The following is a 142,275-nucleotide window of genomic DNA, read 5'->3' as shown; positions in this document are numbered from 1 at the left end:
CATTCTACACAAGTGGCCTCTAATGTGGAGAAGTGGAAAAGCCATGAAAGTCAAGGAAAGACTAAGGAACTGTGACAATGACATTCTATACATAATCTTGGATTGGATCCTGGGGTCATTACTGGGACAACTGGCAACATTGAAAGAGGGGCCTGTGAATCAGACGGCAATAAGGCATCAAGAGTATAGTGGCTATTCCGTGGGTAGTTGGAGGGAGGTGGGTAAGGGCCTTAAGAGGGGAAGGAGGAAGCATGCCCAGATCCCCATGGGTGGGGGATGCCCAGGAGACATCCCGGTAACTGCCACTTTCAGGGTAGCCAATCCCCCAGCTCTCCCAGACCCCCAGCCCAGCACCCCACGCCTTCTGGGGGGAGGGGGGAGCATTGAGCTGCCAGTGCATGGGGGCAACATTCTCAAGGCCCAATCTCCCAGATGGAAAGGTTTTCCACAGACTGGCCAGGCAGTCTCAGACCTTCCTGCAGAGAAACTGCATCCTGAAGAAGGGAACAACAGACTCACTCAGGAAGAAGCTGGAGCCTGACTGAGAAGCAGACAGACACTGCTTTCCCTCCCCATGTGCTCCAGGGTCCCCTGGAAGTGGGATATTTCTGCACTCAACTGTCTCTTGCTGATTCTCTCTCTCCTTTTTTTTTTTTTAAGATTTTATTTATTTAGGGGTGCCTGGGTGGCTCAGTAGGTTAAGGCCTCTGCCTTCGGCTCGGGTCATGATCCCATCAGGCTCCGCATCAGGCTCTCTGCTCAACAGTAAGCCTGCTTCCTCCACTCTCTCTCTCTCTGCCTACCTCTCTGCCTACTTGTGATCTCTGTCAAATAAATAAATAAATTCTTAAAAAAAAAAAGATTTTATTTATTTGACAGAGAGAGACACAGCGAGAGATGGAACACAAGCAGGGGGCAGTGGGAGAGGGAGAAGCAGGCTCCCTGCAGAGCAGGGAGCCCAAGGCAGGGCTCGATCCCAAGACTCTGGGATCATGACCAGAGCTGAAGGCAGCCACTTAATGACTGAGCCACCCAGGCACCCCCTGATTCCCTCCTGAACCCCCTCCTTCTCCAACTCCATTGTAGACCCCACCCTCCAGGGCTGTTACCCTCTGAGCAACCCTGGCAATGGCCATATTTTCCTCTCTGTTCTAGTAACAGACCCCTGCTGCCTTGGGGATGAGATGCAGCCTGGGAGGTGCTTACGGGCAAGAAACATTGATTTTCCAGGATAGTCATGGATGTGTGAGAAACAGCACAGAATACATAAAATGGAGCCCCACTGGGAAAGCAAGGGTTGGTAGTTGCTGTCCTGTGATGCTTTGTGGGGGCGGTGAGCCATGGTGGGAAGAGCACGGGCATCAGAGCCAGACGGATCCAGATACCAATCCCAGTCATGCCACGTGCCGTCTGTATCACCTTGCTAATCTGCTTAACCTCTCTGAGCCTCAGGTTCCCAGTCTGTCATCAATACCACCCTGCACATCAGTGGGAGAATTAAATTCATCACCTGTCTGGCTCAAGGTCAGATCTCGCAGAATGTGAATCTCCTCCTCCTTCTCACCAATCCACAACATTCCACCCAGCAACCACCATAGTAATCTCACACACACACACACACACACTCAAAACAAGAGTCTACCTCCCACAATCCCTCTCAGAAAAAAAAAAAAAATGCACCTTTGTCTAAAGCCATTCTCTTAGCCAAAGGGAGTGTGTGTCCTTCCACACCTCTGCACCAGAATTGCCCTGGATGCTGGTTCCAAAATGCAAATTCCCAGCTATAATCCCAGACCTGCTAAGTGGAGAGGGAGGGAGTTTCCCCAGCAGCTTCTGGGGTACCCTGAGGTTCAAGACTAACCACCCTGATGCTGTACTCCCTCTTTTAACGATAATCTCCACAGGATCTTCTACACCTGCCCTGAGAAGTGTTAGATCCTGTTAACAGGAATCCTAGCGGTCCTCAGACATCCCTGCGGGACTTTCCTCTCTTTGTCGAGGAGGAGAATGAGGCCCAGAGAGCGGAGCAGCGCTCAAGGCCCACACAGTCAGGTGATGGCAGATTGGAACTTGGGTGCAGGTGTTCTTACTAAAAAGTAATGGTTTTTTGAATGAAATGGGTTTTTTCAGGTTTTTAAGAGTCATTCAGGTTACATCCAGCAGGGGGAGAAACGAAGATCAGGAAAGCATCTCAGCAGGCCTCATGGGGTGCTAGGCAGGGGACGACCTGGGCTGCGAGCCCCTCCAGCTGCTCCAGCAGCAGCCATCTTGCCATAACTTCAGGCCTCCAGCATGAGCGGTGACATCTCTCTGTCTCTGGCATCTCTGTCTTCCTCTCCTCCTCTATTGTTTTTACATCTTGGTGCGTTTTCCTTCTCTCAGTCCCACATTCAGAATTCACTGAGAGGGATCTCATTGACTTGTTTGGAACCATCCAACGGGGAGGACCAGAAATGAATAGGTCTCTCACCCAGACCTCCACAGAAACCACTGCGCTTCCCAGCCTGTTGGTGAATTACCTCCAGCTAAGCCCTTGACTTCCTCACCAAACAGGAGAGGCCAGAGTAACAGGAGTAATCTGACCAAAGTCTGGAACTTGAGTGCAGAGAACCACTGTGACCTCTCTTTCTCAGAAGGGAGCTGCACGCATGGCCTTTGCACACCTCTGTCATCCATCTTTCTCCTAAGCCAGAATTCTTAACTGAGAACAGAGGATGAGGCTGGGCTCTTGGAGGGACAGATGGTAGAGGTTGGAGGCTGGTCTGGAGCCCTGGAGTAGGATTGCCTCATCTAGCAAATAAAATACAGAACACCAGGTGAATGTGAATTTCAGATAAACAAGAAGCAATTGGTATAAGTATGTACCATGCGATATTTGAGACATACTTACACTAGAAAAAATATTCACTGCTTATCTGAAAATCACATGTAACTGAGTGGCTTACATTTTTATCTGACAACGCCACCTGCGAGAGCAGGGACAAGGTCTGTTTTGCCCAGTGTTGAAGCGCCAGGACCTAGTTCATGCCTGGCATCTGGTAGACATTCAATATATTCTTTTGAAATATTTCATTGCTGAAGAAGGCCTCTCAGAGGTCCCTCCCTCCCCACTCAAGGTAAATATATCCCCCAGGGGTCAGCTTTGAACACGTAAATTAACTCATTCAATTTACTAGACTGGAGCAATTAGCTAGCATTAAGATCTGTGCTAAATAAATTGGAATACAGAGATAAATAACCTATCGGTCTTGTCCTCAAAATGGTAATTAACCAGTAGGAGCAACAGACCTGAACAGAGAATTACACAGGACAATGACAGTGGAAGGCCTGTGCCAGGTGACTTGGCTCACCATTTTATCTTCAAAACCTGCATCCTGGCAGGCCTTCGATAAATAGTAGCGGAATGGGAAAATGAAAAAGTGGATATGGGAACAGTGTACTGCGGGGCCACAGAGGAGAGGTGGCCACTGAGGGAGGAGCAAGGGTGAGCAGGTTGGGTTCACTGCAGGGAGGGGGTAAGAGCGGAGATGTGGATCGTGACGTTTCGGGAAGACAGCAGAGAGGGAAGAGCCTTCCTGAGCCAGGAACAGCATGAACACACAGAATACTTCGGGGAGCAAGGAGTCACTCACGGGGCTAGAGATGAGGTTGGAAAGGTGGAAGGCCTGGAACACATGGCCAAGGGCATTGAGCTTTATCCTGGGGGTAAAGAACGGTCCGTAAAGACTTTTCAAGGAGAGCCATGGCCTGCATGTCAGGAGATCCCCCAGAATTAGCATGGAGGGTGGACAGCGGTGGAGACAGACTGAAGGCTGAGTCCAGTGCGAAACTACTGAAGGAGCCTCGTATGCAAATGGACAGAGGCCAGAACTTGTGGGTTATTGGGGGTATTGGGAAATAAGCCTGCAGGGCTAGACCACATCCTCAAGGACTCGCTGTGAATGTCCCCATCTGTCCCCCATCCTGTCCTGTTCCTAATTGCCCTGGGCCATGGGAGGGGAGGCTGCCGCTGAGAGGGGGAATTGGAGAGGAAAGGGAGGTGGGAGGCAGCCCAAAACAGCTTGCCTAAGGAGAGAGAAGGGAGCCCCTAGGCTCTTCGCTCCGGCTGCTGCCTGAGGGAGAAAGCTTCCCTTGGCTGACAGAGTGCGGAGCTGTCTGTGGACTACAGGTGGGCTCACACCTTCAGTGGGACCCCCCCACCCCGCTGCCATGCCCAGCAAGATGTGCTCCCTGCTGAAGACAGGAGGTTCAGTCTCGGGGTACAGCAGCCCCCTCCTTCCTGGAGATGATCCCAAAGCATGTCCCAGGGAGATCATCAAAAATTCCAACCCAGTATTTACCCAAAGAATACAAAAATACTAATTCAAAGGGAGACATGCACCCCGGTGTTTACAACACCATTATCAACAACACCCCAGTTATGGAAACAACCCGAGTGTCCCTCCACTGATGAATGGTTGAAGAAGATGTGGTGTATATCTACCATGGAATATTACCCAGCCACCGAAAGGAATGAAATCTTGCCGTTTGCAACAACGTGGATGGAGCTAGAGTGTATTATGCTATGTGAAATAAGTCAGTCAGAGAAAGACAAATACCATATGATTTTACTCATATGTGGAATTTAAGAAAGAAAACAAACAAAGGGGGAAGAGAGAGAGAGGCAAACCAAGAAAGACTTTTTTTTTAATGTATTTTACTTATTTATTTGAGAGAGAGAGCTTGCGAGCGAGCGAGGGGAATGGTAGTGGGAGAGGGAGAAGGAGAAAAGCAGACCCCCAGCTGAGCACGGAGCCTGAGGCTGGGCGGAGATCATGACCTGAGCCCAAGTCAGGAGTCCAGTGCTTACCCAAATAAGCCACCCGGATGCTCCCCAAGAAACCACCTCTGAACTCTAGAGAACAAACTGCCGGGTTACCAGAGTGGAGGAGAGTGGGGGGATGGGTGAAATAGGGGATGGGAATTAAGGAGGGCACTTGCGATGAGCACCAGGAGACATATGGAAGTATTGAATCACTATACTGTACACTTGAAACACATATTACACGGTAAGATAACTAACTGGAACTTAAATAAAAACTAAAAAAAAAAAAAATTCCAACCTGATGGAGGAACAGAAGATCAACTACTTCAGCCGGAGGTCTGGGATCAGCCCCAAGTCCTGGGTTCATCCCCCACCGCCTCCCTTATGCCCCTGTGGGCAACTTGCTGTTCCATCTCCTCCACTTCCAGAGCCACCAGACCCTGCTTCTGCCAGGCATAGAGTTTGGAGTCAGACTGACCTAGGTTCAAATCCACCCAGATATGTGATCCTGTGCGAGTCACCTCACCTTTGTGAATACACTTTCTTGGCTTGGTAAATAACACATACCTCATGACCGTGATGAGTTAAATAAATATCCCACATGAGCGAACTCAGGACAGCACCTGGCATGTAGTCAGCATGCCTGAAACTGCCTAGCCCTTTCTTTGTTCATTCTCCCTGCTACTATATTCTGGGCACCTACTATGTGCGGGATCCTTTCTAGGTGCTGGGAGAACAGTGGCAAGCAAAAACCTAATCCCATCACGGAAGTTCCATTCTCCTGGGGTAGGTAGATATTCATGAAGTGATTACACAAATAAAAATAAAATTATACCAATAATGAGTACCATGAAGGAGAGAAACTCACACCCATTTAGTTACTCCAAGGACTTCCCAAGATGGAGCCTGCGGCTGGCCCACCTTCGGCGTGGCCCAAGCCAGGGGAAGGTTAGGGGCCTTGCTTTCCTGTTAACTAGTTTCCCAGAAGCCTCAGTTTCCAAAAACAAATGTATTCAGAATAGGGAACTTGGGAGGGGAAACCTGGAATGCCCCCAGATCCAATCCTGAACCGGGCTCCCCAAAGCCCCTTCCCACCCCCAAGATAAATAAAGAACCACTAGGCTACTCCCCTCCACAACATCTCCCCAGGGCAGACGGACCCTGCTCCACCATGAACTGCTTCGCATTCCTGCTGCTGGCCAGCTTAGTGCCCACCTCTCTCGCCATCCTTAATGGTGAGTCTGGCTCCAGTCACACTCTTCTTTGTCCCTCAGAGGTCATCGACCTGTCAGCTAGAGCACCCTCAGCTCTAGGGCGAGCTCTCCTTAATCCTTGTAACGTGTTGTGTGGAGAGGTTTGGAGATGCATAACCAAAAGTGCATTCCTGGGTGGTCCAGTGGGTGGGACGTCTGCCTTTGGCTCAGGTCATGATCTTGGGGTCCTGGGATCGAGCCCTGCATTGGGCTCCCTGTTCAGCATGGAGTCTGCTTCTCACTCCTACATTCTCTCTTTCTTCTCTCTCTCTCAAATAAATAAATAAAATCTTAAAAAAAAAAAATTTACACCTGAGATGACTGAGACAGGAAGGCAGGGAACTAGGACACATGACCCCAGAAATCCTGTACCCTAGAAAGCCTGGGGCTGGGGCCCAAGTAACCACCTGGACCCAAATCAAGGTGGACTATGTGTCAACAGAGATTCAGATTAGATCCAACCTCTGAGGATGCTGGACACCTCAGGCAGAGCCATTGTCCTTCTTTGGGCCTCCCTGCCTCCCTCTGTAACAATGAGGGCAAGACATATGCACACATTCATTTAACTGCTATTTATTGAACACATACTACGTGCCAGACACACAGCTCTAGGCACTTGGACTCAGAGACCTCGGTCATCATTGAGATTTTCTTCCAGGAGAAAGAAACAGATAATTAGCATATTAGGTTGCATAGTGCGTTAGAAAATGTTAAGACCTTGACCAGGATGAGGAAGGTGGACAGACTGGGGAAGGAGGAGGTACATAGAAGCATCTCCCATGTTAAACGTCTTAAGACCCCTGGAGAATTTAACCTCTTCTTTTTCAGAGCCAGAAGATGAAATCCACTTGGAGGCTCAGCCCATGGATGCCTGTAAGTCTCATGTTGGCAACCTTTACAGTCAGCTGGTAGTAAAAGGCTGCCCAGCAAATAATGAAATCTCCCCATGAGGAAGAAGTGGAGCAAAGGCCATCCCTCCTAGTGTTGGACCTTAATCCTTTCCACTGCATTAATTAGCCAGCATCTAGGGGCCAGGAAAAATTTGAACAGCATTTCATGCTGGGTAGTCATTGAAGATGGGTGTAGGAAGCACTCATACCCAAATGTTAGCAGGTGGAGAGTGTCAGCTCACCCTGAGATGAGGAGGCTGGTGAATTTGCTAGAAGTGGAATTCCTATTCAATGCCATTCAAAATCAGGGATGTGCCTTTCAGGTGTTCATAGATTTGGATGCAGGCGTGGGACATCAATTCTGGTCTATACTGACTGGGCAATGGCTCTACCGTGACCTGCTCTGCATGTTAAGGGATATGGCACAGTGTCAGCTGGCTGTTCCTTACCATGAGCTCTTTCTCTGCCCCTCACTCCCTCTGTCTCCTCGGTCCCAGCTGCCCAGCTGATCCCTGAAAGGGACCATGTCTCCACTGAAAACTCTTCTAAGGAAACTCCCATCCCCAGGGAAGAGCTGGGTTTCGAAGGGGAAGGTGTGATCAGATCTACGAGGAGACCAACAAATCAAAGCTCGAGCTGCTTCACCCCATCCCCCAGGAGGCCAGTTTCAGAAATGCTGCCCCTCAGTCAGAAGAAACTACAGAACTCAGTCCGAGGGCTGGTAGGAGCCAGGGCGGAGGGGAAGAAGCTGGGAGGGAGGCCATTTAACAGGAAAAGCCCGGGGCCCAACACTGCCTTGGGGGGGAAAGTTGGGGTTAGGAAGAATAAGGAAGCTTCAGGGAAACAAGAATTAAGGTAAATGAGACTCAAAGGATCCACTGACGGCCTATGACGGCACCGTGGAAGGCCGTGGCTGGTGTGCGGAGGAGACACAGGGTCACTGGCCTCACCTTGACATTTCTCTCCCAAGATTTCCCAGCAACCACCTCAGAGGGAAAACTGACCAAGCTCAGCCATAATATTGGGAAGAACCTGGACAAAACCACAGAAGAGAACATAAACTACCCAAAAAGCCTACTCCCTCATTCCTATGAAGTCACGAGGCCCTAGTGATAAGGAGGCCCGATCCCAGGCTGGACAAAAGCCAGTGTCTACAGCACCCACACTCTGCTCACCCCGACTGCCAGCTTTCAGCCCCTCACACTCCTCATTAAAGTGTTGCATCCCAAGTTTGGCTCTGTGGTGCCTCTGTTGGGCAGGAAGCAAGACTGGAGGCTCGCACTCTACTAGGATTCTTCCTGAGTTACCCTGTCACTCTAATTTTAAACCTCTCCTCAGCTTACAAACCCGTTCAGGTCTTCACATCCCAAAATATCCTCCGTGAGGTCTTGACTGCCCTCAAGCCGCCCCTCCTCCTCCCCATGCTCATGCCTCCATGCTCCCTCACCGTAATGCCCTCCTTGTCCCCCTGCCATCTCCCTTTTCCCACCTGCCAGCCCCAAATCACCGACAGCAACAAGCCCGGTGGTTACTTCCGGTCCCTACTCTCCTGGCTATTTCTGCAGAACTGGACAGTTACGTTTTCTAGAAATTTTCTCCTCGCTGACTTCCAATGTGCTGCACTTGATTGGTTCTCTGAGCTCCCTCGCATTCCTTTCTGGCACATTTCCTGACTGTGTGCTCTATGCTCCTATCCTGTGCCCTCTTGTCTTCTCTCCGCCTTCCTTCCTCTACATCCCCATCCCCATCTGTCAGTGCATGGCTCCCACTGATCCACTGACCCACTCACCAAACATCCACCAAGTGTCTACCACATGCCATGCTCGTCTACCCAATATGTGCCAAACTCCCCCCAACCCTGGCCAGTGTTCACTGTAAAGGCATATAGGACTCAATGGGGAGAAAAGAGAATCAGAAAAGAAGAATATCTTCCCATCTTACAAATGGAAGGAAGACTGCCCATTCAAGAGGAGATAGGGTGGTAGAAAGGAAACTGGGAGATAACAGAATATAGATATAATGGTGTCTGCTCCCCGCTTCCTGGCACAAAGCCTCAAAACCCTGAGTGTGAATAAAGAAAGACAGGTGGATGACTCAGTTTTTCCAATTCCAGAGCCACCTCTGATGTCTATTGTCCTACCCCCAGAACATAGAGAAAGACATACTCCGAAGACCAAAAGAGTGATGGCTATATTGCAATGCAGGCCTGGGGCTGCCCCAGCCCAGGGGAATCTGGAAGTGTGTTCAGAGCTGGAGGTAAATAAAATGATCTCCTTCCTTCCTTTGCTTTCTTCTGGTATAGAAAGTTTCCACCTGCCTGTTTTCCCTAGTTTACCCACTCTCCCCTCCAGTATAAAGACACACTCTCGGCTCCGCCAAAAACATCTCCCAACCTAGATGGAAAGTTCTATGATGGGTCTCTCACAAGCTGTAGCTTGAGATAAGACATAAAATCTTGCCAAAATGACAGAGGAGGGTGATGAGAGATTATGCTGTTTGGAAAGGAATTGGGAGGAGAAGTTTCCTGAGAAGATTAGATTAGGAAAATGGAAGTGTATTGGAGATTAAAAGCCCCAGACTCATTCTTCTGACCCTCCAGCCAAAGACCAATACAAAAAATGAAATGAAGGTCATGATGTAATGGGGATCAAAGAAAGTATCCCCCTTACTAATGGCTGGACATATGTTCTATAAACCCATAATGCAGGGCTTTCTGTTAAAACTGGATAGGAGAGGGGCACCTGGGTGGCTCAGTGGGTTGGGCCTCTGCCTTCGGCTCCGGTCGTGGCCTCAGGGTCCTGGGATCAAGCCCTACATGGGGCTCTCTGCTTGGCGGGGAGCCTGCTTCCCCCTCTCTCTCTGCCTGCCTCTCTGCCTGCTTGTGATCTCTCTCTGTCAAATAAATAAATAACATTTAAAAAAAAAAAAGAAGAAGAAAAACTGGATAGGAGATCCCAGGCCAAAGGGGCCTTCTACTCTGACCCCATCCCCCCACTCTCACCCCATCCCACCTCACCCCACTCCCAATTCACAGACCGAACAAGAGGCAGAGCTGAAGAAGCTATTCTGGGGTTCTCACCCATAAAATCATCTACTCTATCACCAAAGGAGAGTACGCAACAAATAAGAAAATAGGCTGGGAAGTATTCCCTCCAACTTGCTCCTCTTGTGGGGAGGGGACATCTAAGAGGGAAAGCCCTTAACACGGAGTAGCCATCTCTTCTCTCAACCTTTGAGGTTTAACAGGTGGGCCTACAGTCTGCAACCAAACACATGTGTGTCTGGAGGGGTGGGAGCAGGGGGTGGGGGATGGGGTCAGACCAGCTGTGCATCAGAGCAGTCTCCCAATCACAGATATCTGGCCATTTGTGACCTACAAAGTGGCCACATCATATGATCCACTGATTCTTATAGCCCCCACTGTGGCAGGAAATACATTTCCAAACAGGAAATGAAGAAATAAGTTTCTAAGTGCTTCCCGAAAACCTACCCACTTAATCCTTGCAAAAGACAAAACAAAAAGAAAAAATGTTACCTACATTTTCAGATGAAGAAATCAAGTAACAGTTTCTCAACACTATTCTGTGTATATCCTCCTGGAATCGGTGGGGTGACCAGAATACTCTTGCCCCCCAAGGCCTCTCAATGGGATCCAGAAAGGTCAGAGATGGACTCCAGGACCGTTCTGTGCCCTAAAACTCCATTTCCTTCCTCTGGCCGCCTGCAGAGGACTAAACAAACATGAGCTGGCACCATAAAATATCAAATAATTCAATTCCAGCAGACAAAAACTGCACTAAATTTGAACCTACTCCCCGTCCTAATATCAAAAGTAACAAAGAGCAAAATTTAAATACACTTTCTTTTACATGAAAATGCAAGAAAATGAAAAGTCCAAAATTTTCCCTTTCCAATGTCCTATTCTGCTCATTCTTAGCCAGGAGGTCTTACCCCAAAGGAACTTAGCTTTGTCCATTTGCCTGGCCATCTTCATCCCTAAAGACTATCCACTGGCCACAAGATCAGTTCTCCATTTCCCCCAGATGCCTCCTGTGCTCTGGCTGGGCCTCCCCACCTGAAAAAGTTCTGTGGCCTCTTGGGATGGGATGGAGAGAGTGTCCTCTGAAGCCAGCTGTTTGGTGGAATAAGGTCAGGGTGTGAAGGGAAGGGTCGGTACACACACTCTCCCTGTGATTTCAGCTTCCCAAAGTGTGGGTAGGGGTGAGAACTGCACCTCCCCCCTCTGTCTGGCCTTGGGGGGAGCCGCTTCTCCAGACCTGGAAGGGGTGACAGTAGGAGGGACTGTGGAGAGATCTCAGGCCTGGTGAGGATGAGGAAGGTGGAGAGCCTGAGCTTGGGGAGTGTTTCCCCAGAGTCAAGGGCAAGGCTGTTATGTGTGGAGGCAGGGGACTAGCCTGGTCCCCCTGATCCATAAGCAGTTCCTCCAGCAGCTTCAAAGTCAGAGTGACCGGGACACAGACTAATACTATGGCACCAGCTCCACACCAACAAAACTTGAAACACAAGCACATTCTCAGGCCCCAGGGCAATTATGTGCCCAGAACCTAGTGCCCAAAAACCCTGTGAGTTTTAGGGGGGAGGGGGACCTTTAATGAGGATTCAAAGTTCAAGAGAAAGACACTATGGAAGGGGGGCCCTCAGCCCCAGCAGCCTCCTACAACCGACATGTCCCATCCCATGGAGAGGTTAATTCATACATTGTTTTCTAGACGGTGGGGAGCATGACTACTGCTGCTTCTGTCAAAGCGGGGTGGTTAATACTTACTGTCATCTTGTGATATTTAAAAATTTAAAACAGTGCTCCCAGTCATCCTAATTTGACTCAGATGTAGCGAGATGGATTGCTTTCCTGAATGAACTCGCCTTAGTGTGTGTTTTCATCTTTTCAGTAACTACGTGTTGGGGAGGAGGGTCCTGAGCACAGATTCCTGGGCATGTACCTTCAGAGCATGGGCAGTACCTCCTCCAGCCCTCACCCCTGAATAACTGCGCCGCTTTGAAACTAAACTAACAATAGTCGCTGGGCTCGCGACTAACACACACACTCCAGCCCCCCCCCCACCCCCGACCCGCGCCAGCCGCTCTTCGCGCTGGTTTCCAGATCGGCGCGCCCTCTAGCGGCCGCACTCCGCTTTGCATCCTTATTAAATCCAACTCACCCCCAGTCACCCTCCCTGATCCAGAAATGAATAAATATTCTGTCTATTCTAGTTCGGTATTTAAAAGCACTTAGATGGGGAGACGTTTCCTTTTTATTTTGATATACCTCAGGTATGGCCCCTACGAACTCAACCTCTTTCCCAAGAAAATCCTATCTTTTTCTCCAGCTCAGTCAACAGAAACATCCTTCTCTTTTCTTTCCCTTTCTTGCTGATTTTTCTCACTCTCAAACTAAAACTTGTATCTCGCATGCACCCCATGTCTCCTTAATTTCCTAAGTCTGACGTCTAGAGACACAGTGTTCCAGGTACAAGATTTGCTCATTTTTCTCCTATCCTTCCGGTTTGTAACAATTTCATAGATTTTTTTTCATCTACATTGGTGTTTCCTCCACATAAGGGGTTCTGATCCTTTTTATCTGCATGAAGTCCACCACATCCATGTGGCTAATCCCACAGTGGGCCTCTGAGGTCAGAGGTCAGGGTCGACTTAACAAATGTACAACCCAGAGCCAACTTGAGACTGTGTGGTAGGAAGTAATTTCAGGAGCTTGTGGGCAGGCCATAAATAAAATCGCTCCATGCTTCCCTCTGTGGTCCTAACCGTAGTTTAAAACAAAGTAGACAATCAGGATGTTGGGAGAGCCAAGTGAGCATTGCTCACCAAAGATTAGCACAAATAATCTGAAGCCAAAATTTAACTGTCTCATGTTTTGTGCCCCCATGAAATCGGGGCAATTTCATTCCCACTTCAGCTGCACCTATAAAGCTGCAGGTCAAAGTTACCTTCAAACCTTTTGCTTGTTAAAATCCACTGCACTGGAATGCCCCTAGGCCAGGCCTTGATTTCAGTGCCAAGGCCCACTAGCATGTCAACACTTTGCCCCTCTGAATCAGGCCGATGTAGAAGGTGCCCCAAGAACAGGGGCAAAAAGGAGAGCAGATACCAATGTTATTACTGGCCAGACAAGTGCCAGACAACCCACAGCACTCTCACCTCTCTGGCAAACCGAACTAAAGAATGCAATTGAGACACAAGTCCAAAAGGGGCCTCCTCTACTTCCTCTCTGCCTGAGCCACTAAACAGACAGGGAAAGAACAGACATGCCCCCAGGGGAGGGGAGGGCAGGGAAGCCTTGTACAAATGTGTGTGTTTGCATCATGGGAGGACGGCAGAGACAGGAGCGATGCTATTCAGGAACATTCCCGTTAACACATGAACAGCACTCCCTGGTGAAATGTGTCCAATAAATGTTCTGTCTCCCCAGCTGCCATACCACCCCACCATGCAAGAGGGACCGGCTGCCTGGAAGAGGAGACCCTCTCAACTTATAGTAGTTTCCAGATTATAATTTCTAAATACAAATTACCCAAATTTCCTGGCTAAAAACAACACAGATTTATCATCTTATAGTTCTAGAGGTCAGAAATCCGAGATGAGTCTCATGAAGCTAAAATCAAGGTGTCCAGAGGGCCATATTCTTTTGTGGAGGCTCGGGAGAGAGTCCATTTCTGTGCTCCTTCCAGCTTCTAGAGGCCGTCCACATTTTATGGCTCTCAGTCCCATTCCCTTGTTTTCAGAGTCAGCCACATCCAGCCAAGCTCTTCTCACTTTGCCATCCATCTGGTACTCTCTCCTGAATCCCTCTTCCATATTTAAGATTCCTTATGATTACACTAGACCCACCCAGAGAATCTAGGATAAGCTCCCTATTCTAAAGCCACCTGATTAGCAACCTTAATCCCATCCCAAACCTTATTTCCCCTTTGCCATGAAAGCCAACATATTCACAGGTTCTGGGGACTAGGACATGGACATCTTTGGGGCTATTATTTTGCTAATGTACATATCTTACTCCCATGGGATCAGCCACCACCCATACCCCCTTAGGCCTTGGTATCACAGGAATCAGTTGCCAGAGGCCCCAAACCATCCAGTTAGGTACTAAGGTCTATACTCTGTCCCCACTGTTCTCAGAAGAAGATGGGCAACCAAATCCCTCCTGCCACACCTGGTCTGTCTTCCTCAATCATCGCCAAGGCCAAGCCAAAGCCTCCAGGACCCAGTTATCCAGACTCCCACCTCCCTAACCCAAACCAATTCTCTGCTCAGCCTCTTTCCCAGAACCTTTTAGTGTGCCTTCTAGAATTCCTGGCATATGATCAGCAAACTCCTTGATAGTGACAATGTCTTGTTTTGAGTGTTCTCTCTATTGGCTAGTCTTAAATTTAGAGATTTCCTGAGAATCCCACAACCTCTACAAGGCTCTCAAGTGGGAGCTGCTTTCCCTCTTACCACCAATTACCTCAGAGCCAGAACGTGGGAAGGGGAGGTTGCTTCTGCACCACTGCTCCTCCTTTTAACTTCTAAACCTCCCCTCCTTGGAAGCTCTGAACACAGGCTACCCCTCCTCTTAGCCCTCCCCCCATTCACTGGTAACCTCAGCTCCTGCTCCCCACCCCCAGTATTCCTGAGGATGTTCCACATCCACACAGATGACCTCTCCAACACCCTGGCTTCTCAGTCTTTGACCTTTGTACCTCCACTTACACTTTGCCACAGTAACCGCCAAGATCTCCAATTCAAGAATCCCATCTTGTCTACAACCTCCTGACTTCCCATCTCCTTTACTCTAGAAGTCCAGTGGTGACAACGCTTTGACCTTACCCAAACCTCTAATCTACACCAGCACTTTTTCCCATGAGGTTAATGACTACATTTCCCAGGCTTCTTTGCAGCTAGATGCAGCCATGTGACTAGGTAATGGCCAGTAGGATATGAGCCAATATGATAAGGGCAAATTATGGGTGGTGTCCTTGCCAGAAAAAGAGTATGTCCTCCCCTGCTCTTCTCCCTCCTCCCAACCAACTAGAATGAGATGAAGAGGTGGGAGTTGGAGCAGCCATCATAGGCCACTAAATGGAAGCCCCATCTTGAAAAGAAAGTTACAAGATAGAAAGACCCTGAGTCTTGAATATTGTGAAGCCACCATAACACCACTGTTTAACTTCCATTTAAGTCATGGTATCAAGACCTTATTACTGGCACCTGAACCAGTATCTTAATACACTCATCCATCTCATCTTCCCATTTCATTAAGCATAACCTCATATACTCAATTAAAAGTCAATCTTGATTTCTGCCTTTCCCTCAGTCCCCACATCAACAGAGTCTTAGATTCTCACTCCAAAAAAAATTTTTTTAAAGGATTTTATTTTTTTTATTTATTTGACAGACAGAGATCACAAGTAGGCAGAGAGGCAGGCAGAGAGAGAGGACAAGCAGACTCCCTGCTGAGCAGAGAGCCCGATGCGGGGCTCGATCCCAGGACCCCGGGATCACGACCTGAGCCGAAAGCAGAGGCTTTAACCCACTGAGCCACCCGGATGCTCCTCACTCCAAAATTTATCATGACTTCATCCCCCTCTCTCCATGTCCATACCACCGCCCAAGTTTCACCAGAACGATCTATCATTTAGACCTCTGTAATGGCCTCCAGACTAACCTCTCTGCTTCCACCCTCATGCCTCCCAACCCATCCTCCATTCAGCATTTAGACAAGTGATCTTTCAAAGTATATCAAATCGTGTCTGTCTGTTTGCTGTTGAAAAAGTCTCAGGTGTTTTTCAGTTGCACGTTAAATAAAATCTTAACACTTTACCAAGGCCTAAAGGTCCAGCTTGGTCTGCTTCCCACCTATTCCTTCAAGCTCGTCTCATTCCACTCTCCTGCTCAATACCTCGTGGCCACGCAGGCATCCCCCATGATCCTGGGACACACCAGCATTTCCCAGCTCAGGACTTTCATCCTTGCTGTCCCCTCTCCTTAGAACCTGGCTCCTCTTGCTCTTTGCTTAGGTGACTCCCTTTTATCCTTCCAGACTCTGTGGAAATGGCACCTTCTCAGAGAGCATTTCCCTGGCCACCCACTCAACACCCACCCCCATCTACCCTCCTCAGTCACTCCTGCCACCTCACCCCATTTATTCCCTCACTGCACTTACCACGTCCTGAAAGTATCTTATTTACACATTTGTTGACCTGTTTATATACTTTCTATGTCACAAAAGTGTAAACTCTATGAAACCTGGAATGTGTCAATTATTAGTATTCATCATTTCTCTCTAGCATTCTGAACAGTAATTACTGGGCAAGTGGAGTTCGGTGAATAAATCCAAACTGAAATTGTGAGTGAATAGAAGGAAGGAAGGAAGGAAGGAAGGAAATAAATAAATAAATAAATAAATTAGCTACTCTTTTCCTAGGAGGAACAAGTTAGGAACAGAGAGTCTCGGAGCATTCACTGCCACATTCACCCCCTTGTGAAGAAGGGAACAAAGTCCTCTCCTCCAATGGACGGGGGCATGGGGAAGTGGTGGCAGATAAGGGGCTCCAGCCCTCAGAGTGGTTGGGAAGAAAAAGTCCTGGGCAGCTCTTGCTCAAAGGCCCAGGGCTCCCTTCCCCAGCATCTGTGGGATTAATGCAGAGGCAAGGAGAAGACCACCTTCACAGAGAACATGGTACATATCAGAGGTCCGGACACTGCCATGAGGAAGCATGAGATTATGTCGCAGGAGCGGCTTCTCAATGCATGCCCAGGCAGGGGAACTCCAGAATGGGGACTTTTTTATTGGAAGTCAGGGAAGGGTCTTAAAAAAAATTTTTTCCCCACTCCCAAACTTCCAATACAGAAAATGGAGTTCTATCACATGGAGGCAGGATAAGGGACTGGACAACCTTCACAGAGCCTCCCACATGCCCTCCCCTCACCTGAGGAGAAAGGATAGCCAAGACCTTGGGTAATCTGGCCCGAGCTCAGGAGAGTCACTGATTCTCTCCACCGCCTGCTCCATCTCCCCTGTCCCTGGGGCCCTTCAGAGTGAATCACAGAATCTTCCATTCATAGCCTCCAATGCACAGCTTCAGAACAACCCATAATCCCAAAGAATTGAATCAGAAAGAGCCCATACATGTCAGGCTTTGGCCCCAAAGGAAGGATACCCAGGACAGTCTCTTGGGTACCTCCAGCCACACATATCTCCTTACACACAGCCCCTTCCGGGCTTGGGTGGCTCTGATGGCGAGAACACCCTTCCTCCCAGGCAGCCCAAGTCTGTCTCCCTTTCGCTTGCTTGGCTAGTTCAGCCTGCTGGAACGGCACAAATAAGTTGCTTGTTTCCATGTGACAACTGAAGTTAATTACCACCCCAGTAATAAATGCTACCATTTAGCCAATGCTTACCGGGCACTGTGCTAAGCATTTTATGTATATTATCTCAATCCATACTTGCAGTACCCCTAGCATGCAGGCGTTATTATTCCCATTCCACAGATTAAGATATAAGCTTGAGAAGTAAAGCAATCATCCCAGGGTAACTCGGGTATTGGGAGAATCGGGATTCGTTCCAGCACCCATCTGACTCCTTCCCAACCCCATGCCCTCACCTCCCGCATTATGCCAAAATCACCACATCCCTGAGTCTTCTTTAATCGCAGCTAAACCACATGCATTCCTTCAAGCATTTTTTTCTCTGAGAAGCTCAAAACACCATCCTCCCCTTTTTCTCCAATCCTTCATGTTCAATAAAATCCTGCCACTATCCAGCCTCAGGCCAGCTTTCTGGAGACTGGGGAGAGGGAAAGGAAGATCTGCTTCTGCCAGTATCAGAAATGGAATTTTCCCAGAGGTCCCCACTATACTCCAGACAGCCCCACCACCTTCTGCTATCCTCCACCTCCCTTGTCACCTCTCAACTCACTTGTCGCCCAAGACTTGTCTAGCTACCTGTCCCTATTCTCACCTCTTCTTCCCCAAAGTCCTATTCATCCTTGGGGGAAAAAACCCAACCTAACTCCAATTCCCCTCCTCCAAGAAGCCTTCTCCCACTCCTGGTCCTTCCTCAGTGCTCCCAAAGCCCTTATTTCCTTTCCTCCTTGCTTTATTGGTATATAATTGACATTTAGCATTATGTATGTTCAAGGTGTACAGTATGATGATTTGATATAGGCATGCACTGGGAACCAGTCCCCACAGTTAATGTAGTTAGCACACCCATTACCTCACAGTTACAACTGTGTGTGTGTGTGTGCCTGTGTGTGTGTGTGAGAAGAACTTTAAGATTCACCCTCTTAGGGGTGCCCGGATGGCTCAGTCATTAAGCATCTGCCTTTGGCTCGGGTCATGATCCCAGGGTCCTGGGATCCACATCAGGCTCTCTGCTCAACGGGAAGCCTGCTTCTCCCTCTCCCACTCCCCCTGCTTGTGTTCCCTCTCTCTGTCTCTCTCTCTACCGAATAAATAAACAAAATCTTAAAAAAAAAAAAAAAAAAAAAAGATCTACCCTCTTAGCTACTTCCAAATATACAATATCCCCAGAACTTACTCATCCTTCATAATGGAAAGCTTGTACCTTTGACCACCTGTCCCCATTCCCCCCAGCCCTGTCCCTGGCAACGCCCACACTGCTCTCCGCATCTGTGTTCAGTACAAAGCCCTCATTTCTGCCTCCCCAACAACATTTGCTGTTCTGCAGCTCATCGTGCCTGTTCAGGGTTCTCCCTCCCTGGCTGGGCTTCTCTGGGGCAGAGAGTATGGCCCAATCTTCAGGCCCATTACAATGCAGGTGTTTAGTGAATAGCTGTTCCTGCTCAGCGCCAACTGACATTTTTGATACTTCAAGCAGAGGAAGAGTGGTTAGACGGCAGAAAGTCAGAAGGCAGGGCTACCGCTGGGGAACCAGTCGAGATACCAGGAGAGCTGAGCCCCTCCACGTGGCAGACCACTGGGCACTACCTGGCCTCCAGGAACTGAAGGAGAAAGTAATTCCGACCGGTAGGAGGAAGAGACCGAGTTTGAGGTAGGATCTGCTGCCCTCTGGTGGCCATTCTGCCTCTAGGCCATTTGTTCGGTGTCCTCACCTTCCCCCCTTGCCCGACATAGAGAAGTTGCCCCTATGGATTTAGGAACTGATGCCCCCTCTCCTGGGACAATCTTAACTGTCCCAGGTGCTTTTGCAGCAAGATGTTAAAATTGGAATTTCAAGTAAGCACCAAGATACAATAGATGAAATATTTATTTATTTAAGAGAGACATAGAGGGAGCGAGCACGCGCATGGGCGGGGGCGGGGCGGGGGGGGGGGTGTTGAGATGTCAGAGGGAGAGAATCCTCAAGCTGACTCAAGCACAGAGCCTGACCTGACCTAGGAGTTGGGGAGGGGGCGGGGATCTCCAGCCCCCCACCCATGAGATCATGACCTGAGCTGGAATCAAGAGCCGGATGTTTAACCTACTGAGCCACCCAGGCACCCCCAATAGATGACATCTTTTTTTTTTTAAGGTTTTCATTTATTTGACAGAGAGATAGAGAACACAAGTAGGCAGAGAGGCAGGCAGAAGGAGAGGAAGAAGCAGGCTCTCCTCTGAGCAGGGAGCCCGACACAGGACTCAATCCCAGGACCCTGGGATCATGACTTGAGCTAAGGCAGCCGCTTAATCTACTGAGCCACCCACGCGCCCCAATAGATGACATTTTAAAGTGAAGGCCAAATCATCATATGACAAATTTCAAAGGAAAATTTTAAGAATTAGTTTCTGACTGCCTCGGCCAGATCAAAGATTATTAAAAAAAAAAAATCATAGTATAAAGAGAAGGGAGAATCTTTTGGGGAGGTAATGTATGGATAAAGCTATGCTATGAGCCCCTTCTCCCCTCTCTCAAAGAAGGGGAAAGGAGCTACCCACCTTAGAGCAAACCCAGTGGATGCTAAGTGGGTTACCCCAAGAGCTGAGTATGTGACCCCTAGAGCTGAGGGCAGAGTGTCCTGGAGCCTGGGTGCCCCCCAGAAGTTTAGAAGGAGAGTGAAGGACCGAGGAACTCCCATGTGGGCAGGCTGACAGGGCTGGTGCTCTGGGACGCCCTGGGTTCATTTGCCTGACAAAGAACTGATCAGCTCTGGGTCCTGGGAGAGAAACAAGCATATCCCCATGCATCCCTTTTGGGTGCTGTCCAGTAGTGCCCCCTCAAGGGACAGAAGGCTGCCAACAGCTGAGGAAGGAGGCCCAAGTTCCTGGAGTAAGGAAACAGATGAATGGGTCTGACAGCAAAGCTCTGAGGGACAAGGAAAGGGCCCACAAGAGAACAGTCACCACAGAAGACCAGAGAGAAAGGCGCCAGGACAGTACCAGCTGCTGGAGGAGGAGGCTGAGAATCACCCCTTCCGGTGTGCCCCCACACCACCCCCAAATCCTCCCCAGCACACCTCACTCTCACTCAGAAATGGCATACAATGAAAGTGGGGGGTGGTGAGAGGTGGGGGGACTGGCCTGGAAGGGGCGAGGGAGAACATGACAGAGAGACAGGCAAAAGCTAGCCACTCGCCCCTTGCCCCGGGTACAACTAAAGGAGGGCCCAACAGCCTGTCCAGGAGTGACAGTAAATAGTTCTGAGTCTTGAATCGTGTACCGGCCTGGCTGTTCTAGTTTCTGATCAATGCTCAATGCCTGTCTCTTACTTGAGCACAAGCAAAAAAGCTAAGAGCCATTCCTGGGTTTTTACCCAAGAGCAAGGGAAAAAATTACCCCTGCCCAGCAGCCCAATAAAATATAAAGGATTGTGTCATGAATCAAACTCACCAGGAAATCAAACTGCAACTGTATTTTTTTTAATCACATGACATGTTGTGGTTGTCAAATACCATAGGATATAATATACAATATATAATATGTTTAATAGACAGCACATAATTTGTGCGACATACAATATAATGTGGGTTACACTCTCCCCTCCGACAGTACTAAACTATAGGGACCCAGGATTTTCCCTTCAAAGTCCCTGCAGTCTTCTTTTCCCCAATCTAGAACACCCCTGCTCCCATCCCTTCACCTCTTTCCACTAATAGCCCCCCCTTCTAGGCCTCCCAGAGTTCCTGAGCATTCGCTCTATTTGGGGAGAGGGAGAGGCAGGTGGGGGCCCCAGCACGGGGCAGTTGGGGGGATGGGGGCAGTAAGCACAGGCTCCCTGCCTACCAGGCACTCTCACTATCTGCCGTGGGGCAAAGAACGTCTCCAAAAACCTCACGTCCACCGGGAACCTCAGATGCGACCTTATTTGGAAACAGCGTCCTTGCAGATATAATTAATTAAGGAGCTTGTGACGAAATTATCCTGGATTTAGGGTGGAGCCCCAATCCAAGGACTGAAGTCTTTGTAAGAAGAGGACACCACACAGAGAGGTGCCTCGGGAAGGTGGCCACGTGAAGACAGCCACAGACATCGAGGTGACACTGCCACAAGCCAAAGGACACTGGGGGCCATCAGAAGCTGAGAGAGGCAAGGAGGGATTCTTCCCTAGAGCCCTCAGAGGGAGCCTGGCCCTGCTGACACCTTGATCTAACCCTCCTAGCCTCCAGAACTGGGACAGAGTAAGTTCCTGCCACTTAGTGGCCCTTTGTTCCAGCAGCCCTGGGACACTGATCCACCATCTCCCGCCTGTCCTTGCTCTAGCTGCAATCAACCAACCCCTAGCAAGAGGAATGCCAAGGCTTGGGCTGGGGCCCAGCGTGCTCTGCCAAGCCTGGGAGGAATGGGGGAGGAGGGCTGGCTATAACTTTCAAATGACCCCCTCCATCCACACTCCCCTGCTGAGCAGCCCCGAGAAAAAACCCAGGCATCTGTCCCCCAGCCACACCTATCCCCAGCCACCAACCCTCAACATGTCTAGATCTCAGGGGGCCCTTAACTCCTACTCTTGGTAACCTACCTTCATCCTGTCCTATGGCTGGGGAATTTTCCATCACATCCCCAAGTCAAAGTCATTAGATTTAATCATTAACAGGGCTGGTGTTAATTAGCAGGGCAGGGTGATCACCCATGCCGATGAGGACACAGCAGGACATCAAGAACAGCTGATCAGACAAAGGTAGGCAGGAGTAAATCTGGCTGAAAAGGAGCAAGGGATAGCCCGCAGATACCCAACCCCTAATTCTGAAAGCTTTGAAATCCTCATTTTTTCTTCCCTGTTTTTCCAGAGCCAATGGAGAAAACATTTGCTGAGATGAACTCCTACCTACTCTTGTCCATTTCTCAAGTGCCTGACGGGTGCCAGGTACCGAGCTAGGCTCTTTATAACAATAAAGCCCTCTCTATAACAATAGGGATTGCTGTGATTTACACATGGGGAAACTGAGCCTCGGAAAGGTCATACAGCTTGCCCAAGGTCACAGAGCTATCAGGTGGCAGAACTTGAACCCGGGCAGATTGCTCCAGAAGCTGGGTGTTTAACCCCCATGCTGGAAGGAGCTCATATGTGGGGGTGGGGGCTCTGAGCAGTCAGAGATTATGTTGACCTTCTTCCTTTCTTGATGCACCTCATTCCTGTACTTCCCCCTTTGTAATAGTCATCGTTTGTGATTCCTGGGTCAGCCCACCACTACCCTGACCCCTGCTATGCCCATGGACAGAGACTACCTGTTTTGTTCTCTGCTATATCCCCAGTACGTAGCATAATGTCTGGCCCCCAATAGATACTGGTTGGAAGAATGAATCCAACCCAACTGTTAAAGTTGTGGTAGAAGGGGCTAGCTAAGGGTTGGCTCTTCTGGACCGATGATGATCATAGAGTTAAAATGCATCTCAAGAAGTCATCTGGTCCACGCTCCTGTTTCAGGCTCAGCATCGCCCTGCCAAAACCACCAAATCTGGCTTCTCAGGAAAAGTGCTGGCATGGGTTCTAGTCCTCAGAAGAGCTGCTTCCTCTCTCTGGGCCTCAGTTTCTCCTCTCTAGCTCAAGGGGGATGGATTGATCTTCAAGTTTCTTCCACCCCTGCCAGTGTGTGGTTTCAGAAGACACAAAGCACTTTGGAAATGAGCAGCCCCTGTGTTTGAATCACCAGTGTTGGCCCTGTTCCCGAGAGTGCCAGCTGCAGGGGGGTGTGTCCCCACGCCTGGCAGAGTGGCAACGATGGGCTTTTTCACAGGCAAACCAGGACATACACAGTGAAGGGTGGTGGAGGCTTTCAAGTCATCCCCTGAGAGGCCAACATCCACTCCAGTGGTGCTGCTCGTGCCCACAAGAAGCTCTGGAAACGTCTCTCGCGGAGAGGTCTTCTAGATGGGTGTTGGAGCTGCAAGGGACACATGGCCTCACTACAGGGTTACCCACACCTCAATTCCTGGTCAAGTTCTGCTCCCCAGCTGCCTTCCCTCCTTCGTCACAAGGCATGACCCCCAGTCATTTCCACCAGAGCAAAGCCATTCCAAGGGACAAAGAGTCACTCCACAGTGAGGATTTTCAGAGCATATGCCACAGGCTCTGAGATGCTTCCAAAAGAGTTTCCAGAAATGTTTGAGAAACTACAGCAAATTGGTGTGAACATATGGCTTCCCGGGGGGACCACTTGGATGGGGTCGTTGCTCCTTTGGGTGTGTAAATCAGTCTCAAGCCTCACCTCGTCAGAGCCAAGTGTGTGAAAAAGTATGAGTGCGTCATGTATCCAACAAGCAGAAGTTCACCCCCGCCACAACAGCCAGGTGGGGAGAAATGCAAAGACAGACGTACGATCCCTGCCTCTGATTCCAAGCCTGGGTCTGAGACTTCCCAGGATGTGGTTGGAGCACCCCTAACTCAGGATGACAACATTTTAGAATGGGAAGAAACCCACGCCACCGCCTAGTCGCCCTCATTTTACAGATGAGAAAACAGAGACCAGGGTGCGTTCGGTGAAGGGAGGAGGTGACTGCCCCACCACGGTGGCCCAGAGAGTTGGTAGCAGAGGCAGGAATTGACCTCTAACCTCCCAAGAGCTAACCCAAGGGACACATCCCAGCATCAGCTCGCTCCGTGACCCCACCCATGAGAAGTAAAATCAAGATCCTAACACACGCCTCCCTCCCGGTCGGTGGTGAGGTTTAGTGAATTAATGCATGAGAAGGTTCATGGAGGTAAGGAGGACAGTTAAATAAAAGCAGGACGTGCTGAGAACGAAAAGAACCGACCCATCAACCCAGAGTCCAGCTCTAAGACAGGGCTGGGGGGGAGGGGAAGAGCTGAGATGAAGTAACTGCGTCACCAAGTCACATCCCTGTGGCCTTAAATATTTCATGGAACCAGAAGTGCCCTGCGTGGAACAGCTGCTGCTCCTCCAGCCAGGGCTGTGACTGCGGCAGCGATGGCATGGCAACGTTTGCACCTGCGCGCCCACCTCCCACAGGCACCTGCAAGCCAGGGAAGGGACTCGGGCAGGGCAGGCTCCACCTCCAACCAGGGGGCTCCAAGAGCAAGTAGTGGGCCCTCCACACCTCCCCAGCCATGTGTGTGAGCAACCCGTGCCTTCTTCCACCCACAAGCTCAACACACACTCACAGCCACCGCCCAGCTCTGGGCATGAATGAAGGTCAAAACAGGATACCCAGACAGCCCCATTCTAGCCCATGCTGAGACCCTAGCCCCAGAGCCACACTCCACCTCCCCAATACCCACAAACGCTTCGCCCACCTGCACCCAGCCTCCATCTCTTGAAGCCAAGCCCATACCCAGAGCTCTCTCCTCCCTCTCCCTGCTCTCTCCTCCCTTGCCTCCGCCCCAGCACCGGCTGCTCCTGGGACCCTTCTCCCCACACAGCCCTCATCAGTCATCTCTCCAAAGCCTGAGCAACCTGGGCCCCTCTCCTTTCCTGTAGCTTTTGGGGAAAGGGGTTCGGAGAACCTGGAGCTTAAGGAAGCAACATGAAGGGTGGGTGTAGGACTTTGAGAGGCATCTCCATGGCCAGACCAAAGTCTGAGGGGGAAAAAAGGAATATGAAAGAGGCCCAGGCAAACTGGCTGATGGGGGTCGGTGAAGGTTCTCCCGATGAGAACCTAGAGAGACGACTCCCCTCACGGCTGCCCAACTAGGAGATGACAAGACAGTAACAATAGCAGGCACGGATTAATCAAGGGTCTTCTATGTGTCAGGTACCTTGCCTCATATGAGACTCAACCCTATCAGGCAGGGTCTCTTCTCCCATTTTACAAATGAGACTCAGTGAGGGAATTCTGAGGCCCCAGAGATGCAGGGGTGTGAGAATCCTGACTTTAAGCTCCAGGGTCCTGGTGGAATGGGGTAAGGGATGTACAAGTCACCTATTTGGAGGATATTTGGGACCCTGTTCTGTGTATGTGTGGTTAGGAGGTGGGCAAGTGGGGCAGAAGCCAGAGCAAGCGCCCGCATGCTAATGGGCCCTGCGTTGCCCTCCCCATCTTCCTCCCCTTGGCTTCAGTGTCTTCATACCCCCCTCCCTCCTCGGTCACTTCTGGTTGGGGGACAGTGCTGGGGAGCAGCTTCAGGGGAGGGGCTGGGAAATACAACTAGTTGTTTTCCTGCCTGGCCTTGCTACATCAAAGAAAGAGTAAAGGCAAAAAGATATCTATCTGCACCCCCATGCTCCTGGCAGCATTCTTGACAATAGCCAAGGCATGGAAACAACCTAAGTGTCCGCTGAGGGATGAACAGATGAATGGAGACAGTTGTGACAGACACAGATAAAGATATAGCTATAGAGATGTATGTGTATATATAATGGAATATTATTTGGCCTTAAAAAATGAGGAAATCCTACAATGTGGATGGACCTTGAAAGCATTATGCTAAGCAAAATAAACCAGATAAAGACAAATCCTGTATGATCTCACTTATATGTGGGATCTAAAGCAAAAGTCAAACTGCTAGAAAAGGAGATCAGATTTGCAGTTATTAGAGGCGGAGGGGAGGAGGAGGGGAAAATGAAGGAAGGTAGACAAAAGGTACAAACTCCAGATCTAAGATGAATGGGTGCTGGGGGTGTACTGTACAGCATGATGACGGAAACTAACACCAATGTGTGTTACACAGGAAAGTTGCTAACAGAGTTAACTCCTGAGTTCTCATCCCAAAGAATTTTTCCCCCTTTTTTTCTCTTCTTTCTTTCTTTTTCTTTGTTACCGTGTCTTATGAGAAGATGAGTGTTGCTGAACTTATTGTGGTCTTCATGTCACAATATATGTCAGTCAAACTGTGGTGCTGTGTGCCTTCAATTTATACAGTGATGTATGTTGCTTGTTTTTCAATAAAACTGGAGAGGAAACGTTTTTAAAAAGAATCAGAGCAACCCTACAAGTGCAGACTGAGTGTAGGGGGTCATTTCTAGAGTCCAGGTGACAGCAAAATGGGGTCAGTTAACATGCAAATGGAGGTCTGGCTGGCCCACTGAGTGCCTATAACCCCAGGCCTGCCCTGAGAAAACCGAGCTGGGCCTGACGTGTGTAAAGAGATATGGCTAGGGGGGAGGACAGGGGAGGTTATTTTGGGAGGTAAAAGGGGAAGGGGCCTTGATATCCAGGTCAGGGAAGGGCTGCCCAAGAGAGGAGGCAACTAGGAAGTAAGGCTGAGCCCTCAGAGGAGAGGGTGATCATAGGAACCCCAGAGAACCAAGCATTAATCTGTATGGAGCGTGCCAGTTGCTGGTCTTAAGGCTAAAGAAACAGATCTCTGGCCCTGGCCCTGGCCCAGCCCCTCCCCCAGAACTCCCTGTCCCTTCTCCCTACCTCCAGTCCTTCTCCTCCCCCAGTGATGTACACAGCCCTGCCCCGCCCCAAGGCCACAGCACCTCTCCTCCCTCTATCCAATTGCCCCCAGACCCCGGCATGGTACCCACCAGCTCCTAGGAATAGCCTATCTGCCTCACTCACAGGTATTGACTGACTTCTGGTCGTATATCAAGGTGGTAAGTTCTTCAGGGAGTCTAACCTCCATCCCTTCAGTTACAGCAGATCATTTTCATCACCCTGCCAGTAGCGGAATCAGAAACCAACCCCAGCTGTAAACAAGCCACCCCACCAGGAGTGTCCCCCTCCATCCCCCAGCCTTCTCCCCTTGCAGGCCTTTCACCTGCTTTCCCAGCTCCACAGTGTAGCAAGCAGAAAGAAATCTATTTCACAAGCATTATCGGCTCCCCACCCCCAACGCTCCGTCTGCTGATTCCCAGATGGTCCTCTCTCCCAGAGCCCTCCACCCACTCCCATCGGCACTTCAAGAGAGAGAGGCTCTGGCCTCTGGAGACCCTTTAAGGTCTTCAATTCTCCCTCCCGGTGGGCCGAGGGAACTGCCAGCGCCCGGACCGCACCCCTCCCCTCCAAGTTTTCACCTTCGTCCTAGTGTTTTCCTCTCCAGGGAAAGTCCCTCTCCGTGTCTAGCCTTCATCCCTCCTGCTGCATGCTTAAATTCCCTTTCCTTCCTCGCTCCATGAGACAACCCGTTTTAAGATCATAAATGAAATCTTCCTCTCGCGTTTGCCGCCTCCTCTTGGCAGCGCCCCTCTACCTTCCCACTCATAAAACCTGTCCGGCCTGGAGAAGTTCTCCGTCCCGCTCCCTACCCCCACTTCCTGCCCGGATCTCTGAGGACACCTGGATGCCGGCAGGGGCCGCCGACCACGACCCGGACCCGGCCACACCCGGCTCGCCCTCCCGCGGGGTGGAGACCCCCGCAGCCGGCCGCGCAGCCACTACGGGGTTAAGGTTCCGGGCTGGGGGAGGGGGAGGGGGCCGGGAGGGGCGGGTGCAGAGCCAATCGGCGGCCGCAGAGTCCCCGGGGCCGGGAGCAGGGAGCGCTGTGCCGGGAGCCGGGAGCTGAGCGCGCCGGGCTGGGGCCGGGGCCCGAGCGGAGCGGAGCAGAGAGGGAGCGCGCCCGCCCCAGCCCCGAGTCCCGCCGCCTGCCCTCCCGCCGCAGCGCGGGCCCAGCGACCGCCGCCCCAGCCATGGAGCAAGACAACAGCCCGCGGAAGATCCAGTTCACCGTCCCGCTGCTGGAGCCGCACCTTGACCCCGAGGCGGCGGAGCAGGTGCGGAGCAGGGCGGGGTGGCCGGGGACTCGCCCAGCAAAGGACGAGGGATCCCTGGGCTGTGGGATCTGAGAAACCTTCTTCGTCTGCCCTTGGCAGTGCGCCCTGTGAGGGCGACCGCGCTCAGTTTGGGGGTCTTCTCTCTCCTCCCCCACCGCTGGAGCCACATCTCCCTGTCTGTGCTAGGGCGAGCGCCTCCCCTCGAAGCCTGTCCCTGCAGAGGGTCGCTCTCTCCCTCCCCAGCCCTGGGGGAGGGGGCCTGCATGAGGACACGACCCCTCCCCCCCTTCGCCAGTCTTGCATCCCCCACCCAGTCAGCCCCCGCCAGAGTTTCTGAGCTCGGTGGGGGCGCCGAAGGGTACCGGCAGCCTTGAGGGAGGGGTTCGGGGAAGAGGTAGGTAATGGAGGGGGGCCTGGTGCTGTCGAAAGGAGTTGAAAGAAGAGAAATAGCCCTCCGGGTCCTCCCCTAACCAAAGGCTACCTTGCCTGACTCCGGAGAGTGAGAACAAGAAGGAGCTGAGGACAACTGAAAGGGCTGGGGCTTTGGGGAAAGGGTGGTCGGGTCCACAGGCTGAGGGTCCCCTCTTCTGCAAGTCTGGACACGTGGGTCCCTATTCCCAACTCCTGCCCTTTGGAGCACAGGGAGTGGGGATGGCATGAAGAGATGGGCCCAGGGAAGCCGGAGGCAGGGGCTTTCTGGGGGCTGGGTGCAAGGAACCCCATGCGCAGGGGAGCAGTCCTGTGCTGGCCTTGGCTCAAGGGGTGGGAGTCCAAGGCCCTGGCCCAGCCCAGGGCCTGGTCTATTTTTAGCTCGGAGCCGCCTGGCAGAGGCGGCAGTGGATGAGAGTGTGTGAGCAAGTGTGTGTCTCAGGGAGAGTGAGCATTTGTGTGGAGACGGTGACCCCCCGTGGTCACTACTACCGCCCGTTTACGAAATATTTGTTCATTTGCTCATTGCTCCATCTCTTTTTGTGTTCTCTGTCCATTTCCCTGGACATCCCCATTCCTAAGGAATATCCATTGGCCACAAGGTCAGTTCTCCATTTCCCCCAAATGGCTCCCAGGGCTCTGGCTGGGCCTCCCCACCTGAAAAAACTCTGTAGCCTCTTGGGATGGGATGGAGAGAGTGTCCTCTGGCTTGCTCCAGCTGTTTGGTGGAATAAGGTCAGGGTGTGAAGGGAAGGGTCGGTACACACTCTCCCTGTGACTTCAGCTTCCCGAAGTGTGGGTAGGGGTGAGAACCTGCACTTCCCCCCTCTCCCTGGCCTGGGGGGAGCCGCTTCTCCAGACCTGGATAGGGGTGACAGTAGGAGGGACTGTGGGGAGACCTCAGGCCTGGTGAGGATGAGGAGGGTGGAGAGCCTGAGCTTGGGGAGTGTTTCCCCAGAGTCAAGGGCAAGGCTGTTACGCCTGGAGGCAGGGGGCTGGCTAAGATAACTTCAGTCTCAAAAAAGGGCCCATGACTGTGGGCTGGTGGGGTTAAGGGTGAGGTGCTGAGAAGGACTGCCTTGCACCAGCATAGACAGGTCTCACTGCCTGACACCTGCATCTGTTTGGTGTTGGAGAAGGCAGGTGTCAGTGTGTGCTGGGAGGAGGAGGGGGTAGGCCAGCTTGTTCAGGGGTCGGGAGACAGAGGAGGAGAAGACAGTGGTAAGGAGCCAGAGGGAAAAAGAGCTGGGACTTCCGCCTGCTTTTCTCTAATATTCCGAAATTGGTGTCCACTAGACCTGAAATTCTACCTGCAGTCTAACTAGGCCCCTCTAGCTGGGTCACCCAAGTGTGTTACCCAATCCAGAAGCTCCAGGCATGGCAGGAGCTCCTAATCCAGACTGACATGGGAGAGCAAAAGAGGTTAGAAGCTGTGAGTTATGGAGCACAGAACAGCAGCGGGTGGAGGGGTGCCCACAGCTACCAGGTCTTTGGCATGACTGGTTTGGCAGCAAATCAGAGGCAAAGGCACCAGGTGTCCTTGAACACTGGGATTGAAGATAGGTGCAAGAGAAAGAAGAGAGACCATCTATTTGTTACCTAGTAGTTCAGGCGCCTGGAAGTTGCTTTGGGAAGGCTGACTTGACTCCCTTCAACTATATGATATCAAAATTCTCAGACTCTTGAGTGCCTAGAAATCTTGTCTAAGGCAAGGAAATGGGCTAAGGAAGGGGCCTGTCCAACATCGCAGAGCCCTGCTGCCCTCTCAAAGGCCCTTTCTGTCCTCCTTGTGGTCCCTTCTCAGCCTCCCAACTTCCACTAACATCCCCATCCTCTCCCTGTGTCTCTGACTCCTCCACAGCCAGCATCCCCCCTCCACCAACAGCAGGAAAGACATAAAGAGGAGTCCTCCCCTGGGGAAGGGATTCCCCTCACCCCGCAGATGTGAAGCCCACATGCTGGCCCGCTGGCGCCCAGCCCCTCTGCCTCAGGAACGGCCAGTCGGACTCACAGCTGATGTTTCTGTAGTGCCTATGTGTATACGCATGTGCGCGCGCACGGGCGCGCGCGCGCGCACACACACACACACACACACACACACACACAGGACTGGTACTGCCAGGGACCTTGAAATGTCACCCCAAACAGATGTCGCTGGAATCTCCAGAGAAACAGTGACCTACCCCCCACATACCCCCATTGGACGCATCCCATTTCTTTGGGGAGAGTCCCCTTCTCAGACTAACCTCTTGCGAGGGCTGAAATCCATTTCTGGGCATAGAGAAGGGCAGGCGTCTTACCCCACCCGCATGGTAGTGATGCTACATAATGGACACAGAAGATAGGAAGTTGATCCTTCAATATCCTCACCCTACTGCTCTCAGCCCTGGATAATTTTAGCCCCTTTCCCAGCCCCTTTAGACTTCCCTCCTCTCTCCTGCCCTGGAGGGAGCTACCAGGACTCCAGCCCCATGAGACCCCTCGCTTCTAAGCCTCTAAACCCTCCAGAGAAAGGGAAAAAAAACCCACACATCCCAGGAGTCCTTGGACTGACTTCAACAACAATCAACTTTATTGGCAGCATTGCAAAGGAACAGCAGCCGCCCTCCCAGCAGTCTGCTTTTGTATGTTAATTTCTTAGAATGGGACCCTAGAGCCCAGGATAAGATTTTTCAGGTAACTTAAGGCCCTGATTAGACTCCTGCCTATGGCTCCTGCTAGTATTTTATTTACCATGACACGGATTTCCCCAGACCGCATTTCCTGACAAATTAGAAAGGCAGTGTGTCCAAGGATAGGGAGGACTTTGGAGAATGAGCCAATGTGTGGGCCAGGAGAAGGCACCTTCAGCCCTACCTTCCCTGTGCCATTCCCCCAGCCTGGGCGGGGACCAAGGGGTGCTCTCCACTGATGCCAGCGCACTAAAGGTTAATGTCTGTTTGGGGCTGTGGGCTGGAACACTGAGGGAAGAGCTTTGGCCCTCCAGGGTTATTTCTGACCATTGATCAGGATGGACGGAAGGACAGCCAGCCAGAGATCAATGCATGAGAGCAGACACAGCTGCTGAGACGGATTACGAGGGAGATGCAAAAACAGAAAGGGGTTGGGGGTCTTTTGGGTCCCCAAGGGAGAGGGATGGGCCCGAGAATGTCCATCTTGGGATGGTAGGTTCAGTGTAATGTGGCATTTTTTGAGATGTATTAAGCCAGGAGCCTGGATTATGTTGCTGAGTGGTATTGGGTGGGGCTTCGATGCTTCCACGTGCACTTGACCTCTTCCCTCAGATTCGGAGGCGCCGCCCCACCCCTGCCACCCTCGTGCTGACCAGTGACCAGTCCTCCCCAGGTAACCCCAGGGATGGGTCGTTGAAGGGCATGGGGGCTGCTGCGGACAGCCAGGTCCAGTGAGAGCAGACGGGCACTAGCGAGAACAAGGGCAGATCCAAGGATTCAGAGAGCTAGCTCCGCAGCCCCCCCGGGGATCGGAGTCGGGAAAGTGGTGGCTGCATTAGCAGGAGCATTTCCTTTGCTTTGGCAAGATGGAGTAGTTCTGGGGAAGGGGAGGGAAAGCACCTGGCTCCTAAGCCCCCCAGGAATTGGGGTGGTCAACTGAGTGCTGGTTGCTGCGGCAACAGCCTTCCAGATTTCTCCAGCAACTGAGATGCTGCAGGCCCCCCACCCCCAGAGGCAGCGACAGCTGTGAGGGGGAGGGACCGCCTCCATCAGCCATCTTCCCGGCCCCCAGAGGGGAAGGGGAAGGTTAGACACAGCTCAGGGAGCAGCTGGCATTCCGGCCACCCATGTGCCCAGCAAGGTCTGGGGAGAGAACCAGGTGTCTGAGAATATCAGGGGAGCTTGCCAGGACAGTGGCAGAGAGGCGGTCGTGCTCATAAGTGAGCCTGGAGTTCAAGAGGCTGGAGCCTCTGGCCTGCACCCAACTACCAAAGAGGGTTGTTGTACCTCCCTGCACAGGGGAAACTTGCTCTCCTTTATCTGGTCTTCCCTCCCGTGCAGGATTCAGTTCTGGACCTGGAGCAGGGGGGCAATGGTTGGGAGGAGATGGAGGAAAAGAGCCAAAGGACCACAGATTCTACTTCAGGAACCTCCAGGTCCAAGGCAAGGATGTAGACACAGACTGACCAGAGTTAAGAAAAGGACTCTGTGCAGGGAAGAAAGCAGGGCAGGAAGGAGCCAAAGGGAGCAGGCCTGGGGCAGCCATCAGGGCCAGCTTCCTAGGGCAGAAGTGAGGGACAGATCAGAAAGCCGGTGACTGCCGAGGCTCCTCCCCTTGGGAAGTCAGCTCCATAGGGACCCCTGGGTTTTCAGTCCTCTTCACATTCTCCTTTCCCTGTTCCCCTCAGAGATAGATGAAGACCGGATCCCCAACCCGCTTCTCAAGGTGAGCCGGTCCCTCTCGCTCAGCCCAGCCCAGAGAACCCAGAGTTTCTTCAGAGGATTATTCCTCAGACCACCCCCCCAATCTGTAAGGCCTTTTGACTCCCTCTCCTCTGCCTCCAAATGAATATGAGCGGACACACACATACACATACACACACACCATGTCCCCCATACCCAGTCTCCTTGCTCACCACTGTGTGGGGGAGGGGAGCACCCTGGGAAGCAGGATATTTCTCCCCTCACTTTCTGAAGACCATAGCTGACCCCCAATCTCCAATCCAAAAGCATGACAAGGCACAGAAGGCAGGGGAGAAGGGCTGGCCCCCCCACCTATGCTCTGTGTCCTTCACAGTCCACGTTGGCCATGTCTCCACGACAACGGAAGAAGGTGACAAGGACCACACCCACAATGAAAGGTTAGGAAGACCCCCCACCTTCCCATCCCTTTCTTCCCCTCTGCCTGAGACTGAGCAGTAGACCTAATGACCCCTTTTTGGAGGGAATCCTTGGGAAGTCCTTAAACCCGCCTTTATTATAATTGAATTGCTGCTAGACAGTCTGGGCTGGGTTCCAGCTCTGCCTCCGACTAGCTGGGAGGCCTGGGAGAACCTGCTTCACCCACTGAGCCCTGAGCACCACCTCACTATGGCAGCTAAAGAAACTATGAGTGCTCACCACACGGAAGGTTCTCAAGTATTTCTTGAATCTAAATGGAGTTTTTCCTCTTTCCCCCCACGGGAGATCAAGTATCTCAGCGAGTAAGGAAGATCTATGGTTCCTGAAGGCCCTGCCCCTCCCCTCCCTTACGTTCAAAGGAAATATGTTTTATTGGGTACCTTTAGGCCCTCCCTGGTGCCCAGCAAATATCCCCTACCCCCACCCCATTCAGGTCTCAGAGGGTGGAAAAGTCACACAGGATCCACCGGCCCTTCCATGGGACTGTGGGATAGGACAGTCCACAGAGGAGACTCTGAGCTGTCACATCCCTCCCTTTCTCTGTGCCCCCAGAGCTCCAGATGATGGTTGAACATCACCTGGGGCAACAGCAGCAGGGAGAGGAACCCGAGGGAGCAGCTGAGAGCACAGGGGCCCAGGAGTCCTGCCCGCCTGGGATCAAAGACACAGAAGCGGAGTTAAGGCTGGGCTCGTCTGGGAGAGCACAAAGTACGTTCAGGCTGGGGAGGGACTGGCCCAGGAGGAGGCAGACCTTACCCATCATGGGGAGGGGTCTCATCATAGCCAGAAACTGCCCTGAGAATGTGGATCCATTTCTATGGACTGCACGTGTTTGCCTCTGTTCACCTTGCCTCACTGAATGATCCCAGCCCCTCCCTGCTTGGACGGGGTTGGGGGAGATGCTCCCTGTGGGGTGGTGCGAGCCCACCAACAAGGGACCCACCCTCACAGGCTGGAACCTGGGCTCTGTCATTCCACCAGCAGTTTTGTTTTGTTTGTTTTTTTTTCACTGCCCTCGGTCTGTAAAATGATAATGACAATGGCTCTGGCCTTGGGTTGTTTGTGAAAATGGAATGAGACCGGTTCTTAGCCCAGCAGCTGACACATACAAAGCTTGCAGTAAATGGAAGTGCTGTTAACACACATCCACAGTCCCTTATCCCACGTGGATTCCAGAATCCAGAGTTCTTCCAGTTACATTAAGGTGACATCGTACATGTACTGTGTATTACATATTACCCAGCGGAGCACCCTGTAATCAAACACAGTAATAGTTCTGCAGTGAACTGAATGATCCCACTAAATGACATCAATGAAGACCTTCAAAATAGTCCCCTACAAGGTCAGGTTTAGCCAAATTGTACCCAAACTTATTTTAACTTTCCTTTGGTTTTTTTTTTTTTTTTAATTTCTGATGGCAAATAAAAAAAGAAAAATGATCCTGTAGTCATAGCTGTGATCAGAGAACACACCACGGGTCTTATCTGATTGCCCCCCTCCTGGTCTTGGGCCCCTCTCAGGGGTCACTGGAGTATCAGATGGGGTAAGAGGAGCAGCAACCTCTACCAGAATTCATGAATACTGCCTTTCCCTCCCACCGCCCATTTTCCCTCCTTAGAGCCTGCAGAACCCATCCCTAAAGCTCAGGAGAGGGGCAGTGAGAAACCCAGCAAAGAGGAACCCACAACCCATATACCACCATTGGATTCCCAGGGAGCCAACTCGGTAAGAGCCCAGGGCTGGGCACCCCCATCTGCAGGAGAGCAGGCTGCGTAGATAAAGGCAAGGATGAAGATCTGGAATTAGGAAAAGGGGGAACAAAGGACCAGCTTCAGTCACTGAAAAGCTCTTATCTCAGGCAAGAAGATTTGGGGGTGTTATGTATCCATGGACAAAGAGAAATGGGATTAAGCTACAGGACGAAGGAATGAGGTTAGCCTCAGTACTAGGGTGTCTGGCTCTTAGAATGGGTGATGGAAGTCTGCCATCGGCTTTCTGAGAAAGGGTATTTGGAACTCAAAGGAAGAGCCTCATGTCCAGGCTGTGTGAGCAGTAGTCCTGCCTGGAGTGGAGGCATTGATGAGAGAGCCTTGTGGGCTTTGATTTTTCCAGTACCCCCCTCCCCTGCGGAAGCTGGACAAGTTGGGGAGACTGGTGTCAGACATCAGAGGTTAGACGCTTGACGATGGGCAGAGCAGCAAGGGTGGGGACAGTAGGCCCTCTGGTCTCTCACTCGCCCTCTCTTTCTGCCCCTCCCCCACAACAGGTCTGAGAGTGGAGGAGGTATCCTGCAATGGAGACTGACGTTGGGAATGCATGGACACTGGATCTGTTTCTTACTCTTCACTTTTGGGAAAAATCTCTTGTTTTTAAAAAGTGATAAATTTGGTGTTAGGTCCTTGGCATTTTCCTTCTTTCCTGGCATGGAGAATCCTCTTTCCCTCCCTTCTTGTCCTGCCCTCTCTGCAGCCCCCTCTCCTTCTGCCCAGCTCCTCTGGAAAGGAGGAAATAGAGAAGCTGGGTGGGAGCCTTGTCTCCCCCCAACCCTGCCCCTACTTGCTGTGGCGAGAGAGAGATGGGGGGGTCAGACAGGTGTAAGGACAAACTTCCAAGAAGGAAGGAAAGGCCTGGGTTCTGGGTTCTCTTCTCTTAATTGAGGAAAAGATACCAGCTCCCCTGGCAGGATTGTCCCAAAGCTGAGAGACTTGGAGTTCTACAGCCCATCCAGCTGTGCCTGTGCTGTGGCCGCCGTCTGCTGGGCGAAAGGGGGAACTGCATCCTGGCCCTTGGCCCAAGGGAAAGGGGTTGTTGTGTTGTGTGGATGCCTCCTTGCCTGCCCTCCAAGCCTCAGTGATTCCCAGGCTTCAGGATGTGGTCCCTCCTCCAGCGATAAGGAGACCACCACCCCTATTCCAACCCGATAGCAAAGCTGGGTTGAGAACACAGTGGCTATTAACGAAGAGGCCCTGGGTGGGAGCCTCTCTCTCCCTGGTCTAAGACACAGAGGGGCCAGGGCAAAAGACAAAAACCCAGAACAGGGGAAGAAACTTCCCTGGCCAGCCAGGCCTCTCCTGCCCACTGCTTTTGATTTTTCCAGGTGGTGGAGTGGGGAGGGGAAGAGGAAAGGCAAGAATCGCCCTTCCTTACAGAAGCACTTTGGCAGCAAGAGCCTCAGGAGGCCCTACTGTGTGCCCTCAGGCAAGACCTCACCTCTCCAGGGCCCCAGCGTCCCCACCCACATACACAATAGGGAGAACAGCACACTAGGATTTTCTCAAGCTTCACAGAGACAGTATACATGAAGATGCTTCCATCCAGTGAGCACGAAACACAACCAGGCCTGGTCTCCCTTCTTTATTGATCTCTGGCTATAGCAGGGTTCTGGAAGACCAAGGGCAGGGGTGAGTCACATGCGTCTCTGCCCCACTTGGGGTGGGGGAGGAGGGACAAGTGTCAAGGTGGTAGGTCTGAGAGACCATGGATATGGACTTCACAGGAACAGGGCCCACCGTACAAATGCATGGTTGGTATTTACAAGATAAGAGGAGGGCAGTCACCTGGACTTAGGCCTTTCCTGGGACAGGGAGCCTGAGAAGGGGCACAGGGCCTGGCGGGCTCTCTTCAGGAAGCACAACGGCAGCAGCCCTGAGTCCCTTCCATCTGCTTTCTACCCACCACTCCGAACTTGTCCCAGGGGAGGGGCCTCTTGGTGCCCGCAGCAGCTGGGCAGGTGCTGGAAGGGGGAGGGAGGGGAGTGACCCTCTGAGAACACTGCAGGCTTCCTGGATTACACCTCACCCTCCCCATGCACCCCTGGCCCCAACCCAGCTGATCTCTCCTGCATGTGCTCATAAAATGCATCCTGAAGGTGCTTTGCTGGGGAGACCTCAGAGCACTTTACAGACATTGGTCGGATGGGAGCCTCCCAGCCCGAGGGGAGAGGAAGGAGGCAAAGGGCTCAGGACAGCCAGGGTAGGTGACAAGCCCCAGGGGCCTAGACCAATCCCAAGTTCTTGTGGACCCCAGGGAAGGCCTCCTCTCTTCCCCCAGTCCACATTTCAGAATGGGAGGGAAGGAAGATTGGGATGCGGAGGGGGTCTGGGGATGGTGCTGAAGCAGTGTAGGTCTGGGGTAAAGAGAACACCCTCTGCATTCCCAGGCCCTAGAAAGATCCCATGCCCTGAAGGAGCCCACTCCCCTCTCCACACACAGGGCTCTGAAAACCCCCAGCTTTCTATCCTATTCCAGCTCCTCCCAGGGGAGGAAAAGGGGGACCCAGACCTGCCAGCTAAGATCTGGGGGGGCTGAGGGAACCCCCTAAAATGTATTGCTTAGAAACTTGGAGGCAAAAAAGGATGGGGGAGGGCCCAGGGGCTGGCATCTCTGACCCTCCCCCCTGGGACCTGGGAGGCCTCCAAGAAGCTCCCCTCTCCCAGCCAGCCATCTGGCTATGGGGGGGGTGGGGGGAGTCCAGAGGCAGGGGGATGGGCACAGTGACCATTGGGAGCCTTAAGTTTCCCAGACTTGCTGCTGGGAAATTAAAGTGCACCCCAATGGGTGTCAGGTGGGGAGGGGCCCTTCCCCCAACCCCACAATCTCTGGCATTTGGCCTTCAGGGGGTTGTCTGTTCCTCAACCTCCGTGCTCCCTTGGAGCAGATGGGGGAGCCGGTCCCGATGAATGGTGCTGATGACATCGAACACTTTGGACGCATTGAGGACCTGGGAAAGAGGAAGAGGCCTCAGGGCTCCAGTCTCTGCGTTATCTCCAGCCTGATTTACCTTCTCCAAGGCCCGCCAGACCCACCCCCCACCCCAGACCCACACACAGTTGTGCCAACAATGCCTGCACAGGGTGCCCAGCCAAGCGTTTGAGCAGGGGGCTGCTCTCGAAGCCACGCCCAACCGACCTCGCAGAGTCCTATGCCCTAGCTGGGCCCTGTTCCCGAACCCTCACAAAGGTGCTGTAGCCTTGCTCAGGCCCTCCCTGTTCTGAGGAGCTACCTCCTTCCTGCAGGGACTGGACAGAAGGGATGGAAAGATTTTCCTGCTTCCCACTCAGGCCCTGGCTCAAGTATGTGTTCACTTCCTCCATTTTCCTCCCTCGGAAGAGCTAGGAAGAACCTCGCATCCACAGAACCCCAGACATGACCCTTCAGAGACTCCATGTTGGACACCCAGCTCTCTCTACTCCCTACAGACTCTCCAGACCCTCCCCGCTCCAGCACACAGGCTCACGTGGGCCAGCCCCAGGCTAGTCCAGATTCCCATTCTGGTTGTGTTCATCCTCAGCGGGGGAGGGCAGGGCCTCTTCCTCACAGGGGGACAGTTCATCAATGGACATCTGGTTGGTGACACCTGTGGGGGGGCATTTAGGAAGTTGGGACCCAGACAAGAAATATTTTTCCCCAAAATGCCAGGAGCACGTAGAGAAAAGTAAAGGGTTCTCATGCATCCTCCTGCCTTCAAGATGAGCTACATTCAATACATGCCAACTTAGGGAGAACCTCCCCAGCATTCTTCCCCAGCCTTGCTAAAATTCACAACCGTCAAATCACACCTAAAGAAAAGAGATTTCCCAGCCAAGGCCACCAAGTCACCCACATCTACTGGGGCACCATTTACAGACCACAACATGCATGGGGTCCTTTGGGCTGTGGAATTTGGCTGTTCCTATCTTCTCTCCTGTCCCTGTTCTAGGATAGTCCAGGCCGATCAGCCAGACACTCTTTCCTATCATCTTACTTTAGTCCAATCAGCTCCATTCTCAAGTCCGGGAGTCAAACAAAGGGTTGCTCCAGGGGTTTAAAGAAAGTAGACCTGCTCTGGCTCCATCAGCCACCCTCCCCACAGGCCTTCACCCTCACCCCACCCCACCCCCTGGGTCCAACGGCACTCACCACTTGCTGCCCGTTCCTTCCATTTCTGCTTGTTCTCCTGAATGTATTTGGTCCAGGTAGAGCGGAAGCTGACCACATCAGGGTTGGGGTCTCCTACTTCCACATCCAGAGAGGGTTGGCGCCACTGGAAACTAAAGCAGCCCCCCACCCCGACTCCAAAGGTGAGACCCAGCCCACTCCAGAACTGCCTTCACAGCCCTCAGAGCGGCAGGGGCGGAAGACCAGGAGGAAGCTTAGGGAGACTTATCCTCCCCCTTTCCCACGGCTGGGTACCCCCAATTCCCTGCCCCTTTTCCTACAGTTTCACCCCTTCCTCTCCACACCTTCCCTGCTACTAGAAGGAAAATAAAAACAACATTAGCAAAACGGCAATAAAGACAGAGCTAACGAAAATGGCTGGAGGGGACCACAGGTGCAGCTCACAGCCTTCTGGCCCCATCTTCCCACCCCTTTGTGTGACAGGCAGCAGAGACTCCCAAGTTTTGGGTAGCCAAGTTTCTCCACCAGCCCGCCATGGCTGTACCTCCTCCCTGCGATTGGTGCTCTCTGAGAGTCCCTCTTCCCTCCCCCAGAACGAGGAGACACAGCTGCCCCAACCACCCTCACCTGGGCTGGCTTTTAGACTTGGAGTCCTCATCCGCCAGAGGCTGGACGCTCTTCTCGGCCACATCAGTCAGCACAGAGAAGGTTGGCTCCACGATGAAGTCGATGAAACCTGCAGTAAAGGGGTTACACGATGGAGGGTCCCCCCCACACACACAGAGGGCTGGGCAGAGGCGCCTGTGTGGCTGGAACCCCCGGCTGTGGGTAAGACAGGGTGACCCAGGCTGAGAAATTCCCAGAGGGGGCAGCCTTTGCAACAATGTCTTTGTGACCCCACTTTTGCACCCCCGGGCCTTCCACCCAGGACCCCAGGCCCCACACAAGCTTACTCCACAGGAAGACTGGTTTTAAGGGATGGCAACTCAGAGAGGCCTGGCCCCAGCCCAGAAAGCATCCTGTCCCCTTGCCAAGACTCTCCTCCCCACGGGAGAGGCCACTCACCAATCTGCGACTGTGCCACCAGAGTAGAAGTGCGATCACACAGTGGAGAAAAGGGGAGCCCCAGCTCTGCCTCTTTGTCACCCTGGGGAGAAGACAGGGCGGCAAAGCTGGAGGCTTTCCTCTGAGGCTTGCCTCAGACTACCCCCACTCTGGGGTGCAGCTGGGGGAGGTCAGGGGTTGTTGTGGGAGAAGAGGCATCTCGGTGCCTTTGGCCTGGAAATGGACGATACGCAAACGCAATGCAACCACAGTTAAGCTTTAAGGAAAATGACCTCTGTTCCCAGGGCTTCGGGATCAGGTCAGAAGCTACAGGGAGCTGAATGAAGATCTGGAAGTGGAGTGGGAGCCTGGAGAACAAGGGAAAGGGGGCAGGCGTGGGTGAAGACGCCCGGCTACCTGACGGAAGAACTCCTCCATGAGGGCCTTGGTCCAGCGGCTGTGGACCGCCCACTGCTTGGTTGGGTGGCTGATGTCGGCAGCATGGAGCAGCAGAGACAGGGCCTTGGACTTGTCAATCCTGGTCAGAGCGGGCGGCAAGGGAAGAGAGACTCATCTTTTTAGGAGAAGAGAAACTGGACCATTCCTAACTTCCCATCACAAGCCCTGGGATCCTTGCAGGGAATTTCAGCCACCCTCTGGGGCAACAAGCACACACACATGCGCAAGCACACACACATGCCTATGTAGGTGGAACCAGGCCAAGCTCTGAGAATCAGGGGGCACAGGTTCAAATCCCCACTGTACGTATCTCACACTAGCTGTGTGACACAGAGCAAATTATTTAAAATGTTCATATTCCACTTTCCTCGATCCTAACAGGAAATAGGAACAGAATCTGCCATGTAAGGTTGTTCTGAAAATTTAATGACACACAACACAAAAGTATTTAGTAGAGTGTCCGGCCCACAGTGCTGAGAGTAGATGTTATCTATAATCTCCATCATCCTCATCATCATCATAAGTATTGTCATTATTCCCCAACAGTGCCACACTGCATACTGTCCCCCAGAGACACTGGACATGAACACACACCCTGGGGACCCCCCCACACACACATAGTCTCCTCTCTCTCACACACAGTTATGTTCTCCCACCTATTTCTAAGCCACATTCAATGTCATCGAGGCATTTGCTCTGTGCTTTTTTCCTCTAACCTCACATGACTCGCTGGCTAGCCCTACTGGTGTTGGAAGTGACGGTGAGCTGTGGCGGGGAGGCCTCTCATTCTCACATGGCACAATAAGGAACCGAATCCAAAAACGTTGCAAGGTTTTCCCAACATTGCAGGGTCAGGCTGTCCCATGGCGAAACCACCCATTTCAGACTCCTGGCCCAATGTGCCCTCCCACAGACCCGCGATGTGCCCTCCCACAGTGCCCCAGATGCAAACCTGGGCCCGTGTGCACACACGTCTCTCTCTCTCTCTCACACACACACACACACACACACATTGTGGAGATGGGCTCAGGCACCTGGAACCAGGAGAGTTTCTCCACCCAGGTAAAGGCCTGGCACACCAGCTACCCACGTACGTGCCCCCGATTCTCACAGCCCCCACTCTGGCTGTGACCCAGCCACATCCCCCCAGATGCCACCTCTCCAGCTGCTGCAAGGCTGTCTTCATGCACTTCACTTGCTGGAAATGGCAGGACATATCAGTGGCCAACACCATCTCGATGACCAGGGCCCGGAGCTCTCTGGATGGACAGAACCAGACAGCAATCAGCCCCCACCACAGCGCTGATGGGCCGGAGGTCCAGAGCATGGGAAGAGAGGGTCGGGGGGGTGGAGGGAGGTCTCTTCGGGAGGCCCACTCCTGCCTTCAGCTCACACAAACTCATCCTTGGTGAGGTTGATGAAGATGTTCATCTCGTCATCCTGCATCATTCGGAAGACAGAGCTGATGTGGTGATTCTCCAGCACTGAGCGGTCGTTGTACAGGATGGCACACTCTGACCTGCAGAGCCAAGGGTCATTGCATCCAGCCCCCTGCAAGTGGGGGCTCTGGCAGCCTCCCCACCCCCGCTGGGCCCCTCCTGCCCCTGCCACACTGGCACCCCTCACTTGGTCTGGATGTGGAAGCTGTTGGTAGTGCCTGTGTGCTCATAGTCATGGATGGCTGCGGCGAAGATGATGGCTAAGACCTCGATCTCCGATAGGCAATGCTGGCAGAGAGAGAGGGGGGAAGAGAAGGGCCTCACCCTGCCCATCACTGCCCAAAGACCTCCGCCCCAGGCTATACGATTCAGCCCATCCCTTCTGCTCTTCAAGGCCAGCTCTTGGGCTAAGATGGCCAGGTTTCTCAGCTCCCAGAATGGTGAAATACGCCCCTTTACCCCAACCTGAAACATTCCCACTATATCCCAGCACACGCCCCCAGCACTGCCCATGACATTATGGTCCACCCAGGAATTCTCTGGAGTAAGTAAAATTTGGCTCTGTAAAGAATCTGGAATACCAAAGGAGAGGAACCAAAGAGAGACAAAGGGAAATGGGAGGAGAGTCTAGACTTCCCAGTCCCGCAGCCAGAAGACGCTAAATCACAGAATGATCTCCGGGCACCTACCACCATCCCAGTGCGGAGCAAGAAGCAATGGACTGTCTGGGTCACATCAGCTGCGTGGATCTGGTTGTGGTAAGGGTTCTTGTACTTCCCATAGCCTGTCTCCAGGGCCTCCAGGAAAGTCATCAAAAACACAGTGGGAATCTGAAGTGGGAGGGAGAAAATCGAGATACAGGGGGGATGTGCAGGAAAGGCAGGCAGCCGAGGACTGAGATCAGCGATGCCACCTTTCTTTAGAAGGTAGAATGGCGCAGGGAGAAAGCACCGGGTGCAGTCGGGTGGACCTGGGCTCACATCCTGGCTCCACCACCTGCTGGCTGTGTGACCTTGGGTTAAATCTTGTGCCTCTGATACTTAATCTCAGGATGAAGATAACACCACCTCCTTGAATTTAATGAGGTAAGTACAAGGCACTTAGTAAGTGCTCTCTAAAGAGTAGCTATAATTATTTCCCTGGAGCTTTTTAAGAAAAGCAAACTTCCCTCCTTTCTTCCAACCACCCCATCCCATCCCCAATCCAGTACCATGGAAAGGGGTTCAGAAGCAGGGGAAAGAGCAAGATGACCTAGAGAGGATCCTTCCAGGCAGACATGGGTCATCCCCTCCTCTAAGAAGGCTTTCCCTGTACCCACACCAACACACACAGAGAGACACACACAGAGGGACACCAAGAGCCAGAGCTCTGTCCAGCTCCTATCAGTTGTCTCTATCTATCCCAGTCTGCCTGCCTCCTTCAAAGGCTCAGGCTCCCAGAGGGCAGGGCTGGTGTCTGCACCAGTCCCTGGATCTCCTGAGGCTGTGAAGAGAGCGAGGTGCAGGACTTGGGGAAGCTTCTGTAGAGATGAGCAGTAGTGATGAGACACAGAAGATACACCACTGATCAGTCAGACCCTAACATCTCCCACCCCCACCTCGAAGGGCTGTGCCCCAAATTCAGGGAATTTTAAAGGACTGTTTCCATGACAACTGCCCTTGCTTCTGCGTTGCCATGGTGTCCCCGGAGGGAAGGGAAGGGAAGGGACACAGGGGAGGGGCTGGGTGCCCAAGAAGGGAGTGTGGAGCTTGAGAAGGGTGGCTCCAACGGGAATCCCTGTCATGAGTAAACACCAAAGCAAGAAGTACCCCCCTCTCTCTAACTGCCTCAGAGCAGGGCGAACTGGGGCTGGCCCAAACCCAACCTGACACTTTTACTCTCAGGGTCCTCCAAAACCCATCCTTCTGGGTAAGGAAGCAGAGTTTAAGAGAAGCTGGTGTCTGGAGAATGTCTGAGAACCACTTTGGAGAAATATGAGCTAGAAAAGTCTTAGGAAAAGGAGGACGCCGCTGCTGTTCTCTGTCCTGGAAAGGGCAGGACTGGAAAGATGATAATGAAGCTGCAGAAGGAGAGGCCTCAGGAAGGCACTGAGAGAAAAATCACAACTGAGCATCTCAGGAAAGTTCTGGAAACCTTCTTGGGAGTTGGTGTAAAACGAGGAGTCAAGGGTTGAGGAAAGGTTCACAGGCACCAATAGTCTATTATGATAAAGTAGAGGCTGAGGATGGCTGGATGATCTTCCAAAGCCCTCTTTGAAAGGGTCCTCCAACTGGACTCCCTTGACCTCCCGCACGGCCCCCTCGGAACAGACATGTTTTCCTCTACTCTAATATCTATGTCCACCCCCCACCTAAGTGCTGACCAAATATTCCCATTGCAACTCTTCAACCACTTCACCCTCCACTTCCAAGTGTGGTTTTTCCACATGGAAGTGTTTTTTTTCCAGTCCCTATTCCCAAAAGACACTCCCTCCTGGCACAGAATCTGGAGAGGACTTTAATCCCATATTCATGGCCAGCCAAGCTGAAGAGCAAATGGAGTTCGCACAGCCTCCCTCCCCTCATACACTCCTATCCAGCCTTGCCAAGAGCCCATCCTCTCCATACACTCAGACAGACACTAGGGAGGGGGAGGGGAAGAGTGACCAGTTTTATCCCTTCCTCCCCGCTCCCGCCCCCCCACCCCAGGGAACAAATGGAGAGATTCTAGTCCCAAGGGCACAGGCTGACAGCATGTGGACTCCAGGCCTCGGGTGTCCACAGGCGGGAGGCAGGACAGCTGAAATCGGGAGGCGAACTTCGAGCCAGCCTGAAGAGGACAAGTTATGGGGAAGAAGCAAAGCAGGACAGAGCAGAATCCTAGGCTGGAGGGTTACAGACCTAGAATCTTCTGGAAAGCAATAAATGAAGTCAGAAGCTGGGGGTGCACAAGTGACAGAAAGACTAGGCGGGTGGGCATGGGGAAACTTCCCTGACAGTGAGACTGAGGGAGGGAGCCTGTGGAACCTGCTTGCTGGCAATCTTGTAGAACAGGAGTGATGGGAGTGGAGAGCCCTGCCCAGGAACAGGGGTAGGATGCTGCCCAACCTTAAAGCGGCTGATGAGGTTATGCCGAGTCAGTAACTCAAAAACAATGGTCCTCAGGGCGTGGTCATCTGCTGCCCGGTTCAAGGAAAAGACATCAAAGCACCAGAGGTCCAGGTTCTGTGGAGAAACAACAGACTAGGCAGGGAGACTCCCAAGGGGAGCTTCCCAGCAGCAGCAAGGGTTACAGTTAGACTTCAAGGGGGACTTCCCAGTGTTTACAGAGACCTGGGAAAAAGAAAAACAAAGACATGCTGGCGTGGGCCTTTTTCTTCCCAGCGCAGGGGAGACAAAAAGACAGGAGTTTGCCTCTGGAGGGGGCAAAATGTTTTGAGGAATAGGGGGATGACAGTTAAAAGGGAAGGCAAAAACCACCCCACAAAGAATCTGAAAGTCCCAGTGACCATTCCTTCCCCCAACCCTCTCCTCTTTCCCGAACACCCAGCGCTCACCTTGAGACAGTTGAGAACCACAGTGGAATAGGTGGGGCTCACAGAGGTATATGTTCTCCGGAACATCCTAAGGGCAAACAACGAGAAGCAGCCCACAGTGAAGGTCTGGGAAGTGGAGTCTGATCAGGTGGGGCTGTGGGGACGAGCTCTGGGGGACGGGGGTGGGGGGGACACCACTGGGGCTCTGGTGGGGTCCCAGAAGCCCAGAGTGTCTGGGAAAGGAGGACGCAACTAGAGGCAGATGGAGGCTGAGCAAGGGCAAGCCTCACCGTTCCACGAAGATCCCAGCCTGCACCGCGTGCACGATGCTCCGGAACTTGGGCTTCTCCTCGGCGCGGCGGCCTTTGGCCCGGGCCTGCTGGGTGAAGGTCGAGGCCAGCCAGTCCCGCACCTCCGAAGGCACGGCATCTGACCGCAGCTCCTGCAGCTCATCCTCCGTGTCCAAGATTTGCCTGAGGTCCCAGAAGGGGAGTCACAGAAGAAAGACAGCAGGTGCTTCCACAACCTAGGGACGCTGGGCCCAGCCACACCCCACAGCTCAGGAACACTCAGGCCAGGTCTCTCCCTTCTCTGACCTTCCCCTTCCTTTCTCTCACTATATGTTGTTGTTGTTGTTGTTGTTTTTAATTTCTGTCTCTCTGATGCCTCCCATAATGAAACAGGTCACTATGTGAGGTAGTGAGTGACCCAACTCTAGAAGCGCTCAGGCAGCAAACGGAAAAGATGCCACCTGTCAGGGAGGCTGAGACCAGCAGCACTGTCCCACAGAAATAAAATGCAAGCCACGTAGAAGTAATTCTAAATTGGTTAGGAGCCACATTAAAAAGTAAAAACAGATGGGTGAAATTCATTTTAATGATAAGTTTTCTTTAACCAAATATACCCAAAATAGTATCATTTCAGTGTGAAGTCAATACAAAATATAGAGAGAGATTTTACATTCCTTTCTCTCGGTTTTGAAATCCAGCGTGCGTGTCACCCACAAATCCACGTCTCAGTTCATCCTTGGGCTCAGCAGCCACATGAGACCAGTGGCTCCCATGCTGAGCCACACAGGTCTCGAGGGGATTCCCCACTGGCCAGAGGGTTAGGACTACCTGAGCCTTCTGGTCCCTTCCAGCTCTGAAACGGTCTTCTCTCCTTGACGCCTGTGTTTGTCTCTGTCTCTGTAACCCTCTATCTGTTCCTCTGCCCCTTTATCTCTGTGGTATTTCCATCTATAGCTCATCCTCCCTGCTCTGGCCCTGTCGCGGGTCTCTATCTCCAGCCTTCTGTCTTATTCCCACCCACCCCCATCACTGCGTTTGCCGGGATGTCTTACTGCGGGAGCGGGTCTCTCACCGTGTCTCGTCTATGTAGACGGCCTCCAGCAGAGAAGCTGTGTACTCCAAGTTTTTCTTCAGCTCCTCGATGTTTACCTCCCCATTCTCCAGCTGCTTCACCATGTAGCGCAACCTGTGGGAGTGGGCACAGACGGTCTGCTTAGGCGCCCCTACCTGGTCACAAGAGCAGGACCCCCTTGGATGAGGTGCCTCAGTCTTCCACAGATAGGTACTCTCTCCAACAGGGGGAGGGATCGCAGCTAGGGTGTTTCATCCCAGGCTCTCGCCACTGCCTGTATTAAATTTACAGGTGCCCAAAGTTTAATCCCAGGCTTTTTTCTGACACCACCATCGAGACCTCCCTTTGACCTCCCCACACCTCCCTTCGGCCAGTTCCCTGAAAACTTGTTTACACTGCCCGGGGCCCAGCAGAATGAGGCAGGTACAAGCCCCTGGTTTGGTTTTCTGGAGATGATCTGTTTCATAGCCTGAATAACCAAGAGCTGAGACTGCCAATTTCCCCCAGCAGAGTGAGCTGTGGGGTCAACAGCAATCAAAAGAGCGCCCAAGATGCTTCCATTATATCCATTGGTCATGGCCTGGAAGGGGGCTGGGTGGGGGGAGGTACATGTCCACAGCCTCTCTGTCCCTGGCAGGGATGTTGAAGATACAGAACAAAGACCAATCTGACTGAATGCTCTTCGCCTGGCCTCACTCCATTCAGGCAGAGCTAATGGATTATGATTCCAGAATCCATCAACCAGGACAAAGCAGGATTAACCCCTGCCTCCCTGATGCGGTGCCCAAGAGAACCTCTGGCAATGTGTGTCTGTACCCATCCCCTACCTCTGCCCCTCAGCGGCTTCCACCAGAGCCCAAGTGGTAGAGGTGGGGCCAGGGGGGTCTCACTTCCAGGACGCTCTGCCTGAGGGGACAGTCCCTCATCTTTTGCACTCAGGAATTCTGGGGGTCAGGGATGAAGCTGGAGACTTCTTAGAAGTCTGGCGAGTTTGGCCCAGGCAGCCACTAAGCAAACAAAACTCTCTTGACTTTAGATGGTGATTTTAAAGAAAGCAATTAAACATTCCCTGCTCTCTCTTTCCCCCAGCCCTGCCCTGCCCCACCTAACACCCGGGTAGGGGTGAAGTGGCGGCCAGGACAATTCCCCACTGAGAGGGGCTTCAGAAATCCAAGGTCACCCTATGAGTCAGGGAGGAAAAAAGAATGAGTCAGGGACCAGAAGCTGAAATTAGCATCAATTCCCAGGGATGCTGGAGAGGGAGAACAATGGCACTCCTGAACAGAAGCAGCTCCAGAGTCCCGGGGTCTCAGCAGCTTTGGAATGGGGGTGCCGGAAACAGCCAGCCTCAGGAAGCATTGCAGGCCAGCTCTCACCTCAGGGCCAGCAGTCCTGCCCAGAACGGTCTGAATGCAAATGGGGCAGAAGGGCAAAGGGGAAAATGGGAGGAAAGCAGCTGAGGGGGACCCTGCAGCCTCCTCAGTGGGTGATCTTCAAACCCCACTTCTGGCCTTCCTGATGCACCGGCAGCAAGTGCAAACAGCGCTTGTTCATCAAGAAAGAAGCCGACTTCAGTAAATCTCTGCCCAGCAAGGGCTTCATTAGGGAGGTGGAACAGAGGCCAGACAACATAAAAGGCTTCCCAGCCAATGAGCTGGGAAGGGGGACTGAGCCAGCATCTCCCAGGGTGCTGACCCAGAGGTGGCAGAACAAAGAGGTCAGCTCCACCTTTGGGGCCCAGGCACAAACCAGGGCCCCTGTGTCGGTCCCTGTGGCCAGAGACCCTTGGATATAGGGAACACACAATCCAAAAAGAAAGAAAAGCCTCTGGTCCCATCCGTCTCCCAGATTCCTACCCTGGTCCTCATCTTCCACGTCGGTCAGCCCTTTATAAAACCCAAACCTAAACTCACCAAAGTTCTTCCACGTTCTCTCTCGACCCACATCTTGAAACACACATCCCAGCGCGGGCTCCCAAAGTGAACAGCCAAGCCCACGGGTGTTCATTTGCATGTATTCGCATAATTGTTAACAATGCTGCCAGCTCTGCATTTTAAAAAGGGATTTCTCCTACGTTATCTCAGATTATCCTCACAATGGGCCTAGAGGGAGGGAGTTGGGAAGAAACCGCCACCCCTATTTTCAGTGCAGAAACCAAGGCTCCGGCCACAGTTCTGGGAGGCAGGAATCCTGGTTCAAAAGTATCACTTCCAAAGTGGCTGCACCAACTTGCATTCCCACCAACAGTGTAAGAGGGTTCCCCTTTCTCCACATCCTCTCCAATGCATGTTGTTTCCTGTCTTGCTAATTTTGGCCATTCTAACTGGTGTAAGGTGGCAGCCACTTTGGAGAACAGTGTGGAGATTCCTCAAGAAATTAAAAATAGAGCTTCCCTATGACCCTGCAATTGCACTACTGGGTATTTACCCCAAAGATACAGATGGAGTGAAAAGAAGGGCCATTGTACCCCAATGTTTATAGCAGCAACGGCCACGGTCGCCAAACTGTGGAAAGAACCAAGATGCCCTTTAACAGACGAATGGATAAGGAAGATGTGGTCCATATACACTATGGAGTATTATGCCTCCATCAGAAAGGACGAATACCCAACTTTTGTAGCAACATGGACGGGACTGGAAGAGATTATGCTGAGTGAAATAAGTCAAGCAGAGAGAGTCAATTATCATATGGTTTCACTTATTTGTGGAGCATAACAAATAACATGGAGGACAAGGGGACATGGAGAGGAGAAGGGAGTTGAGGGCAATTGGAAGGAGAGGTGAACCATGAAAGACTATGGACTCTGAAAAACAACCTGAGGGTTTTGAAGGTGGGGGGGGGAGGTCGGAGGAACCAGGTGGTGGGTATTAGGGAGGGCACGGATTGCATGGAGCACTGGGTATGGTGAAAAAACAATGAATACTGTTACGCTGAAAAGAAAAAATTAAAAAAAAAAAAAAGTATCACTTCCTGGCCCTGAGCCCTTGGGCAAGTCACTAATTCTCAATCAGAACCTCTCAAAAGGTGGCCTGTAGACCACTGGCATCTGAATTACCTGGGATGCTTGCAAAAAACCGAGATTCGAGATTCTAGGCCTCGAGGCACACCTACTACTAAAACAAAATTTCTGAGGGTAGGATTCAAGGATGTGCAAACATGTTTAACAAATACCCAGGATGATTCTCCTGCACATGAAGCTTTCAGGACCTTTCTTTTAGAGCCTCTGTTCCTTCCTCTGTAAAACAGTGAAGATGATGACAAACCACCTGCGAAGGGCCTGTTAATAAGAATTATTATTTATTTTATAATTTATTTAATAAATGAAATAATGTATGCAAAAGGCCTGACACACAGAGTGGGGCTATATAAATGTGATAGGAATTCGAGTGAACTAACCAACAACACCCCGGCCCCACTCAGCTCACACCTCGTGGCCTCCAGACCAACAAGTGCCTGCCTTCTCCCTCCCAAGTCCAGGTGGAGAAGAGTTAGTCTAGTTTGCACAGAGACTGGCGACTGGGAAGCCCCCTAACAGAGAAAAAGTGGCCACAATCTCTCCTTCATAATGACAAACCTCATTTGGGCCACACAACCACCTGAGGAGGGAGGTTAAGCAACTGGCCCAAGGTCACACAACTTGTCCATCTCAGTCAGGCGGGCAAGCCTACGACTCACACTGCTGGGGCCTAACTGTGCCCTGCACACCAAAAGTGTTGGGCAGAAGGGACTCGATCGTATAATTCACTTGGAGGGAGGCTGGGGCCCGTTCCATCACAGCTCCTCAATCTGTGGTCTGATGTGCTGGTGTCTGGCAGCTCATAGCAGACTGTGAGCATCTTGATGGGACTGACAGTGACTTGTTTATCCTGCTGCTGTACTCGGAGCACCCAGTATGTGCTCAGGGAATGTTCCTTAAATAAAAGAGAGGGGCGCCTGGGTGGCTCAGCCTGTCAAGCGTCTGCCTTCTGCTCAAGTCTTGGTGCCCTGGGATCAAGCCCCTCATCAGGCTCCCTGCTCAGTGGGAAGTCTGCTTCTCACTCCCCCTTCTCTCCTCCCCCTGCTCACACTCTCTTTCTTTCTCTCTCTCTCTCTCTCTCACATGCTCTCACTCTCTCAATAAATAAAATCTTTAAAAACAAGTAAATAAGTAAATGAATAAATAAATAAATAAACAAATAAACAAATAAAAGGGAGAGGGGGCAGACTAATCAGGTGGGGGGCTATCTGCCAAAGCTCACAATGGAGATCTCTGAGGCAGGGTTTCAGAAACTCTAATGGAGAGCCTGCGGAGAAGAAAGAGGCTGTCACTGGCCTTCCACACAACCTTCCTTCCAAGTTCCTCCTGACTCCACCTCTAGACCCTGTTCTTTTAGAGTTCCTATTGAAATCTGAAGTGAACATGATCCAGACACCAGAAGAAGTGGGGAGCAAGGGGAAGAAAGATTAAAGAATGAATTTGATAAATGGGGAGTCTAAGAAGGGGTCCTGGTCTCAGGCAGCCAGAAGGATCCAGGTGCTGAATGAACGTCGCCCTCCTCTAACTCCCCCACAGCTGCTCTGACCCAGCACTGGCCTCTCAGATTCTAAAGTCCTTCAGACTTTAGAATCTGTGGCTGGAGCCTTGGGATCAGAGTTAGGATCCCCCATCCGCTCCAGGCCCACCCACAGCCCTCCCCTCAGCATTCTCCTGCAGGAAGTCCTACTTCCCCACCCACTGACAGGTCCCCATCCAGGCCTAAGGAAAACTGGAATCTTCTACAACAATCCTTCCACCTCCACCCCTAGTCCTGTTTCACCACACCCACTGCTTTCTCCTCTACCCTTGGCCCCTGCACCCCAGAAAAAGCCTCAGACCCTGACCCCTGAAAGCACCAGTCTCTCCCAGGTCTAGGCAGCCCACTAAAAGAGAAGGCTCAGGGTAGTAATAATCCCGACAGCCCAGAAGTGTTCAACTTCCCCACCAGTTTGTTTCTTTGGGGCATCATGGCTGATGATCTGGCAATTTCCAAAGCCCCTGTCCTACTCCCAGCACCCTAAAAGATCACCGTAAGTAGGGGGCTTAGTGCAGGGCAGCCAAAAGCCAAAGGGCTAGGAGTTGGGAGAAGGATGGGATTTCTCTTTCGCGTTCTTAAGATCCGATGGGGAGATTTCAGAGGGATATGAGGTCCTAAGGATGCTGGTGTGAGGAAGGAGAGAAAGGAGGGGAATCACAGCTAAGTCACCTGCCACAGGCAAGAGGAAGCAATACAAAGGAAAGGGAGATGGGAATGGGAGGAGAATAAGAGAAAGGGCAAGATAGGCAGGGGGAAAGGTGGAGAAGTGGACACACATGTGGACACACATGCACACACAACATACGGGGACGGTCAAGCCTTGATCCCTCCCCTCCACCAAACTACTAGTGGTGGACCCACAGCAACTTGTCCTCCTCCTCCCCTCTCCGTGCCTCCCCCTGGTGCCTACCTGAGGATGGGGCCCTGCAGGTGACTTCTCTGCACAGGAACAGGCTTTGCCATGGGAATCACAGTGTCCTACTTCAGAGTATCAAAATGCCGCGCCCAGGGCCCCCAGGGCCCCCGCGGGGAATGACTCCCTCTTGGGCCCAACTTCCACCTCCAGGTCTCCAAAGAACTGAGCTACTGACCAGAGAGAAGAGCTTTGGGGAGGGGAACAGGAGGGGCCTGGCTGGAGGAAGAAGGGAGTGATGAGACAGAGCAGCAGCCCACAGCAACTGGGTGAGAGGCCACGGGAAAAGTTTCACATCTGAATCAGACGGAAAACAAGAATCTGTTCTCAGAAGAATACCAGAAAGGACAGAAATAGCACAGTCCAGCCCCTTGCGCTGAGTAGGTGGGGCTCCTCTTAGGGGAGAAGGGGTTAGCAGAAGGCTTAAGGGTGCAGGGACAGGAAACCACCCTAAATCTGCTGTGGACAGGCGGTCTACCCTTGAAGGGGAAGGGGCCCGCAAGAGCCCCCTGGAGGGACTAAGGCAGATTCAGCTCCCTCCCACAGTCTTCTTCAGGGGCCATTTTTCAAAAGGAGCTTTAGCCCACCTGAAAGGACCGAAGCCAAGAGGGGAAAAGAACCAGAAACAACACGGGAGGGGCTCACTGACGCTGGGGTTCCGGGGCTCCTCACCCAGACACCAGCTCACGGGGAGGGAAGGCCCGGCCCAAGCAGTGAATGAAAGTCGGGGGGGTTCGATTGGAAAAACCAAGACGTTGGGCAAGTTACTTTCCCACTCCCAGGCCCCGTTTTCTCATCTGGAAAAGGAGCACTGAGCACTGGACATTAACTGGGGAGAGGCCAACCCAACCCAGAGCAAGAGAATTGATGGGACAGCCTAGGGCGGGCCTGGGGACCAGGAGCCCCCTCTTCCGCCTCCAGGCTTCGCCCTCGCTCAGGTTGGGGGACAGAAGCCAGCCTCTGCGGCGCTAAGTGGACGTGCGCATACAGCCCCTGCCCGCCTCCGGATTGGCTGTGATATGACGTCACCAATACAAGCGCATCGGGGTCGCGATTGGTCAGCTGAGACGCTGGGCGGGGCTAAGGAGGAGAGCCCGGGGTGAAGAAGAACGCATCCAGTGGAGAGTTCCGCGCCACCGCCTTCTCCTTCATCTAGAGTCTAGAGCTGGGGATGATGTAGAAATGAGGAAAGGGGACCCGTGGGGATGAGTATGACAGGAGAAAGGTAAAAGAGAAGAAACAGACCAAGCACCAGAATTTTATGACGGGAAGCCTTCCTCCCCGCCTGAATCCCACAAAAGCAGAGAGAAATTTAAAAAGCTTGTCACTGTGCCAAAGCCTTGAAGGATTATAAACAAATGAAGTTTGGGAACCTGCTGTTTCTCAGCTTCACTGAGTGCTGGGACAAGTGGAAGTGGGCTTCAACAGCAACGAGAGGGATGAAGTTAAACATCTACAAGTTGTTTTCCAGTGAACTCCTGGTAGCCATGAAGCAGGGCTGCCGCAGATTTTGGAAGAAAGGAAACCCTCCCTCTCTGGGTCCATCTCATTCTCTCTGCGCTCCCAGCACATTCGCGCGCGCGCGCACACACACACACACACACACACACACACGCAGGTTCGTGTTTTTAGAAAAAAAGGACTAGAGTCTGAATCAGAAACCCAGAACTGACACCCAGGAGATGAAGGGCAAGATTCCCCAGTTCCGTGGCCATGCCTGCTTGGAGGGACCAGGATAGGGCAGGAGTGGGGGAACGCTGGCTGCATACGGCCTGAAACCCCAACAAACACCAAGCCAGGGCAGCTCCCACCCCTCACCTGACTCCAGGCCCTCACTCTAGGCCCTGCCACCTCAAGCTGGCACTCACCTCAACCCTCCTACCAAAAGGTGGAGATTTCTTAAGACTAGGAAAGCATTGTGGAGGATATCTTGTCCGGCCCTCTGCTCTCTCGCCCAACAGAACCAAAAGCTGGTTGGACGAATGACTGCTCACCACCTCCCCACACACCCATACCTGCTGCACGGTCCCAGCATGCAGCCCACACCTGCTCATCCCAGTCTAGTATTATGATTAACTGTTCCTAATAGGAAAGGATATTGGCCAGCCACCAGCCCTTCCTGGGGATCTCACACATATCCACTCACCCATGCATATACACACACACCACATCTGTATCTGAGCTGGGGAGACTTCCCTGAATGGGGGGCAGGGCAGACAGATGATGGCCCTAGCAGAGTTCATCATGGATCATCCTCTAGTCTTTAAATTTAGTTTAAAAATAGCAAGGAGCACAACCATAACGCCTCCCTCGCAAGCTGATTCCCAGCATTCCCCACCTTCCTGAAGAACAGGAGCTGGGATAGGGGATGAACAAAGGATAAGAAACCCTGACTCTGGAGCAGAGAGGGTGTGGGGATGGGGGAGTAGGTAGGAGTGGGGGTGGAGGTAGGGGGTGTTAGGGAAGGGATTAACCAGCTGATCTCAAGGCTTCAAAATCTCAGAAATTGAAAAAACCAAAGAAATCACCTAAATCCAGTGGAAAGAGGGTATGAATTAAAATCGGGAGACTTTCTAAGGTTGCCTGGATGGCTCAGTCGTTAAGTGTCTTCCTTTGGCCTCAGGTCATGAGCCCAGGGTCCTGGGATCACACCCCACATCCGGCTCCCTGCTTCGTAGGAAGCCTCCCTCTCCTTCCCCCACTCCCCCTCCTTGTGTTCCCTCTCTCCCTATGTCTCTCTCTGTCAAATAAATAAATAAAATCTTTAACTAAAAAGAAATCAGGAGACTTTTGCCTAGAATTTATCACTAGGCATGACCTTGGGCAGGACACCCTGAGGTCATTTCCTTGTCTATAAAATGGGTAAGTAGTATGTGCTTCACAGAATTCACACAAGGATCAAATGAGATCACATGGGAGCACCTTAGGGACCATAAAGTGATGCATGAATGCAACAGAATAGTCCTTCGCCTAACCTTTCATTTAGTTTGTTCCACAGATGTTCATTAAGAATCTCCCATGAACAAAGTCTCCTATGCCCACCCTTGTACCCAGGCCCTCTAGTGCGGAAAAGCCCTAGTCACCCTGCCACCACCATTCCAGATGTCCAGGGCTTCTCCCTGGCTCCTTATTCCACAGGGGCCATGAGGCAGTGGAAGGAGAAAGGGGGATGTGCACAGCATAGAGCTCCAGAAACCAAGAACAACCAGCTCCCCACCTTACCCAAGCCCTGCGCTCCTCTCACTCCGCTGGCTTCCCATTGCTATAGAGCAGCCTGGGTTCTGGCAGCTGGCTGGGCACGGTGGCGGGGGTGGCTCTGGAGATAAAAATAGCCCCCCTGGTGGCAGAGCTTGGGTGCCATCCTGGGAGGCGGTAGGCCCCCGGTGGACACGGCAGCGGTCCTAAGAGATCTCTAGGCACTGGACTGAGGAGCTGGGCAGAGGGAGGGTGGCGGAGGATGGGGGGGTGGGTAGTGTGGGAAGAACAGCAACCAAGAGAGTGGAGGGAGAGGAGGGGGCAGGAGGTATGAAGCGGGTAGGGAGGAAAAGAGAGATTTGAAAGATGCTGAAGAGGGTCTGGGAAGCACAGCAGCAGAGGTGGTGGGGGGGGGGCGGGCAGGTAGGGAATGGGGGGGGTGTTGGACAGGGAGGGGAACTGTTAGAACAGGGGATTGGCTCCCACCCATGCTGTGTCTGAAAACAACTCCCCCTCTACCTCCTGACCAGAAGCTGTTTCTAACAGGTGTTCCTAGCAACAGCCCAGCACAGCTCAGATCAGATGAGGAAGAGGGTACTCTCAACAGCTTGAGCATTAGCCCAGACTAAAAAGACCCCAGATATCCCAGCTCCTAGCCCAGCATGCACCGGTGTCACCTCACCCTCAGATTTCAGCCCTGAAGAGAAGGAGGAACTTGGGGGCGGAGGGGGGGCAGGGGGCAAGAAAGTCCAAGGGAGGCTAAGGAGAGAGGAGGCTCCCAGGACCCAGGCCAGAAGAACTCTCTCTCTCTGGTTCTCTTGTACAACCCTCATCTCTCCCAACCCCCCAGCACTGCTTAATTCTGCTCATTAACCACCTCCACATGGACCACCCCACCAGCCCTCCAAATCACATCCCAGCAGATGTTCCAGCAGATGCCCTGTGTCCAGGGGGCCTAGCAGATGTGAAAGGTGGCCTGGGATGGGAAACGGAGTTGGAAGCTTGGCAAGGGGCTGACTGCAGGTGTGATGGCAGCAGCACAAGAGTGTGGACCAGTGCGACTGGGGTCTGGTCCCAACCCTTGCCCCAACACCTTACCAACCACCTCTGGGCAACACGTCCCTCCTCTGTTCTATTTTATGGTTCTCAGATTCAGTGCTGGGCTTGGAGGCACTAGGGAAATAGGATGCCTGGGTCTCAATACCCGGGTTCAAGTTCATCCTTTCTGACTGGCTCACTGCTTCCCCAACACATCCCTAACCTGATGCTAAAAGGAGGAGGAGGGCTTTCTTCTTTATCACAGGAAGGTCACATTCTAACCTCCATGAAGTTTCCAGGAAGTTCTCCCGCATATCTATCTTTATTCCACCTTGCTGCAATCAAAACAAAAGCAAATTTTCTTGGCGTTCCAAAAAAGAACAGAAAGGAGGAGGAGAAGCAGGACAAAGAAGTCTTTTGGGTGAATCTGGTGCGATCTGATTTATGGTATTTCTTTAAGACTGGAATTTCTAAAGCTACTGCTTAGTAGAGATACAGTTGGGGTTTAGGGAGCTTGGCAACACTGCTGGCATGTGTGCTCCCTCAGCCCAGGCCCCAGAAAGTTCCCAAACATGGTGGGCATCAAGAACCAGGGGGATGGTGCCACATTAGCTCTGCAAGAGCTGACAAACAGGGGAGCAGGGAAGCCAAGGAACAGCAAGGAGAGAAGCTTCTCCAGCCCCCAGGTCTTGCCTGCCAAAGAACCACAAAGCCCCCTGGAAGCCAAGCTGCCTTCCCAAAACTAAATGGTGCCAACACCAGCTGGCAGCCAAATCATGCTACTGCAGCCACAATAATTATTTGCAAATCTGACTTCTCTTTGCAGCTGTGGAACCCACTGACCCAGGAACCTGGCTGTATCCAACAGCACCCCCTGGAGCACCCTCTTTCTAGCTCTTCTCCCAGCCCCATGCCCCTGGGCCTATACCTGGTTCTCCCCTTCCCTTTCCCCACCAAGGCTGCTTCTCCACCACAACCCCATCCCAGATCACTCAGTGGACTCCTGCCAGGTCTGGGATGCTGAAGTAGAATCCTAACCTGATGTTTCCTTCCCTGATCCACATGGATGCAGCAGGAGCTGAGGAGAGAGGAGCAGCTGCAGGAAGGGGGGGGGGGCAGGATATTCAGGACAGAGAGGCGAGAGCACTGGCATTAGGGACATCCCAGCACTGAATGGACAACAACCTGTTTTCCTCCTTTTCCCTTCTCAGAAGCCCTCCTTCCCCCTCAGTTCCCATCTTTACCCCACTCCATAGCCCCAGGATGCTCTACCAGTTCTGGAGGACCCTTAAGTCTTCCTCCCTTAGGGCACAATCTCATTATCTAACAACTTCCAGACCCTGGGGCCTCACCTGCACCCCACCTGCTGCCCTGGTTTTTTCCCTCTTTGCTGCTGTCCTGAAGAGAGCTGGAAAATAGCTACTCAACTTCCGTACCTGAGAAAATCAGCCCCCTGAGAGTGGAAGGCAATTACTGGCTTCCTCCCCAGGGGAGCTGGGAGGATGAGGTCACCGAGAAGGCAGAAGAAAGGCCTTGCAGAACGCAGCAGTTGAGGCTGGACTCCTAAGGTGGTCCCTAAGGGTCCTCCTGCAGCCGACTCACCCTGCACAGCCACCACCCCAACACCTGGGGGCGGGGGAGGGAGCCCCCAGTGGTTTCCTGGCTCCTGGCCAAGGTGAGAAAGGGGTAGAGGCATTGAAGGCCAGAGAAGCCCAATCAAAAGGAATAGGGATAGTGGAAGTGGGACAAGAGAGAAGAGCAAAATGCCGCCCAGCAAAGAGAGACGGGAACAAAGGAGGAAAGGGACAGAGAGAAAGGATTCGAGAGGAATCAAAGAAGAGGAAAGCAGAGGGAGCAGAGAGGTTGGAAACGAATCCTTGGTGATTCCTTTAAAAAAGAGGAAAAAGGTTCCCTGCTCCTCTATCTCAGTCAGATGGGAGTGGCCAAAAAAAGAGGGGAAGATGGGAAACAACCGCTCATTTCAGGGCCTTCAGAAGCTCCCTAGACGGAAGGCAGGTGGAAAGGGGTCTAGAGAAGTCCAGGCCCCTCCCCTCCTGGGTCTCTCATCTGGCCTGCCAGGACCAGAGCATCCCCGGCCTACCTCACCCTCCTCCTGGCAAAAGGGACAAATGCAACTTTCCGCTGTCAAATTTCCTCTCGGTCTTTCTAACTGGCCTCCTGGGGCTTCTGGGCAAACAAAGTGATATTTGGGTTCTCAGGGACTTTAGGGATTCCCTAAAACAAGATGTGGCATACCTGATCATATTACCCCCAAGGCCTAGAAATGCAGGATAAATGCCAGAGAGTTTCTCCAACGCTTACAGAACTCACCAACGGCAGTCCTGGAGCTCCCCACACCCACCACATCTTAGAACTACAGTTGCTCTAACCACAGGGAAAAGAGATGATAGGAGTTAAGTCCTTCCCTTTTCTTTTGACTTCAGTGGCCCACATCCTTTGTAAGACTGCCCCACTCAAGCTTCTAGTCTCTAAGTTCAGACACCTGTCTCGCCCCCTCCAGACAACCATTCATCAACAAGCCTCTTCTGAATCATGTCCCAGACACCAGGACTTAAACCTATTAAGTAATTCATATTCCTGCCTCTTGAATCTTTATCATTCTCCCCATCCAAGCCAATGGTCCCCCATTCATTCCCATTCCCTCCGCCTCTTCATACAGCAAGCTCTCCAATGCTGAAAGAACTCCAGACTTTATCATTTCAAAACCACTTTCATATGCATAATATCAAACGAGGAACTGAGATTCAGAGAGACAATGTGACTTCAAGATCATGCAGCTAGTAATTCGCAGCATGGGAACGTGAACTCAAACTCGAGTCTCCCACCATTCCCTCTGTTCTTCCCCTCCCACCACCCTGCCACCCTAATCCCCTCTTCTGACCAGAGCTTTGTGAAATTCTTCCTTTGGTCTAAATTGATGTCCCCTCTCTCTGCAGCTAGCTCCCTTCACCTTACCGCAAGCAGTTTTTACCCTCTCGCATCCAGAGATGCCCCATTCAAGACACAGTTGATGAAAGAAAAGTAAAGACAGAAGGCATTGATGGGAGAGGGGATCTAAAACCCAGGGAGGAGAGATCCCCTTGGCCATGGAAATGAAAGAGGATGGGCTGCTCCGTGGAGGGAGGCACAAAAACACACTGTCAACGCCTGGGAGAAATGGTGCTCCTTTTGCTCCAGAGACCCAGGGGGCCACAGTTTACCTTGCTATGTTCACAGCAGCTCCACAACCATATGCAGAAAAAGGGGAACCACTGTACAGCTTTCAAAATCAGTGAGAACCACAGAAGGTCACTCCATGTGGCATATAGAAAATGAAGACAAAAGATGGACTAAATCAACCGGTGAGGCACCCAGTCCAGTCCCTCAGCTTCCTCCTGCTGCCCATTTGATCTCCCCAGGATTATAAAAAAATGTTGGTGTGTCACAAACACATACACAAGATCACAGGTACATAATATCCCATTACCTACACACGCACACACACGCACACACACACACACACTCACTCACATGCATCGTCTCGTTCATACATAAGGCAATCTCAGGTATTCAAGTAAGTGCAAAGCTTCTGAACATATTTATTATCACACGTGCCATTTATAAACATGAAAACAAAGAGACATCATCATGGAGCTCTGACTCCACGAGCTGTCCCCCGCCCGCCTGCCAACCTTCACCCAGACACATACGTATACACGTCAGGCATTCACAATTTCATCCTGAAACATCTCATTCACACGTCCAAATAACGTTTCCATAGCCTCTCTGTAACTCCTTCAGTTCCAGGCTGTCCTGAGGTCCTCAAACCCCGTACCTTTTAAACATTGCCCTCTCAAAAAACACCACCACCTCCTTTCCTTCCCCCACCCCCCCCCCCACGGATAGGAGCACACGCACCACAGAATCAGACAGAACTGGGCTCCATGACATATACACGGATACTCATTAGTTCATTTGTCCATTCCTTTATTTAACAACATTTCTTGAGTGCCTATTATGTTTCAGGTACCACACTAGACTCGGATGAAACAAAGATGAGCAAAAAGAATCCCCAGCTGGCTTCTTGTTCCTGCTCAGCTGTAATGACCTTGAACCACAGCCTAGGGCATAGAGCCTAGACCTTGGGAGTCCTGAGTCCCATGTGAAGAAAGGAGAAGAGAAAGGGATTGTGTTTATAGTATCCCAAAGGAAAAGGGAAGTTCTATCTGTAAAATTCCAGGAGAAACTGGGGCAGAGAGAAGAAAGTAATGTTTGTACAATCCTGGGAGAAAGAGAAAGAATTCCGTTTCTATGCTTTTCTTGTGTGCATAGCCCACTCCCCCAAAGGAAAGGATCAGGCAGAAACCAAAGTGGTAAAGTCTTAGCACTTGGATGGGGGTAGCAAAATGAGGAACTGGGTGCCTCTGCCACTCTCAACTCCCCCATGAGATATGTGAACCAGATTATCAATTCCATAAGAGCAGGGACTGTATCTACTTTGCCCACACCCATACCCCGGTCTCCAGCACATCACCTGACCCTCAGGAGGCACTCAATTAGTAGTTGCTGAATGAATGAATGAGCTAAGGATGCCAAAACAATCTCCCTTCACGGATTTTCTTGACTCACAAAAGACACAGGAAACCCCTTGCTCCTGAGCCTCCCCTAGGCTTCTCAAGGTCCTCTGGTCTCAGAGGAAGGCAAGCAGTCCAGTCAAATCCTTCATCTTAGGGCCAGAAATGCTCACCCCACTCAGACCATCATCTCCAGACTTCCTATTCCAGCCTCTCGAATGCCTTCACTTCTGAGTCTGCTTAGTTAGGAAAATTTTCGTGCTAGGTAGAGGTGAAATCCCATAGCTGGAGACTCTTCAGCTCAGATGCTCCAGATTCTGAATTAATCTTTGGCAGAGTCCTGCTGTGGGAAACAGGATTCCTGGATGCCCTTCCCAAGAAGAAATTGCCCTGCAAAATTATATTAGTATGGGCTTTTTAACTGGAGACAAAAACACCAGACCCGGCCTCCCTGAAGACAATCTAGATGTCCTAGATTAGAAATTAAAAGGATAGTTGGGGGGAGTGGTGGTGGGGGGATAGGATGTGTTGTGTAGAGGCCTTATATATCTTCATTTCTATTCAGTACACAGCCATGAGATAATCGTGTCTATCCCCCTATTCTCATTCTAGAGCCTCACCAATATTCAAACAGGGCCAAATCCAGTAAGCCATCAAGTGGGGATCTACCTTGATATCAAAATCTTTCTCTGCTTTGAGAAAGTGAGATTGAGAATCTATTCCTGGTGATTAACAATATGGAAATGGGCCTTTTCTGGCTAAGTTATTACATGCAGCTAACACTCTTAAGGACCAGACTGCTGAAGTAAGTGAAGACCGGAATAATTTAATCAATAAGATTAGTGCTCCTTGTCCACCATGATCTCCTGTAAGGACATCTCAGCTAATGCACTGTGTAGGGGCAGCTGCCTCTACTCCCTTCTTTCCCTGGGTTTCAATGCCTCCTCTGGGGATCCTCTTCTCTCACCATTGAGCATTTCTCATACTAAAGGAAGAAATAGTGATTTGCTTCCAAGAAAGACTTTTGGTTAGAAAGGTATGGGAGACATTGAAACAAGGAAAACCTGCCCTCTTGCATGGCCCACTCATTACCCGGAATGGAGGCAAGGAAAGTATATGATGGGGGGAAGTCGTCCTGGGACACCTTGAATTCTCTCATTTATAAACCCTGAGCCCCCTTCTTTGCCTTTCCACCACTTCCTTACCTGCCACCACCACCACCACCACCCCAGCTTAGTTACCATTAACAGAGCATCATTTTCTATCAAGAATCACTCGGTGCTCCTCCCAACAAAAATCAATTCAATCCGGTTTTCCATTTCTTCATCCCAGAACTCATTCCAAGGCTGCGCTTCACAGAGCCCAGCAAATTGCGTTGGCTAGAGGCAGCAAAGGACAGGAACTGAGAAGCACATTTGGATGCCAAGCCTTGTTGCCCATTGGGCCTCAGTTCTCCCTAAGGCCTTGTTAAGCAGCTAAAGTATAAATCAGACCCACCCACCCAATATCAAGGTGTCATCTTATTACCACAGGTGAAGTCTTTTAAAAAACAAAACAATCGCTAGCATCTATCCATCTCCTACCACCATCTCTCCCTCCACTGGACCCCAGAAATGGAAAGCTTCAGGGGTCACTATTGAGGATAATGGGAAGGAACTGGGTTTTGGGACTATGGTTCCTGCATTGCCTCACTGAACATCTACAGTCTCTTTCCTGGGACCACTGGGAGTCATATCGGGGAGAGGGGCACCTTCCCTCATTCTTTGATTAAGAATCAACAGACTGCGGAGGTTACCCGATGACGGTTGACTGGGAGATAAAGGTGCTTCCTGGTTTGTCTTTGACCCACTCCTTTCCATCTCTGAAGAACAGAAAGAAAAGTTGCTTCCCTTCCCTGGGACTGGAGTAGGGACACCTAAGTCCCTGGTTTCCCTATTTATCCAGCCCCCACCCCCATGCCCTCCTCCTGCCACAACAAGAAAAGATGCCTAAATGTGCTTGGAGATCCTTGGGAGACGCTACAGCAACAAAAAGATTTGACAGTTGCCTTGCCCTTGTCAATCAATCTTTCTTCACCACCACCCCAGCTCCCAGGTAGGGGCTCCACCCCAACTCTCCCAGATCCCAGCTACAGCCCCCAACATTACTGTGCACAGGGGGTTTCCCGGCCCCCAGTGTTGAGCAGCTCAGGTATGGAGCGTCCCCCCCACCATCCCCACCCCCTAAAAGATGCAGGAGGCAGAAACCACCAATCCCAACAGGGATACATATGACCCACAGGTTGGCACAAGTATCCCCACGCACTAGATCTGCAGCTGTGTGCGATCACTCTACACTCATCTGTGTGTCCCACGGACACTCGCGCACACACATGTCATGTGTGTCTCACATCTGCACACCCCTACACACGGATACGTGTGAGTCAGCCCGGCACCTCCTGAATGCTGCCCGTCTGCAGCTCTGCCACACAGCGCATAATGTGCCTCCTGTCCGCGCTGCGTGTGTCACCCGGGGGTCCACGGACACAGGCACAGCGTTAGCTTTGCAACTCCTAAACCCGCTCCAACCAGCCGGCTTGCTCCGCACACGCCTTGCACATGTGGCCTGACCCTGCGTGTCAGAGCAGCTTATTTCCTCGCACCTGCCAACATGTGTGCGGGAGACAATCCACCGGCCGGGCTCCGGCTACTCCCCCCCCACCCCGCCGCCACCACCACCACTTCCAGGCTCCCTGAGATCCCTTCCCCCCACTCCCGGCCTGGGACTCACAGAGACCGAAGCTTAATCCACATCTTCTTGCTGGGAGCTGACTTCAGCTCCAGGGGTGACGGGCAATCCGACTCCAGCATCTCGGGAGGGCTGCGGGGGGACAGCTCCATGCTCACCCTCTGTCTGCGGAACGAAGGGAGGGGACCGCCCCGCGGCTCAGCCTCAGCCCGGAGCCGGGAGCCCCTCGCCCGCCCACCCCAGCCCCTTCCCACCTGCGGCTGGCGCGGAGCAGCCAGGCCGGTGTGTCTGGGCTCGGCCCAAGCTGGCGGAGCTGCAGTTCCTGCGGCTCCTGCTCTCGCGCTGTCCAGCCGAGCTCTGGCTCCCAGTCCGAGCTCTCCGCGCCGCCGCCGCCGCCGCCGCGCGCTGCCGGGGCCGCCTCCTCTGCTCTCTCCTCCTCCCTCGGCCGGCCCCCCTCCCTGCGCTCCCGCCTTCCTCGGCCTGCCGGCTCGGCTCTCGCTCCTCGCGGCCCCTCCTCCCCCTCCCCGCGGAGCTACGGGGAGCCGGGGGCACACGCAGACGGCGGCGCCGAGGGCGAGCGCACGCAGCCGGGCGCCCGGGACGAGCGGCGGCTGGTGCCCCGCGCGGGGGCAGCGAGTGCGTGTTGACAGAGTGCCCGCCGCGCCGACGGCCGCAGCCCTCGGCGTGGGCGGCCGGGGACGTTCCGGCTCTGTGCTTTGAGTTTCTGTGGATGTGCGTGTGGCTTCGTGTATCCATGAGTGCCCAGCCGCCTGTGCGCCCCTTGGCGTGAGGGAGGGGTCGGGGATGAGTTCCCCAACTTCGCCCGGGGGAGCTGGGCGCTGTGGCTGAGGGCAGACATCCACCGCCGAACTCGGCTCGGGACCAGAGCCTTGCGCTCCGGCCTTTGAGGGGAAAAGTTAAAGGTCTGCTCTGAGTTGCCTATGGGACCCCATTCCTCCCCTCAGTTCCCTTAACTTGATGGTCCTGATCTGCCTCCAGCGCTGTGGCCTTCCCTCCTGGTGCCTCTTACCATCCCCCTGGGCAGTGGGAGTTTCTTCCAAGCTTAAAGCTTTCCAGACAGAATCCGCCAGAGCCGGCAGGACTGCATCGTCTCTGTACGGAACTCCGTTAGAACCAGGAAACCATTCCTGGTGTCTCACCTCGGCCCCTCCTGTAGCGGATACTTTTTATTTCCTCTTATTTTGTCTTCAGTAAAAGAAATCTAATGGCTAAGGGCTCAGCACAGTACAGTCTAGCTGCTTCAAACATTTATAGAATGAGGGGCGCCTGGGTGGTTCAGTGGGTTGGGCACCTGATTTGGCTCAGGTCATGAAACCACGGTCCTGGGATGGAGTCGGCGTCCTGGGCTCTAGCCCAAGGCAGTCAGGCTCCCTTCTGGGCAGGAAATCAGCATCTCCCTCTCACTCTGCCCCTCCCCCACTGCCCTCTCTCTCTCTTTCAAATAAATAAATGAAATCTTTTTTAAAATTTTTTGGAGAATTAACGAACTGAAATTTGAATTCAAGACTTTGTAACAGGGCAAGCCTCCTCCATCCGGCTGAATCCTACCTGGGATTCTGGTAGGAACCACCTTAGGATCCCTTAGAATTGTTCTCCTCCTTAATAACCACCTACCTTAGTGTTGTGGGGAAATCCTATGTAAACAGAAAGTGGAGCTGTATTCACTAACAGCCAGATCCCGAACAGGCCACTAATCCAGAATCCCAGAATGTGAGTTTTCATTTCAAGAACTCTGGAGATTGGAAGGAGGGATGATCAGGAGAAGGTATTTACTCCATTCTCAATATTGGGGTGAGGATCCCCACCCCGTTCCCCGGCAATGGAGGAGAAAAGAGCAAAAGGGAAGTGGCAGGGTAGAGACTTCCAGCGTAAAAGAATGGCCTTTCAGGTAACGAGGTTAGGTCAGTCCTTGAGACCTGACTGGACAGAGAGGTATCAGCAGAACCAGCTCCCAGCAAGCACCCAGGCAAAAGGAGACAGCAGAGTCAGAGATGGACAGAAAGCGGAAAGAGTGTGGGACTTCCCTGTCTCTGTCCACCCAGCTTCTGCATCCCTTTCCCCTCCATGCCTAAGGAAGAGTCCCAGCCAAGCTAAAGCTGCAGCCAGACCCCAGTCAGACTCCTACACAATCCAGGTCTCAAACTCTTGAGAGCAACCACCTCCCTTAACAACTGAGAAAGAATGGGCTGGAAACTACAAAAGAATTGCAAATTAGAATCAGAGCTAAGGAGCTGCCCAAATTAGGCAGGCGTTTAAACAAAAAGAGGTGGAAAAGAGGCGGGAGCTGTACTTCCAGAGGGATCTCGACAGGTCTTGTCAACACAGTGGCATATCCCACCCTAATCTCCCGGGCCCCCAACTCCTAACCCATTTTAAGGGAAGGAAAATTCACCGAAACAGAAGTTATTCGGGAAAGATACTTTGGAGTCCCTCTAGTCTAACCCCCTCCATTTAACGAATGGGAAAACTAAGCCCAGAAAAACGATGTGGTCCCCACAGAGAATAAGCAGCAAAGCCAGAGCCAAACCTCCTAACCTTTTTCTTGTGCTTTTCCATCCTGTGGCTCTCTTTCTCCTTCTTTAGTCACCAGTCCTGGTGTTTAACCTCAACCTCATCCTTCTTGCGGCAATTTAATCCCGTGTCTGCCTTACCCTACCTCTACACGGATAAAAACCAGATATGTCTGCTCCATCCATAGGCTCAAAAGACCACGATTTTTCTCTCCCTGTCCTCTGGTCCCAACCCCCGCTCTCTTCCAGGCGGCTTCTGCCAGCCTCATTGGTCTCCTTTTCGCCTTCCAAACTGCCCCTGCCCCTTGGAGACCCTGCCTCCTCACTCCCCCAACCCCACAATTCCTCCCAACTAGCTTTTGAGTTTGATAGAAACCAAAAATGATGCTTTGGCAGCAGTGACGGATGGATGTGATGTGCCTCCCACGGGAATGCTATTTAAAGGGGCGGCCTCACAATCCTCTCCTTCCAAAGTGACAAGAGAAAAAGCCTGCTCCTCAATCTCTCCAGAGCTGCAAACTCAGCTCAAGTTAACTTCTGACTTCCTCAACCTGCAGCCTGGCCTGTGCTCCCGCTTCCTATTCAGGTGGGAGGGAGAGGACTTGACAACTCACTGAGGTGTGGGGGCTGAGGGGGGATTCATCTTCGTTTCTTTTGATGACAGGTACTTAGGAGGAGCAGGAGGCCCTGTGGGGGGAGAACTGGAAGAACACTCCTCCCCCAACCTCGTGAGTGCATTTCAGCCATGTGCCTGCTTCTTCTCGGAGTCGAACTTTGTTGGAGAAGAACAGAGAGAGGCACAAGGACCTGCGGGAGGGAAGTCTTAGCCCTAGCTGGGACCTCCTTCCCTCTTGGGCCCCAGGGCTCAAACAGAAGCTGTTCTAGTCCTCCCAGGCAAAGGGCCACCAGGTAAGATCCCCTGGGCCTGGCCCAGCCCCACCTGCCCACGGAACTGAACACCATCATAAGAGGAGCAGTGTTTGCATTGCCTGCAGGAAAGGAAGCTCCTGGGCAAGCTTCTCACCCCAGGCCTGGTGGGAGGGATAATTCCAGCTCATTGCCGCAAACAAGTTAATGGAGATTTTAATGAAAACACTGCACTAATGAAAATGCTGAGGCTAGAACTTACTCTCTGCCTGCAAGACAAAACAATTGGAGTCAGAATTTCTCCCTGATAGTCATTCCTCATTTCCTTTTAAGGCCTGAATAAAACAAGCTGCGGATCTGAGAGCCTGTTTATGGGTGATTGTGTCCCCAGCTGTCAGGGGTCAGAGACCCTACCGGTCAAGGAAGCGTACTGCTGAAAATGCCGAAAATGCCGATGGGTCCCATCACCACATCTGTCCCTTCAGCTTGAAACATTCACCTTTTGTTTCAGGTGGTAATGAGGCGGGAGAACTGAGGTTCTTGTCTCACGGAGTTGAAAAATGAATCTCGCCTGACCAAGGAGAGGGAGTAAAGTGATAGGTTTTATTGAATGAGGATACAGAGAGCTCTCAGGAGTGAGAAGGGTCCAGACCAGGGGCCACTGAGGGTTGGTCTTTTATTGAAGGCTAACCAGGGAACTTCAATCCTTTTAACATCTCTACTGATAGCACCACTTCAATCCTTTTAACATCTCTACTGATAGCACCACCAAGACTATTACTAGTCTTATTACTAAGACTAGTAATAACACCTTCAATGGCTTACTTCCCTTTTAGGGTCTGGTAATTCTTTGTTGGTCACAAGTAGCTGTTATAAGAAGACCCCACCTCTGACACCTGGGACAGGATGGTCTGGTTTGTTCTCTTTAGTTTCCTTACAACTTCCACATTTGGGGGATTTTTTTTGTAAGCCTGATCCCGTAGACTGCTACCTATCTCTCCCTGCCTAGCCCCACCTGTCCCTTACTCAGTAAAGCCACCATGCCCTCACCTTCTATTTGCTCATTCTAGAGTCTCTGGATTCTAACGACCAAGTCTTTCCAGATGAAGAGGCAGTCTGGTCAGGTAGAAAATGTCTAGGATTGAGATCAGGCTTGAGTCCCGGTTCTCGATGTACTGCTAAACATGTGACCTTCATTAAATCATTAAACATCTCTGAATCTATTTACTGGCCTAAAATAGGGAAGCCTTCCCCAGCTATCTTGCAGAATTGTCATAAAGGATGCGAGAGCACTTTGAAAAAGTATACATAACAGAGAAATGTGTGTGTGATTACATATTTGTAAAAAGATATCAGGTCCAATGACAACATCTCAGAAAAGGAGAACAGATTTCTACTGCCAAGGGTTAGGGAAGGGGAAGGGGATGTGATTGTAAAAAAGCAACATGAGGGATCCTTGTGGATCTTGACCATGTTGGTGACAGATGCACAAACCTACATGGGAAAGCTGTACAGGGATGCCTGGGTGGCTCAGTCAGTTAAGCATCTGTCTTTGGCTTGGGTCATGATCTCCGGGTCCCGGGATCGAACCCCACGATCAAGCCCCATATCCCCCACACATCAGTATCCCTGCTCTACCTCTCCCTTCCTCTCTGTCCCTCTCACTCTGTGCTCTCTCTCTCACTCATTCTTTCTCAAATAAATAAATAAAATCTTTTAAAAAAGAAAAGAAGAAAAGAAAAAGCTGTACAGAACTAAATACATACACACAGAGGAATGAGTATAAGCTGGGAAAATCTGGATTAGATCATGAATTGTATCAAAGTCAATATGATAGTATAGTATAGTTATCCAAGAGGTTAACTACGGGAGAAACTGGTAAAGGTACATAAGATCTCTCTGAGTTCTTTTCTTTTCTTTTCTTTTAAGTTGAAGTATGGTTGACATGCAGTGTTTCTGTGTTATTTCTTACAAGTGCATGTGGGTTAGCCACCTCAATAAAAAAAATAAATAAATAAATGTTTTGAAGTAAGCTTTATGCCCAACATGGGGCTTGAACTCACAACCTTGAGATCAAGAATCACAGGCACTACCCACTGAGCCAGCCAGGCGCCCCCTCTCGATAAAAATTTTGATTAAAAAAAAAAAAAGTATCTGGGGAGCCTGTGTGGCTCAGTGGGTTAAAGCCTCTGCCTTCAGCTCAGGTCATGGTCTCAGGGTCCTGGGTTCGAGTCCCACACCGGGCTCTCTGCTCAGTGGGGAGCCTGCTTCCTCCTCTCTCTCTCTGCCTGCCTCTCTGCCTACTTGTGATCTCTGTCTGTCAAATAAATAAATAAAAATCTTTAAAAAAAAAAAAAGTATCATGTCTACCCTCGAGTCCCCTGCAGAAACTTATGCTATCCCCTGGGAGGCTCCTCTCAAGTAGCTTTTCACGTACATGGAACAGAGGTCTCCATTTCCTCAAGAACAAGATCCCAGCAGAGAGGGGAGGGTCTAGGAGGAGTTGTTCTGATGCTTCTGAGCCTTCCCTTGCTCATTAACTTTGCCCTCGGTCTCAAAAGGCCAGACCCTGAATCACTCCTTTAGAACATAATGGCCCTTCCATAGCAAGGAAGGCCAACCAGCTGATGTCATGAAGCTGGATGCTCTGTTGCTTCTATCCTAAAGAGCAGACAATCGTTGCTAAGAAAAGCTTGTGTATCAATTATGAGTCCCAAGTTTAAAAAGTATTGACTGAGCCTGGGTCTTGAGAAATAAAGATCAAACATGCATACAAAGTCCCAAAACAGCTATCAAATGGCTTTAATGAACCCCAGATGGTTTTGCTGAAAACCAACAATTGCTTCCTTTTTTATCATGCAAATATGGACATGACCCTAATTAATCAGCTAGTTAATTATATTTGCACACTTCAACAACTCTCAACCTGTGACACAGGATCTGTTGCTCCAGTCCGCCCTGGCCATGGGTGCACCAAAATGATGGATGGGGCCACTGTTTCCTGCCATGGAGTTAACTAAATCAGCTTTAGTGCTATCTTGAACGCCCCAGGCATTGTGACACTTGAAATTCTAATTAGTGCAGAAAAGGGCCAAGTTGAAACAGCTTGTACTCCCTCAAGTATACCCACTTTCAGGGCCCTATAATCTAATGAGGTCTATGAAGTTTAAGATCTAGAAGAGAAATCCCTGCCTGGAGCAACAGCTGTACCCAGGATGACAAGGGGATTTGGGTTAAATTAGTGGCTCCAGATAGGAGGGAGAGTACCCCCAAATGATCTGGGAGGGAGACCCACATGACTCTGATCCAATTAGTTGTCACATGACCTCGTATCAGCTAGACTGACCCTCTGCTCTGGGTTGTAGTGATGGCAAAGAAAAAGCAGGCGGGGTTCCAGCGAAACAGATGGAGGAACTTACCGGTTCCCCACAAGGTGTGGGAGAGCAGGTGAGGGGGGCTGGGGCCCGTGATAACCTCTCACTGCCCATGAAGGCAGTAGAGCTGGGGGCAGAAGACAAGGCCCACGACTCCTGAGAGAGCCCCACAAAGGAAAAAGGGAGTTCCTCTGCTACTGCTTTGCAGTAGGAGCAAGCTGAATGTTTGCTGAACACATTTGGAAAAGGAAGAGAGGAGATAATCGTCCTAATGAATGTGCAGGAGACAATAGCAGCTCCAGTGGGAGGATTATAAGCTCATTATGGTTTAATATGATGATTGATCATCTCTGCCTGCCAGCATTAGCCTAGAATCGTGATGAAGGTCAAGAGACCCATGCCAGTCAGAGCTCAAGTGCTAGTCACCACAAGAGAAAACACTTGTGTGTCACTCGTGCTTTTCATAGTAAAAATTCATACACGTGGTCCCCAATTCCCTCACTTTTCCAATAAACTGTCCTTCACCTCCATCCCCACCCCCACCCCCAGCCAGCCTGACCCATTTCTCTATGATTTCTCAGCCCTGGACTATTCCTCCATATGTCTGTTCATCAGCTCTGACTCCTGAGCCCATCCCTTGAGAAAACAGCTGTAGCTTCATGGGTCTAGGTAGGTCCAAAGGGTCCTTCAGTGGGTACTGGCTGCCACTCGGTTCAGGTGGAAGGCCCGGGATACTTCCCGGTAGGCATTTCGAAGCAGGACATAAGGGAAACAGGACTCCAACATGTCCAGGGTCAGGAAGGAGGACTCCTCCACCACCTGGAAGAGAACAGGTCAAGAGATGAGAACCTCAGCTAGCATATAACTCTGTGATACCCTGTTCCTTCACTCAGTTCCCTGGGCCCTTGGAGGTCCTTAGAGTTATGAGTGAACAACGTTCCAAATCATACACCCCCTTCTTCCCACACTTGGTTTAGCTTTAGGAAAGCAACATGGTCTCTTCGGCTTCATTATAATGGTCCCTGGGCCCCTTATCAGGGTTATATGAAGGACTCAGGGGCAGAAGGAAGGAAAGAATCACTTCTCTGCTGGCAGAAAGACTCCCATTCTCTCCCATTCTGGATGCCAAACCAAACGTGGCGGGCAGCACAGAAGCAGGTAAGGTTGGATTAAAGTGCTAATAACAAAGCTTTGCAGAGAAGGAAACAATCACCATGGCAGGCCAAGAAAGAAGCGCCTGGAATCCACATGGGTCCTCTTGTGCCGGGTCTCAGTATCCTCCCTCCCTCAGTACAGAGCTTGGGGAACAGTAAGGATGCTGCATAAAGGAGCAGGCATGATTAATTAGTTTAATTAGAAGCCTGTGTGCTGTGGTAATCCCAGCAGCCCCCACAGCCAAGCAGAAAGATAGCTCAAGATGCCTGGATAAGACTGAGGGTAGCAGTGGAGGGCAGGGGGCGGGGGACATATTAGCAAAGAGCCCCACAACCTAGCATTGTGCTAGAGGGTCCCATCCCTGAGGAAGGAACAGGGTGTGCTTCCCTCAGTGCCCTCCTCATCCACGTGGTTGTGGGACTAAAAAACACACACTGGAGAGAAGTGTCCCATATCCTCCGGCAATTCACACAGATGGGCCCTCCCCAAAATGTCTGGTGTTTCAAATCCTGAAAATCCACTCAAGAAAGAGAATTTACCCTATGGACTCTAACATGGTTGTCTCTCTTTCAAGTTTTAAAATGTCGGAGATTCTGCTATTCTCAAATACAGGCACACACGATACACACATCAGCCTCAGAGGAACAGGCACTGCAGGCTGAAGGAAAAGTCTGCCAGGATGGGTAGCTCGGATCTTAGGCTGGTTACCAGAAGAAATTTCTGGCCAGGCAAGACTTTCAAACCTTAAGCCAGGAGAGAAATAAGGTCTCTTTTCTGGGATATGACCCTCAGGTACAAGGAAATGAGTGACGGCTTCGAGAAGGATCCACAGGCCCAAGACTTCCTAGTGTTTGCTCCATTAAGCACGGAAAATCACAAGGCTCCTAACTGGAGGAAATTCACGGCAGTGGAAACAGCCCTACAGCAAAGGCTGAGCAACTTAGGTTCCCGGCCCAAATCTGCCCACAGATTTTGGGGGAGACCTTGAATGTCGTCTTTCCTTCCCTCTCCTCAGTTCCTTCACCTATCAGTTGTAAGGACTGGACTAACAGCCAGGATCTGATCTCATCCTGACATCTAGGATTCCACGATTCTCAGAGAATCATCTCCTCTCCCGATGTAACCATGCAAGGAAGCAGCCAGCCGCCCTGGGGGCATGGGCACTGCCCAGGCTTCACAGCCAAGATAGAAAGACCCCAGGGAGAGAAGGGCCTTGCCAGGAGTTGGTACTACATGAGTCGCCTTTTAACTCAGAATACAGTTCCTTCCCCTGTATTTCTGTAAGAAAACATTTGCATTTAAATTGCTTTGCAGCAGCTAGTCCCGGGGTCTCTCCCTCTCACAAAAAGTGCCTGGTCCTAGCTCTGTCCCAGCTACTCTGCAGCCTCACCATGATGCCACCAGGGGCAGACACCCTCCCACATGTGAGGGGGGAGGAGGGTGACAAAGCAGGAGGAGGCAGGCCTGAGGGCCAACACAGAATCGCCACCTCCAACCTTACAGAGGTGAAAACTGCCCAAGGAAAGGAAGGAGCACAACTAAATCATCCAGAAACTAAAACGAGCAGCAGAGAGAGGGGACTAACATTCATTGAGCATCTATTACGTCCTAGGCACTTTCACATAAATTTTCTTATGAATCCTAACCACTTCGTCACAAGGATTATTGCCCACTTTTATGGATAAAAAACCAGAGTCTCAGGAAGGTTAATTAGCTTGCCCAAGGCCATGCTGCTCCAAAGATTGTGCTCTATCTAGCATACTCCTGGCATTTGGCCTCATCTGCCTCCACTGCGCTCTCTCCCCTCACGATATATCCCCACCCAGGCCTCGCGTCCGTTCTCCTCTTGTTTCCGTCATAATCCTTAGTCAGCCCAATCGAGGCCTTTATCCAGCTGTGTCTAGCTGAGACACAGCTCCTACTCGATGCCTGTGCACTTACAGGAGACCCAGAGGGAGGCCCAGGCTTGCCTGCGCCTAACATCTGTGGGCCTGGCAGAGAATGCAAATGGAAGCCTACGTAGCATGGGACTAAATAAATCAAACAAACTAGTTTGTTCTATCTTTTTCTTCACAATCTCCCTTTATAATTTCATGAAAGGCCAGGTTTGAATTCAGAATTCTTAGGACTCCTCAGAGTTCTCCAAGAACAGGGTGGAGCGGACCAGCCTGGTTTGCGGGGTCTTTGTGGACACATTCGGAATTCCCATCTGTGCCTCTGAACTCCAGCCATAGGTCCCTTGGCACTAGGGGTACAGGCACCAGCAGCACTGCCTGCCTCGGCAGGATGGACTCGGGGAAGAAACTCGGCACCAACTCTGCGTAAGCCCTGCAGACAGGCTGCAGCCACTTAGCGGAGAATTCCGAGGTCCTAGAAATCTTTAGCGTGGACTTCCGGGTGGAGCACCGGCTTCAAACAGGCATAGCCTGTCTCCGCAGGCCGGAGGAGGGCCTCTGAAACACAAGGGGCAGGGCGGGAGTCCCTCCTGACTGTATCTCAGTGCGGCACGAACCTGGAGACTCAGACTTTTAGAGCGAAAGAGTGAGTAAGCGTGTTGAAGAGGAAAACAGGGTCATGAGGAAAAGATTTTTTTAAGTTAACTGAGTCAGAGTTCCCAGAACTTTCTGCCAAAGTAGCGAAAAGCCCACAGCTTGGGAGGAAAGAGATAGCAGGAGCTGCCTGATTCACGGCCCACCTGGCTCTCTGTCTTGCAGCTCTTCATTGAAAATTCCTTCCCTCTTCTGAGCCCCCATCTCCCCTCCCCCAGTTCAGCTCTGTGTTATTCAGCACCCTCTCTCCACAGTACTTTTCAAGGACAAGACATGCAGCGGTCGGGAGTGGTCAAGTAAAATCAAACACGAAGTGGACCGGCAGTCACCAATGAGGACACAGCTGCCCCAGCAGGTCAGACTTGAGAAAAAAGGGCCCAGTCAGCCAGGGGCCAGGAAGGCCCTGTACTGCAGAGGAAGTCATCAAAGACTCTACCTTGGGAGTATAGGACAAGTCTGGAATGTTAACCAGAATGTGAGGCCTAGACCCAGAGAGTCAGGCAGATTTCAGTTCTGAGTTCATGCTTTTGAGAGATGACAATGGCAGAGACCCAGAAACCCTCAAAAGGGGTCCCCCTCTGGCCTTTGCTCTCTTTGTTCCCAGACCAACTTAAACCAGATACATACCAAGCGCATGAGCAGAGAAATGGATTCCCGATTTCGGGTTTTAATCTTGTCAGTCTCCTGGCCCAGCTGCAAGAGGCTGACAGAGGCCACCTGTAGGGGAAGAATTTGTAAGAAAGCAGATTTTTATGGAGGTCAGAGTAGGACAGCCTCAGGCTACAGGAAGTTAAGAAAAGATCAAGGAGGGGAGTTAAGAAGTGCTGGTAAGTTCCTGGAGACTCCCAGTGGAAAAGGAGCAAACCCCTCAGTTTGAGAGCAACACATTGCCTGTAAACCAGGCAGGGCAGATAGTAGCAGGTTGCCACGGCTGAGCACAGAACCTAGAGCAAAGGCAGGAGCTTAACCTCTTTTCCTAGGCAGCCTTCAGACAGCAGTGTCACCAAGCTGTTTACAGCTGACTCCCCACCGGACTAGAGACGTGGCTGGGCCTCTGATTCAGATGCAGAGCTCTTCGAATTCTCCTCCTGTCAACTCCCAAGTGGCTGTCCCCCCAACCCTCATTCACCTCCAGGCCCCCAACAGATCAAATAGGGAGGAAGAGACATGATTAACTGTACCCCAGGCCCAGGTTACTTTCATTTTGCAAACAAACAGGACAAATGGGAAAAGGGAGAGGCGGGTCCCTTCTCACCCCATCTTAGAGATCTGCTGTGAATACTCTTCATATCTAAGAGGCTCAGAACCCATTCAGATTGGCTGGCTGGCCCCATTTAAATGGAGACCCTCTAACTCAGCTTGCAGCACAATGGTATGATTCCGGAGAGAATATGATCTAGTGTGTTTGCTCCTAAAAGGAGACAAAGGAGGCCCTAGTTCTTAAGTCAGTCCCCTGCCTTGCAAAGGAGTAAGCTCCCCATTCCGAGAATGCTCAAGCCGCGGCAGTGGGTAATGGACCATGTATCAAAAGTGTATGGATGGATTTCCTCCATGGAGGACTAGGATGGAAAACTCCAGGGCCTCTTTCAACAATGGAAAGAGATTACTTATTCTGTGTTTTTCCAGAGGCAAAACTAAGATCAATGGTGATAGCTACAGGGAGTCAAACTTTGGCTAAAAATGTTTTTTAAAACAATTTTTTTCTCGAATAAATTGGATGTGACCTACTGTAGAATCAGCTGCCTGGTTAAAAGCTCCAGTCCTAGAAATGGAGACCAGGGGTTCTCAAAGTGAGATCCCAGGATGAACATATCAGCATCCCCTGGGAACTTGGAAATGCAAATTTTCCAGTCCTACCTCAAATCTACTGAATCAGAAATTCAGTAGTGATTCTGATTTATGCTCCAATTTGAGAATGTGGAAAAAGTCTGACTTTTCTGTCAAGATTAGAGTTGGAAAGGGCCTTAAAGGCTCTAAAACTCAGCGTCTCCAACTTGATTGTGCAGCTGATCTCTGGGAGACTTTATTAAAAACAGAGGCCTGGGGCACCTGGGTGGCTCAGTCGATTAAGCCTCTGACTCTTCATCTTGGCTCAGGATCATGAGCTCGGGTCACGAATTTACTAATAAAAGTAAATAATTATCTATTTTTATTTAAAAATCAATTAATTAATTTTTTAAAAAACAGAGGCCTGGACTCCTTACCCTGGGATATTCTAATTCAGTACATCTGGCATAAGGATCAGGAATCTCTATTTCAACAAGCTCCCTGGGATAGTCTAAGGCACCCCGAAGTAGTGAATCATAGATTCAGTTTAACCTCCCTATATAATAAATGGGCAAAATGAGATCCCAAAAGTTTGGTTCTTCAGAGGTCACACGCATCTTAGCGGCAGATCCGGAACTAGAACTCAGATTCACTGGCTCAGTCCAATGCTCTTTCCAAGTCGTCCGGCAGAGGCTGAAACACCAGCTCTCAGGGAATTTAGAAGAAACTCCTGCCTTTCACCGAGTGGCCACTCACTCACTGAATGAATTAGATGGGAGGTTAGACTCCAAGACCTGCTCAACAAGGGCTGTCTATGGACTGAAGTCACACCAGTTCCCACTAGACTTTGCAACCTTCCATTTCATCCCCAAAGACTTTAGAACCTCCCATGCCTTATAGCCCAGGGCCACTCACCACCAGAAACTCCTTGAGGTGAGTTTCAATGTTCTTGTTGTAGAGTGTGAAGAGGGCAGCAGACACCTGGATGATGGCTTTGGTCAAGCAGTGAATATTGTTGTTGTAACCTAGGTTATGATTGACAGGAGAGAGAAACAAAAGGGAATACAGTGAGCTGCCCCAGGCTGAGCCCAGCTGGTCATCTCTCTGTTTTCCAGGCTAGGCCACTCCTGTTTGACACCAAAAGCACTAGGAGGAGTGTGGGGAATGATATACCTAAGAAATATGAGGATATTGTTAGGATATTAGGAGAAGGATATTCCTAAAAATTTCCACTGGAATTGAATTTTATGGATAGTTCATTCTCAAGTATTTCTTGAAACAGAACTTTTTTTTTTTTTAAAGATTTTATTTATTTATTTGACAGACAGAGATTACAAGTAGGCAGAGAGGCAGGCAGAGAGAGAAGGAAGCAGGCTCTGTACGGAACATAGAGCCCGACGTGGGGCTTGATCCCAGGACCCTGGGATCATGACCCGAGCCGAAGGCAGAGGCTTTAAACCACTGAGCCACCCAGGCACCCCGAAACAGAACTTTTTATACCTGAGTCAGAAGCCTAGATTCTCCAGGTAAATGTCTCCATCTCATCTCCCTACCCCAGGAGACTGACCTAAACAGTACTGGTCGCTCCAGCTACTCAGAGCAGTCCTTACTTACCATCCGTCTCAATACTGTAGAAGGAAGAGGGATCAGTGGCCAGGAGTGGGAGGGAAACTGCAAGAAAGATCAAGAGCAGGCAGGCCACCTTATATTCTTCCTCAGGGGATGAAGTGTCTGGTAAGAGGGAAAAAAGAAAAGAGAGAAGGTCAGCAAACAGGAGTTATCTTCTACAGAGACCCTACTTACAGAACTGTGCGGGTCACATAAAGAAACATCTATGAAACACTTTCAAAAGCACTCCAGGCAAGTCATTGCTGAAGGAGACAGGATTAGCCCCCCACTTACCATGAGGGGCCCAATCCTAGAGGCCTCCTCTGGTGACTGGAGCAGAGCTCTTAGCGAAGGGCTCTGCAGACAAGCGGTCAGAGTTCACTGTCAGCTGCCGGATAGAGTGGAGGGAGAGGCAGAAAGGAGAGGAAAGAGGCTCACAAAACCAAGAGAGAAGGGCTAGTCCAGCAGTTTTGAAAGGGCTTAATGCCAGCCTCTTGGTTTCATCCCATTCTGAGTGTGCGTAAGAAATGTGAAATGTCAGAGACAATGGGAGACCACGGGAAGAACTGAGTAGGGTCAGGGTGATTCTGTGGGAAGGGAGGGTACGAGATCACTCTGGGGAACCTAGATGTACACCATACAGCTCAGCCTGAAATCTTATGTGACTGCGGATGGCTTTCTCATGGTTTTATTTGCATTAACCTGATTTCCCCTACTAGATTATAAGTTCCTCTGAGGCCTTGCTGAGCATCAAAGAGACCCTCATTTAATATTTTTTAGCCGACTGACAGGTCCATTGGTTGGAACCTGGCTAGGGGTCTAAATTGCCTCTCTAAGTATTTTCTGGGGGTTAGGGACTACATTTTCAGTCTTTCTTTAGCTCCCAGCTTATATGCTCAGAATTCACAATCCCAAATAAAGGCTTCTTTGACATTGACATTTGCCCACCTAGAAATACAGCCCAAGCCCTCCCTTCTCCAGTTCCCCCAATTTTACCAGCTTTCAGATTGGCAATGGCAGCCACCAGGGCTGGGTCAATGTCACAGCCCACTCCTGCAGCAGAAGCCAGCTCAAAGACACTCAGGGTCACCTAGTAGAGAAGAAAACAACATTCTGGACAGGATTCCCAGGAGAGAAGTGTTTGACAGAAGCTAGAGGGAGCTGAGGATTCCTGGATCACAGATCCTAGACTTCTGGTGTGCTATCATCTTATCTAGGTACTCCTTTCATGGCTCTCCCTAACCTACAGGGGAAAGGCACAAATGCTTTTGTTCAGCATTGAGATACCCCATAGTACCCATTGACTTGCTCTTTTTCCCTCGGGTGCTTCCTACAATCCACCTGGCCTGGGTCACCGATGCACTATCTTCAAACTACACCTCACTTCCTGACTTCCAGACTTTGGTTCATGTGCGTCCCTCTTCCACAGTGTCCTTTCCTGTCCTCTACTTATAGCTAGGTGACACCTGTCCTTCGAGGCTTAACTCAAATCTCATAGGGTCTGTGAAGCCCTCCTCGAACACCTCAGCCCAAACCCATCTCTATCTCCTTTAGTGGCACCACTGGCTTAGCGTGGCTCACACAGTGGCCTGGTGTGAGCAGTTAGTTTTTCCGACGGGAGCGGAGATCTATGGCTCGTCTCACCACCTAGAAAACAATCCTTTAAAACCTCATGGCCGGGGCGCCTGGGTGGCTCAGTGGGTTAAAGCCTCTGCCTTTGGCTCAGGTCATGATGCCAGGGTCCTGGGATCCAGCCCCGCATCGGGCTCTCTGCTCAGCAGGGAGCCTGCTTCCTCCTCTCTCTCTGCCTGCCTCTCTGCCTACTGTGATCTGTATTTGTCAAATAAATAAATAAAATCTTTAAAAAAAAAAAAAAAAAAAAAAACCTCATGGCCTCCAAGAGGAGAAAAAGGCCTTAGAGTGAGAAGCTCTGGGTTCAAATCCCAGGAGGACCACTTTATAAATGTGCGACCTTGGCTAAAAATCACTTCACCTCTTTGAGCCTCAATTTTCTCATCTGTAAAACTGGGATGATAATCCCTCACAGAGTTGTTGTAGAGATTAAACTAGACCACTTGTATAAAACATCTACCCTACACACTCAGAGTCACTAATAGAACAATAAACCTTATTCCTTTCCTCCATCTACACATAGAAGGCAAAGCTTTGCCACGTTCCGCACTGCCCTTTATTTTAAATTCCCTTTAGCTAAATGACCGTGCTCATGGTAACCGTGGCTGGGGAGATCAGGGATCTGATCCACAACCTGTGTGATGTTCTGAGAAAGAAAGGGATGACTGAAGGGGGTATTGTTTTCTCTTTCCCTAATCTTCACATTCTTCTCAGGCATAACAGAATCTCTGATGGACAGGCCACCATCCCCCCCTTCTCTGCTCCAACCTGCTTATTTTCACAAGCAGGCAGAGCCTAAAACTCAGTGCTGCCCAGGAGATACAGGTAGACAAGCTCTTGACAGTCTAGATCATTCGTCTCCAGCATCAGCAGCCGCCAGAAAGCCAGGTTCACCATGAAAGAAAATGAAGGGGCAGCCATTCAAACCCACACGGCTCCCATGACTGCTTCACCCTTAACATCGGGCAGAGAAAGGGGGAGATTTCACAGATTTTTTTATCTCAAGGTAAGGAAGTTTCTCCTCAATACCTAATTTTTTTAAAAGATTTTATTTCTTTATTTGACAGAGAGATTGAGAGACAGCACAAGCAGGCAGAGCAGAAGGCAGAGGGAGAGGGAAAAGCAGGCCCTCCGCTGAACAGGGAGCCCAATGTGGGGCTCAATCCCAGGACCCTGGGATCATGACCTGAGCCAAAGGCAGCCACTTAACCGACTGAGCCACCCAGGTGCCCCTCTCAATATCTAATTTCAATTCTTTCTGCTAACCAGTTCCCTCTTAATCATAGGCCTCTCTCTGTTAAAGGAATCAGTTGTAAAAGAAGTGACCTGTTCTATGCCTTTGAACGCTCTTGTTCCCAGCCTTTGGCTATATATCCTACCTAACAGACTTGTTTGTTTGAGGTAATTCAAAAGACAGAAAGATGCAGCAGACGTGTGGGAGGCGCAGAAAAATGGTTGTTTGCTCAGGGTGCCTGCAGAAGCCCTTCCTTCTTACATCTCCGTAGTAAATGGGGGTCTGAGCCAGGTGACCCTGATATAGAGGAACCAAAAGGTTTTAGAGCAAAGAGGAAGGACCAGGAAAAAAGGCAACTCTGGGGGCAGGCACGGTGGGTGGGGATGGAAGCAATAAATCTTTTTACAAAGAAGTACCTAAGCGCCTGACTGAAGAGGGGGTCAGTATCTAATTTGCACACTTTAGGGGGAAACCTACAGATACTATCCTAGGTCTTAGCTTTCTCCAGCAATGTTTCCCCACCTCCCACAGGTCAGCCAGGCTTCCACATCTCACCAACCCCTCATGTGTCCCCAGCTCTGCCCTCTCTCTCCAAGAATATTGTCTGACCAGTGCTCTTCACTCCACAAACTCTCTCCCAGTGCTTTCGTATTCAAATGCTGCCTCGTCTCCCTACAGTATTCCTTAGAGCTCCCCCATGCCCTTACAAAAGCCCTGGCTACATCCTTTTCAACAACAAAATCTCCTAAGTGGATCCTACCTCGCACTGTCCCATACCTTGATGTCTGTGTCTGGAGTGACAAACTCCTTCAGGCACTCAATGGGACCCATAAGAAACGGGCAGTGGGAGGAGAACACCTGGAAGAGAGAGAAGATAAATGAATCCCCAGGACAGGGCCCATACCTTCAGAGATAGATGGAAACAAACCAAAAAAGGGCCGAGACTTAGGTAAGGACCCCGCCAGCCTCCCACATTCTCCCTCTCAGCCTGCCCCTAGGTTTCTCCACTCGTCTATCCCCAGAGATCTTCTAGGACCTCTACCAAATTAAGTTCCTCCTTTCTCCTCAATGCTCAGCATACGTTTCCACGACTTGTCATACCAACCCCTCCCTCAGAGGCATCTGTGATTCTGGGGCGGCCCCTCCTCCCCAGCTCACCTCCCGAAGTCCCTCTTGGGCCATGGCCCTAAAAGTGAGGATAACTCCAATGATGGTCATGCGCTTCAGCACATTATCAGCCCCTGAGGAGAATGGAGAGCATTGGAAACATAGAACTTGGGAGAACAGTGATAACTTTGCTTCTATGGACCCAGCCCAGCCCCCAGATCTCCTCCCCAGACCCCTGTCATCTGCAATGCCATTCCACAGTTCCTTCTCCCGTCAGGGAGGTGCTCACCTGTCAGCTGGGGCAGCAGAGAAGCCATCAAATCGGCCTTGCTGAAGTTGGATCTGATCTGAACAAGTACATCCATGTTTTCCACCACCAGCTTCTGCAGCCAGGACACAGAGACAAAGCAGGAAAAGATGAAACCGTGGTATCTCTTCCCACCCACCTCCCACCTCCATCTCCTACTCCTATCCCTTGCCCCAGGCCTGGCTTCCACAGTACCTTCAGTTCCACAATCTGAGAGGTCACATGCCACATCAGGTTTTCACTCAGGAACTTCATGCCATAGGGGCCCAGGAGTTCAGCCAAGGCCCGCATCTCTGCAAGAGAGTTACAGAGGTCCGGGAGGGGGGCTTCAGGGGGCACTGGGGTGTTGACACCACAGGTAGAGAGTACTCTGAACATTGACAATCACTTTCATCCAGGAAAGGAAGTGGGAAGTTGGGGAGCAAAAGTGGCCTGAAGTCCTGCGAAATTATTCTGGTGACAGGTCTGGTCTGCCTGTGAGACGAATCAGCTTCTCCCCTCTGGTACTCACACAGATTTACCACAAGTGATATTTACTTTACATTCTTCCAGGAATCTACACTTTTCCAAGTCTCTTCCTGTGGTATCTGGGTTGCTCTTGCTGGGCTAGCTGTACTAACTTTATGAGTTGTAAGACCTTAAGCAAGTCACTGACCCTATCTGAGCCTCAGTTTACTTCTCTGTAAAATGAAGAAGTTAGTATTTGCCCTGAATATTTCACAGAGTTGATATGAGCGTAAATAAGATACCATTATAAAAACCTTAGAAACTTATAGATAGGGTGCCTGGGTGGCTCAGTGGGTTAAGCCGCTGCCATTGGCTCAGGTCATGATCTCAGGGTCCTGGGATGGAGTTTCACATTGGGCTCTCTGCTCAGTGGGGAGCCTGCTTCTTCCTCTCTCTGCCTGCCTCTCTGCCTACTTGTGATCTCTCTCTGTCAAATAAGTAAATAAAGTCTTTAAAAAAAAAGAAACATAGATATTTATGATTAAAGGATTGTCATTATGATAATTATTGACAGCTCTCTGAAGTATATGGCACATCATTCTGGTTTAACAGACATGGGAGAGTTAATCAAGTGCTTGTCCAAGGTCACTTACCCAGGTTAAGGGCTGGTACCTGAAACCTACCGTGATGTCCTACTGCCCCTTACTATAGATACCACAACTGGTTCCTTATCTAAGGTCTGGGGTCTTCAATGTTCCCCACCTCTGCTTCCCTCGCTGTCCAAATCTTCCTCTCCTTGAGCTACCTTTTCTTTTTTGTAATCAGCACACATCCCCAGAATCCCAGTTGTTTTTTCCTCTGAATCCCTCCTCCTCTAGTCTGCCCAGATGCGTTATCTGTCCCTACCCACCCTGTCTCTGGCCGTTTGTGAATTAAATGAAACCTGCCTGGGGAAATCCCCTGTTAGAAACACTAGAGGGGCGCCTGGGTGGCTCAATGGGTTAAGCTTCTGCCTTCAGCTCAGGTCATGATCTCAGGGTCCTGGGATCGAGCCCCGCATTGGGCTTTCTGCTCAGCAGAGAGCCTACTTCCCCCTCTCTGTCTGTCTCTCTGCCTACTTGTGATCTCTGTCTGTCAAATAAATAAATTTTAAAAAAAAAGAAAAAATATATTTAATAAAAGGTCAGAGGGGGAAGACATCAAGGCTCACCCTCTGGTCCTTGAAGTCAGGACCAGTTGATCTTGGGCTCTACCAAGGACAGAGGAAATGGAACTGGTGAGAGCCCTATCTGGACGAAATACTACACATAGGCCTCTCCTATTTACAGTAGGAAGAACTGAGTTGAGAACTAGAAAAAACACTTCCCACCTGGTCAACTCGCTAATGCTAAAATGGCTCACAGAGAGGAAGAGGAGCAGAACTGCCTGCCCTAGAGAGAAGACACACCGATCCCCCAGCTCAGATCCACCAATGTTCCTTACTCTAGTCTTCTCAACTCCAGGCTCACAACCCTGGGGCATCCTTCTCTTTCCATCTATTTTTACAGTAGCATTGCCCCATCACCATGGTAACTCAGGGAAATTGGGGTGGGGGTGGTAGAAGGGGGAACCAGCCTTACCTCCTGCTGCTCATCAGTTGTCAGCAAGACCTAAAGCTGATTTTAGATGCTGCCTACGTTTGTGGGTGGAGTTGATGAGAGGGGACATCTGAAACCTCCAACGGGCAAGGAGTAGGGTCTGCTTACTAATGGAGTCCGAATGAGGGTAAGAAGGGGACGGAGCTGGACAACAGAGCTGTGTACTCTTCCATAACACCTCCCCCCCACCAAGGAAGGGAAGAATAGAGAAGGCAGGGTCATGGAAACATCCCCCACATGCCCCAGACACCATGTAGGATCCATGATTTATATGGAGTTGAGAGGAAGGTGGAAGCAGTACAATAGTTCATCGATCAGTCAGTAAAACAAATCCATTGAAAAGGATCTGTATGGCTGCCAGGCCTCTTTAAAAAAGAGAACTCATTCACTCCACAATCCTTTCCCACTGGCCTGGAGACACCAAAGCACTTCTACACATTAGGAGGCAGCACTACATATAACTAAGCACCCAGGTTCTAGAACTTGACTGCCTTGAGTTGAAATCCCAGTTCTACCATTTATGAATGGGTGACTTTAAGCAAGCTCCTTCAGCTCTCTGGGTCTCCGTGTCCTCATCTGTAAAATGATGGTAATGAGAGTACCTATCTCAAAGCCATTGTGAGGATTAAAGGAACTAATACATGTGAACCGTTCGGAACTTAGCCCACAATGAACGTCATCTATTATTTTATCATCATTGTTACACATTAGCAATCCAAGCTCTGGCTAAGTAAGGCCCTAAAATTTATCCCTAAGATAGAAGATGCCATGACATCAGACCTCTATTTAATAATTCCAAATATCAGAATGTCTGCCTTACATTCATCCTTTACACCTCATTATATGCCCCACTCTTTATTCTGTGTAGAAATGGAAAATATTCACCACCCTTCTAAAAATAAACCCTTTCAGTGACTTGAGTGCCCTTGTCTAGCTCCTACACCTCCCCTCGTTTTCCCTCTCCACCTGCCACCCCCAGGCCACTCCTCAATTCTGGGTCTCACTTAGAATTCCCTTTATTGTCCCTAACATGTAATCTCACAGAGATGCCGAGGAGCATACAGAATGAGCCTTTGGGAAGGTAGGAGAATTTAGATGAGTTCTGTAGGCTGAGGTCCTGTACTGAGGGGAAAGGCTCAGCTCCTTGACAAGGAGACCAGGCCCTGGACTCACCAGAGATGTCAGAGAACTCCTCTGCACTGAAGTTCTGCTCCCCCTCTCTGGGAAGGCTGATGAAGGCCTGCATGGCTGGGGAGAGGATGATGGTCCCACTGCTCGCCTGTCTAAGCAGACTTTCTAGGTACCTACCGGATTGGCCAAGAAAACACACAAGATTAGCATTCAATCCTTTCTCCATCGCTCCCTACCACTGCCACTGGGCTCAGGAAGAGAAACTCTGCCAAAGGCTGGGGTGGGGAGAAGAGACTCAAAGAAGACAGTAAAACACTCTAATTATCACCCCAAGCTATTGGCTCAAAAACAACTGGCAGTAATGTAATTCCGCTTCTCCTCCAATCTACAGGGTATTTCACTGGGCTGTCAAATGTAACACTGGGCACTCCCTCCCTCAGCCCCTGCTCTTTTTCCAACTGTTTTCGCCCCTCACCCTTGGCCTTTCTCTGTCAGGTAAGACAAGCCCAAACTGACAAGAAAAAAATTCCTACTAATTGGGGTCCTTTGAAACATACTTAGCCTCAGCCTCCCCAGTGAGAACATTGGACCAAGAACCTAGGATTCTGGAAGCGGATCCTAAGTCAGACCTCCTGCACAGACAGAAGCCTCGTGAACACTAGACATCCGGTCTCCAGATACATCCCCCTGATCTCCAGGCAAGCTGAAAAACCCTCCAGGGGCTCAGGGTCATGATCCCAGGGTACTGGGCTTGAGCCCCACATCGGCCTCCCTGCTTCTCCCTCTCCCACTCCCCCTGCTTGTGTTCCCTCTCTCACTGTGTCTCTCTCTGTCAAATAAATAAATAAAATCCTTAAAAGACAAAAAAAAAAAAAAAAAAAAAATGGAAAGGCCTCCAGCCCCAGTCAGCAAAGGAGGGCATGGCCAACCAGCGCCACTGACCCAGCCACTGGCTCTGGGCCCAGGTCCTACAGCAGTCACAAGCTAACCACAGGTGGGCCAAACCCAGCCATCAAAGGTGAGTTTATTTTTTCTTTTAATTTGAATTTGTTGTCAAAATTTTGAAATTGGGAGATTTTACATTACAAATAATGTTTTAGTGGGGCAGTGATCAGGTGGAAGTAGGAGGTAGCCACCTGCCAGAATTTCCCCAGCTCAGGGGGTTATTAGCCGCGGGGCTCCTGCTGAGCTGATATTGGAATGAGAGCGCCACCCAGTGGCTTGGGGAGGTTAGGACTCCAGCTCCTTTCCATCCTTAAAATCTCAAAGGAAATATTGCTAATTCCTACCTCCTCTCATTTTGGAGGGGAGGGCCCCTTCCTATTAAAAGCAATCTGTTAGACTTGACATGGTCATGTCAGAGGTGAGGCAATAGTATTCTGGAGATACAGTGTTAGATAGTGTTCAGGGAGAGAAGCTGAACAAAAAGAGAAATAAAAGAACTTCAGAAAGAGGAAGAGAGAGCATTTGAAATTGAAACAGTGAGAATCCAGAAAAGGAAGATTAGGAACTGGAGCTTAAGAGGAAAAAGGTCAGGGGCGCCTGGGTGGCTCCATCAGTTAAGCGTCCAGCTGTTGATTTCAGCTCAGGTCTTGATCTCAGGGTCATGATCTCAGGTCATGGGATCCAACACTGCATTGGGCCACATGTTCAGCGGGGAGTCTGCTTGGGACTCTCCCCCTCTCCCTTAGCCCCTCCCCCCACTTGCACCAAAGTACTAGTGCACGTGCTCTCTCTCTCTCTCTCTCTCTCTCTGTCTGAAATAAATAAATAAATCTAAAAAAAGAGTGGGGGAGGAAAAAGTTCAAATTTCTGCAAAGTAGATGAACGGATGTTACACAGAAGGTCCCCTGTGGACAGAAGGGGATCTGGGTTTGCCCTCCCGCTTATTGCTCTAGTCCTCAAGCAGAAAGAAGCCTATGTTTGGGGGTCTGTGACCCTGGGAGCTAAAATGCCTGGACCGAGTTCTGACCATGTAATGAAAAAGTGCTAACAAAGAGGTAAGGAGGTGGAAGAGGATAAGCAACACTGACCAGTTCGTGTAGAGAGTGGTGATCGTCTGTTCCCCACACGAATCCAGTGGCTGTGTCTGCTGGAGGAGGGCATTGCGGATGACTCTGGAAACATCAACACCCACAAACTGGGCCAGTGACTGTATGAAACTGATATATGCTTTGACTCCTGCCAGCAGCTCAGAAGGCCTTGCGATCTCCTGGGTCGTGGCGTTGTAGCCCGCCAGCCACACAATGGCTCTGGGTGACAAAAATCATAATCACAGTCACAATATCAAACACAGTAACAGCACATTTCTACTGCTTCCAGGCACGGTGCTGTGATTTAACTACAAATAGGATCTCCTTTAAATCTCATAGCAACCCAATAAGGTAGGCACTTTTATCATTCCTGCTCTGCTCAAACTCTGCCCAGGTCCCCCATCTCACTCAGAATAAAAGTCAAAGTGCTGGGGCACCTGGGTGGCTCAGTTGGTTAAAGCTTCTGCCTTCGGCTCAGGTCATAATCCCAGGGTCCTGGGATCGAGCCCCGCATCAGGCTCTCTGCTCTGCAAACAGCCTGTTTCCTCCTCTCTCTCTCTCTCTGCCTGCCTCTCTGCCTACTTGGGATCTCTGTCTGTCAAATAAATAAATAAAATCTTTAATAAAAAAAAAAAAGTCAAAGTGCTTACGATGACACAGAAACATCTACACAGTGTGCCACTCTCCCAACCTCTTTAACCTCACATACGACCCATCTGCCCCTGGCTGCTTCTGCTTCAGGCCTACTGGCCTCCCCTGTGTCCCTGGAACATTCCAGGCAGGCTCCCACCTCGGAGCCTTTGCACTGGCTAGTTCCTCTATGTATAATGCTCTTTTCCCAGATAGTCACACACTTGGCTTCCTCAGCTCCTTCAGGAGTTTACTCAAATGTCATTTTCTCAAGCGGGCCTTCCCTGGCAACTTGAGGGAATATACTACATATTTCAAAACAAAACATAGAAGACTAGGGGATTATTCAAAATAATTCTTCCCCTCATTTCCCTAATTGCTAACTGTAGTGCTCAATTCCAGTATCAGAAATGTTCCTCCTACCTCAGGGGGCAGTGAAAAGGGAGGCACAGTGGAAGGAAGGGAATCTATTTTATCAAAATCTATCTATGTCAGGAAATTTGTACTCATTATGTATTACCTTTAATTCTATACCAATGCTCAATTACAAGGTAATTCTCTTTATAAGGTAAATATCATATCCTTATTTACAAGGTTGGAAACTAAGGCTCAAACAAGTCATAATCCTTGCTCCAGTGTCTTTCCCGAGGGTCAGGATGTCAACACAGGTCTGCTGACTGCAAAACCCCCTCTCACTCCACTAAGCCAGTGGTGATCAGTTCTGGTTGTCCCCCAAAACTGCCTGTAGAAAGTCTCAGACGCTTTTTGTTAGTTGGATTTTAATAAAGATACTTGAGGCCTATGCCAGATCAGCCACATCAGAATGACCACCAAGATGAATCGAACAGAATCCAGCTTTCAGAACAATCCTACTAGGCCAGCATAGAAGACAAGGAAAGAATGGTACCTGTTGAGTCTGGCCTCCAGATGGCTGCTGAGATACTCAGAAGGGAAGATGGTATGTTCAAACACAGAGAAGCTGTGTACATGATTCATTGTCAGTGCCAATTCTGTCAAGTTTAAGTGTAGCTTGTCCATGCTGGGAAATTGAGAAAGTAAAATGAGCCTGGATTACCAATCAAAAGCCTGTCAAAACGAACCCTGATGAGTGCCAGGGTCTGGCACTACCTGCTCATATCTGGGAAGGATATGTGACCCTCAGACCCTTCCATCTTCTAGGACTCCTCGACCAGTACACACCAATGCTGCCTTCAAAGGCAAAGGAGAAAATTCACATGTAAGTGCTTTCCCCTCTCTCTGTCGTTCCTCACCACCACCTCCACGTTCCTTTGCTGTACCTCCTTCCCTCTTCCTTGCTCTCCCTTCTTTGAGGAGCCCCACCTTGGCCCTCAAGGGCCCAGGTCCTCACTTGGTGACAATGCAGCGATTCTTCCGGTGACTCTCAGCTCCTGGCTTGTCCCTCTCAGGCTCTCCTTTCCTGGGGGTCTGCTTCTGCTTCAGTGTTTTCTTATTCTTGGCCTTGCTGATGGTAGTAGCACAGTGCTTAGGTAGAAGCTGTAGGAACAGGCACAAGTGACTAGAGAAACGAGATTCCTTCCTAGAACTATCAAGAAGCCCATCTAACAGGCCCTCCACTAATCTCTCTTTTTTCATTTTTCTGCCTTTTTCTTTCTTTGCTTCCAGCATCTCTTCCTCCAAGGGGGGCCCATTTGAACTGCACACGCTTCTTTCAGTTTTTCCTAAATATCCCTCATGGTTAGGGCTCAAAGGCTCAAAATGGCAGTGTCTTTTATGGATCAGATCATCAAGTCCCCACCCACATCCTGAGAGAGAGTCCTTCCTTATGGAAAAATTCAAGTAAAAGGATAGGATCTAAGAGCTCCACTCAATTGCACTTTCTTGGATCGTCCATCCTGAGGAGAGAGTTGTTTTTTGCTTGTACGGAATGACCATCTCCATCTCCATATATTCTCTCCCCTGGAGTCAGCGACCCATTCTACCACAGTTCTCCAGAGACTCAGAGCTCACAACATTACCAGAACTCTTTTTCCTTTTTTTTTTAACAAGATAGCATATTTCTTGTGAGGTAGTTTATTTTTTTTTTTAAGATTTTATTTATTTATTTGACAGAGACCACAAGTAGGCAGAGAGATAGGCAGAGAGAGAGGGGGAAACAGGCTCCCTGCTGAGCAGAGAGCCCGATGCGGGGCTCAATCCCAGGAGGCTGAGATCATGACCTGAGCCGAAGGCAGAGGCGTAACCTACTGAACCACCCAGGCGCCCCTCTTGCTAGGTAGTTTAAACACCAATTCTGTATCCCTTCTCTTAACCAAGATACCCAGTCAGCTGCACAGAAAACGTAAGATAGAATTATATATTCCAGTATCTTCTTCAAGGTAATCATCTTAGAACTCTCTCCATTTAACCCAATGCTGCTGAGCATGTGCAGAACATGTCTGGAAACTCCCCACTCAGAATTACTCTCAGAACAGCATAAGAGCCATAAGAAAACTAGTTTTGTTACTTCACAGTCACACTAAAAGATGTGACACTAAAGATATGTCAACCCTGAAATGGTGCCAAAATATCTGTGGTCATTTCTGAACATAGTAAAAGACATAACCCCATTAGTAATGGCAACATCACCAATTACTTATTGGAAATGATAACTATGGAGGGAGCAACACTCACTTGGTTGGAAAAGTTCTGGTGTGTGAGAAAACAATTACTCATATCATGTTTTCGTCACCCTTGATGGAGCACTGAGCAAATCTCTTTAAGTGTGTCCCTTGCATGTAGTAGGTATTCAAATTGAGTGATGAATACACTCATAATCATACTTATTTGCCTATCTTCTTTGCATTCCTTACTTAAATTTCTTTCTAATATGTATTTGTATTCCTTTTTCCCTTAAATCAGGACATTCCCCCAAGGGCAGGGATTGTGTCACTTCCTTCTGGGGCCCATCCGAAAACCCAGCACAGAGCTTAGAGCCCAGTAAGTACCAAATGATATAGCAGCTAACATCTACTGAGAGCCATGTACTAAATATTTAACATGCTCGACTTCATTTCATCTCTAGGCTATCTCTATTAAGGAACTATTTTTATGCACATTTTACATATGAGAAGATGGAAAGGTTATGTAAGTACTAATATTAACTGCCCATATGTATACACAACACGAATGCGCATACACACACACACACACACACACATCCTGGCTCATCCTTCTCCCAAAGTTGCTACAAAGCCTGACTCAAACCCAGGAAGGGTGGGTAGTCTAGGAAACCCAGAAGACTCCAGGGCAACAGCAGAAGAAGCTCCTCGTTTTCAAAGTTTCTGAGATTTAGATTGAGTTCATCGTGACCAGGTGCTATGAGTCAGTCAAGGGAAGGGAGAGAGGGGAAAACAAGCAGATAAGGACCAGAAAGTAGTCCTGAGGATAAACACAGAGGAGGGGCCTGGAAATGTTCACAGGGCCCCAGATTAGGGTGCAGATGGACAGAAAGGGGAGACAAGATGTGTGATGTCAGGGGCCACTGTCCTAACTATGTGTACACAGGGCAGAGAGAGGAGGGGAACGAAGTCAGAACATTAACTCATCTCCCAGAAGTCTTCAAATGAGAGCACAGGTTTTGCTGGTGTGCAGCTGTTCAAATAAGAGTATTTTTAGACACCTCTATCTAGTCCTGAGGGAGTAAAGGAGTAAAGACTGAAGGGTTACACCAAGAAAAGAAACCTGCCATAAACTCAAGTACACAAAAGCCCTAGCCCTACTTGGGAGACAGGGCTAGAGAACTTGGTGTTTGAGAGGAAGACAAGGGAAAGTGAAATAGAGACAGAACTCTGAGCCTACCTGCTCGCTCAGGTTTCGTTGTTCAGCACAGAGCTCCAGGACGCAGTTGCTGGTCTGCTTGGCCAGCTCTTCCAGGAAGGAGTTGCAGTGATGAAGGCCATGGTTCTTCAGGTGGGGGTACTTTGGGAAAGAGGAAGCAAGGAAGAAATTGTCATCACCAAAACAGCCACTTCTTCGTCATAATCTGCTCTGATCCCCTGACCTGAGCCGCCACTCCTTCTACAGAAGAAGAAACTCAGACCCAGAGATAGGACACATTCTACATCAAGCTGAGATATTTAGAGACACATGTCACATACCTATGTACCCTTCTTATGACCAAAACTAGCATTTGGAATTATGTTTTGGGGAATAAGGATGAGATGTGATTAGAGGGATGGTAGAGCTTGGAGTCCAGGGAACCCACCTCCTCTGGGCACATCTCATGAGTGCAGTGGACAAAATGAGCGCAAATCAGGGGGAAAGCAATGGCATAACGCAACATGGTAGGCTCTTCCAGGGTCATGGCAAACATCTTCTCAAAGGTGCGGAGATGGAAGCTGCAGAGAAAGGGGAAGGAGACTCAGAACCAGGGCTTAGGTGCTGATCCCTTCCAGGTGGAAAGAATATTCATTCTTTCAGCAAATATTTACTGATCTTTACCCCTCCCTCCTTCATTTCCATACTCTTTTTTGTTTTTCCTAAGTAAGGTCTATGCCCAACATGGGACTTGAACTCATGAACTGGAGAACAAGAGTCATATGCTCTACTGACTGAGCCAGCCAGGTGCCCTACATTTCCCTACTCTTAACATAGACAGGAAACCAAGAAACCTAACAGTTTTAGACCTTTATTCTGGACCCCATGGCAGTTTAGAGTGAATCTTCGCTCCCCTAAACAAAATTTGCTATTCTTCCCTCAGAACCTCTGTACAATTTGGGCCATTCTTCCTAATTTAGAAATCCTTCAGTAATATTAATCCACATCCCTCCCCAAAATTGCCCACTCAGGCTTCAGAAAACTTTCTCAGGTTAATTCCATGATACTAATCTTTCCTCAACCCTATATCCTCTCAACATCATGCACCCTTTATATACTTTCTTATGTTTGCAATTAATATGTTGATGTCCTTTTCACATGTGAGTGTTGTATCTCCCCACCTACACTGAATGCAGAAAGCAGAGTCAACATATTGTGCTGCTTGTTTGATCTGCCAAAGGACATAGTCATGTACAACAGTGGGCACTTGATAAATGCTGAATGATACCTAGGAAGACAAACTAAGTTTCATCCTCCAAAGGCCCTATTCTCCAGCTCTCTCAATTATTTTCAGCTCTCTCTACTAAAATTCCACATTTTCCATGTCTCTTTTAAATCACAATGTCCCAAGAATAAAAAGAAGCTGAAGAAGTTTCCAAAGATAATAATGTGGGAAAAGCCACACTGATGAATTATCCCAAGTAATTATCCTAAAGAAAGCCAAAACAGAAAGAAGCCATCCTCAAATTCCTATCACTTAGTAGAAGCTGGAATGAGTGAGTTGGAGCATCTGTCTATAAGGAGGCCCCAAAGATAAAAGGTTTTCCCATCTATAGGAAGGAACTGCTATTCTCCACAGAGGCCAGGGAAGAGATCAGGTCAAATGATAAAGAGCTTGGAAGAAGGACATACCAGAAAGTAGACAAGTCAGAAGTTTCCACCAGTATGTTCTCTACTGAGTCCAGCATTCGGGAGTGAAAGACAATGAGGTTCATCACCTTGGCTAAGTCAGCATTCTCGTGCAGGTGCAAGGGAGCCTTAGCCACGCTGGTATATGCCTATGGTTGGTGTTAGGAAAAGAACAAGATCAATGAAAAGAAATGTCCACCTTGGAACTACAGTTTGGCTAGGGTTTGTCCTGCCAATCAGCAGTTTTCTTTTTTTTTTCTTTCTTTCTTTCTTTTTTTTTTCTTTTTCTTTTTTTTTAGATTTTATTTATTTATTTGAAATGGAGGGAGAGAGAGTGAAGGAGAGCACAAACAGGGGTAGTGGCAGGCAGAGGCAGAGGGAAAAGCAGGCTCCGCACTGAGCCGAGAGCCTGATGTATGGCTTGATCTTGGGACCCTAAGATCATGACCCAAGCCAAACACAGATGCTTAACCAACTAAGCCAAGGTGCCCTTCAACCAGCAGTTTTCAATGTTGAATCACTCTATACAGGAGAGATTAGGAAATAAAATAGAAGGGATTGTTGGGGAGGGAGAACTCTCAGAATGGAGAACCATTAACAGGAATAGACCTACCTGTAGACGGAACCAGTCCAGCCTCAAACCAGAGAATTCAAACTTCTCTCCACTCTCAACTGCAAGAAAAACAGAAGTTCAAAAGAAAATAAGAAAACAGCACCCTATATCCAACTCCACAGAATGGTAGGTCCTTTTCAAAGTCATCTTGTCCCATTCCCTGGCTTGGGATCAATATTTCAAGAACAAAAGATGTTTGCTCTTATATAGACCTCTCCTCCTCCACAACCCTCCAGTTACCTTGTTTGAGATTCAGGGAGGAGAGAGTACTGACGAATGAGGACATTATAATGGACTCCTCCTCAGGACACACAGACAGGTTCTAAAAGAGAAGTTGGAGTTGCCATCAAGCAGGTAGAGTTTCCACCAGGATAGAATCAAGGACCAGAAGTCTCACTCCGTGCATGAAGATACAAGAGCGCTAAGCACCACAGATATAAAGCTAAGCAAGAGGCTTCCCTGTCTTGCTAAACCCAATTTCTCTTTATTTTTCTCTATTTCTATGTAGCTTCACGTAGGAGGGGGAAAAAAAAGACTGCGGAGATTATTCGTGGTTTTTTTTTTCTCTTTTACCAAATGTAGAGAAGAAAATCGGGCTTTTTGACACACAATCTACAGAGCATGAGACTCAGCCAGGGTGGCCCCCAAGGGGAAATGACTGGGCATCGCTCTGACCTTTCCAAAGCAGAGGCAACTGAACTTACTTGAATGATGTCGCTGAGCACAAGAGCATCAAATCTAGCCAGGTACTGAAGGTGGTATTGCTGTATCACTTTGATGTGTCTTCGGACCAGAGCCCTGATCTCCTCCAACAGGAAAAGCAGTTCTGCAATGCTCCTACAAAGTCGAGGGTGAGAACAGGAAGATTAAGAGACTAGAAATATCAACTGAGACAAAGGCAATGCAGACACTGAGACCTCCCAGGTCATTTGATGTCTCCCTGTCCCTTTCCCCCGGCCATCTAAGGTCAAGATTCTTAACCATGTTGAGTACTAACGAGTCAGCATAGTCCTCAGGGGTCTTTGTCTTGGTGACGTTTTCTGCGTGGCGAACCAGCCAGGTTACCTCATCACGGATGAAGGACAGGGCCATGAAAACATAAAGCGCCTAAGGAGAGGACAGGGACTATGAGAATTTTCAACCTGGAAAACAGATTTCAAAACACAAAGAACTATCATGACAATACATGAATGGATACCATTGTGTAGCCAAACCCAGCAATCGTGTCCAATAATAAACACAGAGACCCACAAAAAAACCATAGGAAACAGAATCAGATATGGTCATACGCTGACATTAGCTCACAGCCGATTCCTTTTCATCCCTATTAAATCTTAGAAATATTTACTAGGCATTTATGTGGTTTGAAAAAAAAAAAAAAAAAGCAGCAAGCTCTGTCTTCAATTAGTTCACGTCCAAATAGAGGATAAGACAACTACACAAATAGCTATGATATACCATGATGGTGCCCAAAAAAGAGATCCAAGAACTTTCGGGGGGACTCCCAGAAGATTCAAAGGAATCAGCATATACATATACAAACAGATCACGAAAGCCTCAGAAATACAAAAACTCCTGAATGCCAAGTCATTCCACACCACCACCCACCGCCCCCACACACAGAGACTTTTATCATTGGCCATTATTCCCCAGTCAACATTTCTCTTTCTTGCCTTGGGACCCAGCAGTCCTGGCTCGTCGGTTAACACACTCTCCAGCTCCTTCACGGCCATCCGCAGAAACTGGCGTCGTTGACAGTGGAACTGGCCACTAAGAAAAGAAAGTGGAAGCTAGAGACTAATGCCTCTCCCATCCTTAAAAACCCTCCTAAGGCATTTAGGAAGGGGGGTCAGGTAGGAAGAACGTTCAGTGCCATAGTCAGACTTGGTAAGAAAACATAAGAATCTGCGGGGCAGCACCGAGTTCTTGGGTTGAAGCAATAAAGCTGTACAGAACCCGGAGGTGGCTTAAGTGAGAACAAAGGTCCGGAGAGATTCCTATTCCATCCCCTCTTGGCGGGCCCATTCCCCACCTTTACCTGTTCGCAATTACATGTTCCTTGCTTTCCTTGATGTCTGCCACTCTCTTGCCATACCTGAGGATTGACACAAACACAGCAGCGACTCCACACCACTGATTAGAGGCCTTGTCCCACTTTCCCAGTCCTGAGAGATTCCAAACCACAGCCTATGTACGGCAAGCATGGGCAGCCCTCACTGACAGGATGTGTGCAAACCCAGCTGTCCCCCCCCCCCAAACCCCCCGGCCTCTTGATAAGAGACTCACAGAGCTTAGAGATTATCCTGTTCTCTTCACTGTTTTGCAGATGAAGAAAATAATCTCTAGGAAAGAGAAATGACTTGCCAGGAGTTACACAGGGTTTTAGTGGCAAAGCTGGGACTGGACTTCTCGTCCCGTGCTCCTGCCTTATTGTCAGGCCAAAGTCCTCTTCCAGGTTTGAGGGAAATAAAAGAGGCAGAGCATAAATGTGACAGAGGCCCTGCCCTTAAGTAAGAGAAGTTACTCCAGCAGCTCTCCGTTGGGTCCCACCCATCTCCTCTTAGAATTTTCCCTTATCAGTGATCTCTTTGTCACTTTAATCTCTCTGTCTTGGCTGGGTGATCCTCTTCTTCCAACACAGGAGTTCAAAGCCTCCCTTATCCTGAAAGACCCTCACTTGACCCCGACCAACTCCTGAACTTTCCCACTCTCCCACACTACCAAACTCCTCCAAAGAGATCCCTAAATGCTTTTTACTTCGTCACCCTTCACTGACCCCTGAATCCCACAAGGCCTTTGACACTAAAAAACTGCTCTCTCTAAACTCCATGTGAACAGCTGAATCACCAAATGGCCTTTTCGTTGTTTGCTGTTAGTCTGTTATGTTTGACTCTCCTGACCATGTCTCTTTTTTCTCCATGTGATCCATGCTCAAAACTCCCACATTACCTTAGGCTCTGTGTGCTCCCTATGTTCATTCTATCTCTCTCCTCTTGTGGGCATCACTGTTGCCACTGCATTAGTCAAACTTCATAACCTGTCTTTTCCCTTCTCCAAACCGCTCCCTTATTGACCTTGGCACAGAATCAAAGAAATGTAGGGTTGGAAAGTATCTTAATTAAATCAGGATTCAACTCCATGGCATTCCTGGGGGATAGTTATTTCAACCTCTACATAGTATGATGGAAAGCAACAGGATTAAGAGTCAAAAAATCTGGAGTTATTTCCTAATTCCATATTAACTGAGTGACACTGAGATTGAGCTCCATTGTCTCATCTACTAAATAAAATTTAATACTTATACCTGAGTATAAGTAACATGAACATCAAAATTAGATCATTTATGCCAAACAACTCCCTACGCTATAAATCTTAACATGTTAGTTGTTGTTCTTCAAACATGTCTCCCATTCCTTAAAAGCAATAATCATTAGAAAGTTTTATAGGTATGGGGGCGCCTGGGTGGCTCAGTGGGTTAAGCCTCCGCCTTCGGCTCAGGTCATGATCTCAGGGTCCTGGGATGGAGCCCCACATTGGGCTCTCTGCTCAGCAGGGAGCGTGCTTCCCTCTCTCTTTCTGCCTACCTCTCTGCCTACTTGTGGTCTCTCTCTCTGTGTCAAATAAATAAATAAAATCTTTTAAAAAAAAGTTTTATAGGTATGTAGATATAGATACAGATATAGACCCAAATCCACTCCTGTAACTTCTAATTATTAATCCTAGATTTACTATCTCTTAACGCTGACAATGGTTCATTTAATGATAATACCCAGCTGTTGAGTGTATGAGAAATAAGTATTCTCACAGACTATAGATAATACATCTTTGGAAGGCAATTTGGTAGGAGCTATTAGAATTTGAAATATGACTGGGTGGCTCAGTCAGTTAAGCGTCTGACTTCAGCTCAGGTCATGATGTTGAGGTTCAGGGATTGAGCCCCACACCAGACTCCCTGCTCAGCGGGGAGTCTGCTTGTCCCTCTGCCCCTCCACCTGCTTGTACACGCTCTCTCTCTCTCTCTCTCTCTCTCAAATAAATGGAATCTTTTTTAAAAAATAAAATAAAATAAAATTTGAAATATGCATACCCTTTACCCTAGCAATTCCACTTCTGAGAATCTACCTAATAGAAATGTTCACAAAGATACATGTCTAAGAATGTTCATTACAGCATTTTTTGTAATGATATTTTTTAAAAAGGAAACAGTCTCAAGTATGTCTCAATTAAAAAACAAAGAAAGAAAAGTGGAAACAGTTCAAATGTACATCATAGGGGATTAGGTAAATAAATTATGCTTCAACCTCATAACAGAACACTATGCAACTGTTAAAAAGAATACGATAATTGTCTACAGACTGATATGCACAAATATCCAAAATAGAGTAAGTGAAAAAAATCAAACTGCAGAATGTAACATAGAGCGTGAATCCTCTGCTCTTTAAATATTGCTTCTATAAGGTTGAAAACATATGCATGGCTTTACATGTTTATATATACACAGAAGCATCTGGAGGACATATGCCAAACTATTCCGGGAGATGAGACTACAGACAACTTCCACTTTGTATTTTGTACACGTTTGAATTTTAGTTTACAACTGTAAAAAAACAATAAAGGTATTTGACCCCTTCCTCAATCCAACACCTCTCTCTCTTTATAGTTCTCTATTCTTCCTTACACAAACTTCTTCAAAGAGTTACTTGCTAAATTTGTTATCTCCCATTTGCTTCTAAACCCACCAAAACCCAGCTTTCAACCTCAGTACTCAACTGAAGTCCGCAGGAGAGATACTAAGACCATCTTTATAGCCAAATCCAACGAACATTTTTCAGCCCTCTTTTTTTTTTCTGACCTGTTAATGTTATGTAACGTAAATAACTGATCCATCCTTCTGAGAATGCTTTCTTCCCTTAATTTCTGTCTTCCCTCTTCTCAAGACCCCTGAAATATCTTAAAATAAGATTAGTTGGCTCCCACGTCTCACCCTTTCCAGCTGCTAAACAAGTCCTCAGTGACCTTGTGCACCTGGAGCACGTCCTCCCGGATGAGGGTGATATACAGGGAACCCTGCAGACACAGCTTCCACAGCTTCTGGCACTGGCTGTTGGAGTTGAGGCAGCCATTACAAAGAAGAAACCCAACTGCAGGTGGGTAAAACAGTGCAGAGGAAGACTTTTAGAATTTTCTATCCATGGAACGTGCTGCTACATTGATTCCCAACTCACCCCATAAAACTTACTGATAATCCAGCGTTCCATCACTTCCACAGACAGGTACTCACAGGCCATCTGTGAGAAGAGAGGCAGAGATGGTCAAGCTGTTATCGAACTTGGTCTTCCCCTAAAGACTGAGGCTGTCAAGATAAGGGCAGTCAAACTAGAATTTAAGAACCAAAACCAACTTTTATTTTACCAGACTGGATCAGGGTACTTTGATAAGTCAGTAGCTGGGGAACCTCCCAATAATGGAAGTGAGACAACCGGAAGCGAAAACAAACACAGCTGAGAAAAAGAAGAGGAGGTTGGGCTGGAAGTCAGGACAAATGAAAGGTTTAACATAACTTCTCTTCAACAGTTCATAAAAGCAATACTCAAAACATTCACATGATTTCTCCCTCTTATGGATTATTTTACCACTTCAAGTAGAAATCACTCATTTGACATTTCTCATTCATCTTGTACCATCCCTTGTCTTTTTATGACTATATGGCATATGTTCCCTTACAAGACACTAAGTTCTTTAAGCACGGCCGTTGGGCCCATAGTAATTGAACAAAACTATGTGTTAATTGATGCCTATGTTCAAGTTCCTGCTAGGCTGAATAGTGTCTAATGACTCACTTTCATCTACCCATTCAGTCTATGATTAGGTATTAAATTCTTTCTATGGGCAAGCACACACTAATCCCTGTCCGAATAAAAGCTCCAACCCAACCATGATTTTTAGCTACAAGAGGTGATCAACTTAGATGCACATCCTAGAAGAGGTTTAAAGCACTCTTAGAAGTGATATTTCCTGAAAGAAGCACCCTCTATAGAGATGGCCTTGGCAAAAAGAATGCCATCCCTGACAAGAAGGGAAGGGAACCTACCGTGTCTGAATTAGCAGGGTTGATCATGGCTGGGGGGGTGCTGATAAGACTCAGAAGCTGGGCACTGCGCCATTGCTCAGCCCCCTGGTTCCTCCGGACGAAAAGGAAATGCAAAGAGAGGAGGGCTTCACTCACAGCCTGTGGGGAGAAACCAATGAATCCTTAGTGTCAATGATGAGGACGATATACTTCCACTGGAGGAATTCCCCACTCTCTTAGGGAACTTGCCTTTGTGTGAGGCCCAAACTCCTCTGTCAGCTTCTTCAGAGGTTGGTCATACTCTAAGACCATCTGCCCCAGACGGGCAAAACTGGGGTCACTGGAAGAAAGCATAGGAAAGAAGAGTTACAGGTCTCCTTTAACCATGATGTAAACTCTCGTGTTTGCTTGTAGGATAAAGATGCATACCTGGACTAACATTCCCCTCTACCTCCAAAGATATATATACTGAACTGTGAATTACATATATAGATAACCCATTCCAGGCCCAGGTGCATTAAGCTATTCGAGAGAACTATATAATTTGGGACAGGTCCATGAAAGTTTCTTCCTTGTAAGCACCCAAAATGGTGTTGGACACAGGATAGGTACTCTACAAATTCATGTTGATTAGTTGTAATTCAAGTGATATGCCTAGACCCAAATTTGTATACAACCCAAAAAGATATATATTCATTCAAGCTAATGGGTAAGGCATGTGCCTAGGTATTCATGTAGACACATGGGAATACACATCATACATAGAACAATGTGTCACAGCCTCCTCTGATCCCTCTGGTTTTCATTTTTTCAGCCCTTAAGTCTTTTATTTGCACTAATGGAGGGGCACAGAATTTCAGATAATCCAAAATCCATTTATACTTGGCTTCAAATGTATTATCATATATTACTTACCTCTAATGGCCTTACCTTGCTGATATTATTTTTACCAATACTAAAAACGAAAAACAAAATAACAAAAAAACAACTTTCATTTCCTTTTGCAATAACCTGAAAAGCATGGTGGAAGCCAGACCAGGATTAAAAACTGATCAGAGACAATGCAAATTGGATAATCCACTAACAGATATTCAAGAGTTAACTATACGTAAACGGGCAGTGCACTTGTTGAAGTATGCCATTAAAAGTATTTTAAGTGGGTTTTTTTTTTGTTTTGTTTTTTGTTTTTTTTTGCCTGGGTCATCATGTAGGTTACAGGTTCTCAAATGAGAAAGCATGGCTTCTATTTCCTTTGCATCCTTGTACCTCATACCACCATGTACGAGATTCTTCATCTCCTGTATCCCCTTCACTCACCTGTGCCCATGCAGCATCTCGTGGGCACAGTTGTACATGCCAATGAGGACTCGGCGGTCCTCAATCCGTGACAGAAGTAAAATAACTGAGGTGTAAGTCACAATCAAATCCAGGTAACTCCGAGTGAAGTCAAAGTTGAGATTCTATAAGGAAAATACATAGGAACCCAAGAACAGCAATGCCAATTAATTCCTAATTCACCAACCATTCCAGATAGTGCCAAAGAGACTCTGAGCGGGTCTCTTTAGAAGGAGGACTGGCAGGATGAGAAGGAGAAAATCAGAACAACAGTCAAGGGTTAAAAGTGAGCTCAAGATACACAAAGGCCAGGAGATATGGTAGCATCTGGAGGTTAGAAGAAGGGCAATAAGAACATTTTTGTCATTTTTATATTAAATCATATGGCTGATTTACTTAAGACATACAAATATGCTTTAGCTTTAACACTTGACATAAAAGAATTATAATCCTAGTATGAATAATACAGTATATTATATTATAATTCTGAAGGAATAGCCTTCCTCCAGTCCCTTCCCAACCCACACTGTCCCAACCAAGACCTTTTCTATGGCTCTGAGGATAGGAGAGAATTACAAAGAATCTTACAATATCAAAATGGCACTGGCAGGCATCAATGGTGTTGAGAAGTTCATATACATGATCCTGGGGGTAGAATTGGAGATGAGAATGAATAAAGAATAAAGAGAAGATGACATGTAATACTAGAATTTTAAGGAAGAGTTTCTTCCCTTATATAGGTCCTAAACAGCCACCAAATAACATAAGGAAGCATTGCTGAATAGAAGGAGCTCCTTCTCAGAAAGCCAACAGTGGACCCCTATCAAACTTACCCTACCAAATGCTCATGTTTCCACAGGCCCAGTTCATCACTAGATTATGGACACTCTGACTTTATCATCCCAATGTCCCCTTCCTCCACAAAAGAGGATTACAAAATGAAGATCATCTGATAGGCTCTTTTATTTAAATTCAATTAACATACAGTGCATTCTTAGTTTCAGAAGTAGAGATCAGTGATTCATCAGTTGTATATAACACCCAGTGCTCATTACATCACAAGCCCTCCTTAAAGTTCATCACCCGGTTCCCCATCCTCCCACCCTCCTCCCCTCCAGCAACCCTCAGTTTGTTTGCTATGGTTAAGAGTCACATATGGTTTGTCTCCCTCTCTGAATTCATCTTGTTTTATTTTTCCCTCCCTTCCTCTATGCTCCTCTGTTTTGTTTCTTAAATTCCACATATGAGTGAAATCCTATAACTGTCTTTCTCGGATGGACTTATTTCACTTAACATAATACTCTGTAGTTCCATCCATATTGTTGTAAATGGTAAGATTTCATTTTTTGATGATTAAGTAATATTCCATTGTGTATATAACCCACATCTTTTGGCGGGGGGGGGGGGAACCTTTAAGTTGTTCTTTTTTTTTTTTTTTTTTTACTAATAAATAATGTATTATTTGTTTCAGGGGTACAGGTCTGTGATTCATCAGTCTTACACAATACACAGTGCTCTCCACAACACATACCCTCCCCAGTGTCCATCATCCAGCCATCCCATCCCTCCCATGCCTCTTCCCTCCAGCAACCCTCAGTTTGTTTCCTGAGATTAGGAGTCTCTTATGGTTTGTCTCCCTCTCCGTTTTCGTCTTGTTTCATTTTTTCTTTTCTTCCACTATAATCCTCTACCTTGTTTCTCAAATTCCACATATCAGTGAGATCATATGATAATTGTCTTTCTCTGATTGACTTATTTCACTTAGCATAATACCCTCTAGTTCCATCCACATTGTTGCAAGTGGCAAGATTTCATTTTTTTGGTGGCTGCAAAATATTCCATTATATATATATATATATATATATATATACCATACCTTCCTTATCCATTCACCTGTCAATTGACATCTGGGTTCTTTCCATGGTTTGGCTATTTTGGACATTGCTGCTATAAACATTGGGGTGCAGGTGCCCCTTCAGATCACTACATTTGTATCTTTGCGGTAAATACTAGTAGTGCAATTGCTGGGTCATAGGGTAGCTCTATTTTTTACTTTTTGAGGAACCTCTATACTACTTTCCAGAGTGGCTGCACCAGCTTCATTCCCACCAGCCAGGTAAGAGGGTTCCCATTTCTCACCATCCTCTGATAGGCTCTTTCTAAGATACCAGAAATCAGACCCAGTTTTTTCTTGGATTCCATCTTCTGTTCTCAGAAATTAATCATTAACAAATGGAACTACTACCCAACTCTCTACGTGTTTCTATTTACAGACCACCTACTGTGTGCTAAGTACTTACTAGGTAATTTATATATACTTCATTTAACCCTCATTCCAGGGATTCTTTTTCTTTCCATACATAATTTTACCTAAATAGATATGCAGTTTTACTGTGGATACCTCCCTCCCCCTGACATTAGCACCCACCCTCCATCCTGTACCAACCCACAGCTAAGCAAGTTTAACAATCCAGTATGGCCTTTCTTAATTTTCTCCCTATTTATACAATCCTATTCAAACAGCGGGGGAGGGGGGTGAGGGAGAAACAGAGTGAGAAAGACAGGTTTTTTGATCATTTGTGTTACAAAATTGAGAGAATATTGTACTCTTCTTGCCATTTTGCTTTTCTCACTCAACCTTACCTGCTGACAGTCCTCCAAGCCATCTGGTAGAACACTAGCACACTTCTTTTTAATGGCCACATAATACCCCATGGCATGGCCAATTCATTCAGCCTTTCTCACTGATGGACATTTGCTTTGTTCCCAATACCTGGCCTATTCTTTGTTCCCTATTCTTGCCATATTGGTACTTTCATTTCTACAAAGGTAGAACTCCTAGATCTAAGAGTATATATATATCTTTATTTTAAAAATACACTGTCCAAAAAAAAAAAAAAAAAATAAAAATAAAAATAAAAATAAAAATAAAAAAAATAAAAATACACTGTCCAAGACTTGAGCAGTACTTTACCATAACAAATATACAAATGGCCAATAAGCAAATGAAAAGATGTTCAACAAGATTAGTCATCAGGGAAATGCAAATTAAAACAAAAAGATACCATCATATATTCACGAAAATGGCTAAAATTTAAGTCTGATAATAGTAAGTGCTGATGAAAATGGGGAACAACTGGAGCATTAGTATACTGCTGACAAGAAGAGAAAATGGAATAATGACTTTGGAAAAAAAAAGTTTGGCAGTTTCCTATAAAATTAAATGCATGCATACCATTTGATTTAGCAATTCAACTTCTAAATTATTTACCCAAGTGAAATGAAAAATACGTTCCAAAAATGATTTGTACTCAAATGTGTATAGCATCTTGTACATAATAGCCAAATATATGCGTAATGGACAAAACCCAAATGTCCATCAGGTAAATGGATAAATTGCATCCAAACAATGGAATAGTATTCAACAAAAATAGGAAATCAATTGTAGTTACATGAAACAGCATAGGTAAATCTCAAAAACATTATATTGAATGAAAGAAGCCAGACATAAAGGAATGCAAACCGTATAAATTCTAATTATATGAACCTCTAGAAAAGAGAAGAAAATTCTAATCTAGAAAGCACATTAATGGTTGCCTGGGGTCAGGGGTTGGGAAGGGAGGGACTGACTGGGGAAAAAAGGCTCAGGAAACATTTGGGATGATGAAACTTTTCTCTTTTTTTTCTAAGATTTTATCTATTTATTCATATCCCAGAGAGAGGGAGGCAGAGGGAGAAGCAGGCTCCCCGCTGAGCAAGGAGCCTGATGCAGGACTCGATCCCAGGACTCTGAGATCATGACCTGAGCCGAAAGCAGTTGCTTAATGGACTGAGCCACCCAGGCGCCTGATGGAAATTTTCTATATGTCATTGTGGTGGTTGTTACACAGGTATATACATTTGTCAAATTTTTTAAAATGAGGAACAAATATTTCCATATTATCTTCCCCAAAAGGCCTTATCTAAATGAACACGTGGAGAAACCAAAGCTAAGAGCTGTTACGATACTTGCACATGATTACAAACTAGTAAGGGATAGTATCAGAGTTAGAACATGAAGCCCATGATTTCCCCTCTCTACTACATGACTTCTGAACCTGTCTAGCTCTATGTGGCCTCAATTACTAGGAGGGCCTTTCTGCAACTTCTTTTTCTTTTAATTTTTTAATTTTTTAATAAACATATAATGTATTTTAATCCCCAGGGGTACAGGTCTGTGAATTGCCAGGTTTACACACTTCACAGCACTCACCATAGCACATACCCTCCCCAATGTCCATAACCCCACTCCCCTCTCCTGACCCCCCTCCCCCCAGCAACCCTCAGTTTGTTCTGTGAGATTAAGAGTCACTTATGGTTTGTCTCCCTCCCGATCCCATCTTGTTTCATTTATTCTTTTCCTACCCCCCAAGCCCCCCATGTTGCATCTCCACTTCCTCATATCAGGGAGATCATATGATAGTTGTCTTTCTCTGATTGACTTATTTCACTCTTTCTGCAACTTCTTGCAGCTCAATTCCCACAAGTTAATGTTAATGGAATTAACATTTGTTGGTCTCTAACCTTATTATATGCTCAACACTGAGCTAGATGTTTTCCATGCATTATCTCGTTTAATTCTCACAAATACCTCACATAGTAAATCTTATTTCCCCATTTTATAAAGAAACTGAGATTCAAAGAGTTTCTTGTCTAAAGTCATATATCTGGTAAGTGTTTTGTTTTGTTTTGTTTTTTTAAGATTTTACTTATTCATCTGACAGAGAAAAAGAGAGAACAAGCAGGGGGAGCAGCACACAGAGAGAGAGGGAGAAGCAGGCTCCTCAGCAGGGAGCCCAACACAGAGCTTGATCCCAGGACCCCGGGATCATGACTTGAGCTGAAGGCAAAGGCTTAACTGACTGAGCCATCCAGGCTCCCCCTAGTAAGTATTAAAGCTAAAATTCAAAACCGGGTCTGTTTGATAATTCAGAGCCTATCTACTTTACAATGCACAACACCTCAGTGTCTCTATTATCCCTCTTGCCCTAAATGAGCCATACCATACACCTTGGGCTCAGAACTTTACCAATGCAACAGCCAGCAGTGTCCTAAAATCCCCTCTGGACTCCAGCTTTTCCTAATGAGAGACTTCTTCATATGAATCCAGCCTTCTTTCAACCACCCCTACCAGTGCCTACCTTCTTCCTAACCACTATTCTCAATTCCAAGATTAATAACCTCTGACCTGGGGTGCATGGGTGACTCAGTGGGTTAAGCCTCTGCCTTTGGCTCAGGTCATGGTCTCAGGGTCTGGGATTGAGCCCCACATCAGGCTCTCTGATCAGCGGGGAGCTGGCTTCCCCCTCTCTCTGCCTACTTGTGATCTCTCTCTCTCTGTCAAATAAATAAATAACATCTTTAAAAAAAAAAAAAGAAAAAAGAAATAACTTCTGATCTGATCTTCCTTCAGGTTTTACAGTTTTCTGTGGCCCCACTTCTTTTTTCATTATGTGTTGAGTGGCTTGGATTAGCCCCCTCAGGTAGATACAGGGCACCCAAAGCAGGGTTCCATACTCTTGCATCATTGAAGAAATACTATGATACCATCAGAAACTTGGATTGCTCAAATGGCTAAAATTTGTGTTATTTCTTAAATGCAGAAATAATACATGATCATTGCAGAAAAATTAGAAAATACAAACAGGCATAATTTTAATTAATGTTTAAAACCATTCAAAATCCCACCCATCAGAAGTTCAAATATTCTTTATATGCATGTTTATCCAGGTAAATATACATATTAGGGACATCTTGTGTCTTACTGTATTATAATTTGCTTTTACATTAAAAGACATATGAAGAATAAAAAACGAATATACAAAGAACATTTTTCTATGCCAGTTGACATAAATATATATTATCATCTTTCACAGCTGTATATTCATTTGTAGGCATATACTCTATATATTAGATACATCAATTATTAACTTGTCATTATTTTTTTAAGATTTATTTATTAGTGAGAGAGAGAGAGATAATGTGCGTGTGCGTATGCATGCATGCCCATGTACAAGTGGGGGGAGGGGCAGAGGGAGAAAATTCCCAAGCCGACTCCCTACTGAACCAAAGCCATGCTCAATCCCAGGGCCCATGAGATCAAGACCTGAGCCAAAATCAAGAGTTTTTTAAGAGTACATCCTTGTACATATCTTTGCACTTCTGATTGTTTCTCTAAGAATAATTTCTAGGAAAAAAAAAGAATTTCTAGAAGTAAAATTGGTACATCAAAAAGTATGTTTTGGGGCACCTAGGTGGCTCAGTGGGTTAAGCCTCTGCCTTTGGCTCAGGTCATGATCTCAGGGTCCTGGGATCGAGCCCCACATTGGGCTCTCTGCTCAGCAGGGAGCCTGCTTCCCTCTCTCTCTCTGCCTACTTGTAATCTGTCAAATAAATAAGTAAGATTAAAAAAATATATATGATGCCTGCATAGCTCAGTTGGTTAAGCCGCTGCCTTTGGCTAAGGTCATGATCCCAGTGTCCTGGGATTGAGTCCCACGTTGGGCTCCTTGCTCCGCGGGGAGCCTGCTTCTCCCTCTGCCTCTGCCTGCCTCTCTGTCTACCTGTGCTCACACTCTCTCTCTCTCTCTAACAAATAAATAAATAAAATCTTTTTTTTTTAAATAAATAAATAATAAAAAAATTTTTAAAGTATGTTTTTAAGACTTTTGAAACACATTTTCAATTTACCCTTCAAAAACATCATAATAATTCTTACATTTACCAAAATAATTCTTACATTTACAAAAATAGTACTGCTCATTATTTAAAACTTAAAGAAAATATCATCTATATAGTATTGCTACCAAATATTACAATCAGAAAATTAACAAATCAGATAAATCCCAATTGAGGGATGTTCTGGAAAATAACTAGTGTGGACTCTTCAAAAACGTCAGTGTCATGAAAGACAAAAAAAAAAAAAAAGTTGGAAACTATTCAAAAGACTACAGAGACATGACAGCTAAATTCAATGTATTATCCATGAGACAACTAACAGAATGTGAATATGGGTTATACATTAAAACTAATAATATTGCAACAATGTTACATTTCCTGAGTGCAAGAATTGCATTAGGGTTATATAAGAAAATATTTTTGTTCTTAGATATATGCTAAAGTATTTAGGAATGGAATTGTCATAGTATCTGAAACTAACTCAAATGGTTCAGAAAAAAGTAAAGATAAGCTAACATGGCAAAATACTAATGTTTAGGGGTGCCTGGGTGGCTCAGTGGGTTAAAGCCTCTGCCTTCGGCTCAGGTCATGATCCCAGAGTCCTGGGATCGAGCCCTGCATCGGGCTCTCTGCTCAGCAGGGAGCCTGCTGGCCCCTCTCTCTCTGCCTGCCTCTCTGCCTACTTGTGATCTCTGTCTGTCAAATAAATAAATAAAATCTTTTAAAAAAAATACTAATGATTAGGAACTCTAGAAGAGTAGAATAATAGTCATTGTAATACTCTTGAAATTTTTCAGTAGATTTATAATAAAATATTGGGGAATCATACTTAAAATACATGAATACTTAATAATACTTAAAAATGTATAGTTTAATAAATTAAAGCTGATCATTTCACCCCAAAAGTAGTTATTTCTAACAGTTTAATGTATAACGTTTCAAATCTTTCCTATGTACATACTAATACTATGTGTATAAGCCTGCATATCCTTTTAAATGAAGTATAATTATATCAGACACAATTGTATAACTTGCAACACAAATGAACATCTACTAGGGGCAACTGGGTGGCTCAGTTGGTTCAACGTCCAACTCCTGGTTTCAGCTCAAGTCGTGATCTCAGGGTCATGAGATGGAGCCCCCACATTGGGCTCCTGCTTAAAGAGTCCCTCTCTCTCTCTCCCTCTGCCCCTCCCCTTACTCAGGGGCTATAAATACATAAAGAAATAAAATCTTTTTTAAAAAATGAACATCTAGGGGTGCCTGGGTGGCTCAGTGGGTTGAGCCTCTGCCTTCGGCTCAGGTCATGATCTCAGGGTCCTGGGATCGAGTCCCGCATCAGGCTCTCTGCTCAGCAGGGAGCCTGCTTCCCTTCCTCTCTCTCTGCCTGCCTCTCTGCCTACTTGTGATTACTCTCTGTCAAATAAATAAATAAAATCTTTAAAAAAAAAAATGAACATCTACTAAAGAAGGAGTAACCTCTGAAGGATAATGCCTGCACTGGGGACCTGGAGTGGTAGAGCTCACCCGAAATTCCATGACATCCACAAATGACTGGTAGTAGTTGGTAAGGAATCTAATTATCTCAGCTTTTTCCCGATGTACTGGTCCTAAATGTTGCTGAGAGAAACACAAAACAAAAATTTTAAAACACAAAATAAGAAGACAATTGATCAAAGTAACCCAAGAAGAATAGGAGTTATACCTAAAACACTTTTTAAAAAAGATTTTATTTATTTATTCGACAGAAAGAGAGAGAGCACAAGCAGGGGAAATGGCAGAAGGAGAGGGAGAAGCAGACTCCCTGCTGAGCAGGGAGCCCGATTCGGGGCTCAATCCCAGGATCCAGGATCAAGACCTGAGCGAAAGACAGACGCTCAATCGACTGAGCCACCCAGGTGCCCCTACAAAAAACGTCTTGAAGAGGCTTGAAATACACTGACAGACAAAGTTGGAAAATATCCGATGCTCTGAAGGTTTTGAACAGGGGAGATTCTCTAGAAAGAATGATGCATGTGATCCTGACTAGATAAAGAGTGCTAAATGAGAGGAAATTTCAAGGTCCCTTTCAGTCAAAGAGGCTTACCATTTATATTAAAGTCAAAAGAGGCAGAGTGAGAAGATGCTACAGGTACAATGGTAAGAAATCTAGAGCGTTTAATAAGGGAGAACTAAGGGATATTTCAAGAGATGCATAACTCTAAGATAATTAGCAAAGAAACACTGAGTTGGAAACAGGAACAGCAGAAAATACATGCACCCTGCTGGGTTGATCAAACTGTCTTCTTCTATAAGAACAAAGTGTTCTCATGAATCTTGCAATGGAGAAAGGGGAAATGCTTTGCTCTAGCTTACCCTGCAAGAATCCCAACTTATCTCAGAATTCTCAAGACTACAAGAACCTGAAGCTCTGTGACTGAGCCCAAGAAAACTGAAAGAAGGATACCCCATCCCTTGCCAACTTCTAAGAAAGGCAGTCAAAAAGAGGCAAGTTTAAGCCACGCAAGTGTAGAGTTACTTCAGAGAAAGGGCAGGGGGAACCATGTTCTCACCGTGCTGTTTCGGACATCTATGTTGGGAAATTTCTTGTTGATGTACTTGAGAGAAGATTCCATGGACTTTTCCAGTAAGAAAGGTGGCTTGGTTTTGGGGTCTGAACAAGTCTGTACCAATAAAACACACCATATTTTTACCCTTTCTCCAGCCCCTCCAAACTTATTTCTTCCTGATGCATTCATTTTCACACAGTCTCTCTTACGGAAAGAGAATCTGGGAATTCATTACAAAAGCATAACAGTAAATGAGAAACAAGTGTCAGGGCATGAAGCCAACTATCAGTAGAGCTAAACAAGCTGGGTATCTTGTTTTACCAAGAGGAGTTCAGTGTCTGCTCGGCCCCAGTGCTAAGAGGAAGCTCTCTCCCCGCCCCTCAGCTGAAGCCGGAAGGAGTGAGAAAAGCAGCTGCTTGGGAGTTAGACTTCACGGGTGAGTGTGTCACAATGTCCATATGTAAGTATCTCATCCCAAATGGCATTTGTGGGGGACGTTGGGTCACAGAAACCAAGTTCCTGGTGATTTTTATTACAAAATGCACAAAAGTTCCCTCTCTATTTTCTCTTCCAGAAACTGCCAGTTCTTGTCCATCTTTATCTCTTTACTTCCCTAGGCCAGCCCCTTGCCCCCTAGCCTGATCCTGTCCCCAGCATCTCTGCATTCCAGAATTCCTATCCTAAGCGCACACACACACACACAAGTACAGCATGAACTCTCAGACACTGTGTACCTCCGAAGGCACCGACCCATATTTTATTGAAATACTGTATCTATTTTTTCCTCGTAGGAAAGTCCATGGAAAAGTTTTTTGCCATAGACCCACCTTTGGATATCTTCAGAGTATGGGGGATCAGCAATAAACAATGAGACCCAGACTTCTAGACCCCAAACCTTTATTAAGTGCCTCAGAACAAAATTGTTTCCTATCGCCGTATACCCAGCAGAGAGCAGACCCTCTCGCTGGGGCAAGAATTATACCTAGAAAAAGCCTCCCCTTCTGCCTCGTAGACTGAAGTCCAGTTAAACCAGTGTGGAAAGAGGATGGTGTCTAACCCCTGGAACTGCCGGCCTCAGGGTCCCCGGCCCTACTATTGCTGGAGTAAATGGCACTAGTCCAGTTGCTCATGCTTACCTTCTTGATGTTATACATGCGGATGAGAACCCCCCGACCTCGATCATTCAGGATAGTGAGCTTCTCAGCTAATTTATGCTGGTAGGCAGAGGTCAAAGACATGATGGCCTCCGAGAGAAAGGAGTATCCGGACAGCAATGTCGAATCTCCCCAAACACTTTCAGCTTGGGTGGTGACACCCCCTGGGCGGAGGGACACAGCCTGGTTGGTGCACTGGTCTTCCTGGTGCCTCTACAATTGGCTCATGGGTAAAAGCAGTCATTACGGCTCACAGACCTTCAGAATCTCCTTGTGCTTCCTCTTGCACACTCAGCAGCAGACATTTCCTCTTTCTAGCGGTGCAGCGCTTTTGGTAAGACCATGAAGCGGGTGGAGGCAGGGGAAAGGGACAGGCTTGAAGGCTCTTCCACAGCCTGGTACGAACCTTTTTGGCCTTAACCCTTCACCAGTGTCCTATAAAAAGCTCAACACTGGCCAAAAAAACTATCGACCACCCCACGCCCATACACCTTTATACTATTTCCTCTTTTATATACCCCCATTGAAATTGCCTGTTATTCTCAGCTGAACCTTAGGCCTAACCATCTTTTAAGGCCCAGATTAAATCCTAACTCTTCTTTATTGCCCCATCTAGTGTCAATTATTATACAGAACACCATATTCTTCACTATATTCTTAAGTATATATCTTATCTCCCCCTACTACATCATAAGCTCCTTAATGATAGGAATCGTATCTAATACTTCTTCATATCTTTCATAATACTCTAGTACAGTGATTCTTAAAGTGTAGTCATATCAGCATCACCTTGAAACTTGTTAGACATGCACATTCTCAGGACCTACCCCAGACCAACTGACTCCAAAACTCTAGGGTAGGGTCCAGCACTCTGTGTTTCAGCAAGCCTTCCAGGTAATTCCAATGCATTCTCAAGTTTGAGAACCACTGCTCTAATACAATAGTTCTTTTTTTTTTTTTTTTGAGACTTTTTTTTTTTTTTTTTTTTTTACTTGAGAGAAAGCACGAGCAGGTGGAGGGAGGGGCAGAGGGAGAGGGAGAAGCAGACTGCCCACTGAGCAGGGAGCCTGATGCAGGGCTCAATTCCAGGACCCTGAGATCATTACTTGAGCCTGAGCCGAAGGCAGACACTTAACTGACTGAACCACCCAGGCACCCATCTGACAAATGGGTGCCTGACCTTCTTAAAGGTGCTTAAGAAACTGAGATGAATCCCTATCCTCTGAGATTCAGAATTGGAAGGTTTGCAGTGGGGCCTAGAAATCTGCATTTGTAAGTACCCTGGAATGTTTTGAGACAAATGTTCTATCGGATACATGCTGAGAAACACTTACCTCCTGGACCCAGTAACCACTCAGTAAATATGCTGATTTATTTGTTGAATTATTAAGACTAACTTGGGAAATAGGCGCCATGAAGAACCAAATTAACCGAGATTAACGAGGGGAAATTAATAGCAGACTTTAAATGTTAGGAGACTGAATGAATTTTAACACTAAAATATTCTTGCCATTCCAACCGGGCCTTAACTCCCTAACTCAAGAAAATAGACTCACTTTCAAGTTTCTTTCAAGGCAAAAAGCAAAAGGTCTTCAGAAAAATTCTACATTGAGTTGTCATCATGTCTTCCTCCTTTCCAATACCTTTTTCCACTTTTCAGTCATTCTCATTTGCCATATCCTGGGCTCTTACATTGTCCCAGTAAATCCTGGGTTGGAGGGATGGGGGGGAGCTGATTAGTATTATTATATACAGAAACCTAAATAAACTTAAATACATAAACTTAATATGTTTTTTCCCAAGAAAATATACTTTTTATTTTTTTTTTAAGATTTTATTTATTTATTTGACAGTCAGAGATCACAAGTAGGCAGGGAGGCAGGCAGGGGGGGTGGGAAGCAGGCTCCCTGCTGAGCAGAGAGCCCGATGTGGGGCTTAATCCCAGGACCCTGGAATCATGACCTGAGCTGAAGGCAGAGGCTTAACCCACTGAGCCACCCAGGTGCCCCAAAAATATATTTTTTAAAGAAGCAAAAAGACAGCAGTGCTTAACACATGAAATTTCAAACATCTGTAATGGAAACTTTACACTTTTGGAAAATAGAATCTGCCTTTCAGTTTATTGACTGGTTAGAGTCCCTAGAAGGCTAGAGACCTGGCATAAGGTACTACTGACCCCTAGAAGATTTGAATCACCTGCTGTTATCAAAGAAACCCAGGTTCTACTAGAGTCATTTGCGGGATCTCTATTGGTCTTTCACCTTGATGGGGGAGATTAAGAGCAGGCTGTGGGGTACCAAAGCATAGGAAGCTGAGCCCTAGGACAGCAGCAGCCTTCTTACAGGTTAGTATAGTTCTACTGGATCTTTTTCACTCGCATGCCTTATCCTCTTGAAAATTTTATTGAAGACTCTCCCTACAAAGTTGATCTAGTTTTCTCCTGTTCCCTACTATATACTCCCCAACCTAGCAAGGACCAACCCAGTTGTCTACTGTGCATGTGCCATGTTCATTTCTACTTTCACACATATGTATGTATGTTTTCCCTCTTGCTGACCCAAATCCTAGTCAATCTTCTGAATCTGGCTCAAAGAGTCCTAAGTTGAGCCCTTGCTGAACTCCAACTTGGTCTCTACTGTGTATTTCACATCTAAATTAGGTCCCACCTTTATATGCCTGTTTCATATTACCCTGCCACTTCAGCTAACTCTAAGATTGCTGGAGCCTGGAAATCACTCATTTCCTTGTACTTGGTATATGAGAAAAGCCTATATTTTGGCATTAGATAGAATTTTGGGCTTGAATATTGTTGAGTCCAGTGGCCTAAGCCTTATGACTTAGAGGCAAAGACCCCAGGTCTGGAGCCAGAAAGCTTGAGTCCACATCCCAACTCTATCACTCAGCAGCTCTGATCCAGTCTCCCTGCCTGCCAAGTGGAGAGGATATTAAGAATCATTCATATCGCATGTAGATACTGTGTGTATTAAAGAAGTTACTACATGTGAAGTGATGACCTCGTTCTTTACTATGTACCAGGTACTTTAAGGACTTTACATGTATTACCTCAAATAATATTAATAATGTCAACCAAACATGCACTAGCTTTGTAACTTTAGGATATCTATCACCATTGAGTTGGTTTCCTGATCTATAAAACAGTGGTCATCCCTCATAGACCTGTAGAAGTGGTTATATGATATGGTGGTGTTTGTAAACATTTGGCTCAAGACCTGGTACACTGGATTAAGAAGGCCAGAAAGAAAGTAAAACTTTGAGTTTTTTAAGATACAGTGAGCTTATGTACTTTCTGTGAAATTCTACTTGGCACCCCATAAAGAAAAAGGCCAGGTTTAAAGATGGGACCAATCATTCCAACAGGTAGTCCTGAGAGAAACTTCACTGGAAAGGCTATGCAGCAGCTCCTCCTGGAAACTGGAAGAACCCTCCTGAGGACAGCTTAATTACCCCAGAGCATGGCCTGGTAACCCTGGCTACAAATCAGAATCCCCTGTGGAACTCTTTTAAAGCCACAGTTAGCCAGACCTCATTTGTGAAGATTCTGGTCCAAGAGTTCTGGCCACTCTGTCACTTTAAAACTACTCTGATTCTCTTGCACAACCAAGATTGAAAACCACTTCTTCAAGACTTAACTATGACATCAAAAACTTCCAAACCTCTGAGAAACCATCGACCATATGGTGGGAGAAGAGTTGAGTAGCTTGAACAGAAAGTTGATTCACATCACTTGACAAAGGTACTCTCTCTGCTTTCCCTCTCCCCAAACTTCAGCTGTTTGCCTTGTTTTGACTTCCAGAAGGACTGTTTGCCTCTTCAGATTCAGACACTTCCCTTCAGATTCTTGAGATGCTGCTTCAAGAATAAGGTAGGACTCAAGAGCATTTAGACTCAGTTTAACTGTCAAGGTAGCATCGAGGCTGGAATCCTCTTGCAAGTCCAACATGTATTAAACCAAATTGGCCTCCATTATAATCTTGGCCTTCCAACATGGCATATTCAGCTATCGATAGTTAGGTATCAGTATTAAAGCTCTTCTTCCACTATCTTTAAGAATCTAAAGATAACTACACAATATTGGATTATACTGCAACCTTTATTTCCCAGAAAGCCAATTTACTTTACAGTAAGTGTTCATGGCTCTAATATTATCATTAATATGCAGTGTAAGCTTTAAAGAGCCACCCTGGCTTGTGTTCCTGAAAGGTACTGAGTCTAAATCCCTAGACTTAATCATCTAAATGCCCTCAGGAAAATCTGACATTTAACAGTCTATCTCTGTGCCCTTTGTCTATGCCCTAGGCATGATACAAAGCAGAAATGAAATGGGCTCTTCCAGGCACTTTTCTATCCTTACTGCTTCTGCCAGTCTGCCTTGATCCCCCACCCCCATCAGACTAGTCTGTCCCTGCTTTGCAGAAATCTCAGCTGTAGCTGTTGCCTGGAAACTTGGGAGTCCTTGAAGTGAATGTCTGCTAGGATAGCTAAAGACAGCTAGCCATAAGGGAAAGTAGGCCTCCTATTGGCAGTAAAATGTGGCAGATTCGAGATGGTATATTCTTAGTTTTCTTCTAAGAGTCTTCATATGTTAATACCTATAACTTTAGAGATTTCAGACTGGCATTCTCAGATAATTATAAAGTAGCCTGAACTTGAACATGGTACTGTTCATTCTTCCGAGCCCCGCTCCCCCAAAGTGGCTACGCTGATCTGACAAGTAGCATCCTTGCCTAACAAAGAGCTTAATTTAGATAGATTTGGCAAAGAGATGTGAGGGAGCAGTGCTGAACACTAAAAGAACCAGCTGCCCCAGGCTTGCTTTCTCAACACTCAAGCTGATGGTGTTAAACTTCATCATACCCCGGTACTCTGAGCTTTCCAAGGAGCCCTGCCTGTATAATACTCTCTTTGAGGGCAAAGGATTCTATTCAAAACAACCTAGAAGACTAAAATATTTGTGCAAACATTAATTTTTGGTTTTCCAAGGCATGTAAGCAGTGAAGTTCTCCTATTATCTAACTGATGAGGCTATTGCTTTAGTCATCCCAAACTTTCACAGCTAGATACCCACATCTCTCACTCTTCTTCTGAGAACAAAGTAGGCCTATGTCAAAATTACCTGATCTTAAATGTCAATATTTTCTTTTCCAACCCATAGTTCCTACTATTTAGGCCTCATGGAGCCAGAAGACTTAGAAATATGTCCTTATGACCCAAACCACAGGATGCCAGCCAGCAGGTTACAGTACCACCTGGCATCATGTAGAAAAGTAAGTTTTCCTAATTAAAAAAAAAAAAAAAGTTAAGTCAGTGGAGGGAGAAAAATAAGCTCAGAATATAAAATTTAAAGTTTTTGTTTGTTTGTTCATTTGTTTTCAAGAACAAGCTTCTGACTGTACGTAGTACTTAGCAGTTCTTAATGTTGGAAATTGTTTGTCTTAAGCATTTCCAGAAGGGAATGGAGGGTGGAATACAGGCATTATGTAATAGGCATTTAACAAGAGCTTTTTTTCTTTTAGAAAAATCCGAAGATAGCTAAAAAGATGGCTAACTGCAAATATAATGCTTGCCATGTGGTCCCAATCAAAAGGCTCAAGGAACATGAGGCTAACTGTGTCAATAGAACTGCTGTAGATGATGGTAAGTTTTGTTTTTAATTTGAAGGGCAGATAAGTTACATCAAGTGCTATTGCCCCCTGCCCCCGATATTTCATACATACAGAAGTCTTAGCCAAATGAGAGAAAGGAAAAACAAAAGGAAGTTTCTACTCTGTTTCTATAACTTCTGGTCTGCTTTATTTCAGAGCCATTCAATCTTCCAAAGGTTATTTCTCCAAGTTTGGAACCCAATGAAAAACTTTCTAATGCTGCCAATCAGATTCTTGACCCGGATGTCTGGAACATAGGTGAGCACAAGTGAATCAGTGAACCCTGTTTTAAATGAAGGCTTGGATCCTAAGTTCTTCGTAGCTAAGTACTGTAGTCCTGGGTAAATTAAGTATTAATACTCCCCCCACAAAATCCTTCAGAACAAGCAAATAAATCTGAGAATTTCCTCTGTCTCTGAAGAGGCAACCCAGCAAAAAGGGAGTCTAATTAAACCTGAGATCACTTATAACAGTTTAAAGAATCTTATCTTACTACTATCTGGCCACTTGCCACAGAAAAAAAGTATTGGTATAAATTGAAACTTGTAGTCTGAAAGGTTTGGATTTATCCTATCTCAAGTGATATCTTTTCTCTAAAATGTAGCGTGTTATAACAAACAGAGAATTCAATAGTTCTCCTGTCAGATCGAGGTTCAACTATATGCTCAGTCCTTAAGGAAAGTTACTTCTTAAACACCTCTTCCTCACCTATAAAAGGAATAATACCTACCTCACAAGATAAATTAATATTAAATAAAGATGTATATATGTATTAGGGTAACGCAATTTCCTTTAACAAAGTTCAAATTGTGTTGATATCATGGTTTAACACAACAGATGTTTCCTTGTATATAAGCCCAGTGCAAGAATTCCATGGGGATTGTGCCTTGAGAACACAGGCTTTTTTCATCCTGTGACTGTCACCTTCCACACTTGGCTTCCCAAACTGCCACAAAAAGAGAACGGAGGTCCAGGTCTCCCTTAAGCATCTTGGCCCAGAAGAAAATACTTCCAGTCACATTCCATTGGCCAAAACTAGTCATATGACCATACTCAGTCAAGTTGGTAGAATGCAGTCCTAGCAAGACAGCTAATTCCCAGCAACAACTATGGATGGGAGATTCAAATATCTACCGCCGATGGCTTTCTCTGCAGCAAAATAAAAATGCTTAGTACTGGTATCACGTCTCCATCATCTCTCTTTCTTTCTAGATAACACACATCATTCTCCTTCATTTGTTCTTAAGACATTTGCTCCAAAAATGCTGGTCTGTGAAAGGTAAGATAAATCATCTTATAGAAGTTATCAGAATAGAGAGCAAAATACCTTTAAGTTTGACTCTTAAAGGGAAATGGCCACTAGGCCATAGCCGTGGCAAATGCCTAAACTTCAGTCTTGAATTTCAAAAGATCTGCATTCATGGGATCTGAGTACTTCCATTCCCTCCATAAGACCCTCTTCGGACTTTAATCCATTAAGGACTTGATTACATAAGATTCTCAATTCTATGTAAGAGTTTCAAGGCATAAAAAACCAATTCCTAAAACTTTGAAGGGAAAATAATTACTACACTCTACATGAAATAACCTAACAAGACTGAAGGGTACATCTAAGGGTTAGAGAAGCCTTCAGTGGAGTTTCCCACCACATACATAGGGGGACAGGAAGTACAAAGGAACTATATAAAACAGAAGCTTGCACAAAATCAGTAATTCCTACTCTGACCTTTAATAATGTCAACAATTTTTGATAAAGTAATTTAAATCTCCTAGATAGAATGGTTATCTAGACTAAATCTCTAGTTCTGGTCTCCAACTAACTTTTCTTTTTTGGTCATCTCCTCCAGTGACTCAAGAGACATAAAAAAACAGTCTATGGATGGCAAACATCCTAACAACTATCAGTCCTGGAGAAAAGGTAGAGTAACTTTTTAAAACGAATATCCTAGTTCTACAATATTAACATAGCTTTAACTAATACCACTAATGTATTCTAAATCTTCAAAGATTCTTAGACAAACTTTTATTCTTTAAAAGAGTAAACCTATTTAATGGGTGCCAGGGTGGCTCAGTCAATTGAGCAATTGCCTTTGGCTCAGGTCACGATCCCAGAGTCCCAGGATCGAGTCCTGCATTGGGCTCCCAGCTCCATGGGGAGTCTACTTCTCCCTCTCACCATCTCCCCTCTCATGCTCTTTCTCTCTCAAATAAATAAAATCTTTAAAAATAAAGAAATAAAAAATAAGTCTATTTTCTATTCTAAGTCCTTCTTCTCCATAATATAAAGCAGGAAAAGTCCCAGAGGCCTTAAGTCAGACTATGGAGAAAAAGCTATCTAGAACTCTATTTGAAACGCAACTAATGCTCATCAAGCTTAGGGCTTCCAATAAAACACTTACAAAATGACATTACCTTAATGTTCTTTTTCTACCCATAGGTCAGAAAAACTGATGGAGAAGCTGTGGATTAAAGAGCCAACAGACAGAAAATTTATTGTCTTTTTTTAAACTTGGGGAAATCTTAACTGTCATGTTTTAGGTAACAACTCCAGTCATTGCTGGCATCTTAAAATGTTTTTATTTATTTAAATAAAGAATATTTTTCCTATGACAAGCTTCATTGGATTTTTTTTTTTTTACTCTTCCTTGTTTTCATATCCTCATCTGTCAACCAAAAGCCTAGAGGGATTATTAGCCTATTTCCCTTATTAGTAGAGGAAATACAGCTATCATGTAAGCTATGCTATTCCTTAATCAGGTTCTTTATCCTCCAATTATTTTTCTCCTACTCCAAGTCATGTCCTATGTGACCATCAGATCAACCTTCTTCAATCAGTTTTGTACAAATCTTCCATGCTTAAAAGATACAGTTTTGGGGGGCACCTGACTGGATCAGTCAATAGAACATGTGACTCTTGATTTCAGGGTCGTGAGTTCGAGCCCCATGTTGGATGGGGAGCCTACTTTAAAAAAAAAAAAAAAAAAAAAAAGAACAAAAGCTATAGTTTTTATGACAAGCTGAGTTTGGAGCCTGTCTCCAAATCTCCCTCTTAATTCTGCAGCAGTTTATTCCCATCTTAAATACACCTTATTTTTTTTTTCACTCTGTTCATTTAAAAATGTCATCCCTTGCCCTTCAGCCATTAAAATCCCTTTCTAGGGATTTCACAAACCTTCCCAGGAGAAGCTGGAATCACATGCTACTTCATATTTGCTATACCATATACCACTAGCCTGGTGCTATGTATGTAGTAGATATTCACATACGTGGTACTTAAGCTGAACCAAGACCCAACTTAAAACAGGCCAAAATTTGTTCCACTGTAGCTGTAATTTTTTTTAGCTAGCTAATTTTAATGACCTTGGTTTTTTGCTAGTTTACTGATTGGTTCAGGTATATTTAGACTTATAAGTAGAAGTTACAACCAAATGGATATTTTCTGCCCTTAGAAGTCTTATCCCTAAGTATTTTCTAGATCCTTTTCAAATGATCTTTTTTTTTCCCCCTTCAATTAAAACAGAAAACAGAAGGGAGAAAAACTAGATACTTTTAGTATCTAACACATTCTAGTATACTTTTACAAAGGAGGGCTACTGACTTGTTCCCTTATATTTACATAATATAAAAAAGATTTTTATCTCCTGACTAAGGCCTTACATATATTTTTAATTTTTTAAATTAACTTTGGTATATTAATACCAAACGATATGAAAATTAAAAGGTGTCCAAGTAAAAATGGCCCAAAAAGATAAAGATGTCTTCCATACTTATATTTTCAGGATATGGAATCTTCCCCTAAAAAAGTGTTAATTGGGGTGACTACATAATTTTTCCTTCAAACCAGGATACTCTTGAGCATGAAAGGGGGGATAATAATTATTCTGAGAAAAACAAAAAACCAGGTTGGCCATCCTAGTCTTAAGGGATAAAACATCACTAATTAGGCAGTTGTCATTCAAAATATGGGTGCCAGATCTATTCATAACTCATTTTAAGAAGTTTTAAGGGGTCCCTGGGGGACGTAGTTGGTTAAACATCCAACTCTTTGTTTCGACTCAGGTCCTGGTCTCAGGGAGGTGAGATCAAGAAAAAAAAAAGTTTGAGCCCCTTAGGAGAAGGCACAATAGTAACTAAAATATCACTTTTTTTTGGCCTTTGACATAACATTTGGTCAAAGCTTCAAAAACAAAACAAAACAAAACAAAAAAACTTACAGAAAATAATTAAAAAAAAAACAAAACAAAAAAGTTTCAAAGTTACTGCCTCAAAGCCTGCCTAGATTCCCCAAAGTCTTATCTATTTCTCCCATACTCCCATAACAGGTAGTTTATGTCTCTATTTAACATCCCTTCATTGTGATTTACTATTAATAAACTATAAGACATTTTAGGAGAAGCATGATCTTGACTATACTATAGTCCTGTGCCCACAAAAAAAAAAAAAAAAAAAAATCAAAGTTGCTGAATGTGAAGAATCTACATAGACATGGGGTAAAAAAAACCTCTGTGGGTGCCCGGGTGGCTCAGTTGGTTAAGCAACTGCTTTCGGCTTAGGTCATGATCCTGGAGTCCCGGGATCGAGTCCCACATCAGGCTCCCTGCTTGACAGGGAGTCTGCTTCTCCCTCTGACCTCTCCCCTCTCATTCTCTCTCTCTCTCTCTCAAATAAATAAATAAAATCTTTTTAAGAAGGATAATTAAAAAAAAAGAAACTCAGTAACCTGGCTTAAATATTTATACTGAATAAATCAAACTTTCAAAAACCTTAGTAACCAAATTCACTGATCTTCACCAAAAAGTCCTATCAAAGCAATTTAAATTATATTTGTGTAATAGTAATAAGACTTTGTAGCTATAAAGTTTCTTCCCTATGATCAAGTTTAAGATTTCCACTTTTACATTCACAATATGATGAACCATGGGGAAAAAAATCACTAGAGTTCATTACTCATATATATCATAAATAACATACCAAAACATAAGTCATTGGTTCCCCAGCTTTATCCTATTGTTGTTCTATACTACATGGCCTTTTTGTGCAGGCTTCCCAAGCAGCTGTGGTATAAAATGAGGAAAGGAAAAAACCTCCAATATTTTAGTCTTTTTAAAAATTATAGCGGCTATGGGGCGCCTGGGTGGCTCAGTGGGTTAAGCCTCTGCCTTCAGCTCAGGTCATGATCTCAGGGTCCTGGGATCGAGCCCCGCATCAGGCTCTCTGCTCAGCAGGGAGCCTGCTTAAAAAAAAAAAAAAAAAAAGAAAGAAAGAAAAAAAAATTATAACGGCTATGGTCCAGTATAAAGGAGCAATGTTGACAACTATAGTATAAGGCAATGGTTTTCAAACTTCGGTGGGTATTAAAATCACTTGAAGGCTGGGATGCCTGGGTGGTTTAGTTGGTTAAGGTCTGCCTTTGACTCAGGTCATGATCCCAGGATCCTGGGATCAAGTCACATCAGGCTCCTTGCTCAGCGGGGAGTCTGCTTCTCCATATGCCTGCCATTCCCTCTGCTTGGGCACTCGTGCTCTCTCTCTCTGACAAATAAATAAAATATTTTTTAAAAATTAAAATCACTTGAAGGCCTTGTTAAAACAGATGATAGGACATCTCACCCCTGAGTTTCTGATTCAGCAGGACTACGGTAAGGCCTAAGAACTGACATTTTCTCAAGTTCCCAAGTGATGCTGTGGTCTGTGACCACACTTTGAGAACCACTGGCCTGAACACAGTTTAAGTGCTAGGAGGGAAGGAGGATGAAAAGAGATTACAAGAAAACATAAGAACCTAATCTCAGACAGAGGTTAGAAGACTTTTTTTTTTAAGATTTTATTTATTTATTTGACAGACAGAGATCACAAGTAGGCAGAGAGGCAGGCAGAGAGAGAGGAGGAAGCAGGCTCCCCGCCGAGCAGAGAGCCGGATGCGGGGCTCGATCCCAGGACCCTGGGATCATGACCTGAGCCAAAGGCAGAGGTCCAACACACTGAGCCACCCAGGTGCCCCCAGAGGTTAGAAAACTTTACAGAAAAAAATGACCCTTGGGTTTAACCATTTGACATTTTTTTCTTTGTTTTTGCTTTGCTGTTGTTGCTGTTGTTTTCTCTTTTTAAAGTAGGCTCCACACCGAGGGTGGAGCCCAAAGCAGGGCTTGAATTCAGGACCCTGAGATCAAGATCTGAGCTGAGATGGAGACAGAGGCCTAAACCACTAAGCCACCCAGGCACCTATTGACATTTTTTTTAAAATAACAAAAGAATGGCAGTTTTATAATTTTAGAACTTGTTCTGTGCAAGACTAGTCTTTTGCATAATTTTTAGTAGGTAAAATTTCTTTAGTATTATTCTGCCATTCTACCATCTTTTCAACAATCTTCTTTCAAGAAGTTTCATTTCTTCACCTATTTGTTCATAAAGCCTTGCCGACATGATACTAACAATGATTTGAAAACTCTGACTTAACAATTTACATTTTAGGTATCAACACCAGAAAGAGAGTGAAGGGTTGTTTGTTGCTGACTTCTGGAAAAAGGAACTAGCTAGAAGTCAAGGAAAAACACAGAGAACAGATTTCTCAAGCCCACTCATAACTGTTACAGGCGATATGGATTACACAGGTATATAACATTTACATATTAGGTCACAGAAATAATTTAAAGCATAAATTTTTTAAAATCACTATTAGTTTTTTCATTCATCCTGTATTAGCCTGTGTTTCTAGAGCTAAATGTTGGCTCCCATTAGGGACTCTTTTTTTAAACATAAATTTATTTTCTTTGGTTTCCTGGTGGCAGCACCTATCCCTACTACTTTGCCTGAAAAATTACAACCAGCACCAACTTTTCACCCTCCTCTAAAGCAGTACTTCCAATCTATCCTTATCAGTATCACTATCCATTACAATCCCCTAGATCTTTCAATTTGAAATATTTTGCAACTATGTTTATTGAATAATTTTCCTATTTTTAATTATGCATTTAACTACCGATCAGAATTTATAATTAGGTGAGAGAATCAGAACTTTGCTGATGACATTCAAACCAGAAATAAAGAAAATTTAATATTTTAGTCTTCTGGTGAGCAAAGTTTAAGTTTTATTGGCTATCTAAAACACTGAAAATCCCTAAGGAATCTCAAAGGCTACTGGAATTCCTTCAATCCTAAAAGCTGGGAAAACTCATTTTCTAACAAAGATCTTTGTGGGGGTGCAGGGTTGGGGGATATGGCTGAGGCCTCAGTTGGTTAAGCACCAGACTCCTGGTCGTGGCTCAGATCACGATTTCATGGGTCAGCAGGGAATCTGCTTGAAGATTCTCTTCCTCTGCCCCTCTCCATACATTCTCCCTCTCAAATAAATAAACCATTTTTTTCAAGTTTCTTTTTAAGTGTGCCTGGGTGGCTCAGTCATTAAGCGTCTGCCTTTGGCTCAGGTCATGATCTCAGGGTCCTGGGACATCAGGCTCCGCGGGAAGCCTGCTTCTTCCTCTCCCACTTCCCCTGCTTGTGTTCCCTCTCTCGCTATGTCTCTCTCTGTCAAATAAATAAGTAAAATCTTTAAAAAAAAAAAAAAGAAAAAAAGGTGTTTGTTTGTTTTTTAATCACTAGGGCACTGGTCTGTCTTTTTACTCATTAGTGCAGAGTCTCTGTTTTTAACTTACAATTATTAATTCAAAAATACAATCTATAATTTAGGAATAAATGCTAGTATATCCTCAGATACAGCCAGCAAGGATCAGATTCAGTCCAGGGTATTAATCCTGGCTAGCTCCTAGATTGACTCTTTATAAATGCCTTGGTCTCTCATTGCTTTTTCCCTTTTCAAATATATTCAACCTGGCTGAAAATCCAGGCTGAAAGAAAGCTCAGCAGGGATCTTAGATAAAGCAGGAACTTTCCTGGTTGGAGATGAACGAACAAAGCATTTAAGAATAGAAAGAACAGATGTGTGGTGCATTTTTCTTTTTTCTTTTTTTTTTTTTTTTTTGAGCATTTTTATTTTAAAGTCTCCACTGAAAGACAGCTTGGGGTTTTTGTTTGTTTATTTATTTAAAAGTTGGTGGGCATGGGGTGCCTGGGTGGCTCAGTCAGTTAAGCATCTACCTTCGGCTCAGGTCATGATCCCAGGGTCCTGGGATGGAACCCAACATCAGAATTCCCTGCCCAGGGGCACCTGGGTGGCTCAGTGGGTTAAAGCCTCTGCCTTCGGCTCAGGTCATGATCCCTGGGTTCTGGGATCGAGCCCCACATCGGGCTCTCTGCTCGGCAGGGAGCCTGCTTCCCTTCCTCTCTCTCCGCCTGTCTCTCTGCCTACTTGTGATCTCTGTCAAATAAATAAATAAAATCTTAAAAAAAAAAAAACTTCTTTAAAAAAAAAAAATTCCCTGCCCAGTTGGGGGGGTATCTGCTTGTCCCTCTCCCTCTGCGTCTCCTTCTGCCCATCCCTCCGCTCATGCTCTCTCTCCCAAATAAATAAAATCTTCAAAAAAAATAGAATAAAAGTTGGTGGGCTTGTTCCCTCGTGCTAAATGGAACAGCTTTTTCAGATGAGGATCCTGTCACCCTGACAAGGCATTACTGAATGCAGTGAAGCCTGACTTTAGGTTTTGGTTTGGTACCCACCCCTTCCGTCCTCTCAAGCCCTGACTCTTCCTCAGAAATTTCAGTCTGCAGGTATCTGAAAAGTACCTATGGGTCACAGTAATAGTGTCAACAATTTCACCAGCTTACTGCAATTTAAAGCCTGAAAAATCACATTTCACTTCAAATCACATTGGCTGCACCAATCTGCATGAATGATGTGATAAATTCAGAGGTTTAGGATTTCACAAAGATTACTTTAAGATATTCCTAACAATCTGAAACTGATTTACCAAAACAGCAGCTTTCTCTAAAATGCTTTGTGCTAAGCTTGGAATGAAGCTTTCGTTCTTAGATATTATCTTTCTTTTTTTTTTAATATTTTATTTATTTATTTGACAGACAGAGATCACAAGTAGGCAGAGAGGCAGGCAGAGAGAGAGGAAGGGAAGCAGGTTCCCTGCCAAGCCGAGCAGAGAGCCTGATGCGGGGCTCCGTCCCAGGACCCTGGGATCATGACCTGAGCCGAAGGCAGAGGCTTTAACCCACTGAGCCACCCAGGTGCCCCTTAGCTATTATCTTTCAAGAAGCACTTTAACAGCTTGATCCTCCTTCACAGGAATTATCCAGGCTACTCAGGTGAAAGAATAGATTTCCTAAATTCAAAACAGTGCCTAGGTCAGAGGTTCTCAGCCCTGCCTGCATATTAGAATCATCTAGGAAGCTTTTAAAAATAGCTATGCTCAGCCCTTTCTGATTAATTGGTCTGGAAAGGGAACTTGGCATAGTATGCCTTAAAAGCTCCCCAGATGATTCTAATGTACAGACAAGATTAAAAAACACTAGCCTACAAGAACGGCTTGGGCAGGGCGTCTAACAACAACCAAAGACTATGAAGCACACTCTCCTCAGCCCAAGAGCTGATAATCTTTAAAAACAACCACCACCACCACCAACTGGGTAGGGACACCTGGGTGGCTCAGAAGTATCTGTCTTTGGCTCAGGTCATGATCTCAGGATCTTGGAACCCAGAAGAGCCCTGGGACAAGGCTGGCTCCCTGCTCAGCAGATAGTCTGCTTCTCCTTCTTCCTCTGCCCCTTCCCCCACTACCACCCCCCCCCATGCCCTCCCATGTGCACGCCCTCAAATAAATAAGCAAATAAATCTTTTTTATATAATTTTTTTAAGAGTTTATTTATTTGACAGAGAAAAAGACAGCAAGAGAAAGCCAGGAAAGAGGGGAGGGAGAAGCAGCCTGCCCGCTGAGCAGGGAGCCTGAGGTGGGACTAGATCCCAGGACTCTGGGATCATGACCTTAGCCAAAGGCAGATGCTTAACCACTGAGTCACCGAGGTGCCTCTAAATAAATAAAATCTTGAAAAAAGAAAAAGAAAAGGTAACAATCTATGTTTACTAAGTAGTCTCATAAAAATAAAATGTCCCATCTCGATGATCCTTTTCACGAAATTTATATTCAGTTCTTGCTATCAGGACAAGTTCTTCGAAGTCACATTTAGGCTCTAGAAACCATTGAAATGTTCCAAAAGTCTCAGTAACTGAGCACTCAGACTTATCTCCTATACTGCCTCCTACACCTTGGATACTACAAAAATTTATCATATTTTACTTTGTTTTCATATTTTGTTGTATTTTATTTTATTGGTTTTAAAAAACAGTATCACCAGATCTACCTGTAGTTCAACATCTTCCTTTTTTTTCTTTTCTGTCTAGCTTTCAAAAGACACAGTCCCTTTTTTCTATAAATCCTTCCCAGCTCACCGTGGGGCCCAACTGATTTCTTCCTAATGTAAATTTCCAGTCGTGACCACATTTTTGGCATGTTATACTGCCATTTCGCCTTTCATCCACTTTAGGTCTAGTTTCCTAAGCACCTCAGGGACAAGACTGTTTATACGTGTGTGTGTCACCATTTCCACAAGACTCGCAATCTATATTTGGGTTTCCATTATCAAGTTATAACTTTTTGGCCCTCTTCACCTCTCCCAACTCTTCATTGAGCATTGAGTTCTCTCCTCAACTCTGACTCCCTTTAATCTAACTAGGGCATCCTTCCTCCAAGCATTCTTAGATACTATTACTGACGTTTGAATTTTAAGATTCTACAATGTTTGCTAAACTTTGAAAACTACTTCCCCTCCTTGGTTATTTTGGCTCTTCTACAAAGAGCTTCTTCCGTCCCTTCAAAATCCAAATTACACTTCTAGCTAGACAACTTCCACAAACAAGACTTCCTTCCAGCCAGCAACCGACCCCAGCCAGTCCCCTTCCCCTGCCCGGTGCCCATATCTAAACCCTCATTCTCTCTCCTAAGATGGCCGCCACAAAGCGCAGGGAAGGCTTTGCGTGAGTTCCACCCACGCAAGGACACTATTATTCCGGAGACCCAACGAGCAGGGGCTGAAAGAGGAGAATAGCCCGAGGAGGTGGAGCGGGAAGAGTCAGAACTGGCCAAAGCGCCGTGGCCCTGGAAGGCCTGGGAGGGGGGGCCCAGGGTACCCACGCTCCGGAGGAGCCAAGACCAGCGTCATAGGAAGTTGGGGCCCCACCCCCTAACGTCAGGGGCGGAAGTGAGCGTTGCTGGGGCGCGGATGCGGGGAGAAAGCGGCTGTGGAGAGAACGTGTGTGGACCGAGGTAATAAAGGCGTTCCCCCCCCACTCCCCGGCTTGGGGAACAACTCACCTTTAGGGTCCTGGGATACCTTCACCATCTAATGTCTTCCCTTTCCGCCAGCCTGTAGCCTTGGGCCTTGTGGGTTCTCAGCGCTGCTGTTTCGGCTTCGCGTGGTCCAGCCACCGCCTGCCCCCTCGAGGGCCTCCCTGCCTCCTTTGTGTACATTGTTTTAAGTTAACCACCTTCCCCACCTCCTGTTTAGTCCCATTGCTTAAATCTCCTCTGATTGTTTTGTTTGAAGGAAGAAAAAGGATTGTTTTACCGAGACCCCAGCTCTGTTAAGAGTTTAACCAGTTGCTTCAGACTACATCCAGCCCCCAGACTTGACTGCATCGCGTAATTTATCCGTTTCACTGCGGTCTAGTACTAGGGAAAAGGTAAAGAATCGCCTAACAGTTTGGTACGGAAGATACTTCAGTGGATACGGCTGAATGATGAAGCTGTGGATTTCAGTGCCCTGAATCTACTGTAATTAGCTCTTTGCCCCCACAGTTTAGGCTGGCTTTCTGTAAGTTGCTGAATCTCGTGCTGATTGTTCCTCTAAATACCTTAAAATCAAGGAACATAATACTTGGTTCTTCCTTCCAAACCTCTTATATTTAATGAAAAAGTGTAAAGTATATGTTGTCAAAAGGAAGGTCAGAATTTCTTAATCCAGGCATGAAAAAAAATTTTTACAGCAGTTTCGTTAGTAAATGTCATTAACAAATGGGCTGTGTGGCAAATTACCAAACTAGAGTTCCAGCTGATCACTTGTATTTCCTACCACAGATTCCAGGGCTGCTTATGTCATAGAATGGGGGGAAGGGGTGTGGAACTGTAAGATGGGCCAAAGGAGAGCTTTCCCTAGAGACAACAACTGTAAACCTAGCTAATTTTCAGAAGTTTCCTATGAGAATGGTTTTATATAAATTCAGTTTTTTCACATAATGATTAGTTTATTTAATCACGGTGCTAAATAGAGGGAGACCTTCGGTAGAAGAGGATTCAAACTACAGGATCATTTCTTGTCTTTTATCTTCCACATTTCTGTTACAGACTTGTTCTTTTATTACTGTATTACCCATAAAATGGATAGTCTTGAAATCCTAACAATCAGAAGTTTTCCCTCGGTGCTTAGAGGGAGTGAGTACTAACGAGAGATTTAACCTAAAGTCTGTCCATTTTTGTATATGGGATTGGTGGAGGAGAGGGGAGGTGAAGCATCACTGGAGTAAGTGTGACACTTCCTGATCATATTTAGAAAAGTCATAGAACTAGTAAGCTAGGGGCACCTGGGTGGCTCAGTCAGGAGACTACCTTCAGCTCAGGTTATGATCTAAGTCCTGGCATGGGGCCCCCAAATCAAGCTCCCTGCTCAGCAGGGAGTCTGCTTCTCCCATTCCCTACTCCCCACGGCTCATGCTCTCACTCTTTCTCTCTCAAATAAATAAGTAAAATATTTTTTTTTAAATAATAAGCTAGCAATGTCTCTGGGCTTATTGGATGGACTGAGTGCATACTGGTGGACCTAGACTTCCAGCATTCCCAGGTGCCAGGAGAGAGCAAGACTGGCAGCCTGCCCATCCTGTATTTTTAAGAACTTCAGAGGAGAGCTTTAAAACAGTACCTTATTCTTACGTTTATCCTAAAGTTTAAATAGTAGTACTCTTGTGGTCTTGACTTGCCCCCCTTTAATGTTAAATACCAACCCTGATGGATGGTAAACAGTGACAGGTTGTTGTAATGACACTTAAAGTACACTATCTTATCACCTGAATACACTTTAAATTAGTAGTCCTATTTACTGAACCACTGCTTTTTTCCCCCCTCAGCGCTTGGATTCAGCTTCTTCATTTCCAACATGGAAGAAACTTACAGTATGTACTTCTTACTGTTTTTAGAGAATAAGTTAAATTCCTTACATATAGTTTTAAGTCTGACAAGACTCTTAGTGTGTTTGGAAAGATTCACATTTCTCGTCAACTGCTGAGGTTGTCTGTATGGTGGTAGAGAAGTTCCCAAATTTGAAATAAGACACTTGAAATTTATCAAGCTTTGAAAAGGCTACAGTTGGGTCATCTGTGTTAAACTATATTTTTATTAAATGAAACATAATTTCTCAGAACTTCAGTTTCTCCTATTAAAGACAAGGGGATAGTAACTATAACCTCTGTTTTCTATTTTGAGGGACAATATGATTTTCCTAATAATGCCCGATATACATTGAGTTCTTGGGGTTAAAGAAATCCTACGAAGAGTTCTTATTTCTCAAGTGATCCAGGAATCTTAGATGGCCCAAGAAGTCAGAAGAAAGCTAGCATCTAGAATAATACAAATGTAGAAACAAAAGACTGAAAAGATCATTTCATTTAATGTTTGGATTTTACATCTGAGAAAACAGAACCTGGATTAACTGATTTGCCCGAGGTGACATAGTTAGGGAGAGAGTCACACATCATTCATAAGCAGTGCCACACTGGATACCATAAGGCACTACGGTTTCTAGACCCTGACCAAGTTTAAGGAGCAATGGCATCAGTGAGTGGATGAAACTTGACAACAGGGCCTACTTTGTTTCTTACTTTGCTGCATTGTTCAGAGTCTCTTTGGAGTTAATAAGTTCCAACTAAAGGGTATTTTTTAGTTCCAGTCTACCTTCAAAGAATCTTAATCACCGATATTCATATGGAAATAGTCTTCATTGAATATCTATATCAGAGATTCTCAAACTTGAGCATGCAGCAAGATCACCTGGGGAGTTTGTTAAAACTAGCTTGCTGGACTTAACCCAGAATTTATTTGTTTGTTTGTTTGGTTGGTTTGGGGTTTTTTGTGTGTTTTGTTGTTGTTTTTGTTTACCCCCAGAATTTCTGATTTAGGTCTGGGACCCAGCAATTTGCAATTCTAACATGTTCTCAGTTGAGGCTACTGATCTGAGGACCACACTTTGAGAATCATTGATCTAGAAGACTGATTCTCCTTGGTCTGCCTTAGGGCTCCCTCCCCTACCTCCTTAATTTTTCTTAAGATATATTAATGTTGGCCACCTGGATGGCTCAGTCGGTTAGGTGTCTACCTTCAGCTTGGGTCATGATCCCAGAGTCCTGGGATTGAGCCCTGTATGGGGCTCCCTGCTTGGTGGGGAGCCTGCTTCTCCCTCTGCCCCTCTCCTTGCTTGTATGCTCTCTCACTCTCTCTCTCACTCTCAAATAAATAGGAAAAATGTTTTATTTTTTATTTTTTTTTTAAGAATTTTTTTAAGGGGGGGCGCCTGGGTGGCTCAGTGGGTTAAAGCCGCTGCCTTCAGCTCAAGTCGTGATCCCAGCGTCCTGGGATCGAGCCCCGCATCGGGCTCTCTGCTCAACGGGGAGCCTGCTTCCTCCCTTCTCTCTCTGCCTGCCTCTCTGCCTACTTGTGATCTGTCAAATAAATAAATAAAATCTTTAAAAAAAAAAAAAGAATTTTTTTTAAGGTTTTATTTATTCATTTAACAGAGAGAGAGAGAGAGTTCAAGCAGGGAGAGCAGCAGGCAGAGTGGGAGGGAGAAGCAAGCTCTCTGCTGAGCCAGGAGCCGGATGTGGAACTCAATCCCAGGACCCTGGGATCACCACCTAAGCCAAAGGCAGCCGCTTAACAAACTGAGCCACCCAGGCATCCCAATAGGCAAAATATTTTAAAAAGATACTTTAATGTAAACCTGGAATTCCATGTGACATAGGTAGATTTATATTTATTCCTGGAAGCTTACTACTCTGTATTAAATTAGAAAGCAACAACTTCCCTTTATGTCTCTCATTCTTTACTTTTTTCAGCTATAATTTCTTTTCTTAGAAAAATATCACCTGGGGGGCGCCTGGGTGGCTCGGTGGGTTAAGGCCGCTGCCTTCAGCTCAGGTCATGATCCCGGCGTCCTGGGATCGAGCCCGTGTCAGGCTCTCTGCTCAGCGGGGAGCCTGCTTCCCCCCTCTCTCTCTTTCTCTGCCTGCCTCTCTGCCTACTTGTGATATGTCTGTCAAATAAATAAATAAAATCTTTAAAAAAAAAAAAAAAGTCACATGGGAGTTGTTAGAAATGCACACTCTCTGGGCCCTTTCCCAGACCTTTTGAATCAGAATCTGCGTTTTAACACAGACCCCAAGTAATTTAACACTGCCTTAGGATGTACTTGACCTTCCTCCCAAATTGACCTTAAACTATAATCTTTTTTCTTTTTAAGATTTTATTTATTTATTTGAGAGAGAGAGAGAGAGAGAACATGAGATGGGAGAAGGTCAGAGGGAGAAGGAGACTCCCCGCGGAGCTGGGAGCCTGATATGGGACTCCATCCGAGGACTTCCGGGATCATAACCTGAGCCGAAGGCAGTTGCCTAACCAACTGAGCCACCCAGGCGTCCTTAAACTATAATCTTAATCTGATCCAAAGATCTCCAGCTTCTGTTTGGGACTGTACCTCTTAACTGATGAAACTTTTGTCAGGTCTTCTTTCCTATTTCTATGAAGTTTCCTCCATTTCTCCCCCTGGGTTTCAGGCCCTATCAAGGTGTGAGAAACGTTTGAGTCTGTGGTTTTGGAGAGAGCTTGTCCACAGGGCCTACTCTGTTTCCGCAATTAAGTTGTATTCCCAAAAAGCCAGATAGAATTTGTGATGAGCAGTTTGATAGTATTTATTACAAGTACAAAGTATTTGTTACTTTAAATGCACATAGACCTCAATGCAGCGCTTTTGGGTATCTGCCCAAGAGAAATACTCCTAGAACACCAGTATTTACCAGATTGTTAGTCACAGCATTTTATATAACAGTAAAAAACTGGAAATGACCTCTAAATGTCCATCAGTAAGAGAAATGATTAAGAATCCATGGCACATGGGCACCTGGGTGGCTCAGTTGGTTAAGCAATTGCCTTCAGCTCTAGTCATGATCCCGGAGTCCCAGGATCAAGTCCTGCATTGTGCTCCCTGCTCAGTGGGGAGTCTGCTTCTCCCTCTGACCCTCTCCCCTCTGATTCTCTCTCTCTCTCTCTCTCTCTCTCTCTCTCTCATTCTCAAATAAATAAAATCTAAAAAAAGAAAAAGAAAAAGAATCCATGGCACATCCATATGCAGCACTGAAGTATTCCTGTTTGGTTTGGTTTGGGGTTTTTGGTTTATTTGTTTTTTAATATTCTTTTTATATCCTGACATAGAAGGAGCTCCAAGATATATTAAGTTAAAAAAAAAAAAGGCGGACACCTGGCTGGCTCAGTTGAAGGCACATACAACTCTTGATCTCAGGGTCATGAGATCAAGCCCTGTCCTGGGGGTGGAGATTACTAAAAAATATAAATAAAAACTTAAAGAAAAAAAGCAAATAGCAAAATAGGTACAGGAAATCCTGTCACATGCAACAATATGGTTGAATCTTGAGAACATTATGCTAAATGAAATAAGTCAGTCAAAAAAGACTTACACTGTGATTTTACTTATATGAAATATCTGAAATAGTCAGATTCATAGAAACAAGAAGTGGAATTATTGGTTGCCAGGGATTGGGGAGAGGAGAGAATAGGGAATTATTGCTTAATGGGTATTGAGTTTCAGTTTTGCAAGATGAAAAAGTCTGGAAACTGGTTGCATAACAATGTGACTATGCTTAACACTGTCAAACTATGCACTTAAAATTGATTAAGATAGTAAGTTATATGTTATGTATATTTGTCACCATTAAAATTTTTTTAGTTAAAAATAAAATAAAACTTTTTTAATCTAGAAAAACAGTTTAGAGCTAACCTAAGTTACCAGAGGCCAAGAAGTAAAACATTATGGTAGGAAGTCATCATTACCAACTCTGATATATGTCACTGTATGGGCAGCATAATGTGTATGAATCATAAGGTATGTCTAGTCTGTCAGCTGCTGAGATGGCCTAACATTTGCTCGTGATGGAAAGGATTAAATGAAGGGAAAGTAATAAGAATTTTATCTGTAAACTGTCCCTGGGTGTCCTGAAGCCTCAGAAATGTGAAAAAATTGCTGGTCAGGATGAGCCTGGTTGGCAAAATAAACTTGCTTGTCCTCTAAGACTTTTCCTTCCTATTCATTCTGTCCTTCAGATCACCTTTCTGGCTCATTTGCATCACGATCATGTTTAGCAATTTATTCCATGTTTACCACTCCTCCAGTGAAACGGTCTGTTTCAATTCCCCACTGGCTTCTGATTCTCATAGCAGTCTCCTGGTTTATAAGCTCCTTATCAAATGTGAATTGTTTATCTTATTTCACTTTTATCTTTGCCTTCAATGATGGTAACAGCATTTTATTAGGTCACCTTTTGTCCCCATAATATACTGAGAATGTGTTTAACCATTTAATTTCCCTTCCTTAATCAAGCTTGCTAAAATTTGTAAAGCCTACGCTTAGCTTTACACATTTAGAGAAACTTGTTTAGTAACTATAGAGATGATTTCTGAAAGTATAGTCTTCTAAGGGAAGTTTTAAGTAGAATGATCTAGGTTAGAGGCTTTCTTTCACAGAGCATCCCCATATGTCTGCAGTTGTCTTAAACTTAGCATGTTCTGGGCGCCTGGGTGGCTCAGTGGGTTAAGTCTCTGCCTTCGACTCAGGTCATGATCCCAGGGTCCTGGGATCGAGCCCCACATTGGGCTCTCTGCTCAGCAGGGAGCCTGCTTCCTCCTCTCTCTCTCTCTCTCTCTCTCTCTGCCTACGTGTGATCTCTCTGTCAAATAAATAAATAAAAATCTAAAAAAACAAAACAAAAAACTTAGCACGTTCTGTTTTTGCAGATTATTTTTTCATCTGTCTAACTTGATAATCACTAGATTAAAGAATTCTCTGATTTTTTTCTCATCTGTGTGCCAAACTATGAAAAATAAAACCACCCTATCTGATAGAGGTATTGGTTTCTTTTGAGAGGTATCTAGAGTAATCAAGGTCAAGAACTACTTATAGTAATAAGTCCAAGCAGACAGATGAAAAAGAAATCATCTATCAAGCTTCCATAGAGCTTATAACTGATCTTTTTTCATGTCATAACATACTAGTAAATAGGCAAGAGTGCTGGCAAAGGGGATTACTTGCCCTTAACTTGCCCTAGAAGTGACTGGTGGGGGACAGGAGGCATGTGTGCTGAGGTACCCCGCATCAATATATGGGCACACCATCCATTCTAACTTTAGCATACTGGTTGAGAGGCTTTGGTTAGGCTAGCTAGACATAAGAATGACACTGAATTAGCACTTCTAGGAAGAAAAAGAGGATATCATTTCATGTAACTTTATTGTTCTTTTCATTGTTGGTTACCTTTAGTGTAAAATGAATTTATATACAACTAAATATGAACCAAGATCCTATCCCATGATAGCTTGTTTCGCTGTACTTATGAAGATTTCTTGGTAATACAGTTTTATCTTGGAGTTACGTTTTCTTGTTTAAATGTTTAGTCACCCTTTTTTTTTTAATTCCAAGTTGTTGTTAAGACTGTCTTGTTCTATTCTTGTAGATTCTGTTGAAAAATCCAGTGTGCCTGGAATACTGTGGTTTTACAAAGGTGTAAAGCTTAAGCTATATGTTTATCCTACCCTTCTCTCTTTCAGTCGATTCCCTGGACCCTGAAAAGCTATTACAATGCCCCTATGATAAAAACCACCAGATCAGGGCCTGCAGGTTTCCTTATCATCTTATCAAGTGCAGAAAGGTAAGACATTATTTTCATAATTTGCCTTGTAATGACCTCTTGAGTTCTTTTAAAAAGCCAAATTTTGTCAGTATCATATAATTTTAGCAAAAATGTTTTAATTTAATGCCGGACTTCGTTTGGGCATTAACACTTCTGTGTTAAATGCTGAATTTATAGAAATGAGTTCATTTCTTTGGGTACATAAGTTTTTTCTTATTTCTGTTTTTTTCTACCTAACTAGTGACAGAGCGCCCTCTATATACACTTCTCACACTTTATAAAACAGAGGAAACACTAATGTTGGCTAGCAATGAGAAATACCTTTTGCCTTGTGAATTCGATGTGTTCGTTGTCCTGATAAGGGTTGAGTGCCATAATACATTTATCTTTAATTTCTTTTTGTTTGGAATTTTTAGAGAAGTTGAGCAGCTAGAGGTTAGATTATTCCTAAAAATAATGGTTTCTCCAAGTTTCAGTCTTTAGTTGAAGCACCTTTTGGTGGGGGTAGGAGACAACTAAGCAGAGTTTTTTTTTTCTGGTCACTCTTTTGTAGTCTTAGATGACATAAACTACTTCAAAGCTGGTAGACTAATTGAGGCACTTGTAAGGATTGTTAGAATACAGATGTCAGATACAAAGGCCAAAGGTCTGCAGAATTTATGCTTGGACAGCATTTTTGGTATTTAATCCAAACTGCATACAATTCATGTATGCATTAACATCCTTTAAAGTGTGTTCTTTTGCAGTCCTAATGACATGATTATCATGCCATTGTTGATCATTTCTCCAGCTCTTTTAAATCTCTAGAGCAAAGATCCCTTAAATTTGAACCTGGGTAATGTGGGCCAGCAGATCCCACCACAACTTCTTCCCCTAGGATTCCAAACATGTCCCCAAGGACAAAGGTCGAGAAAGAAAACCAAGCAATAAAAACACATTTTCTTTAACTCACTTTTTTCCTTTGTTGAGAGAGCAAGAAAGCACGTGCACTTTGGGGGGAGGAGCGAAGGATCGGAGGAGCAGAGGGAGAAGGAGCAGAGGGAGAAGGAGCAGAAGGAGAAGGAGAGAGAAAGAGAATCTTAGGTAGTCTCCATGCCCAGCTCAGAGCCCAACCCAGGGCTTCATCTCAGGACCAAGAGATCATGACCTTAGCTGAAATCAAGAGTCAGATGCTTAACCAATTGAGCCACCCAGGCACCCCTTTCACTCCCCTCTTCTAAAGCTCTTAATCTTTGACTGCAAAACTCTGTGCACTGGAAAGCTCAGTATCCCTTATGAAAATCATGGAGGTAACTGCCCTCATAATTTTCTTCATCCTCTGTTTTTTCTTAGCGTCCTCCCACTTCACATTATTTTTACTCTTTTGAGTATAATTTGTGATAAATGTTTTGTTCCTTCTAATAAATCAACTTCTTAATACCTGATATGCTTCCAGTAGGATTTGGGTGATACTAAGCACTTTCGGTTTTTTGGTTTTGTCTTAAAATAAAGAACCTGATCAGCAAGCAGCCTCTCCCATTTGGGCTTTTCCTTAATGAAATAGCTGAAATAAAGATCAAATTTTCCACAGCCCCATTTCAGGCACCGTTACTTTAAATAAGCATCCCTGTGTTAATCTGAAAACTCCTCAGCCAGCTTCTTCTAGGGCTCCCTCCCCACAGCTGTTTGCCAGCACTGTTGCGTGGCAATAGCAGGGCTGGACTGCAGTACAGACGAAGAGTAGGTTTTCTTGTTACTGTTTCCTGAATATCACCCTTCAGAGACATCCAGAGAGTTCCACCATTATAGGCTGTTCTGCCAGAGTCTTGGGACCCTGAGAAATGTGGTTCAAATAACCAAACCTGGGGTGCCTGGCTGGCTCAGTCATTAAGCATCTGCTGCCTTCAGCTCAGGTCAAGATCCCTTCTCCCTCTCCCACTCCCCCTGCTTGTGTTCCCTCTCTCACTGTCCCTCTCTCTGTCAAATAAGTAAATAAAATCTTTAAATAAATAAATAAATAACCAATCTTAAATTCACTATTTACTCCCTTATAAAAGCCACTGTAAACTCAGTATCTGTGTTGTCAGTCTCTACGAGCATAAGAAAGAAGCTTACATTTTGATGAGTTTGAGTTATCTGTACAGTCTGTGTGAGTGAGAAATAATTCATTCCCTCTTAATTTTCTACCGTGAGTTTACCTACCACAGTTAAGCGGCAAGTTTATTGCGAGATTTTAGGGGAGTCATTTATAGAGTAAGGCTAGGCCACTCCCTTTGAATCTAAAGAGAATCAAAGAATTGACAGACCCCTTAATTTTTTTCCACAGAATCATCCTGATGTCGCAAACAAATTGGCTACTTGTCCCTTCAATGCTCGTCACCAGGTTCCTCGGGCTGAAATCAGTCATCATATCTCAAGCTGTGATGATAAAAGTTGTATTGAGCAGGATGTTGGTAAGACTAGCTGAAAGGTTTCCATCCTACAGGTTAGCCCCTTCCGATTTGTATTATGCTCCGTTGTCAGCTTGATTTTTGGCTTTCATCATTTCAGAAGAATAGTACCTTTCTGCCCTTGAGTATTTTATCTCATCAATAAAAGGTTGTCAGGCTGTGTTTATCAGACTGCTTTCTCTTCTGAACAACCTGATCCATCTTACCAATTTATCTAAAAATAAAAATCCTTTTATTGCCATAAATATGGTAAACATCCTTGTTTCTGCTTCTTTTTCTTCTGTCAGCAAGGGGATAAGACCTCTGTTTAGCTTTCATAGCATCCGTTTTTCAGAAACAAAGACCTATTAAGCTACCCTGAAACCTTTTAAGCCACTTAACCCCTTTAAAAATAATAACCTGATGATGTCCCCTTCTTACATCAGAATCTTTATTATCTTGCAGTCAACCAAACCAGGAACCTTGGACAAGAGACTCTGGCTGAAAGCACATGGCAGTGCCCTCCTTGCGATGAAGACTGGGATAAAGGTAGAGTGTATCTACATCTTTTTTTTTTCCACAATGTCTAAATCTCAAGTCATTTGGTTTAGGCAGAAGGAAGATTTTCCTTTTTTATGAGCATCCCATGTTCAGAACTCCTTATTATTTTTATTGGGCCCCAAAATGAGCACATTTGTATCACTGTGCAGACATGTGGAACAGCCTATCCCTCTTGATTGGAAAAAGCACTTCTTTACAACTGCCTTTTTCCATAAATTGTGTTGTACCATCTGTGTTTGGTTGTTACTGGGCACGTTTATTATTATTTATGTTGCTTGTGTTTATATCCTTCAATTAAATTCCTGCTACTGTGTCACTTCAGCAGGGTGCTTGATCAATTTTTACTTGCTTCTCTAAGCTTAGGTGTATTATTTCCCAACTTACAGATTCAACTAGCATAAACTGGTGTTTTACCTAGGGATGCCACAAACTATGTCTTGCTTTCTTTGGCAGATCTGTGGGAACAGACCAGCACCCCATTTGTCTGGGGCACAGCCAACTACTGTGGCAACAACAGGTAAATGAAATAGGCTCATTCCCAGCACTGCCTCCCAAAATCCAAGTGCTCTGGTACCAAAAGAAGCCACCAAAGCATGGTTTGGTCTCTTTCCTTAATGATGTTCCTTGGTGGTAACTTAGATAGTTTTTTTTTTTTTTTTTTTGAAAGATTCTATTTCTTTATTTGACAGACATAGATCACAAGTAGGCAGAGAGGCAGGCAGAGAGAGAGAGAGGGGAGGAAGCAGGCTCCCCGCTGAGCAGAGAGCCCGATGCGGGGCTCGATCCCAGGACCCTGGGATCATGACCCGAGCCGAAGGCAGAGGCTTTAACCCACTGAGCCACCCAGGCGCCCCATGTAACTTAGATAGTTTTGATGGGTTATTTTTTTTCTTTATTCCTCGATTCATAAAAAGGTCACATGGTTTGTGTTAATCCCTGTGGGAACACAGAAATACTAGTTTACAGTCTAGCAAGAGAGACAGTGGCACCAGACATTCGTATGTCTAAGTTGGGTTTTTTGCTGAGTTGGCATTATTTTAATACTTTGAAAAAATTCTCCAATGACACTTCTCTGGGTAATCAGTGTCTAAGGAAAAATAATCTTAAAAGTTCTTGATTTGAAATTGGGCAAGCCAGAGTACCTATTGGGTAGGGAACAAAATGCATCTCCTCTGATTTTATATCTAATTTGTATCTAAGTGTGGGGCTTGAACTCATAACCCCGAGATCAAAACCTGATCTGAGATCAGGAGTCAGACACTTAACCACTTAACCAATTGAGCCACCCAGGCACCCCTCTATCTAACTTAAATCTATGAGATTTCTCATTACTACTTCATCTTCAAACCTTAAAAGATCAAGTTTCAGGGATGCCTGGGTGGCTTAGTCGGTTAAGCCGCTGCCTTCGGCTCGGATCATGATCCCAGGGTCCTGGGATCGAGTGCGGAATCACGCTCCTTGCTTGGCAGGGAGCCTGCTTCTCTCTCCGCCTCTGCCTGCTTGTGCACGTGCGCGCGCACTCTCTCTCTCTCTGTCTCTGACAAATAAATAAATAAAATCTTAAAAAAAAAAAAAGATCAAGTTTCAGATATTCAGAAATGAGAATATTTATGGATCAGAAAACAAAGGAATGAGATGCAAGACTTCATTTTTTTCCCCAAATAGAATGCTTATCAGTTTTTATTTCTTAGCTCCAAAGATGAGTTAGTAATTGTACATGTACCTTATTTTGTGTGTGCACGAAGATGGAAAAACTTCAAGATGAATTTTAATAGTACAATTTTAATTTTACCTCAGTTCTGTGAGATTTGTTGCCTTTGGCTTGGTTGTCTTGGCATTTTATTTTGTCTCTTACATTTATTGAGTGAGCTGATGAGCCTGTCATACAGCTGAACAGTAGATGGCATTGCTGTTTATCTCAATTTCTGGAAAATGAAAATGGTGAGACCCATCTTAATGCTTGTACAAAACAGTGAGCTTTTCAGAGAAGTAGTAATCATTCTAATTGCAAGAATGTTTTGATGGAAATGTGTTTACATTTCAGAATGTAGTTTGCTGTTTTCCCCCAAATTACAAAAAACACATTTTGATTGTCTTGTGTGTGCCTGCCTGAGGAATATAGATATGCTGGCATAGGCAAATTTGTCTCTTTTTTTTGCAGCCCTGCAAGCAACATAGTTATGGAACATAAGAGTAACCTGGCGTCAGGCATGCGTGTTCCCAAGTCTCTGCCGTATGTTCTGCCATGGAAAAACAGTAAGTGAAATAAAGGCAAGATGCTTTTACTCTTTTCATTGTCCTGAATACAGTTGGTCTTGATTCTTCATTACCTCACATGACCCCAAGAGTGAGTACCTCCTCAAATTTTGCATTCTGAGCACCTCACTCACTTCACCCTAGTCCCTGCCCTGGTTAGTAACAGGAAATTATGAATAAGGAAGTACAAAAAAATATTCCAAAAGAATATTTTCAAACTGGGATGGCCACTGACATCAAATACCTTGGGTAAATTTGGAGACAGTGAGAAGTCTACTGAAATCGAGTAGTAGGAATTCATCCCTGACACTCAAGGTATAATATCAGTAGAAACTGGGATTAGAAATTGTATTGCAGAGAGCTAAAAGGAAATGAGTAGAAAGAAAATGAAAGTAACAAGTTATAGAAACTAGCATAAGAAATTTCTAATGTCTTCCCTGGAGATCAGAGGCTGTGCGGAGTAAATAGGTACTAAATTCATATCGTATCACCCTGATAAATTCCCACATATGGAACACCCAAAATACTATCATTTTTACTTAATACAAACTTTCTTCGGGATGCCTGGGTGGCTCAGTTGGTTAAGTGGCTGCCTTCGG

At 47.1% G+C, this 142,275-nt stretch overlaps 5 protein-coding genes across 7 annotated transcripts in view; 3 read left to right on the top strand and 2 right to left on the bottom strand.

The window, feature by feature from the left end:
* Positions 1–27,706: 27,706 nt before the first annotated feature.
* Positions 27,707–35,660, top strand: PPP1R1A (protein phosphatase 1 regulatory inhibitor subunit 1A). Its single transcript, XM_080812532.1, has 7 exons — positions 27,707–27,979; positions 31,693–31,753; positions 32,769–32,806; positions 33,158–33,221; positions 33,814–33,969; positions 34,880–34,986; positions 35,528–35,660. Exons 1-7 carry the CDS (start codon positions 27,896–27,898, stop codon positions 35,531–35,533), a joined length of 516 nt encoding a protein of 171 aa, XP_080668658.1. The 5' UTR covers positions 27,707–27,895; the 3' UTR covers positions 35,534–35,660.
* Positions 35,661–36,600: 940 nt separating this feature from the next.
* Positions 36,601–64,108, bottom strand: PDE1B (phosphodiesterase 1B; the record flags this gene model as incomplete). The annotated part of the gene is made up of 15 exons (XM_080812533.1): positions 36,601–37,981; positions 38,498–38,617; positions 39,160–39,290; positions 39,766–39,874; positions 40,204–40,285; positions 40,600–40,720; positions 41,799–41,900; positions 42,035–42,160; positions 42,268–42,368; positions 42,770–42,910; positions 45,167–45,283; positions 45,616–45,682; positions 45,885–46,067; positions 46,957–47,070; positions 63,999–64,108. 14 exons carry the CDS (start codon positions 64,106–64,108, stop codon positions 38,514–38,516), a joined length of 1,608 nt encoding a protein of 535 aa, XP_080668659.1. The 3' UTR covers positions 36,601–37,981; positions 38,498–38,513.
* A 6,025-nt stretch (positions 64,109–70,133) lies between these two features.
* Positions 70,134–111,953, bottom strand: NCKAP1L (NCK associated protein 1 like; the record flags this gene model as incomplete). Its single annotated transcript, XM_080812374.1, has 31 exons — positions 70,134–71,547; positions 75,060–75,149; positions 77,115–77,224; positions 77,814–77,930; positions 78,804–78,897; positions 81,451–81,531; positions 81,832–81,914; positions 82,070–82,163; positions 82,283–82,380; positions 85,345–85,475; positions 87,336–87,554; positions 88,873–89,004; positions 89,335–89,480; positions 91,785–91,904; positions 92,191–92,323; positions 93,435–93,580; positions 94,045–94,103; positions 94,285–94,366; positions 94,749–94,881; positions 95,042–95,151; positions 95,718–95,814; positions 96,083–96,139; positions 99,029–99,185; positions 99,284–99,332; positions 100,136–100,273; positions 100,364–100,454; positions 101,432–101,574; positions 102,038–102,094; positions 109,694–109,786; positions 110,719–110,829; positions 111,852–111,953. The coding sequence occupies 31 exons, from the start codon at positions 111,951–111,953 to the stop codon at positions 71,416–71,418; spliced, it is 3,405 nt and encodes a 1,134-aa protein (XP_080668500.1). The 3' UTR covers positions 70,134–71,415.
* A 137-nt stretch (positions 111,954–112,090) lies between these two features.
* Positions 112,091–120,138, top strand: LOC308348356 (gametocyte-specific factor 1-like). Its single transcript, XM_080812373.1, has 8 exons — positions 112,091–112,203; positions 115,684–115,752; positions 117,043–117,154; positions 117,404–117,524; positions 117,689–117,790; positions 118,745–118,811; positions 119,380–119,450; positions 119,970–120,138. The coding sequence occupies exons 3-8, from the start codon at positions 117,062–117,064 to the stop codon at positions 119,981–119,983; spliced, it is 468 nt and encodes a 155-aa protein (XP_080668499.1). The 5' UTR covers positions 112,091–112,203; positions 115,684–115,752; positions 117,043–117,061; the 3' UTR covers positions 119,984–120,138.
* Positions 120,139–128,682: 8,544 nt separating this feature from the next.
* GTSF1 (gametocyte specific factor 1) overlaps positions 128,683–142,275 on the top strand; it is a 17,872-nt gene continuing 4,279 nt past the window's right edge. The window contains exons 1-8 of one of the 3 annotated variants that reach the window (XM_080812442.1): positions 128,684–128,757; positions 129,038–129,173; positions 130,611–130,655; positions 136,369–136,469; positions 138,757–138,883; positions 139,325–139,408; positions 139,874–139,937; positions 141,582–141,676. In XM_080812442.1, the coding sequence (XP_080668568.1) occupies positions 130,640–130,655; positions 136,369–136,469; positions 138,757–138,883; positions 139,325–139,408; positions 139,874–139,937; positions 141,582–141,676 (487 nt within the window). In that variant the 5' untranslated portion in view covers positions 128,684–128,757; positions 129,038–129,173; positions 130,611–130,639. Of the gene's footprint in view, positions 128,758–129,037; positions 129,174–130,610; positions 130,656–136,368; positions 136,470–138,756; positions 138,884–139,324; positions 139,409–139,873; positions 139,938–141,581; positions 141,677–142,275 lie in introns of all 3 variants that reach the window. The other 2 variants (XM_080812441.1, XM_080812443.1) reach the window with 2 other exon arrangements.

The sequence above is a fragment of the Martes martes genome (assembly GCF_963455335.1).
Source record: "Martes martes genome assembly, chromosome: 8".
NCBI lineage: Eukaryota > Metazoa > Chordata > Mammalia > Carnivora > Mustelidae > Martes > Martes martes.
The sequence above is the reverse complement of the archived record's forward strand: the minus strand, read 5'-3'. Positions and strand labels throughout refer to the sequence as shown.

Excerpts from the sequence above, each read along its gene's own strand:
- PPP1R1A (XM_080812532.1), top strand. The coding sequence starts at position 27,896 with ATGGAGCAAGACAACAGCCCGCGGAAGATCCAGTTCACCGTCCCGCTG. Across the intron at positions 27,980-31,692 it reads ACCCCGAGGCGGCGGAGCAG|ATTCGGAGGCGCCGCCCCAC; the intron begins GTGCGGAGCAGG and ends CTCTTCCCTCAG. Across the intron at positions 32,807-33,157 it reads TCCCCAACCCGCTTCTCAAG|TCCACGTTGGCCATGTCTCC; the intron begins GTGAGCCGGTCC and ends TGTCCTTCACAG.
- LOC308348356 (XM_080812373.1), top strand. The coding sequence starts at position 117,062 with ATGGAGCCAGAAGACTTAGAAATATGTCCTTATGACCCAAACCACAGG. Across the intron at positions 117,525-117,688 it reads TAGAACTGCTGTAGATGATG|AGCCATTCAATCTTCCAAAG; the intron begins GTAAGTTTTGTT and ends GCTTTATTTCAG. Across the intron at positions 117,791-118,744 it reads CCCGGATGTCTGGAACATAG|ATAACACACATCATTCTCCT; the intron begins GTGAGCACAAGT and ends CTTTCTTTCTAG.